The sequence below is a fragment of the Carassius carassius genome, chromosome 42 (assembly GCF_963082965.1).
Source record: "Carassius carassius chromosome 42, fCarCar2.1, whole genome shotgun sequence".
NCBI lineage: Eukaryota > Metazoa > Chordata > Actinopteri > Cypriniformes > Cyprinidae > Carassius > Carassius carassius.
The window spans coordinates 20668942-20813120 of record NC_081796.1 but is presented as its reverse complement, the minus strand read 5'-3'; the positions used below and the strand labels follow the sequence as shown (position 1 = coordinate 20813120).

At 38.4% G+C, this 144179-nt stretch overlaps 1 protein-coding gene across 1 annotated transcript; it reads left to right on the top strand.

The window, feature by feature from the left end:
- The first annotated feature begins 80208 nt into the window (after window positions 1–80208).
- LOC132124144 (heparan-sulfate 6-O-sulfotransferase 1-B-like) lies at window positions 80209–141053 on the top strand. Its single transcript, XM_059535001.1, has 2 exons — window positions 80209–81049; window positions 139675–141053. Exons 1-2 carry the CDS (start codon window positions 80538–80540, stop codon window positions 140375–140377), a joined length of 1215 nt encoding a protein of 404 aa, XP_059390984.1. The 5' UTR covers window positions 80209–80537; the 3' UTR covers window positions 140378–141053.
- Window positions 141054–144179: the final 3126 nt, after the last annotated feature.

Sequence of the window (144179 nt, the reverse complement as noted above, 5' to 3'; positions counted from 1 at the left end):
AGCCTATTTTTACAAAAACTGTTTCTACGGGGCCATAATGTAACATAGAAGGTAATGGAGCCCTTTATACATTGTTGTGTATCTTTAGAAATAAATAATGGACAAATGGAGTCTTTAAACGCCTCAGATGTAAAGTTATTCGCTGTCAAAGTGACGCCAAAATGAATGAGAGTCAATGGGATGCTAACGCAAGTGAAGTTCTGCTACAAGATGGCGGCACGCGGCCGACTTCAACTTCTTGTCGACTTCCTTCTCGCCTGCTTATTACCGCTCGTCCCCACATTCTTTCTCCCGCTGCAGCTTTACACCCCACGCCCACCTCGCCACAATATCTTAGCTTCTACTTCATAAAAAGCTACTTTATGCTTTCAGAAGATTTGGAATAGTGCATGAGACATAGCAACGTGATCCCATTTAGTATTAGGAAGGTTTTTTTTAGGAAGTGTGGTTCTACCTTTCCTTGCGTTTAAATGACACTGAAAAATACAACTTTGATGTATTGACAGCTACTAAAATGAAATTGCAGCATTAAAGGTCCTATGACATGAAAATTTCACTTTCTGAGGTTTTTTAACATTAATATGAGTTCCCCTAGCCTGTATATGGTCCCCAAGTTTCTATAAATTTTAATCGGTGTAAATCGAGATTTTGCTATCTTTCTCTGCCTTTGAGAAAATGGAAGCTCAAACGGGCTGATCTGGAATCTCCTCTTTGTGACGTTGTAAAGAGAAATGTTACCTCCCCTTTCTCTGCTTTGCCCGCCCAAATATTTACATATAATTCAGTCGCAATGTCAGCAAAGGCGTTACAAACAGACTTTTATGATATGGATTCGACAGCACCGCCACAAACAGTGAGTAACAGTGTTCATTAATGCCTGATCTGTGATCAGTGATTTCTGATGTGTAGTTAATCATTCAAGTTCACAGACTTTCTTTCTAAATCGTTTAATACTGTCTATGCATCAGTGAATCAAGCCAGTGACTAAACAAAAAACTTCACGTTGTTTCTCTTAGTAGCATGAAACAAATCTGTTATTTAAATTGTGATTTAACTACAGAGAGCGATCAAAGAACGCTCCCTTTATTTTCGGAGCTGTCACACATCGCGAGTATATCTGCACACTTGCCCAAACTGCCGTTACAATGAATGACACTGTTATGCTGCACAACAAAGCTCTTACTGTATTCATGTGTTTGCTGTTAGTTGTGGTGAAAGCATTTTGTGAGAGAAAACGTGTTGCAATAATGACGAGATGACTGCATTCACGCGATAAACAGACTCTGTCTACTCAATGCTGCTCATCACTGCAGCCTTTCATGTGATGGGAAAAGATCGAAAAAATAATTATATAATCAACAAATCCACGATTCGTTAATCTCGACAGCTGTAATAGTAAATATATATATATATATATAATGTATATATGAATATTTTAAAGAAAAGGAAATAATCCATGTCATGGGACCTTTAACATTTTTATTATAGGCCAATTATAATAAGTTATCAAATCAACTGTATTATGTTTTATGCAGGTCCTTAAAATGTCTTAAATTATATTGTAGTTTATCAAATTTAAGGCCATAAAATTCTTAAATAGTACAAGAAAGTTTTGATTATGATTTCAAGAGGTGTTAAACTTAGGGACAGAAAGTCGAGAATTGTGAAATGGCTTATGTGACCATTAAACTTCAAAAGGCTGTTCAGTTGTTACCGGGTAAACCCATTTATTTCTCCTGCTCCAAAAGAGAATAAATTAGCTTTTTTAATCAATTTAATTTTCAATCAACCCATCTGCTGTTTTTTTGTTGACAAATGCGAAACTCGGCCCAGGTTTTTACGCAGCAAACACGCAGAGTTGTAAATGTGAACTGGTGGATCGACAAGCAGTTAATACAGTAAAGTATATTTATGTTATATCATAATTGATTGATAATATTTGTTTAAATTAATACAAATGATACATTTGACTCATCCATTTTATTGAAAATTATTTAAAGGCTGAAATGTGAAGTTTTTGTGAAAACGTACTCGGTTACTAAACGTAACCTCGGTTCTCTCTAGAAGAGCGAACGAGTACTGCGTCTTAGCTAAGACGCTACGGGAAAAGTCTCTTTTCACGAAATACTGAAGCAAAAAATTATCCTTAATTTTGTATTTTTGTAAAGCGCATTTGCAGCAGTACACAGCCATAGGCGAGACGGCTCGCTCGCTCATTGGCTTGTTCTGCGGCAACTGCACAGCCTATCGAGCGCAGGCTGATGCAACATCAGACCAATAAGGGCGCTTCGCGCCCTTCTTGCCACTTCCCGCCGAAACGGGTGTGGCCCAACCTATAAAAGGAGCTCGAAAAGGCTGACTCACCTGATATATTTCATCGCCGAAGCGAACCAGAGTGAATCGTACGCACAGCAGAGAACGCAGTACTCGTTCGCTCTTCTAGAGAGAACCGAGGTTACGTTTAGTAACCGAGTACGTTCTCTTACGAGAGCTCTCTCGTACTGCGTCTTAGCTAAGACGCTACGGGAACCCGATGTAAAACGCCGTGCGCGCCGTGCGCGAAAGCCCTCCGTCCCATATCTAGCAGCATCCGTAGATGCGGCAATATGACATCACACAGCCGAGGCAAGGCCTGACCAATGTGGCAATGCGGGTCTTACGCAATACTGCCCATATAACAGTCGGCAGCGCATAGCGCTCATGAATTCAGAATTCCCCTCAGGGCCCTGATTCTTCTATACCGACAGCAGCCTTGCTTGCAAGGCGGGAACCTCCAGGTTATAGAACCTGATAAATGTAGACGGCGAGGCCCAACCCGCCGCCATACATATATCCTGCAAGGAGATCCCAGTAGACCACGCCCACGACGAGGCGACGCCTCTTGTGGAGTGTGCTCTGACGCCCAACGGGCACTGAAGGCCCCTGGAAGCGTAAGCTAACGCTATGGCGTCAACTATCCATCTGAATAGAGTCTGTCTCGAAACAGCCATTCCTTTGGAACGTCCACCGAACGAGACAAATAGCTGCTCCGTCTGCCGAAAGGCAGCAGAGCGAGACACATAAGCTCTTAAAACCCTGACAGGGCAAAGAAGACTCGAGTCTCCATCCTCCCCTGACACCGGCAGGGCAGACAGGGCAATAACCTGAGCCCGAAACGGTGTGTTGAGGGATTTCGGCACATAACCGTGCCTAGGTTTGAGTATGGCCCTTGAGTCATTGGGCCCAAACTCCAAGCACGACTGGCTCACCGAGAGCGCGTGCAAATCACCCACACGCTTCACAGAAGCGAGAGCCAACAAGAATACTGTCTTGAACGACAGATGCTGAAGGCTAACCGATTGGATAGGCTCAAAAGGGGGACCCTTCAAGGCTTCCAAAACCGCCGCGAGGTCCCACATAGGGACTGACGGAGGTCTGGGAGGATTCAGCCTCCTAGCTCCTCTGAGGAACCGGATGACTAAATCGTTCCTTCCTATTGACTGACCGGACGCCGTTTCAGAAAACGCCGCGATGGCCGCCACATAAACTTTGAGCGTGGATGGGGCTCTGCCCTTATCCAACAGCTCCTGTAGGAAGGAGAGGACCTCCGTCACCTCACAACTAAGGGGTGAATAACCTCGAGCTGTGCACCAGCTGGAGAACACCGACCACTTCGAGGCATACAGAAGTTGTGTCGACGGAGCTCTAGCCTGAGTGATGGTATTTAGCACTCCCACTGCGAGATCAGTGGGTAACCGTTGAGTGCCCATACATGGAGGGACCACAACTCCGGTTGAGGGTGCCAAATCGAGCCCCTGGCCTGCGAGAGGAGATCTCTCCTCAACGGTACCGGCCATGGGGCGACATCTGCTAATTGCATCAAATCTGGGAACCATGGTTGGTTCTTCCAAAGAGGTGCCACAAGCAGTATTGAACATCTCGTTTCTCTCACCCGTTCTATCACCTGCGGAAGGAGGGAGACGGGAGGGAGCGCATAAAGCGGGCAGCACGGCCATTTCCGTGACAGCGCGCTTTCGTTCCTGGAAAAGAACGCGGGGCAGTGAGCGTTTTCGTGGGACGCAAAGAGGTCCACCTCCGCCATGCCAAATCTCTCCCACAACAGCCGAACTGTTTGCGGGTGTAGAGACCATTCGCCCGTAGGGACATTGCCTCTGGACAGCCTGTCTGGACCCAGATTCTGCAGTCGAGGCACATGCACTGCTCTCAGCGAGCGCACGTTGCGTTGAGCCCAAATCAGGAGGCGTTCCGTCAGCCTGTACAGGTTTCGGGACCCGAGACCGCCCTGGCGATTTATGTAGGACACCACGGACATGTTGTCCAAACGGACTACTACGTGGTGATCCTTGATATGGGGACAAAAGCGCGTCAGCGCGTTCTCCACTGTCAGCATTTCCAGGCAGTTGATATGATGGAGCTTTTCCCGTTCTGACCATAGGCCAAAGGACGGTCTGCCTTCGAGCAGCGCTCCCCATCCCGAAGTGGAGGCGTCTGTCGACACCATTTTCACACTCGGGGAAGTCCCCAGGCTTACACCTGATCGGTACCAGCCGTTCGCTGTCCAAGGTGCTAGAGCCGCAACACAGCTCTGATCGACCTTGAAATGCAGCCGGCCAGACGCCCACGCTCTGCGCGGCACCCGAGCCTTCAGCCAGACCTGCAGGGGGCGCATGCGGAGCAGGCCCAGCCGCAGAACCGGAAATGCTGAGGCCATGAGACCCAGCATCTTTTGACAGTGTTTGAGCGACACAGTCGCGCCGCAGCGGAAAGAACTCGCTGCGCGCTGAATGCCCATCGTGCGCTGTGGTGACAGTCGCGCCGTCATGGAACACGAGTTCAGAACTATACCCAGAAACAGGATCGTCTGACTGGGGTTCAGCGAACTCTTCGCCCAATTGACACTGAGGCCGAGCTTCTCGAGGTGATCGAGTAAAACGGTCCTGTGGTCCACGAGCTCCGCTCGTGATTGGGCCAGAACCAGCCAGTCGTCCAAATAATTCAGCACTCGTATGCCTCTGAGTCTGAGAGGAGCGAGCGCTGCATCCATGCACCTCGTAAACGTACGAGGAGCTACGGACAAGCCGAATGGCAGGACTGCAAACTGGTATGCCTGGCCCTCGAAGGCGAATCTCAAAAACCGCCTGTGGTTTGACGCTATCTGTATTTGAAAATACGCGTCCTTCAGATCTATTGACATGAACCAGTCCCCTCCGCGAACCTGCGCGAGGAGCTTCCTGGTCGTGATGATTTTGAAACTGCGTTTCATCAATGCCTTGTTCAGCTGTCTTAGATCCAGTATGGGCCTGAGACCCCCGTCTCTCTTGGGCACCAGAAAGTATCTGCTCTACAGCCCCCCCTCGCTTTGAGCTTGAGACACAGGCTCTACAGCCCCTTTGCTCAACAGTTTTGATATTTCGGCCCGAAGTATGTGTGCTACTTCTGTTTTGACCGTAGTTTCGACGCGCGCTGAGAAGCGCGGTGGGCGTCGAGAAAACTGTAGCGAGTAGCCTCTCTTTATAATGCCTAGCACCCAATCCGAAACCCCTGGAAGCGCTGACCATGCATCTGCATGAATGGCTAAGGGCTGGATGTGACACGCGCTCTGTTGACTGGGCAACGGCGGCGCTCGAGTGTGCTGCGCATCTGAGGCGGGGAGCGCGCTGATCACAGCGGGCAGATCGCTCATCCTCGACCCCGTTCCGGCGCTTAACCGACTGGAGGGAGGCTGAGCGGGTCCCGTGTGACTCAATATATGTGCGAGTAACCGTGGGCTGCATGTGTGCACTTTTACCACTTCCAACTCGCCGTCTGCCTGTGCAGAATGTACGTGCACGGGCCTCGTTTTTACAGAAGCCCCGCGCCATAAGTGACATAGTGTATGTGGGCACTGGGAAGTGGGCACGTTTACTATGCGGCGCGCTCGACCGATCTGTGTCGATCTTATGTGCGCCAGCCCTGTGTGCAGGGTGTGCTTACATGCGGGGATGGGCACTGGGTAGTGGGCATCGTCACTGCATTTAAAGCACCATCGGCCGTGGCCGGACGAGCGTGCACGGGTTTCGTTTTTACAGAAACCACATGACACGTGTGACATAGTAATTGTGGGCACTGAGGGGTGGGCACGTTTACTATGTAGTGTGCGCGACCGACTTGAGTCGACATTATGAGCGCAGGCCCTGTGTGTAGGGCTGTGCTCACATGTGGAGATGGGCACTGAGGAGTGGGCATCGTCACAACATTTATAGCACCATCGGCCGTGGCCGGAACACCAGAAAAAAACACTGTTTTTGTGAAACATCTGGGTAGCCGTGATAATGGCTTTTGTGTGCAGGCAAGCGAGCACTCGTGCAGGCTTGCGCATTGCAGAAGACACTGAGGCAGTCGCAACTCTTGGAACTGCAACAGCGGCGCGCTTGGGTGAGAGCAGCAGTGCTAGGATGCTTTCGGGGCTTCTGGCTTCACCGCAATCCTCTGCCGCGGCTCCCGCGGCGCGGGGCGACGGCTCGAAGAGCGAGAACGGGGTCCCGAGCTGCATTGCTGACGCTGTCGTGATGGCGCAGCAGGAGGCGGTGGGCGTGACTGAGAGCTCTGTGGGGCCGGTCTAGAGCGGCTAGCTGCAGAACTGGAGCGCTTCGGCAAGAAGAGCTTGAACGCCTGTGAAGCTTTCTGGTCCTCGGCGAATCTCTCCACAAACTCGTTGACGGAAGATCCAAAGAGGCCGGCAGGAGTTAGCGGAGCGTCAAGAAACGCAGCGCGCTCAGACTCCTTGATGTCAGAAAGCGTCAGCCACAAATGCCTCTCAGCCACCGTAGCGGAAGCCATAACCCGTCCCATGGCCTGTGCAGCGGACTTAGTAGCGCGGAGGGAGAGATCCGAAGCACTCCTCAGATCCGCGAGACAGATCGCTTCAGGTCCCATCTCATCCAGCTTGCGGAGAAGATCGCCCTGGAAAATCTGTAGCGTCGCCATGGTGTGTAACGCAGACGCAGCCTGCCCAGCAGCAGAGAATATCCGTGCGAGCAGCGATGACGTCATGCGGCAGGCTGTGCAGTTGCCGCAGAACAAGCCAATGAGCGAGCGAGCCGTCTCGCCTATGGCTGTGTACTGCTGCAAATGCGCTTCGGCAAGAAAAATACAAAATTAAGGATAATTTTTTGCTTCAGTATTTCGTGAAAAGAGACTTTTCCCGTAGCGTCTTAGCTAAGACGCAGTACGAGAGAGCTCTCGTAAGAGAACCTGCATCTGAACAGTAATCATTTTTTTGCAGTAATTTTACAGATTAATATGTTATTATCTGTGCAGATCTTAATAAAAGTCTTTAAATCTGATCTTAAAAATGTGTAGCACTTCACAGAAACTGGTCTCCATCCACTTTCATTGTATGATCAAGCGATTTTAATAAAGTTTTCAGATTGCGTCGGTTATGCAGATTTTGCATTGACAAAAAAATATATATATATATTTTTTTTTTATCAACTTGAACTGTGCATACTGTTTGTGCACTGTAGTCTTCCAGACCATGCAAACAGGAAACTTCTTTTTTATTTCACTCTCATTTTCAGCTTAATTTCCTTAGTCCTGTTGTCCGCCATTTCTTCCTTTCTCTCTTTCACCCTGTAGATTCACAGCTTTTCACTCTGTCAAAAGTATGCTGAAGACAGGTCACCCAGAAGATCTTTCCTTACTTTAGTCTCCCACTCCAGAACTCTCAAACTGGAGGTGACACATGAGCTGCGTTTGGTCTGAGAGGAGGAAGCTGTGTTGTTCTACCCCTCTGTCACTCTGCCCCCTTTGCTGTCTGCCTCTTTGCCCCGGGCTGTCATTTCAGACGCCAGAGTCATGAAGGGAGCAGTGGAGAGATGGACGGCTGAGACAATGAGGGTGGCACCTGTGGGCACCTACCTGCTTCAGATGCCTCAGTCTTCCTGCGTCACTTTCACACGACAGGGCCAGATGGGGCGCCCTGCCAGACTGAGGCTCTGTGTGCAGTCCAACTGCTCTACAGAGGATGACGTTAGCTGGTTGGATAGCAGTTCTCACACCAAGGGCAATCATAGCAATGTCAAATGAGTTACTGAACTATCAAACAGCAATTTATGGACTTTTTGCATGTAATACATAGAGACTTTTTTTCAGTCCACATGATATTTTAAATGTACTTCTTTCAGATCAATATTTAAATGTACAATATACTCAAAAAGAAAAAAAAATACAGTGTGCATTTTAATAATTGGGGTCATTGAGATTTTTTTTTTTAACAAAGATACATTAAATTGATCGAAAGAAAGAGTAAATAATTTTATATTGTTACAAAAAAATAGTATATCCCCTTGCATACATCTGAGGAAAAAGAGATGCTTCTTTTAAAACATTATCCATTTGTTTCATTGCTGAACAGTATTGCTTTAGAAGATTTTAAATGCTGTTTGATCTCATATGTTTTATTTCTGTTAATTTTGGACCTCTTGCCTAATCAGAAAAAACGGCCCGATCACATTTTTCTTTGCAATGTCTGTTCCTCTATTGACTTTAGGAGAGTGATTCAAAATCTCTATTTTCTGTGGGCAGCACTACAACAACGCCTGGCCTCCAAAAAGCCCTAACTTAGAAATTGGATTCAGTGATGTGTATAATTCAGGAGCCTGGCCCTGACAAACACCCAGGGATTGACGTGGGTTTATTTTAGCCTTCTCTGTATTTTAGGCCAGGGTGGATGGCTGTGTATTAGACAGAAGAGCAGTAAAGCCAGTGGACTTGTGGAAATCTGGCCTGGCTGCAGGCAGGGTCAGCAATCACACTAGCCAATGAAACTGCACAGACACTCAAGCTAAATAATTTTCACTCACTGCAGTGTAATAGCTGTACTGAAGAAAAGACAGAGGGGGGGATGGAGAAAGAGAATGAGAGAGAGAGAGGCTGAGGGGTGAGTAATAAAATTGCATCTCATTTGTTCCCTCCACCAGCTCATAATGCACAGCCAAATTGCTCTCAATTGCGAAATACGGATTTGAAGTGCAGCGTTCTGAATTTCGATTGATTGCCTGAAATTAAGGGTGATTTTACACTAGAACTTGAAGTGCAAAGTCTATTTGACATCAAAGTTTGGATCCCTTTGTTGTTTTCCTCACTCCTGGGTCCACTTGAAAAGACCAAACATGAGTTGAAAAAGCCATATCTTCCGAAAAAGGTGATTTGAGTGGTTATAAATATTTTACTTGCTCATTAAACTGTTTTGTTTCATCATATAAAATTTATACTTGTCCCAAAAACATTGTTCATTATATGGCCGAAGAATTTTAATAGTATTGTTCATGTTAATATTAAGAATAATAATAATAAAAAAGAACATATAATAGATTTTCCACTGAGAAAATTTCAATAAGAGGAGTTTTGTATGTCTTTGGTTTAATTCGTGACCCAAAACTATTGCTATTACAATTTGATTTGATCCAAGTAATGTCGCAGATTGAATATATATATATATAGCCAGCTGGTGGATAATCTTTTTCACATTATTGGTTTAAAGTTTAAAGGTAATATATTTGTTTTTAGATTTATATATATATATATATATATATATATATATATATATATATATATATATATATATATATACTTTCATTCAGCAAGGCTACATTAAACAATCAAAAGTGACAGTAAGAATTTTTAGAATGTTACAAGATTTTAATAAAAATAAAAAAAAAGTTTTTCAAGAGGATTCCATTAAATTAATGGAAAATGTCCTGACAGAAAATTATCCCTTTTTTATTTTTTTATTATCTTTTTATTAAAACAGTGTAGTTTTTAAAATAAGATATTTTTTCTTTAAAGAAATTCATTTTTTTTTTCAGCAAAGATTAATTAAATTGATCCAAAGTAAATACTTTTATATTATTACAAATTATTTGTATTAATATTATTGTTATTTTAAATGCTGTTCTTTTGACCTCATCAAAAATATATATATATATAACTAAAGTAAACATATGCTTTAAACAAAAATATTAAACAGCATTGTACAACCATTTTCAACATCTATAATAATTTTTATTCTTTACATTAAAATCTAAAACAGCCAAAAAGTGAACCACAGCGCAATCATGTCTTAATTTTTTTGGGACAAGAACAAGTTTATATGATGAAATACAAAATACAGTTTAATGGCCAGTAAAAATATTTACAACCACTCAAAGCAGCTTCTAGAAAAAACAAACAAAAAAAAACAGATACAACAACAACAACAACAACAACAACAACAACAACAACAAAACTGTTCTTTTGAACTGTTTTTTTTTTCAACAGTTTTTTGACCAAATCAGCATATTACAATGATTTACGAACGATCATGTGACACTAAAGATTGGAGCAATGGCTGCTAAAATTGCTTTTTTTTAAACCACCTTTGCATCACAGGAATAAATGACATTTGAAAATATATTGAAATAGAAGGTATAATAGACAGGTTTATTAAAGTGTAATAATATTTCACAATATTAATGTCATTACCTTATGTTTAATAAATAAATGCATCATAAGAGACTTCTTTCAAAAACATTAAATCTTACAGACTCCAAACTTTTAGTCGCATAAATCATTTTATACCAATTTTTGATCACATATGATGTTTGGAGGGTGTTTATTTTGCACCACGTGCACACTGATTTTCTTTTTCAAAGTTATTTCCTCGCTTTTCATGTTTAAGGTGCGAACATACCAATAATTGTAAAGTGAAATTATAAAAATAGGAGCAGCGTGATGGAAGTGAACTAAAATTCAAGCCAAGCATTTGAGCCAAGTACAAAAACATCCAATGTCTGGATATTCAACTGCACTCAGGATGGAAAAATGCATGTACACCACTTACTGTGCCTCAGCCTGCCTCATTCAGTACACTTGTGGCTCCTCTGGACTAATGGCATGGTTTTCTGTTTGCGTCATTGCCTGTGGTTTCGACGTTTCAAAATCTCAAGGCACCGTTCTCCCATCAGGGGGTATAGATGTAGATGTCACGTTCGGTGTTATGGAAAACACAGGAGAGAGAACCAATTGCGAGTACGTCTTTAATAAAGGGAAATCCAAAGAGAATACACAGTCCAGGCAGGGTCAAAACCGGTAAATCCAAGCATAACATAAACAAGGCAAGGCAAGGCAAGGCAAGGCATTGACGGACATGAATTAACATTTAACATTAAACAAGGACTCCGTGACTAAGACTCAGACAGACCAGGTATAAATACACAAAAGGATGATGGGGAAACAGGAGACAGGTGGGGAACAATCAATTAACTAAACAAGGAGGAAGGTGACCAAATAAGGAGACAGGAAGTGATAAATGATAAACACTGTGGGAACTGAGGACACCTAGTGGAAACCCAGGGAACACAACCCAGACACTGTGACAGTACCCCCTTACTAAGGAGCGGCTCCCAGACGCTCCAAGACAGACACAAAACAGAGACCAGGAGGGAGGCGGACAGGTGGAGGCTCAGGGGGAGGGACGGAGGGCCAGACTAACAGAAAGGAACAGGGACCGACATTAACACAAAAACAAAAGGAGAGAAAAAAAAAAAAAAAACAACATGAAACCCCCCAGGGCCGAGGAGAAGACCACCACACCCTTGTGGTCAAGGCCAGAGTCCTCCAGGGCGGAGCGGAAGACCACCACAACCGTGTAGTCAGGGCAAACGCCCCCCAGGGCGGAACGGAAGACGACCACGTCCGTGTGGTCAGAGCGGAAGCCCCGCAGGGCGGAGCGGAAGACCACCACACCCTTGTGGTCAAGGCCAGAGTCCTCCAGGGTGGAGCAGATGACCACCACGCCCCTGTGGTCGATGCCGGAGTCCAACAGGGCGGAGCAGCAGACCACCCAGTGACTTGACTTAACTCTGAAAGTTAACCTCCGGAACAGCATCGGGCACCGCCTCGGCCTCCGGAACATCATCGGGCACCGCCTCGGTCTCCGGAACATCATCGGGCACCGCCTCGGTCTCCGGAACAGCATCGGGCACCGCCTCGGTCTCCGGAACAGCATCGGGCACCGCCTCGGGAACGTCCTCTGGGCTTTGAGGAACGGTAGACGCCTGTCTCCTCCTCCTCCGCCCTCTCTCTTGGCGAGTCGGTGACACCTTGTCTGGAGACTCAGGCGTTGAGTCGGCCATCTTGTGCTGTGGCGCTGGGATGGCGGCCATCTTGTGCTGTGGCGCTGGGCTGGCGGCCATCTTGTGCTGTGGCGCTGGGCTGGCGGCCATCTTGTGCTGTGGCTCTGGGCTGGCGGCCATCTTGTGCTGTGGCTCTGGGCTGGCGGCCATCTTGTGCTGTGGCTCTGGGCTGGCGGCCATCTTGTGCTGTGGCTCTGGGCTGGCGGCCATCTTGTGCTGTGGCTCTGGGCTGGCGGCCATCTTGTGCTGTGGCGCTGGCTCAGCAGCCATGACGTCAACCGTCTTGGGAATCTCTAGGATCTTGGACAGCGTAGCGAAATAGTCCAAGAATGAGTCAGCGGCCCTCTTGGGCGTTGGCGCTGAGCTGGCGGCCATCTTGCACCGTGGCGCTGGACTCGTGATCGCCTTGGGTTGTGGTGCTGTGTTGGCGTCCCTCCTGCCCCGTGGCGCTGGACTAGCGGCCATCATGGGCAGTGACGCCACTGTGGCGGACGTGCGCTTCCTCTCTCCTCTCCGTCCGCCATGGTGAGACGGTGGCTCTAATCCATCCCACACGAGCCCCGGGTCGAAGGGCGGCCCTGGTTGAGAGCGGTGCTGAGTATCCTCTCGACCACTCCCACCTCGGCGACCTCCTCTGGTTCCCCGGAAAACCACCAGGCGAGTTCCTTCAAATCCACTCCTCTCCCGCACTGTGGCTGGGGAGGAGACATAAGCCGACATACCGCTGGCTCTTGTAGTGACGGAGTCCTTCTGTCACGTTCAGTGTTATGGAAAACACAGGAGAGAGAACCAATTGCGAGTACGTCTTTAATAAAGGGAAATCCAAAGAGAATACACAGTCCAGGCAGGGTCAAAACCGGTAAATCCAAGCATAACATAAACAAGGCAAGGCAAGGCAAGGCAAGGCAAGGCAAGGCAAGGCAAGGCAAGGCAAGGCAAGGCAAGGCAAGGCATTGACGGACATGAATTAACATTTAACATTAAACAAGGACTCCGTGACTAAGACTCAGACAGACCAGGTATAAATACACAAAAGGATGATGGGGAAACAGGAGACAGGTGGGGAACAATCAATTAACTAAACAAGGAGGAAGGTGACCAAATAAGGAGACAGGAAGTGATAAATGATAAACACTGTGGGAACTGAGGACACCTAGTGGAAACCCAGGGAACACAACCCAGACACTGTGACAGTAGATGGAGGGCCCGGACAATGCGCTGATCATAGTGAAAGCCTCATCACGCCCTTTAAGATCCCTCTCATATTTTTCTCCTCTGATCAGGTTCTCTTTGTCTGCCAGAACAGAGAAAAAATTCAAGTCAATCTGCAATAGCATGGTGGCCAGGACTGGACTGGGACAAAAAATCGGCCCGGGCATTTTTGCCCAGACCGGACCACTATATGATCATAAACACCACCCATCTTTGCACGCCCTTAATTATATGCATACCAACTCCCATTCATTAAAACCACTAATGCCATGTAATGAGTGAGTATAGGAACGAGTGAGAGTTAACAGAAGAAAAATATCAAATTTTTATATTTATTAATACAGTTGAACTATACTCCACAGCGGTGAATCCTAAAACAAGCTATAAGCGGCTCTGGCATAGCAATACCAGTGTTTCTTACAGGATTTTTGTTAAAACTATGGTGGTGTATCCTCGGTCCTTCTAGGGAGGTTCGGGGGCATGCCCCCCGTGAGAAAATTTTGTGCATTTTAATGTTAAATTCATTAATCTGGTGCACTTTGAGTGTTCAAAATTAAAAGCTCCAACCCATATTCAGTGTGCAAATTAAACAAAGAAAAATTCAAACCTCTTTTAGTTACAGTGTCTATTTACATTACACCTATACATAATATTAATCCAATGACAGTAATAGCCATATTTTGTAAAACAAATGCACAAAAAAAACTTTCTTAATTAGTTGTACCAATTTCTATACTTGAAAGAGATAAGCACATGATCTTTTATTTTGACGCAAACTGCATCAAGCTTTTATTTTGGCAGAAAACATGGTTTACAAACGCCTCTTATTAAATTTCTAGTGAATTGCTGTAATCGTCAACTATGCAGATGTGGAAATAATCTACACTCATGACATGGCCTAAGTGTTTTGAAAGTAGTTATGCTTACCGCAGGCTCTACACTTTCTCATCTCTCTCCTGATCCTCCGTCCTCACTATCATCATCTGCCACAGGAGCTGATGAAGGTCAGAAAACATATATTTTGACACAGTTTACAGTGTCTGCTTTAAGGGCCTGGATCTATTTTTTCACGCTATTTATCTGCACATTCCTTGCATTTCTTCTCCATCTTTTTTTTACAGATACACACTGACACTGCTGCCGCTCGCTCACTCGTTTAAAGTTGTGATTGGGCCAGCCCAGTGTCAATCAAGAAAAGAGCCAATGGGCCGCTGATCTACGTGTTTCATGGGCTGGTCTGTCAGAAAAAAAAACTAACACTGACTTTGACCAATGCATTACACCGCCACAAACCCAGCGCCGCCAATTAAGCAAAACAAAACAAAACGAATGGGCCGCCGATGTACAAATTTTATGGGCCGTTAAAAAAAAAAAAAAAAAAAAGTATGAGTATGAGATATATCGGCCCAAAAAGCACGTCGGCCTATGGCCAGTCCAGCCATGATGGTGGGCAGATGAGATCGTGTTACATGGTGGCTCTGCGGTCAGCTCTCACCTGAAAAAATGGCCAGTGATTCTCATTATCACCGTGTACGTATTCAAAAATAGAAACTGGCAGGTGTGCCATGAATCTGACAGGACATCACACAGAGACCCGCTCAACATGGTACCTCTCTGCTCTGCTTAAGGACGCCGTGGGAAATTCACGATCAAAATCTGAGATGCCAACCTGCTGTGGCCAGATGAAAGCCTGGCCTGCAATGAAAGCAATGACAGAGCAGGATGACTTTGTAGGAGAAAGAGACAGACATTTTTTGAGTGTTTTTCTAAACATATTCTTATTCATTGGTATGCCGCTCAACGGCGGCTTTTTCCCAAGCTGTTGATGACTCAAAGAATAATGGATTCCAACAGCTCAATAAAACACTCGTCTAGGTTTGGACCAGGTGCGTTTCAGAGCATACATGTCTGAGCCAGTGACACCCAGTCAAAACTCTTTCATCTAAACAGCCTGAGATCTAAGATTAAATATCAGAGGACCTCAGATGATGCTAACCCTGAAACAACATACAGAACTACCAAATGTTGCTACAAGTGTGATTGCATCATACAATAACTGCTGTTAATAGTGTTCAACGTCTGTTTGACTGCGTCTTTAAGTAATTTTTCTGAAAATGTCTGAAAAAAAGCGAATAAACTTGAATGAATTGAATTGAATTGAATATAGCATTGATCTCAGGCCTGTGAGATATTACAAAACTAAACCTTCCTGATTAAAAAACACTGAAATCTGTATGTTCACATATAATTGGCCAGATTAATTGTGTTCTTAGAGACATCCATCTTTCTATCCTTTTATCACTTTATCTATTGTTCTACCTGGCATTCTCTCTCTCTCTCTCTGTTGTTTTGTCTACTTTTATATTAAAGTACCCCCTGAAATCTTAAGTATATATTACAGTTTTTCTCAGTCACTCTGGTGCATTTCTAAAATCAGAAATGAAATTCTCAAAACTACTTGTACAACCTCCACATTATCTAGTCATTTATACACATCATAAAACATTCATTCAATTGATTATGCACATTTATCTGCAGTTTCCTACATTATCAGTTGCTAATGTCATGTTGCTCAAAATGTATTATATAGTTTTCTGTGCAATAGTCTTACCCCTCAAAACATCTAGTCTTTAGTTCATCGTATAAGTCATTAAATGCCAAATGGTTAATCTAGTTGTCATAAACTGACAGGCATCAATTGCATGAATGTACAAAAGCAATCGCAACTTGATCAAAAGAATGAGAAATTGGTTTTATGATGTGTATAAATGACTAGATGATGTGGAGGTTGTACAAGTAGTTTTGAGAATTTCATTTCTGATTTGAGAAATGCACCAAAGTGACTGAGAAAAACTGTAAAAGTATAAATGGGAATTCTATCCAGTCTCTTTCAATCAATATCCCACATACAGTAATGGGTAAATTTGTACTTTTGAAATGGATATATGGCATACATAAGCATATTGCATACTGTTCAATACAGTAACTGTCATCCAAAATGTTGCCATAGTTTACATCAGAACATCTCTCCAGAGTACACTGTTATATTGACAACATGACTAAGCAATTTGACTGTCTTATCCGTCAACTATGACACAAGGACTTGTCATTCGATGGCACTGACATGTTCATTGACACAGATATTTATTTTTGAGTGATGAACTAAGTTGTTTTGAGAAATGCACTTACTGTTTTGCAAATTGTGAGTTTGATTCGAGAAATGTACCAAAGCGACTGAGAAAAACTGTAACAGCTGAGAGGAGGAATAGAAGTACGGATGCATGGTGGAAGGCAAAATAGAGGAATAGACAGAAGAGGCCAAGGACATAGGCGCATATCAGATGAAATAAGGGCCACTGTGGACCATGTTGTCAATCATGGCCTTACAATGGCAGAGATGGGTTTCCTGTGTTTACCTTTTTAATTTTGTATTTCTGCCTTTATGCCTCTTTCTTTTGTATATCACAGTAACATGTGTGTTTTTTACTAGTAAACATGGTATACTATGAATCCTATCCAGTCTCTTTCAATCTATACACTGTTTACATTTGTACTTTTGATATGTATGGCATGCATAAGAAGTGCAGCCTTCTGCATTTCAATACAAGAACTGTAATCCAAACTGTTGCCATAGTTTATATCAGCTAATACTAACAGAATGCATATTGACAACATGACCTAGCATTTTGACTTAGCATCTTGTTTGTGAACAATTACACATGGACTTTTCATTCTGATGGCACTGATATGTTCACTGGCATAAATATTTACTTTTGAGAGATGAACTAAAGATTCTGAGTAAGCTGCAGGCTTTTTGGTGCTGTCTGTACAACTGGTTTTGAGAAATGCTCATACCTCTTTGCAAATATTAAGGATGCTTTGCGAAATGCTCCAAAGCGACAGTAAAACTAAAATAATTTGTCAAACTATTATTTAAGCTCGAGTTTCTCTAACTTCAGTCTTTTTTAATATAAGTAATCTGCTATTTGTTTGCCTAATGCTGCAATAATAGTGTCAGCTATCAGCAGAACTGAAGTGGAACTGGAACTATTTTTCCAGAATTGGTATTTTTCCATTTTATAATTAATGTTCTGTTATATTTCACAGTCTTAGATATATCTTTGCATGTATTGCATGCAAGTGACACATTTTTGCTACAAAGGAAATTTTTTTTTTTAATTGAGGTTTATACATCATCTGAAAGCTGAATAAATATAAGCAATGGGACAATATTTGACCGAAATACAACTATTTGAAAATCTGGAATCTGAGGGGGTGCAAAAAAAAAAAAAAAAAAAAACTAAATATTGAGAAAATAGCCTTTACGTAAAGTTGTCCATATGAAGTTCTTAGCAATGCATATTACTAATCCAAAAATTTTGATATATTTACAGTAAGAAATTTACAAAATATCTTCATGGAACATGATCAATACAAAAATCAATCATTTTGACCTATACAATATATTTTTGGCTATTGCTACAAATATACCCCAGCAACTTAAGACTGGTTCTGTGGTCCATGGTCACATTTGCACATGCCTTCATGTGTGTTTTGGAGGTCAGGAAACAGAGGGGTTGAGCAACCCATCTCTACTTCCTTTAGGAGATCTGCTTCTCCACCAGCCTGCCTGCAGACTGGATTTTCTCAGAAACTGATTTAAGTGGGTCCCTGGGGGCCTCACCTCGCCTTATATCCAATGCACAGTTTGGATTTACTTAACAGTATCCTCATGTTGCAAATGGAGAATTAACTAAAATCAATGGAAACATCATCACATGAGAGCTACCATCCTGTTTTCTTCCATCGGTTGACCATGTGTTGCTCAGACCACCATTGATTTTTCCAAAGAACAATGTGAGAATATATATAAGAGTTTTCATAACATAATCTTTAGATACTTACTTATTTCTAAAGCCATTTACACAGAGCCTAATCAGTAAAAGCAGACATATTCTTTCTCGCCATATTCATTTGGATATACAGAAAATGTGAATTGGATGGTAGTGGTATCCAATTCAAATGAGCTTTGTTGGTTTGCGTTTCATGTGGACTGTTGGACACCATTAGAGCTAATGTTTTCATAATTACTGAGCATTAAGAATGGGAAATCGGGCTGCATTTCAGTACTACTGTGAGCCTTAACAAAACTAGGCAGTAGATTATAGGCCCAAAGCACTCTGAATATTTACCAGCAGCACAGGCTGTCATATCTTTGCTTTTTCAAAATTTGCATTTAGTTTCATGCACCTCTGTTTGGCATATGTGTGCGTGTGGTTTGGTTTTTCTCTCAGGTGGTGTGAAGATCATGTTTTATTCATTTTTGAGTCCCAACAGAGAGTCTTTTGGCATTCCTCTGCCACCCTTTCCATGCACCGTGTCCCTTTTTGACAGGCATTTCCTACTGAGGTGAGGGCAAACAAAACATTTTGGATCTGTCTTCTGCGAAACAAACTGCATAGCGAGAATATTAATAAGACTTTGTTTATCTCATCAATATCGCCCTTGTTCCTCCACCCACCTCTCAAGCACTTAACACACTCATGCATTCACGCATCAGGACCCACTTGCTTGTTTTTGCTAACATGCTGGTCTTCCAATAGCCGCCTTAATAAATGTAACAAATTATTTTTTTAGTTTTTTTTTTCTGATTCATAATAAAGCAGTAAGGAAAAAGCGATGCAATGCAGTATTGCTTTAGGATTGGAGCTATAATGGACTTCTCAAGGTTAATGTTGTGTGTAAGTGAAAAAGAGGAGACATTACATTTGTTCCTCCTACAGGGTCTGGTTGAATGGATACTGTTCTTCTTGATTAATATATAAGAGGATTTTTCTTCATATATGGGCAAATGAGAAAAAACATAATTCTCATAAGGGTAGGTTTATGAGTAGGGTAAGGGGATAGAATATACCGTTTGTATAGTATAAAACCCATTACTTCTATGGAATGTCACCATAATGACAGGAATACAGGAATGTGTGTGTGTGTGTGTGTGTGTGTGTGTGCTCTTTTTTTGTGACATATCAGGACCCAACTCTGTGTAATGACATGGGTATGACACAGGTATTACAAGGAGAGGGTGTCTTATGAGGACATAACCCATGTCCACATTTTTCAAAACGCTTATAAATCATACAGAATGAGTTTTGTAAAAGTAAAAAGGCACAAAGTTTCGTGAGGGTTAGGGTTAAGTGTAGAGTTGGTGAAGGGCCATAGAATATACAGTTTGTACAGTATAAAAACACAGTATACTGTGTGCGTGCCTACCTAACCATATTTTGGGGACAAATTGGTATCCAGAAGAGAACAAAACCTGACAAAATCACCAAAAACTTTCCTTTGAGAATGTCCTCATGTGCAAAACTACGTTTTACAATTTGTGAACGTACAGCAGGATATAAGGAAGAGCAACAGATTTAAAAGTTTGATCAGTTTAGATTTTTGTGCAGTTTGGATTTTTGTAAGAATTTAGAAAATATGCACCTTACTTGTGAAAATAGTAGCCGACCAAAGCGAAAGGAAAAAGAAAACTGCAATGCATAGCGGGGAATTTTGAGATTTTATTTTACTTTGCTTATCTGTGTTTTGTTTTGTTTTATTTAGATGTCATGAACATTTGGCATTTCCATTTGTCATCTTAAATCACCTTTTAATCACCTGTGGTGGAAATGACATTTTAAACAATGACATTTAAAGAAAATTTTTTAATTTTAATATTAAATTAAATTAAAAGTTATTTTAAAATGACAATTTTAACAATTACATAAAAAAGGGATAATTTTATTTCTAGGGTTTTTGTATTCTAAATACATACAATTAAATCATATTTTCAAACTTTATTGGAAATGACACAATATTCTGCTATGTAAAAAATGTACCTTGGTTTTGTGTGTGTGTGTTACAATATTATGATTATTTGTATCTTTTTTTTAGATTATCATAGTCATCATATGTTTATTTTATTATTATTATGTCATTAAACTATTAAACTTTATTTACTCCTCTTATTATTATTATTGATTTTATATAAAAAAATTAGCATTTTGATCAAACTTGAAATTAAAAAATATTTTTTTAAGTATTATTAATAATATGCAATTTTTTGTTTACAGCAGAACATTTTGTGTCTTGAGGCTTATGTATTACGTTATTTATTTATTTATTTATTTATTTTTTGACATGTCATGTTTAATGAATCTCCTCAAGCGACCTCAAGGAAAGGCGCTATATACAGTAGTTAAAACATATGTTCAGTTAGTGTTTTCGAAGACGAGTAGCTGCTATTTTTGCTGTCAGCACATTACAACTTGTTGATGATATCAAGCAAGGTTATACAAACATCAAATTGATATTAGGCATTAGGGGATTCAGATTTTATAATGATAATTAACAAAATAATCTGTCTTCATTTGCTAATCCTTTAATTGAGTTGCACTGCTGGCTACTGAGCTGCATAGATGATTTTTCCATTAGCTAGATGCCTATAAATATTCATTCTTTGAATAAGATGCCAGATTCGCAGGATAAGAGGCAAATACACACCCAGAACTGCACAAAGGAATTGTACTCAGGAATTAGACTAATTTAAAATTGTTCAAAGACTCTAATTGATGTTGATTTTGTTAATTGAACAGTAATAGTCTTCTTGGTTGTATGCCATGCACAGCGGTGCATAATGTATTGAGGCAACTTGGATTCATTTTGTGATAATCAGCACTGCTATGGTTCGCTTTAAAACACTGACGCAAGCAACCTGATGTTTTCCTCTATGTGTTCGAGGACTAGTTTAGCAGGTGTCATCTATTGCCAGCTGTCTAGCCTGGTTCTTTCCAATAATATGACTTGTGCACTCTTTTGAAAGTCGCTGAGAGACATGTAGTCAGTGTGAGAGACAGAGACAAGATAAATGAGCGTCTGAAGCCTACAGACAGCAGAACCTCAAGACGGCTCCCATGCAATCATGTGGGAAGCGCTGTACAAACGGATCTAAATTCCTGACAGATAGATTGACCGTCTGTATCAGTGCAGCCAAACAAACATGCTTCTCAGCATCTGTTATATGTTCGTGTCTTCATCTGGAAACCTGTAACTATAAATCTGCTTTGATCCATCTCTACTGTAGATTCCAGCAGCTTTAGGTGTTTTTCAGAGCGTAGGCAGTTTTTAATCCAGTGTCAATGAAACAAACTGATGACAGCAAAAATGTGATGTCTTAAGCCAGAAATGCACTGGTGATCTGCTTCTGGTAAACACTTTTCTCTATTGACCTGCCGCATTAGTCCTTAGGACAAAGACTAAACAATAAAGGATACTTTGATCATCTTTTACTCTATGCATGTTATTACAAGGAGCCTTCATCTCAACAATTTTTAATGTGCAATTCATCTCTCTTTTTGAATATATATTTGATGTTTTTTTTTTTATTGTAAAAATAAAAATACAAGTTGTATGTATGAATTTATATAAATTAAGATATGTGTGTGTAAATTAATAATTTTTTTATATAAGTGCATTTTCAAATATATACATTGAAATATTTACTATTGTGTTGTATAGTAGTGTATTGTAAAAATATTTGAGGTTTATACATTTTATTAAGGTATAAACCTCAAATTAAATTTATATTCAATAACAGTAATGGCAGTAGTAGTAATATATATATATGTATATGTATAATCTATAGATCAATATATGTATAATCTATAGATCAATAGATAAATCATAATATTATAAAAAATATTGTCAAATTAAATATTTTCACATAGACATACGCATGAACACACTTAAGTATATATATATATATATATATATATATATATATATATATATATATATATATATATATATATATACAGACCAAAAGTTTGGAAACATTACTATTTTTAATGTTTTTAAAAGAAGTTTCTTCTGCTCATCAAGCCTGCATTTATTTGGTCAAAAATACAGAAAAAAATGTAATATTGTGATATATTATTACAATTTAAAATAATTGTTTTTAAATTTATTATACTTTAAATTATCATATATTTCTGTGATGCAAAGCTGAATTTTTAGGATCATTATGACATGATCCTTTAGAAATCATTCTAATATGATGATTCATTATCAAAGTTGGAAACAGTTCTGCTGCTTAATATTTTTTCAGAACATGTGATACTTTTTTAGGATACTTTGATGAATAAAAAGAAAAAAAAAAAGAAAAAAAAAGAAGCTATGTTTTTAAAATATAAATATTTTGTAATAACAATATACCCTACTGGTCAGTAATTTGGGGTCAGTAATTTTTTTTCTTTTTTTTTTATAAAATCAATAGTTTTATTCAGCAAGGATGTGTTAAATTGATTTTTTTTTTTTAATAAATGCAGTTCTTTTTAACCTTTTATTCATCAAATATATTAGACAGCAGAACTGTTTCCAACACTCATAATAAATCAGAATATTAGAATGATTTCTAAATGATCATGTGATAGACTGGATGTTACATGTGACACTGAAGGCTGGAATAATGATGCTGAAAATTCAGCTTTGCATCACAGGAATAAATTATTTTTTAAAAGTATATTCAAATAGAAAACTATTATTTTCAGTTGTAATAATATTTCACAATATAACTGTTTTTTTCTGTATTTTTTGATCAAATAAATGCTGGCTTGATGAGCAGAAGAAACTTCTTTCAAAAACATAAAAAATAGTAATGTTTCCAAACTTTTGGTCTGTACTGTATATATATATTAACTAAAATACTCTGTTCCTGGGATGAAGTTTGCTATTGATGTCTTCTTCACTGGGCCAAATGTTGTCTAAAAAAAGATCCTATAGTCTGTATTGTTAATATTTTGTCATTTACAGGAGATCCACAGCAGCCGAGCAACTGCCTTTGAGATGAATGGGAATGCTAACGCTGGCATTAGTTAGCCTTCTCTATCATAGAACCCCTGACAACATTCCCAGTTGTGCCCGCTGATGACAGCCCTGTATGTCAGAGAGCCACAGTCATTAGCCTTCAGACCCAGAGCAATGACACAGAACCCGGCAGACAAATGTGTGGTATTGTATGCAATTGTGTTTTCAGTTGGCCCCCCTCTGATGGCTTTGGACTCATCGATTATCCAGCAGTGATGGAGTGAGTAATAGAGGTCACACAAACACACACACTGGCCTGAGAATTCTGAAAGAGTCAGCAATATAAATGGCAGAAAAGAGCATATTTGTCATTTACTGTCCTTAAAGCCTCTGAAGAATAGAAGTTCTGCATTAAAGCTCTTATCCTGGCATGTTTGAGAATCGAGATTGCGAGGTATTGGGGATAATGACTGTGATTAAGTCATAGTGTTCATTCTCCTCTCTAATTTATTTGCAGATAGTGGTGTTTACTTAGAAATCATCGCATAAACAAAGTGAAATGGGGCCCAAAAGCAATTGACAAAGGCAGCTTTGTGTGGTTTTATTTCTTACATTGCCAAACCCCACATTAATGTCACTCTTTCAGGGAAAATGGGCTTCTTTTATCCTTTTTTAAGCCATACAACTCAAACACAATGGGTTCACGTAGTCAAGGCAAAAGATATTTGAAAAGCCCAATGTATTTGGCAAGCGCTTACAGGTTCAAAGATGCAATGTTTTTAGGAAGCATACAAAAACATTTCTTATTATAGGTGAATGGAGGTGGACATGCAGTGTCTCTGTGATGTCTCTGTCTCTGTGTGTGTCATGAATACCTAAATAAATTGCAGACTGGATTTTTAGCAGTGTTGATCTTCTTCTATTATTTCTTCTTCAGATGGTTGAGCCCAGGCAAAAAGCATTTACATTTAAAATGGCAATAAAGCAAAGAAGGGAAACTGACCTGTGAGGGTTTTTTTATTTTATTTCCCAAGGTCATCTACAATGTATCTAATGGGACCAAATCTTATTTAATTTGTCTGTTTGTGATCTGTAAACCCCAAATTGATTTTGGCTACACTTAAAAACATATTTGTATTATATAACAAACCAAATTTTAGAGAATCAAAAACATACTGCATGACCATTATTGTCACATTCTCTAAATGAATCAGTACTGCATGAGTTTTGATAATTTTAGTGAATCAAAAAACATACTGCAGGACTATAATTGCTTGATTCCTGAATGAATTACTTTTATGAGGTAATTATTTTTAGAGAATCAAAAACACACAGCATGACCATTATTGTCAGATTTCTGAGAGAATCACTAATAACATACAGCCTGATCATCATTGCTCAATTCGAGAACTGAAGTGAATCAAAACCATCATGCAGTACAATCAGTGTCTGATTCTTGAGAATGAAAATGAGTCAGTTACAATCCCTATGTGAACTTGAGGAGAACTTATTTAGTCATAATTAGTCAATTGCAGATGCTGCTTGGTTTGATATTTTGTATAATGATATTCAGACATAATTTAGTTTGAGGGACATTTAGTGAATATGATGTTCAATTGAAGTAGTTACTTTTCTTTTCTCTTTTTGAGTGTTTTATATCATTCCTTTCATTTCATGGTGTTTCCTAAAAGCAACATCAGTATACATTATTACAGGGAAATGCATTTATGTAAAAAGGAAGTGCTGTGTAAAATAAATGTGCTGTGGTGATTGTCTGTGTCAGTATGGCTGTGCTCTCTTCTGTATCTTAGGTGACTTAAGTATGGGGAACATACAGGTGAGTGACTCTGAACTGATGTTCTGACCCCTATTCTATTACAATTGATCACTTCGACCATCGTAACCACCCTCATATTTCATATTTCCCTCGAGGCGCTTTCCGAGCAGCCATTGGCATTTGCCCAGCCATTTGTTTTCCTCTTACTGTTAAAGAATCTATACTCGAACAAATAGTGATGCTATTAGCATATGCATAAAAGATGCATTTCATTTTTTATATTTTTTTAAAGTTTAGATAACAGATTGCTTGCTTTGTTAGCTGGATTATAGCATAACTTTAAATTATGGAAAGATTGTAGAAGTTTGGCTTTGCTTCTCTTTTTGGCACTTCAATGTCATACATTTCATATCTGTCTGAATGGATTCTAATATCTCTATTTCCGTCAGTTCTTCTTTTTGATCTTTTCAGTGTTTAGTTTTGTCTGGCTATCCAATGAGTTAATGAATTAACAATGAATGTCTCTTCTCTGCTAGCTAAAATGAGTAATTTATAAGGGAGTCTGCGTTTGAAATGAGGGCAAGAATTCTAGCCCTTCATCAGACAGACTTTAGTACTTACACCAGTAGAATATTCTTTAGTTTTGATACTGTCTGACAATATACCTCAAAGACATCATTATAGCTATAGTGATTTTTTTTTTTAAATATATATTTCCATGCATGGCTCTTATGTCTGTTCCTGTCCATCAAATCATCTTGGACTCTGACAGATGAAAGTTCAGCGCCCATGGCTTTGATCTTGTCTTTTTTGGTTTGTCTTATTCACTGATATGAGGGTTCACAATCAACAGAGATCCGCCACCAGATTTTTTACTGTCAGGACACACAGATGCTGTCAAATCATCTCGGCAGACAATTACATTTTGTGTCTCTACTAAAAGAGTACGGAAATTTATTTTCTTCTTTTATGAAAAATCTTTTATGAAAAGTGGAAGAACACAGATAAAATGTTACATATGGTATTAATAAAGCATACACATATGATGGTCACAGGAACAGATTGTTTCCTTATGATTCCATAAAGGAATGGGTCACCCAAAATTGAAAATTTGCTAAAAATGTACTCTCAGTCAGGCCAGATGTAAAAGATTTGGAGAAATTAAGCATTACATCACTTGCTCACCAGTGGATCCTTGGCAGTTAATGGGTGCCTTCGGAACGAGAATCCAAACAGCTGATAAAAACATCACAATAATTCACAAGTAATCCACAGATATTGACAGAATTCCTTTAGAAGTTGTTTAGAGACATAATGCTGTTGAATCAAATTAGTTCATAATAATTCACAAATTATATCTGTAACTAAACATGATAATCTTGACAGTCGTAATATTTTGAAAGACTTAAATTTGATTATAGAGTTGCCTTACAAAAATGCACTGCCGTCCATTACAAATCAACAAACACATGACTCCTTATTGGATAATAGTTTGTTATGTTATCTTTTGCAGGTGTTTGTTTGCCTCCAAGTTGAGAAGCACAGGAGTTTGTTGATTTGTAGTGCATGGGTTCAATTTAAAGCAGTAATTCTATTGTTCAACAAGCCCTTTTCTGTCCACACACCCTAATTTAATTCCTGTACACACACTCTAACCTTTTATGCTCACATATTGGAAACAAGTTAAGCTCGCCTCTCCTCTGCTGTTCCATTACTGGCAAGGAAATGATGTAATCACAGATACTGTCAGTGTCAGCAGCGAGCTGTAATAAGATCTGATGCGCTGATCTATTCTGAGTCTCGTTTCTTTTTCATGGTCTCAAGTGGGAGAGAGGGAGAAATTTGATTGTACACGCTTCACTTTACGAACATTCATCAAGATAAGTTAGCTGAATTGTGATTGAGCATTTAGGCAAACTGTTAGCAGGAAGAGAACCATATTCCTTTACGTCACCATGCCAGGAAATGTTTTCGGCCTCTTGCATGCCAGCCAAAACTGATAACAATGTTTCTGATATCTGCTGTTTCCCTCTGATAATGCAAGAAATGGTGTTTGCATAATTCACTGATGAATAAAACATTTCACCATCAGCCCTAATTGCACTGAATGATGAATCAAAATGGACCATTTCAGCAGCTATGAATAAATGAATAATTGACTCTCTGATTGGCTTTAAACAAGTTAATTAAATTATGGCAGGGATGGAACTTATATGATTAAATCAATTAATAGCTAGGGAAATCTGGTGTCTGGTGAACATGCTGTATGTAGAAATGCCCAGCTGCACACATACCTTCAGTAAATGTGATTAGCTGATAATGCTGATAATACATATGCATAATGCATAAAATAAACATTTGTGACAATCATTTTAAATCTGATTGGCAAAACATTCACTATACCGCGTGAAGTGGGGTTAGATAAATACATCTTCATATGGCTCACCAGTGGCTCTTGGACACAGCACAGCTTGCAAGAATGTCTGTTTCATGGACAAACACAATTCTTTTGAAGTGGTTCATTTTAATGAAAAAAATAATAAAAAAAACATGTTTTATATGCATCTTGACTGTCGTACAGTCTGACATTAACAACTGAGATCCCATAGTGTAACATGATCATCATGTTCAAACAGTCTGACAAGCAACATTCCTAAAGGGCTATTATAAATTGCACAGTGTGCACCAGACTTTAGACTTACTCTCTGAACTCCTTTGTGATTTCGCAGTTTGATTCACTTATTGAATTGTCTTAATTGATTTCCTTACTGAAATATATGAATTGTTCAGTAATGTCTGATTTGAAATGAAACAAGAATTAATCATGTAAAGTTTACGTTTGTGAGACATTTTTTGTTTGTTTGTTTGTTTTTATTTAGCCATGCCTGGTATTAATGGGAATAGTATTCTTATTTTTTTATTTTTTATTATGGAACCCTGCATCTCTGTGATCTGATTGGCTAAAACGTTATATAATGCTATTATTGGCTGTGGAACGCAACTTAATTCCATTCCATCTACTTGCTGATATTCTGCATAATGAAATGGTTCCACTTAAAGAGTTTTATTCATTTATGAATCATTAATGAAGCATGCACATTTGTGATTAAACAGCTAAACAAACTCAGCTGGTCCTCTGTTGATTCAAGTTGCAGATTGTCAACAGTAATTCTGGGACACTGAAAACATAAACATACGTAATCATCAGCATGTTGATGTGAAACTTCTCTGGCTTGGTTTGTATAGTGTTTGAAGCACCCGTTTTTAGGATTTGCTACTGGACTAGGTCAGTCTTAAGGCTCTCCATTAGTTCTGAAAAAAAAAAAATGGGTAAGCGAAATAAAAAAAAATACTCAAATTGATTTCAAAGAAAATTCTTTGTAATGTGTTCGCCATGCATTTGTATTTGCATTAGTGTGCATATGCTTCTACCCTTAATATATTGAGGGCAGTAAGTAACATGCCAAGCTAGTGTGCTGTTTTTCTCACATATCAGGACGTCCCACCTCCTGGTCCTTTTGCCTTTCTGTTTGTCTGTTTGCTGGTGTGAACAGCTCAAGGGTGTTTTGTGTTTGTGTATATCAAAGCGGGACATCTGGTTCTTGCATTATTTGTGTTTCTAATGCACTGAATTATTCAGGCTGGTTTGTTTTATTGTTTATTCTAGTTCACACAGAGATGAGGGGAATGTAAGGAGGAGAATTTTTTTCCCTTGCAATGAAGTTTGGCCATTTAACCTTGTGTGTGAGAATGCTGCGTGGAGTGGTTTGTAATCTAAGAGGGTTGAGAGAGTTTCTCTAGTCACGTCAGGTTGCAAACCTGAAACATGCTAAGTGTACATAGATGAACTCTGACTCTCAGCTTTCATTGTGAAGCATAAAAATAGCCTTCTACACCACAATCCTTTAAACCAGTTTACAGAGTAGTGTATGGAAAAGTTCTGATTTCACAAACTGTAACACCCCCTGTGAGAAATACAGTATGCAATTAAACACCATGTCACAACTTAATTCTCATGCAAAGCATGCTCTGCATTCCTATAATCAATGTGTTTAATTGATCTTTCTCTTTCTGTCCCTCACTCAAGTCTTCCATACATGCCACCCACATATCATTGTATGCATGTATATCAATTGTCACGGTGTAGATCATCGGGCGGGCAGGTCTGCACTGACAGTTTAATACATGTGACCCCCAGCCATTCGCTGCTGTCCCAGCAATTACATTCATCCATTCAATTAATCAAAGGCACCAGCATTCTCCGCTCCAGGGACTGAAAGGAAGAAAACGACTCTATTCACTCCTCTCTACTTTGTCCGCTAATTAAAATAGTTTTAGCCTGACTGGCTAACTTTATGCAAAAAATAAAATTAAAAAAATCGCACCCAAAACATTTTTTTTGTTCATCATGTTCCATCTAGGGCAAGATTTTCTGAATATAGCAGTGTAAATGTTGGTGTGTTCCTTACTCAAAGCTATAGTACAGACCAAAAGTTTGGACACACCTTCTCATTCAAAGAGTTTTCTTTATTTTCATGACTATGAAAATTGTAGATTCACACTGAAGGCATCATAACTATGAATTAACACATGTGGAATTATATACGGAATTATATACATAACAAAAAAGTGTGAAACAACTGAAAATATGTCATATTCTAGGTTCTTCAAAGTAGCCACCTTTTGCTTTGATTACTGCTTTGCACACTCTTGGCATTCTCTTGATGAGCTTCAAGAGGTAGTCACCTGAAATGGTCTTCCAACAGTCTTGAAGGAGTTCCCTGAGAGATGCTTAGCAGTTGTTGGCCCTTTTGCCTTCTGTCTGCGGTCCAGCTCACCCCAAACCATCTCGATTGGGTTCAGGTCCGGTGACTGTGGAGGCCAGGTCAGCTGGCGCCGCACCCCATCACTCTCCTTCTTGGTCAAATAGCCCTTGATGCCTTCAATGTGACTCTACAATTTTCATAGTCATGAAAATAAAGAAAACTCTTTGAATGAGAAGGTGTGTCCAAACTTTTGGTCTGTACTGTATGCAGATACTAAAGCATTATATGCAAAATAAAAATGAAAAAATATCTAAATAGTTCTATTGTTATAGAGGCAAAAGAAAAAAAATCAAATACAATTCTGCAAAATAAACACAGATTTATATCTGTAAATAAATAAGTATTGTAATTATACAGAAAAAAAAAAAAAAAAAACATTTCTGATTGGTATGGCAGAATGTTATTTTTGGATGTTTGAGTGTTGTTTGGAGGCTGATTATGCATTTGTTCGAGAGATTTAACACAAAGCCTGCGCTGACAGCAGGTTGACTGAGATGGAATTGTGGGAGAAAGGAATCACCTGTTCTGTTTTCAGAGTAGGTCCAAAATGACTGCATGATGTCAGGCTGTGCTCAGTCATTCAGTCTGTGTCTCGTCGTGTTGTTTTTAGCTCTCAATAAGAGTGGCAAAGCAAGGCGCTTCAGAAATAGCGGGCTTGGACTAAGGGAGTGGCAACTGGTGAATGTTTTGCTATTTTGACACACCACACCCTTGAGGGTCAAACACAAAAGTGTTTCGGTTACTGGTAGAATACATCAGTTGTCATGAGTTTGAGTTGCAGGAAAACCTTTGTATTTTGTTATTTTGTGCCTACATAAAATCTATAATATACTGAATAATAGCATTTAAATAATATTATTTAAATTATTTTTAAATAGAGTTATACCATATATTTAATAATATAATAATAAAAATGATATTAATGTACGGTAAGACACAAAATCAATTGTTGTAAAGTTATCAAATAAAAAAATAAAAATAAAAAAAAATCTAAAAGTTAAGCTTATTCTTTTAATTGTCGATTTGAAAAATGTCATTAATTCAGACTCTCCTCCACTTCAATTAATTCATAACTCCACTCAGCTACCCTATGTGGAATAATGAAAATGTATGAAATGTAGTTCTAATTTATTGAATAACATAAATTATATTGAATAATATATTGAATAATAATTATACAGTTAATAATTCTAAAGGTATTGTATGCCAGGGGCTTTAAGTTACCTATAGACAGGCAGACTTACTTCTCCATACAGACAACAGAGGAATTAAATAATTAAAGCATTCTTTTTATAGGATCTTCCTGGTGTGGTTCTGATGTCAATGGAACTTTCCAGCTTTCCAGAGCCCTGTGGTGCCTGGTCCCAGGTCCACATGGAATATAGCCATTCTGCAAAACATCTCTCATAATCAAAACGCAGAGCTTTTCTAAGAAGTGTTGGCACCAGAGCGGTTATAGAGAGCACAAGGTTTAGTGAGAGAAACAAATGTGGATGATCAAGTGTGTGTGAGGAAAGACAATGTGCATGCGGATGGCATTCATGGGTGTGAGTAGACGTGTTTAAGTGTGTGAGAATGAGATTGGCAATCCAATTATTTGCTAATTCAGCATTTTATTTTATTTGTGTTATTATATCATTCTGATGTACAGCATTATGCAATCTTAAATGCATGGATCTTAAATGCATATATGGAAATGCAAATTTAGTATTACTGTCTATCATTTGCTCACCAGTGGATCCTCTGCGGTGAATGGGTGCCGGCAGAATGAAAGTAATCCACACGACTCCAGTCCATCAATTAAAATCTTGAAGTGATGAAGTGATGAAGTGCAAAGCTGCAAGTAAAAAAATAAATCCATCATCAAGGCATTTTAACTTTAAATGACTGCTTATGTAAAAAAAAAAACTCAGTCCACAATACATAATAATGCTTCCTCCAATGAAACCCATCCCCTGTTGTCCTCTCACTATCATATTCACTTATGTATTTGTTTAGAACAGTTTTGGACTGTTTTCGCTTGTAAATGGTACTTGATCTACATATTTCTCTCCTGATTCAGACGAGACAACTTTCTCACTGGAGAAAACAATATTACGGATTGAAGACTCGTATTTTAGCAATGGGCTGAAGTTAAAAATGTCTTAATGATAAATTTGTTTACTACAAACAAAAACCCTCAGACAGGCAGTCAGTAAGAGAAGAAGCACAGCGAATAAAAAGTGACAGTGATCAGAGAGGTTCCACTGGTTGGGCTTTGCCCTTATCACAGGGGCTCTGACGTCCCCCCGTACCTCCATTGTAACTGCTAAATCTGACCTTCAACAAGACATTTAAAAATGACCCCAGATTGGCTTTTCTCTCCCGGTACTGTTCCAGAGGCCTCTTTCTCTATGTAGACAATGAACCGGTCACTATAGCTCCTGGAATAAACTTCAGTTGTGTTGTGAATGAAGATAAATGTGAAACAGCGACTTTAAAATGCTGTGTATCTCTACAGCTTCTAGTGACAAGATGCTTTATTACCGTCCCATCTGACCCCATCCTAAGGCAGTCTGCCCTGTACATGAAGAACATGTTTATTTAATAAAAAATACGTGGCACCACTTAAATCGAATATGTTGCAGCAAGAACAGTTAGAAAGAATGCTGAACATTGGGGGAACATGATGAATATGTAATGTCTGTTGATCTACAGATCTGTATTTATTTCTGTCAACCAGATATAGACATCAAATCCTCATTTAAATGCAATGCAATACTTTAAATAAAACCTGAAAGCAAAATATGCATTTTAACCCAATCTTAATTCTCACTTAATTCATTGCTATTCATGCCGTTTTTAAGCATTCTCTGTAATTTGCTATTGTTGACCTTATTCAATTTATGTTGCAACATTTGTGTTTACCATCATACAAAAGACAGCAAGACTATATATATATATATATATATATATATATATATATATATATATATATATATATAGTTTAGTTGACTTATTCCCTACTTGATTTATTTAATACAAAAAATATAAAATAAAATATAATTTAGAAATTAGTGCAACAAACAAATATTTCTTTTTTTATTTTATTACATTTAAAAAAGTTGTATAAAAAAAAAAAAAAAAAAAAAAAATATATATATATATATATATATATATATACCAATAATAAAAATCAAAACAATTCAAATAAAAATGCAATCCAGTTTAGGTGGTACTGCAGAAATATTATACTTTACCTGCCTTTTGGTGTTTTTCTGGTCCTTCATTTGAAAAGAGCTCTAGCAGCTGATCTCACTATGTAACGGTAGAGCAGATTACTTTAATGTTTGCTGTCTGACATAGAATAAAGCCATTAAGCATATGTTTTTTTGTGTTGCTTCTTACAGAAAGTATCCAGAAAGCCTAGATGTGGTGGTAGGAATCAGAATGGCCAGATAAGAGGCTTTCGTATGGTTTGCAGAAGCTTTTTCTTCAGATATATAGATATATAGAATCAGATATATAGTTTCATTTTTTGTGTGTGTGTTGTGCATTAAAGCCCTTTTAAGAATTATCCACCCAAACTGTATAATCACTGTGTTTGTCCAGGTCTGATTGTGAGAGGCATACAGGGACATGGCACAGTTAACTTGGTTTATTTGTTCATATTTCGCTCTCTCACTGCTCTGATTTTCTGAGAATATCAAGAAAAAAAATCCTTTACAAGCTTTAGCTAAATAACTGTTTCACAAGAGAGGCACACACACACACACACACACACACACACACACACAGAAATGGGTTACACGTTTTTATTTTCCACATATTTGTTCAAGCAGATATTCTCAGTCCCAGAACCATTACTGACAATTTGCTGAAGCTATTGTCTCTATATAAATATGTAGACAGGAATTCACACTCCATGCACACATGATCAAGCACAAACAAATATATTCACACACTTCTGCATTTGTAAGTGTAATTTGTGTGGACATACATGTATATGCAGTGTCTGGCTAACACTGAGACCAAAAAATACCCTGTAAGAAAATTTATCATCAGAACATTAATGTGCAAGATATTAACTAAATTATTGTATTTTTATTTTTATTTTAATAATTTTATTTTGTTTTATTTTATTTTATTTTTCTAATTAAATAAAATATGTATTGTGTCCATTTGTCATCTTAAATTTGTTTTAATAATTTATAAATTGTAATCCAACTTTGTGTAAAAAATGTATTAACATTTGCCTGTATTTTTTATTTTATTTATTTTTTTGGCAGATATTACTGTATATCCCCACCAGAGAAATAAAATGTCATGTGCATACTGTGCACATTATGCAGTATATACTGCAAATTAAAAAGTAGTATGATTAATGAAATTTCAGTCATAGTTTGTGTTTCTCTTACGAGAGCTCTCTCGTACTGCGTCTTAGCTAAGACGCTACGGGAAAAGTCTCTTTTCACGAAATACTGAAGCAAAAAATTATCCTTAATTTTGTATTTTTGTAAAGCGCATTTGCAGCAGTACACAGCCATAGGCGAGACGGCTCGTTCGCTCATTGGCTTGTTCTGCGGCAACTGCACAGCCTATTGAGCGCAGGCTGATGCAACATCAGACCAATAAGGGCGCTTCGCGCCCTTCTTGCCACTTCCCGCCGAGACGGGTGTGGCCCAACCTATAAAAGGAGCTCGAAAAGGCTGACTCACCTGATTTTTCATCTCTTCAGCGAATCTCACGCATCGCTGGATCACGGAGGAAGCAAGCGCCGTCTGAGAAAGCATATCAGCAGGACGAGCCATTCTGAAGCTGCTGGCATCGCCGCCTTCCACTACCGTTCCTGCTGCGCTATCCGGCGCCTATATCCTTTCAATTCTGTTATATCCAGCTGTTCTTTATGTGTGTGTGTGTTCACCCTGCGACACACACTCGTAAAAGAGCTCGCGTCTTTTTTAAGATGCCTTCCTGCAGCTCGTCAGAGCCCCACTCAGCGAGGGAGACCGGTACGTCATCTGTGTCTCCTGCCTGGGTGAAGATCATGCAGCGCTCGCGCTCGCTGACGGCGAATGCCCCCACTGCGAGCTGTTGCCATGGTGACTCTGAGGACTGATGGCTGCTTCATCGAAGCGCAGGTGTACGAGTTCCGCTGTGGCCGGGCTCTCACCTAAGTGCACCGCTGTTTCAGTTCCAGAGATTGTGACTGTTTCAGCGTCTTTTGCAATGCGCAAGCCTGTACGGTTGCCCGCTTGCCTGCACACAAAAACCGTTATCACGGCTACCCAAATATTTCCCGAAAAAGGTGTAATTTCTGGTGTCCCGGCCACGGCCGATGGTGCTATAAATGTAGTGACGATGCCCACTGCTCAGTGCCCATCTCCACATATAAGCACAGCCCTTCACACAGGGCTCGCGCCCATAAAAGCGACTCAAGTCGATCACGCGCACTACACAATAGACGTGCCCACTCCTCAGTGCCCACAATCACTATGTCACACGCGTCATGTGGTTTATGTAAAAACGAAACCGGTGCACTTTCGTCCGGCCACGGCCGATGGTGCTATAAATGTAGTGACGATGCCCACTCCTCAGTGCCCATCTCCACATGTAAGCACAGCCCTGCACACAGAGCCTGCGCCCATAAAAGCGACTCAAGTCGATCGCGCACACTGCATAGTAAGCGTGCCCACCCCTCAGTGCCCACAATTACTATGTCACACGCGTCATGTGGTTTCTGTAAAAACAAAACCCGTGCACGCTCGTCCGGCCACGGCCGATGGTGCTATAAATGCAGTGACGATGTCCACTCTTCAGTGCCCATCTCCACATGTAAGCACAGCCCTGCACACAGGGCTCGCGCACATAAGATCGACACAGATCGGTCGAGCGCGCCGCATAGTAAACGTGCCCACTCCCCAGTGCCCACATACACTATGTCACATACGGCGCGTGGCTTCTGTAAAAACGAGGCCCGTGCACGTACACTCTGCACAGGCAGACAGCGAGTTGAAAGTGGTAAATGTGCACATATGCAGCCCACAGTTACTCGCAGACATATCGAGTCCCACGGGACCTGCTCAGCCTTCCCCCAGTCGGTTAAGCGCCGGGACGGGGTCGAGGAGGAGCGATCTGCCCGCTGTGATCAGCGCGCTCCCCGCCTCAAATGCGCAGCACACCCGAGCGCCGCCGTTGCCCAGTCAACAGAGCGCGCTTCGCATCCAGCCCTTAGCCATTCATGCAGATGCATGGTCAGCGCTTTCAGGGGTTTCGGATTGGGTGCTAGGCATTATAAAGAGAGGCTACTCGCTACAGTTTTTTCGACGCCCTCCACGCTTTTCAGCGCGTGTCGAAACTACGGTCAAAACAGAAGTAGCACACATACTTCGGGCCGAAATATCAAAACTGTTGAGCAAAGGGGCTGTAGAGCCTGTGTCTCAAGCTCAAAGCGAGGGGGGGCTGTACAGCAGATACTTTCTGGTGCCCAAGAGAGACGGGGGTCTCAGGCCCATACTGGATCTAAGACAGCTGAACAAGGCATTGATGAAACGCAGTTTCAAAATGCTTACGACCAGGAAACTCCTCGCGCAGATTCGCAGAGGGGACTGGTTCATGTCAATAGATCTGAGGGACGCGTATTTTCAAATACAGATAGCGTCAAACCACAGGCGATATTTGAGATTCGCCTTCGAGGGCCAGGCATACCAGTTTACAGTCCTCCGTGGCTCCTCTTACGTTTACGAGGTGCAAGGATGCAGCGCTCGCTCCTCTCAGACTCAGAGGCATGCGAGTGCTGGATTATTTGGACGAATGGCTGGTTCTGGCCCGATCACGAGCGGAGCTCGTGGACCACAGGACCGTTTTACTCGATCACCTCGAGAAGCTCGGCCTCAGTGTCAATTGGGCGAAGAGTTCGCTGAACCCCAGTCAGACGATTCTGTTTCTGGGTATAGTTCTGAACTCATGTTCCATGACGGCGCGGCTGTCACCACAGCGCGTGATGGGCATTCAGCGCGCAGCGAGTTCTTTCTGCTGCGGTGCGACTGTGTCGCTCAAACACTGTCAGAAGATGCTGGGCCTCATGGCCTCAGCATCTCCGGCTCTGCAGCTGGGCCTGCTCCGCATGCTCCCCCTGCAGTTCTGGCTGAAGACGCGGGTGCCGCGCAGAGCATGGGCATCATCTCAAGGTCAATCAGAGCTGTGTCACAGCTCTGGCACCTTGGACAGCGAACGGCTGGTACCGATCAGGTGTAAGCCTGGGGACTTCCCCGAATGTGAAGATGGTGTCGACGGACGCCTCCACTTCGGGATGGGGAGCGCTGCTCGAGGGCAGACCGTCCTTTGGCCTATGGTCAGAACGGGAAAAGCTCCATCATATCAACTGTCTGGAAATGCTAGCAGTGGAGAACGCGCTGATGCGCTTTTGTCCCCAAATCAAGGATCACCACGTCTTAGTCCGTTCGGGAAACATGTCTGTGGTGTCCTACATAAATCGCCAGGGCGGTCTCGGGTCCTGAAACCTGTACAGGCTAGAGGAACGCCTCCTGGTTTGGGCTCAGCGCAACGTGCGTTCGCTGAGGGCAGTGCATGTGCCTGGGCTACAGAATCTGGGTCCAGACAGGCTGTCCAGAGGCAATGTTCCTACGGGCGAATGGTCTCTACACCCGCAAACAGTCCGGCTGTTGTGGGAGAGATTTGGCAGGGGGGAGGTGGACCTCTTCGCGTCCCACGAAAACGCTCACTGCCCTGCGTTCTTTTCCAAGAACGAAAGTGCGCTGTCACGGGAATGGCCGTGCTGCCCGCTTTATGCTATGAGTTGTGGTCCCTCCATGTGTGGGCGCTCAACGGTTACCCGCTGATCTCGCAGTGGGAGTGCTAAATACCATCACTCAGGCTAGAGCTCTGTCGACACGATATCTGTATGCCTCGAAGTGGTCAGTGTTCTCCAGCTGGTGCACAGCTCGAGGTTATTCAACCCTTAGTTGTGAGGTGACGGAGGTCCTCTCCTTCCTACAGGAGCTGTTGGATAAGGGCAGAGCCCCAAGTTTATGTGGCGGCCATCGCGGAGTTTTCTGAAACGGCGCTCGGTCAGTCAATAGGAAGGAATGATTTAGTCATCCGGTTCCTCAGAGGAGCTAGGAGGCTGAATCCTCCCAGACCTCCGTCAGTCCCTATGTGGGACCTCGCGGCGGTTTTGGAGGCCTTGAAGGGTCCCCCTTTTGAGCCTATCCAATCGGTTAGCCTTCAGCATCTGTCGTTCAAGACAGTATTCTTGTTGGCTCTCGCTTCGGTGAAGCGTGTGGGTGATTTGCACGCACTCTCGGTGAGCCAGTCGTGCTTGGAGTTTGGGCCCAATGACTCAAGGGTCATACTCAAACCTAGGCATGGTTATGTGCCGAAATCCCTCAACACACCGTTTCGGGCTCAGGTTATTGCCCTGTCTGCCCTGCCGGTCTCAGGAGAGGATAGAGACTCGAGTCTTCTTTGCCCTGTCAGGGTTTTAAGAGCTTATGTGTCTCGCTCTGCTGCCTTTCGGCAGACGGAGCAGCTGTTTGTCTCGTTCGGTGGACGTTCCAAGGGAATGGCTGTTTCGAGACAGACTCTATCCAGATGGATAGTTGACGCCATAGCGTTAGCTTATGCTTCCAGGGGCCTTCAGTGCCCGTTGGGCGTCAGAGCACACTCCACAAGAGGCGTCGCCTCGTGGTGGGCGTGGTCTACTGGGATCTCCTTGCAGGATATATGTATGGCGGCAGGTTGGGCCTCGCCATCTACATTTATCAGGTTCTATAACCTGGAGGTTCCCGCCTTGCAAGCAAGGCTGCTGTCGGTATAGTCGAATCAGGGCCCTGAGGGGAATTCTGAGTTCACGAGCGCTATGCGCTGCTGACTGTTATATGGGCAGTATTGCGTAAGACCCGCAATGCCACATTGGTCAGGCCTTGCCTCGGCTGTGTGATGTCATATTGCCGCATCTACGGATGCTGCTAGATATGGGACGGAGGGCTTTCCCCCTTTCTGTCCTGGACTCTCTGTGAGTCCCTCAGGTGACTGTGCACTGTAAATCCTGGGCGTTGCTTCAGTTTTATTGGTGTGATCCCTGCGCGCACGGCATTTTACATTGAGTTCCCGTAGCGTCTTAGCTAAGACGCAGTACGAGAGAGCTCTCGTAAGAGAATGTACTCGGTTACTAAACGTCGCCTATGGCTGTGTACTGCTGCGAATCCGCTTTACAAAAATACAAAATTAAGGATAATTTTTTGCTTCAGTATTTCGTGAAAAGAGACTTTTCCTGTAGCGTCTTAGCTAAGACGCAGTACTCGTTCCCTCTTCTAGAGAGAACCGAGGTTACGTTTAGTAACCGAGTACGTTTTATATATGGGGGCGTGGCTTGTGAGATAGGGGATGGGGCTTTAATGCTATATTTTAAAAAGTAGCCTAAAACCAATGATCTTATATGTGACATAGAGCATCTTCATGTTTCAGATTGTGGGTAAAGAAAAAAAGAAACAGCGGGCATCAATTTGATCCTCAAAACTGACATGAAATAGCAATGCAGGAGCGTGTTTATAAACTCATGAAAAAGCAATTTCACACATGATAACATGAACGTGGAATCTGTCATTGTTATCCTGATTAATTTACCTTCTTCCACCACAAACGGAAGACTGACAGTAGGAAAATTAATTAATGGAGCAGATATGGAAATATGTTAGCCAACCCCGTGTAGCAGAGGTTAAGATACGCTAACGACTTTGAGCTCGGAGAGATAAAAACTGTTACATACTAGGAAAATCAATCATAGAAAAAATATCTTCTAATAAGTAACAGACTGTAGGTAAATTGCAAATGGGGATCAGAGGAAGAGAGATTCATGCCCGCATTTAAATTATTTCTCTCCAAAGCTATTTGCAGGAAAATGAATATGCACTGAAGTAAATTATTTTTGTTGGTAGTCAGGATGCTTGAGAGTTGAGAACTAGTGAAATCACAAATGTGAATAAAATGTTATGCCATTGTAATGTTTTTTGCTGCTGTAATTGCAGTTTTTAAAGGCAAAATCAATGTTAATTTAATATTATTCATACACCATTATAATTTTTGTTAATGTTGAATTAGCTTTTATTTTTACATTTGCAGTTTTCATTTTTATTTTATGTATCTTTTTAGTAATTTTGTTATGTGCTATTGTCATTTAAAAAAATACATTTAGCTTTATTTTATTTCAGTTGTAAAAACTAAAAATAGTCAAAATAGTAAAATAGTCTAGTAATAAAAGTGAAAACTATTACTTTTTAATCCAGTGTCGTATAAAAATTTCTTGTAATTTAAATTATTTCAATAAAAATAATAATAATAATGAAAAAAAACTCATATATTTGTGTGAATATGCTTAAGTAGTTTCATCTCTTTCATCTGTCATCTTGTTAGTCCACAACTATGCAGTAGGATGGCTGATGCATCGCAGTCCTTTGTTTCATCACTTTTAATATGATGCTGTCGCTTCTGTACTGCCATTAATCTGAAGTTGTCTGCTGAGCTCTGTGCGTGGTAGATAATGTGCTTTGGTGCCGTCCCAATGCCAGCTGTGCCAGACACCACCCAGATTGGAGCCTGACTGGGTTCATTTGACCACAGCATTCTGCTCATAATTCTCTGTCCTATTGAACATTTCAGAATAAAGCCTGAACATATCCATTGTACAAAACTAAACAAAAGTCTCATATAAGAGTCTCATTTAATTTTTTACACCTTTTTGTATGAATTATTTTCCAAACTGTTTCTAAACACAGCCGTGCATATTACAGAAGAGTCCCTTGCTGACAGTTCTCTAAATACTCCCTGTATTTCCCAGGAAAGGACATTTATCACAGTTAATTCCCTCATCTTAATTATATGTGAAATGAGACAAAGAAAAGGCAGCAAGCATGAGCTGCAATAATTAGTTGCAGTGCAGTAATTGATATTGTTCTGTTGCATTGACTGAAGTCATCCGCATATAGTCAAAGACCTTTTCATTAAGCTATCAAAACAGCCGCAGCCATAACATGCTCAATTATAGAAGAGTATTGGATTCTTTCCCTGCTAATCTTTTGCACTGAAAAAAGTGATAAGTGAGAAAAAGGCTGAAAATGACTTGAGCAATTAATAGAACAAATTATAAAGGTGTCTGTGTTTGCAATAAAATCCCAAAAAGAAGGAAAGAAAGGAGGAAAGAAAAGAATGGAGGGAGGAAAAATAATAGAAGATGGATGGATGGATGGATTGATTGATGGATGGATAGATGGATGAATGGGTGGATGGATGGTAAGAAAGAAGAAAACAGAGGAAAGAGTAAGGCAGGATTGGTGGATGGAAGAAAATGAGGAAAGAAAGGAAGAAAAAAAGTAAAAGAATGGAGAAAGTAAAGAAAGAAGAGGGAAATATGGATGATGGAAGGAAATGAGGAAAGAGAAAAGTATGGTGTGATGAAAAAATGGAGGTAGAATGGAAAAAGGAAGGATGGATGGATGGATGGGAGGAAGGAAATGATGGTAGAAGAATGGAAAGGAGTAGGAAACATGGAAGGGAGGATGGATGAAAAGATGGGAATGGAGGATAGAAAGAATGATGGAAGGAAGAAGAATGGAAAGAAGTAAGAAAGAAGGAAGGATGGACTGAACCTAGGATAGGAAGAAAGAAAAATTAATGGAATTAATGAAGGAAGTAAGAGAGGAAGAAAAGGGAATAAAAGTAAGTAGAAAAGATGGATGGATGGATGGATGGATGGAAGGAAGGACAGGAGGAAAAAAATTGAGAAAGAATGGAAAGATGAAGAAAATACAAAGGGAGGGAGGTATGAAAGAAGTAAGGGAATGATGGAAGGAAGAAAGGAGTTGGATGAATGAATGAATGAATGGATGAATGGAGGAAGAAAAAAGAATGTGGGAAGAATGGAAGGAGGGTAATATGAAAAGAAGGATGGATGGCTAGAAAAAGGGAAGAAAAGAGTGGAGGAACGATAGGAGAAGAATGATAAGAAGGAGACATGGAGGGAAGAAAGAATAATTGATGGAAGGATGCACGGAGAAAGTAAGAAAAAAGAAAATAAACATCTTACGTCTTACATGAATCTTATGCTGCAAATGATACATTTTCCTTTAATTGAGGAAAGGATTTATAAAATATCAACTCCTAGAAACAAATTGCAAAAATATGTTGATTCAAACAGCCACGTCCCATTAGAAGCCTTCCATACTTCCTCCCACTTATTTTGATCCAGACATCAGAGCGTTTTTGCGGATAGTCTTGAGTCAGGAAGGTGGTTTTACTGGCTTTCAAGTGCTGCACATTGTGGGCTGTTCTGACCCGCTCTTGTTCTCTGAAAGCAGCAATATTTCTCCCCCGCTGTGGAGGCAGTGAGGCCACTACTTCAACCGTGGGCTGAAGTCAAACTTTGTCTCTCCGACGGAACTCTCCACGAGTCCCTTCTGCCTGGCTATTTGGAGGCTGAGGAATCCTGGGAGGCTCCTGACGTGAAGAGGGTTACGCAATGCAGTTACTGATGGAGAGTGACTCTAATGCACACCTGGAGTGGCTCTTGTGCATCTGGGAGGGCTCTTAAGGGGAGCAGGGCCACACCTTTGAAGAGCAGGTGCCGGGGGCCATTAGGAATACCACTCTGCAAAAAAACCCAGCGGAGATGCAGACAAGACAAATACTCACACACATCCATTTGACTCTCAAAACTATGTAAGGAATAATTCACCCTATAATGGAAATTATGTCATGATTAGCTTGCAATATGATTTTCTTCCGTGGAACACGACAGATAATTTGAATGAATATGTGGCTGGGTACATTTACTACAATAGCAGTACATATTGACTTATTTTAATGCTAAAAGAGACACCAAAGAGTGTTAGAAAAATCAATACATGTGGCTCACTAATCATTTTGAAAAGATAATCCAATATTAGAAAACATAGTTGTTTTGTCTTCCACAGATTATATACATTTACTTCCATTATGTGGACAAAACTAATTAACTGAATGAATGAATTAGTAAAATTGATCATTTTCAAAATATCTTCTTTTGTGTTCAACGGTTTCCAAGTCATACAGGTTTGGTAAAACATTAGGGAGAGTAAATAATTATATCTATCCCTCTGAAGTATGAAATCTGTCTCAGTTAATTCTGGTAAAAAATCTTAAGAGAGTTAATATAAACAAATGACACTTCATGACACGTTATAGAATAAATTATAATATACTGTAGATAAATGGTTAGTATAGTGCAGATCATTTGGTCTTGGATTTCTACGTTTGTAAAGATCTCTTCTGAAACTGCTAAGGGAACATGTGGGGAAACTAAGATTTAGGCATTGTTTCCAGTTGCACTCTATTTAATCTCATTGAGATTGTGTGTGTGTTTCATGTGGCTGTTCTCTTTTAGTTATCAAATAAAGGTGGTACAACACGTTGCTGTCAGAATACTATTGTGCATTGTGTGAGTTGTGGTCATGCCTGGCTGAGAGTTTCACTTTGCGAGCTGATAAGACAGCACATCTTTAGTGCATGCTGATATTATGACAGGTCCAGGGTGAGAACTTGAGGCTATATCAGCGTTCACATCACAGGCGATGAATTTAAGTTGAGTTTCACACTGAAAGAGTGCAAAGATGCAAACACATTCATTTATCAACAACATATTAGCAGTTGTAAAAACTGTTTGACACAAATGTCACGAGAGTGTAGCAAATGCGTTCAACTTGGGTTTTCAAAGCTGTTTATATTTACACGTCATTACTTTTATATCATGGTTTGGACAGAGTGTCAAAACTTGTCACAAACTGTCAGTTCATGCATACATTAATTAAATATATGTGATGAATTAATCACACTATTATCACACTTTTATTCAAAACAACTTGCAGTACATAAGGTTTTTTTTCACCCAGTACATTATTTTGTTTTCACCAAATATAAAAATATGTCATCATTTACTTGCTCATGTCATTCCATATGATAAAACAAAGATTATGTTGTACAAAAAAAATAGTTTCTTTTTTCACTTATTAAAAACAAAATTAACATTACATGTTTTTTTTTTTTTTTTTCTCTGTATATTTGCATTAAACTACAACAATGATTCTTTTATTGTTTTATTCTGCAAAAAAGAAAAGTTCAGTTCAATTTTCAAAGAATAAAACTTTGGTCCAAGCTGTCATATGAATTCAGAATAATTCCTTAAATGATACTTTTAAGTTGGTATTTTGTCATTTTGAAACTTGACAGCTCTCATACACGTTCATTACTAAATTACACAGTACTTTTACACAACTAATGCAGAATATTCCCACAATATTCTTCAACAATCCTCATTTTTTGTTGCATGGAAGAAAGAAACCCACACAAGTTTTGGAGCAACATCGTTTGTTCCTTACAGGGCTCATTTCAGCTCTTCTGTCCAGACCAGAGCTTCAGCCACTTCAGCACCATCTCTTTAGATATAGTAAATACAGATGGTGAGCTATGCCAAGATACATCTCCAAGTATCATTGAGTAGGTTACCATCTGCCCCATGTTTGTGTGCATCTGCTCTATCACCTGGGAGTTTATTTATGTTGAGAGGATGGAAGGTCATTAAAGGTCTCAATGGTGCCACAATGATGGATCCAAGAAAAGACAAATGTGTTCCACACCAGCGTTCATAGCCCTGAAAGTCAGGGAGAAAAATACCCGTCATTCAAGCAACATGATCCTGGGAAATTGAACATAATGTGGAAGCAGGACCTACTGTAGCATTATTTCACCTTCTGTTGCATCCCAGACATGAGAACAGGAACGGACTGGTTGCATATGGGTCAATGTGTGAGGCATTTTACTTTGTACGGGAAAGGCCATTTTAAGAATGTGATTTGCAAAGAAAAGTCGAATGAATTTGAAGATATGCTCCCTATGATGCAGTGCAGAGATACTGCTCTGTGTGAGCCAGGGAAACGTGCATCGCTATAAATCTTGCATGCCATATGCCAAGAAGAATTCTGTAATCCTGAGATTTTGGGAGGGTGATCATTTTTCTTCCCCTTCCTCTCAATGCATGCCGGAAAAGTGAAAATTAAAAATGGATTGCAGGTGATTCATCATAGCAGGTGCGCCTGGAAAACCTCCTCATTACGAGGACTGAAACTGAAAAAACTCTTAAAAGAATCAAGATTTAACTCAAGTATAGTAGAATTATATGATACCATCTACATGTAGAATAGCACTGGAAGCTGTTCATGTTCGCTGAATAGGATAGAAAATTGAACAGTCTGTACTTTTTCTGTTGAAAAGATGAGCATATTTTCATATCTATCATATAGATAGATATGAAAGGAAATCTATCTATCTATCTATCTATCTATCTATCTATCTATCTATCTATCTATCTATCTATCTATCTATCTATCTATATACCTGTTTATAGACACATGCACACACACACATACATACACACATTGTCTAATTTATTAAAGTGAGGGTAGATACTATAATATGAAATAATATATGTATTTTAATATCTGCAAACAGGTGTGGCAGTGCATATTCCTGCATGCTTTAATGGATGTCTTAGCATAACCAAAAAAACATGTGGTATTGCTTCTGTAAGTCAAAGTAAGGCTATGGTTTGTTCATAAAGTGTGCAGTGGCTGATTGAGGCAGTGTCTTGGGAAGGAGAGGGATTATAGTCTATTAATTTTGTTTATTTTTGTCCCTTATTGTATTTGGCTGCATGGCCTCAATGCTTAGGGTCTAATGGGAATGCTAATGTATTCCAAGTCCATGAGGCATGAAACGATTCTTGCTTTGCATTATGTTGCATTCTCTCTGCCATTAAATCAGGACGTTGTGCTGATGTAGTCAAAGAGTGGGCCGGCCCACAGAACTCAATTTGAATATCTGCCTGTCAATCTACATTGTCTGTTTATTTACCTTCCTCTCTGTTAGCTCAGTGTTATTTATATATATATATCTAGTTGATGTACTAAAATAACTAAAACTGAAATAATTATATACAAATTAACTATATAGACATGCTTAATAATGTCATAATATATCAAAATATTACAAAAAACCACGACAAAAATAGTAAACCTTTAAGAAAAACGATAACAGATGTATTAAAATATTATTTCAGCCTTTCTACTTCCCAAATTTTAAATCAGTGTGCTTCTTGACATTTCTTTGTAATTAATCATGATATTTGCTAGCAATTTCTGAGTAAATCTATATGTTTATTGTCGATTAAATGGAAAAAAGACAGGCATATATGTGGTCATGATCCTAAATGATCTCTGGGATTCAGGTTATAAGAACAGTTTACCACGTGGCTCATTTCAGCTACTGCAGCCTTGTAATTGGCTAAAAGAAGCTTACTGTCCATGTCAACAACAGACTGCCCAGCAGTTGTCTTTTTACCGCTTTTCTCTCATTGCCAGGAAGACCATGGACAGAAAATCTCTGAGGCCATGTGCATATCAGATTCAATTAGAGCCTGATCCATTATTCTCAGAGCTTTTGAAAATGAATTAACTTGAATCGTTTCGTTGCTGTGTAACTGCTGCTTTCTGATTTCCATGCTGCAGTCACACAAATAGCTCTGTCCCAGACAGCAAGCAGTTTCGGCCCAGATCTGGCCCACATTTGGCCCGCATGGATTTTACGCAGGTCAGATGTGGGCCGGTTCTGGGCCGAAACTGCTACCTTTCTGGGCGTATGGGCTTTCATTCAAGTTTGACTTAATTTTTAAGTTAAGCCTGAGAAAAGATATACAGGTTGGGAAGAAAGCATAAAAAGTAGTACAGGGTCATTCTACAGAACACAATTTTTTGTCCCTCTTGTATCTGACACATAGACATACTGTAGAAGTTTAAGGTTGGTAAGATGTTTCTATGTTTTTGAAAAAAGTCTGTTATGCTCAAGGCTTTATTTGATTAAAAATTCTGTAATATTGTGAAATATTATTTGTTTTGTTTTCTATTTTAATAGCTTTTTTTCAATGTAATTCCAGTGAATAATTTTCAGCAGACATCAGAGTCTTCAGTGTTGCATGATCCTTCAGATCAACTCTCCATTTTATAAAATGTCCTATGGAGAGGACAAGACTGGAATAAGGTCTGTTTAGTTTCTTTGTTGAGGATCAGAGTCTGACAGTCATGAGCTGTAGGAATACACTAAGCAGGACAGCCATCTGTGCACAACATTCTGGAGATCTGCTCCACACACACACACACACACCCATAAACTCTTGATGCTGCATGAAAAAAAGTGCCAGCGGATTTAGCCGCATGGATACATTGCCAGTTTTACAGCCATCTCAATAATCCATGGACAGTCCATTTGTAAATGTTTCTCATTTTCAGAATTCTGTCCTACAATTTATAAATTCAAGATGATGAAGGTTAAAGTTGATTTTCATTAGAGATAAAGTTGCTCTGGAAGGTCAGAATGGAAGGATTTTGGCAGCTGCCACAGCTTGTTGTGCACATATATGTGTGTACGCTTGGGCTATACAGACACATTTATGATAAAGATTGGATTCTCCAAGTAGCATTATGTATTGGCTGTCACTGGGTGATTTGTCATTAACGCTGCAAAGCGACTTTGTAGACTAGTCTATTATAGAAGAGGAGGAAAAGAGAGTTGGTTTATCTTCTTGAATTAGATTTGTGCTCTTCCCTGGAGCGATATTCCAAATGTGTTTTCCTAACCGTGGCACAGAAAACAAAAGCACACAAAAAAAAGAAAGAAAACAAATGTGGTCTTTAGGGTGAGATTGATGAAGGAAAGATGTTCATGACTCAGTGGAGGTATTTTACAGTTGGGCAACTCCTTACCAGATCTCACAGCTATGCCGAGCTTTCGCTGAAAATAACATGAAAATACTTTACACTCAAATCACATTTGATTTTAGCCATATCCATAAGCGGCAAAGCTACATGATCAGATTGTTCTGAAATTTGTCTGTTTCTGTTTGTCTTGCCATAAAGAAAAAAGGACAATAAATTAATGAATGGAAAGAAGAAACATATGAAGGAGAAACTGAACAAAAGAGAATATGAATGAAATGGGAAATTAACAGTTGAAATAAACAGTTGAGCAAACAAACTAAATTGAAACTGAACAAAAAAAGAAATTGAAATAAAATGATAATCCAAGAAAAAATTTACAGAATTAATGAATATTGAAGACAAATGAACAAACAAGTGGAAAAAACAAGGAAAATAAACAAAATGACAGACAAACTCAATTGAAAGTGAACAAAAGAGAAAGTGAAATAACAATGGGATAAATACAATTAATGAATGTAAGAATCATGTAAATGTAAAATCATATGAAGAGAAAAGGAAATAAATAGAGTATTAATGAAAGGGGAGATGAACAAACAAGTGAAAAAAGTGAAAAATGAACAGTTAAACAAACAAACTAAATTGAAACTGAACAAACGAAAATGTGAAATAAAGTAATAAACCATTACAAATATCAACAGAATGAATAAATGTTGAAGAAAAATGAACTGACAAGTGGGGGGGGGGGGCAAGGGTCCGTGTATCTTTTGGTCATTTGATTTTCTATTTAAAAATAAATAAAGATAAATGAGAAACGGTTTGATTTTCGTTTTTTCGTTTTGTTTAAGAAACGCAAAACGAAAATGTAGCTGGATTTTTCGTATTTTTGTTTGTGGGTAAAAAACGAGATTATGCTTTAATATTTGTTTGAATGTGTGGGCGGCGCTGAAACGCCCCTTTCATCCCTTCTGTACTGCACCGACAAGCGGCAACCGCAAGCTCAGTTCATTTTCACCAGGAGAGAAGCGGCAGACAGCAGAGCATATTAATCCCGCGGATTCTTTGCTAGTGGTGCTTGCAAGATAAAATAATAATAATAATAATAATAATAATAATTAATTAATTAATTAAATTAATAATAAAATAAAAAATAATATTATAATTTTCCAGCTGCTGCATGTTATTGACAAAGCAGACTTGACAACTTTATTATTTTAATTAATTTAATTTTTATTTATTTTATTCTAGGCCATTCATAAAAAAATAAAATGGGAAAAACCCAACCCCACATTTATAATAAAATTTATATTAAAATAAGTTAAGTTTTCCCCATAATTAGTCTACTTTAAATGTTTTAATTATAGGCTATGCTACTTAGAATTATGAACTGAATTCACGAATTCTGTAGATGACAGTATGAATATAGTGATTGTGTGACATCATTACAGATAATGAGTTCAGACGGGAAACACTGCACCTCTCCTTGGTTTCATTTGAATTACATAGGCCTAAATATAAAATTATTATTATTTTTGGATTATGGATTATTTTAAAAGTAGACATGTCCAGCTAGACATGGTTCGTCTGATGCATGAGCCTTGTTATACAATAGAGAAATTGAAATAAAAGAATTAACAAAATTAATGAATGAAAGAAAAAATCAAATGAAAAAAAAACTAAATAGAATATGAATACAAGAGGAAATGAACAGAAACGATAACAAATGAACAAAAGTGTAATAAGGAAGAGCTAGGATCCAAGTGCAATGAAAGAGTTTATTGAGAGAGCGACGACACAAGTCTCAGTAAAACGGGAACAAAGGTTGCTGCAGGTTATGCAGGGAAAAGGTCACTCAGAACAGAAACAGCAAATAGCTAAGAACAAAGGATAGATCACGGGACGGTCTCCGTAGAGGGTCCTCGATGAATGGGCCAGGGGCTCTCTCTGAATTAGTGAACGGCAGGAATGCAGCAGGTTAACAGGGGGACCGGCTAGCGGAGCCTTGACCTCTCGTTCCCACGTATTGGGCGGCCGCAATGCTCTGAGCGCTGCTCAGGTTGATCCACTCGGTAACGGCTTGTACCTTACCGGGGTCCATGCTTATCCCCCCCGCAGAGATTACGGAACCAAGAAAGGTGACGGTGTGGGCATGAAACGTGCATTTCTCGGCCTTAACGAACAAACGGTTCTCCAGGAGGCGCTGGAGAACACGGCGAACATGCTGGACATGAACCTGGAGAGACGGCGAGAAAATCAGAATATCGTCTAAATAAACGAAGACGAAAACGTTAAGCATATCTCTCAGAACGTCGTTGATAAACGCTTGAAAGACTGCAGGTGCGTTGACGAGGCCGAATGGAAGCACCCGATATTCAAAGTGCCCAAGAGGGGTATTGAAAGCGGTCTTCCATTCGTCCCCCTCCCTTATGCGGATCAGATGATACGCACTACGCAAATCTAACTTAGTGAAGACCCTAGCCCCCTGTAAAAGCTCGAACGCGGATGCCATAAGCGGCAGGGGATAACGATTCTTAACAGTAATCTTGTTTAGCCCCCGGTAATCGATACAGGGCCGAAGAGAGCCGTCTTTTTTCTTTACAAAGAAAAACCCCGCACCTGCAGGCGAAGACGATGCGACAATTGTTCCCGCGGCTAACGAGTCTGACAGATAACTCTCTAGAGCTTTGCGTTCTGGACCCGTTAGAGAATACAAACTACCACGAGGGGGCGAAGTACCGGGCAACAGATCAATACTACAATCATAGGGCCGGTGAGGAGGAAGAGAAGTGGCCCGGGACCAACTAAAGACCGCCCTCAGATCGTGATACACCTCCGGGACCCCAGTCAAATCGGCCGGCTCCTCCTGAAAGACAGAGATGGGAGAGACAGAAGGATTAGCGGATAACAGACAATTGACATGGCAAGACAGGTTCCATGACAGAATACTATTACTAGACCAATCGAGGTGAGGATTGTGTCTGGCTAACCAGGGGTGGCCTAGAACTACCGGGGCGTAAGGGGAATTAAAAATTAGGAAGGAAAGGGTCTCATGATGGTTACCAGAAACGGTTAGAGCTAACGGGATAGACTGAAGGTCGATACTGGGCAGAGGACTACCATCTAAAGCAAAAAGTGGTGTGGTCTGCTTACGGCTCCTCAACGGAATACCTTGTCTACGTGCCCAAGCTTCGTCGAGGAAATTCTCCTCCGCTCCAGAATCTATTAAAGCCTTGCATGAAACGGTGGTACCAGCCCAGCTCAAGGTTATAGGAATGGATGTGCAGGACGTGGACGAGGAGATCAAGGAAGTTGCGCTCGCCAGTACCCCCTCTTCTACTGGCAAGCGTTGGCTTTTACGGGGCAGTTCAAAACAAAGTGACTGGCCGATCCACAGTACAGGCAAAGTCGATGGATAAGGCGCCGTTCTCTCTCCTTCGCTGATATACGCAGACCGCCCAGCTGCATCGGCTCTGGAACTGGAGTAGAGCGGGGAGGAGAAGTCGCTGCAGCCGTAGAACGGGAGGTGGAGTCGGCACCTCTGACGCGGCGACGTTGATCAAACCTCTTCTCCACCCGGATAGCGAGATCAATGAGTTGGTCGAGACTCGTAGGTAGCTCGCGGGCAATGACCTCATCCTTGACCTGAGCGCTCAGTCCCTCCAGAAAGCGAGCCGTGAGGGCGGTTTCGTTCCACCCGCAGGTGGTCGCGAGAGTACGGAACTCTATGGAGTAATCCACCACGGATCGTCCTCCCTGACGGAGTGAGGAAAGCTGACGGGAGGCCTCTTCACCATGGGCCGAACGGTCGAATACCCGCAACATCTCTCCATTGAAAGTATCGAAGCGCATGGTATATTCCGCCCTCGCCTCCCACGCCGCTGCTCCCCAATTGCGTGCACGCCCAGTCAGAAGGGAGATGACATAGGCAACCCGGGCTCGCTCTTGGGCATAGGTAGCTGGTTGGAGAGAGAAAACCACCTCACACTGCGTGAGAAACGGACGACACTGAGTGGGCTCTCCACTATAGCACGGGGGGTTATTCACACGCGGCTCCGGTGTCTCAGGCGTCCCAGGAGAGGGCGGAGTAGCTCTCCGGAGCAGCTGAACCTGGGTGGATAAATCAGATAGCTGAGCGGCCAGCGTCTCGACCACACGACGAGTAGCGGTAAGTTCCTCATCATGTCTTCCTAACATCGCTCCTTGCAGTTCGACAGCCGTGTGAATGGTTCTTTCCTTAGCTGGATCCATGTTGGTCGGATTATTCTGTAATAAGGAAGAGCTAGGATCCAAGTGCAATGAAAGAGTTTATTGAGAGAGCGACGACACAAGTCTCAGTAAAACGGGAACACAGGTTGCTGCAGGTTATGCAGGGAAAAGGTCACTCAGAACAGAAACAGCAAATAGCTAAGAACAAAGGATAGATCACGGGACGGTCTCCGTAGAGGGTCCTCGATGAATGGGCCAGGGGCTCTCTCTGAATTAGTGAACGGCAGGAATGCAGCAGGTTAACAGGGGGACCGGCTAGCGGAGCCTTGACCTCTCGTTCCCACGTATTGGGCGGCCGCAATGCTCTGAGCGCTGCTCAGGTTGATCCTCGACAGCGGGAGGGCTGGACACAGTAGAAGAGAGGTTAATAGGCAGTGATAAGGTGTAGCTGACCTGAACCTGACGGTGGACAGGACTGTGACAGGACAAGACGGAAACAGCAGGGTTTGTAGAAAGCCAACAGCATCATACTCCGATGAAATAATCCGACAACTGGCAAGAAAACAGAGGACATTAAATAGCAAGTGAATTAGAGGGGGAACAGGTGGAAAGGATCAGCGAAAAGGCTACAAAATGAGAAACAGCTGAAGAGGGAAAGGGAAAGAGCGAGGTAATGACCAGCAGAGGGAGGAAAAGGAAAGGAGAGACAGAGAGGAGAACCAGACTCATAACAAAAAGAATCAATCAACAAGTTAACAATGAATCAGACTCTGATTTCCTCTGATTACACACTAACTCTTTAAAATAATAGTTCTTCAATGAAGAATCTTTCATATACATGGAAATCCTGATTCATTGTTTAAATTCCACTACGATATTTTGTTTTGTGTGGTGGTTTCCATTGTTGAGCTGTGTAGTCCCAGAAGTGAAATGCCAGCTTGCTGATCACAATCATTACTGTTGTACCTGCTTGTATCATGTTACTTGCTTCTCTAAAGTATACATATCAACTAATATTTATGTTTATGGACCCATAACAGACCAGAAAGACAATGCACTGACAGGTTCTGAAGCATGTTTCCTGTGTGCGACTATTAATAAAGAGCGGGTGTGAGCAGTAAACAAACTGAGTGTGTGTGTTGTAGCATGTCGGAGCAGCAAGCTAAGACCACTTTAATGATTCTGAGGGGCCTTAGGGCTCCAGAGTCCAAATGATGATTATCACACCCACTGTAATAACCTCAGCTTTATCATTTCCCTTTTACAGATCTCTGCAGCTTCCGAGGAGACACATAATCCAGTCAGGATTGAAATGGTTTTACCAGTTTTTCAGCAAATAAACATTATAAAGCCATTCAAGGGATGGAGAAAAGATGGATGACTGGATGGATGTGCCTGAACAGACCAGGATAATCAGCAAAAATACACAGAACTGCAGTGGAATGTTAAATATACCTATAGCATATATTCAATTATAATAAGTATATGCTAATTTCCCCTTTTGCCTCCCTTAAAGGGATAATTCTCCAAAAAATGAAAACTATCCCCATGATGTTTTGGGTGAACTATCCCTTTAAAAGGACATGGTGATGGAAAATAAAATGAGATGGTAGGAAAATGAGATGTTTTGTGTCCACTTGCAAAACTTTAGTGATGGAAAGAAATATTCTGAGGTGAGAGGAAAAGTTATTTCAGTGATGAGAGAACACTACTGTTTTATAGAGAAAGCGCAAATGTAACGCAGTACTTTTGAACAAATGCAAATGTTTTGTGAGCGACTTTGCGTTCACTCACAAATTATTTACATTCTCTCAATCAAGTATGCCATTCCTAAATGAAATTTAGCATTTTCTCACAAAATTATTGCATAACCTGTGCAAAACATTTTGTTATATCGCAAAACATTAGCATTCTTTCACAAAATTATTGCATTCCCCTACGAAACCTTTTTTTTCCATCACAATGTCCTCATAGGTGCTCTGTAGTATTTTATGCCTGGGCTGCATTTTTCTTTCATTAAAAATATAGAAAAACAGTAATAGAATATTTTGTATCATTATCAGTTTCTTTATAGTGGCACTTCTGCTTTATTTAATGCATACTTGCATTAAAAAAGTATTATTTTTTTAATATATAACATTCCAGTGTTATGCTTTGTGTTTCTGAGGTGCAGAGATTCTATTCACCACACATGCTGATTCAAGTTGACCTTTTGATATTTTGAATTCTCAGTGATCAGGTAACCAACAGCACTGCCTGGGTTGTTGCTCTGTCTTTGTCTAACAGTATCTTTCTATATCCATAACAATATAAACAAAGTTTACTCAAGTGGCATTCTGTCAATATCTCTGTAGGGGTTAAAGATATTGAAAGGGGCTTAAATGTCACAAACACAGCATCTGAAATGAAAACCCAAGTGCGCTTCCCCATGGTGAAAACAGTCATTTTTCCATATCCACGGTGTTTGCTTTAACAGGTTTAATCAATAGGCTTTATGTCAAATATATGGAAAAGTCTCTTCTTATGTAAACAAATAAATGTGCTTATGACTTAGTTTGTAAGAAGCTGCTTGTAACTAATGTTACAATCACAACACAGTATGTTTTAGAATTAGCAGTGCTAAACATTAATACTGGCAAACCGCCACTACTTCTGTGATTACACAGCTTAACAGTGGTAACACATGTAAACAACAAGCGATGTTATACATTTAACTAGCAAAGAACACAATTGCAAAATTTATTTACACTTCTCAGTCTTTTTGAGTATTTTGATCCAAAACTGCGCACAACCACTGTACATCTGGCAGCACTAGAATACTGATATACTGTATGGCTTGCATCACCAAATATACAGGTGCTTCTCAATAAATTAGAATGTTGTGGAATAGTTCATTTATTTCACTAATTCAACTCAAATTGTGAAACTCGTGTATTAAATAAATTCAATGCACACAGACTGAAGTAGTTTAAGTCTTTGGTTCTTTTAATTGTGATGCTTTTGGCTCACATTTAACAAAAACCCACCAATTCACTATCTCAACAAATTAGAATATGGTGATATCCCAATCAGCTAATCAACTCAAAACACCTGCAAAGGTTTCCTGATCTTCAAAATGGTCTCTCAGTTTAGGCTACACAGTCATGGGGAAGATTGCTGATCTGACAGTTGTCCAGAAGACAATCATTGACACCCTTCACAAGGAGGGTAAGCCAAAAACATTCATTGCCAGCTGGCTGTTCACAGAGTGCTGTATCCAAGCATGTTATCAGAAAGTTGAGTGGAAGGAAAAAGTGTAGAAGGAAAATATGCACAACCAACCAAGAGAACCGCAGTCTTATGAGGATTGTCAAGCAAAATCGATTCAAGAATTTGGGTGAACTTCACAAGGAATAGACTGAGGCTGGGGTCAAGGTATCAAGAGCCACCACACACAAACGTGTCAAGGAATTTGCTGAACCACAGACAACGTCAGAGGCGTCTTACCTGGGCTAAGGAGAAGAAGAACTAGACTGTTGCCATTGGTCCAAAGTTCTCTTTTCAGATGAGAGCAAGTTTTGTATTTCATTTGGAAACCAAGGTCCTAGAGTCTGGAGGAAGGGTGGAGAAGCTCATAAGTTGTTTGAAGTCAAGTGTTAAGTTTCCACCGTCTGTGATGATCTGGGGTGCAATGTCATCTGCTAATGTTGGTCCATTGTGTTTTTTGAAAACCACAGTCACTGCACCTGTTTACCAAGAAACCTTGGAGCACTTCATGCTTCCTTATTTTTGAAGATGCTGATTTCATTTTCCAGCAGGATTTGGCACCTGCCCACACTGCCAAAAGCACCAAAAGTTGGTTAAATGACCATGGTGTTGATGTGCTTGACTGGCCAGCAAACTCACCAGACCTGAGAATCTATGGGCTATTGTCAAGAGGAAAATGAGAAACAAGAGACCAAACAATGCAGATGAGCTGAAGGCCACTGTCAAAGAAACTTGGGCTTCCATACCACCTCAGCAGTGCCACAAACTGATCACCTCCATGCCACACTGAATTAAGGGAGTAATTAAAGCAAAAGGAGCCCCTACCAAGTATTGAGTACATGTACAGTAAATTAACTTTAAATTATTAAATCACTTTCTAGAAAGCTCCAGTTCAAAAAAAATTTTTATTACTATAATTGGTCTCATGAAGTATTCTAATTTGTTGAATTGGTGGGTTTTTGTTAAATATGAGCCAAAATCATCACAATTAAAAGAACCAAAGACTTAAACTACTTCAATCTGTGTGCATTGAATTTATTTAATACACAAGTTTCACAATTTGAGTTGAATTACTGAAATAAATTAACTTTTCCACAAGATTACACAACTTGCCTTGCCTTATTGAGAAGCACCTGTATATGTATTATAAGCAAGTAAATTAGCAATAAACAATAAGCAAACAATTAGCATATGCTAATTTGGTTGTAAAAAGTATTTTTATATTGGTGTTTAGTTTAGTACAAAATTAGAAATGAATAAATAGGACCATTGTGACCTACAATGGGACACAAAGTATCCAGTATTTTACCCTCCAAATCTAAATGAATTAGCGTGTCCACAATAATATTAACAGATCACTTAACCAAGAATGAATGAATGAATGTCTAGTTGAAAGGTTTGTTTGTGGGACAGCTCAGGCAATAAATAAAAAAAGAAAGAAAGAAAATGAACTTATCCTCATGTTGTTCCAAACCTGCTCTTCCTTCTGCTGAACACACACACAAAAAAAATATTTTTTAGAATTTTGTTAACCAAAACAGTTGCCGGTAGCCGTTGACTTCCAAAGTATTTTTTTTTCCCTACTATGAAAGTCAATGGCCACTGGCAACTGTTTGGTTACAAAAATTCTTTTGTGTGTAAATGATGACAGAATTTTCATTGTTGGGTGAACTATCCCACAATTAGTATCTCCTAGAATGTGACACATAACTTTCTCTAATGACTCTCCCAGGCCTCTCATTGATAATGTAAGTCCTGCAACAATGCCGTCCCCTTAATGGGGGTCTTTTTCTCTCCATCCTGGATGGGACAAGGGAGGGCGACCAGGTGAATCATTCTGTCCACTTTTACTGAGGCCATACAAACGTCATTATTCATGCTCTTGCTAGTTAACATGATAATTTGGATAAGCATATTAATCCACTGCAGAATGAATGTTCATTTAATATTATTTATAGTGATATGGTTTTGGAAACATAACGATCCGGGAGGAAACGTGTTGTGAGCCCAGCTGTTGTTTTTTTCTGCATGAGCAGCCATGATGTAAAGGGCAGCGGATGTCTGTACTCCGGCACACAGGGAACTACTGTTCCCTTTCCATTTGTTCCCCTCATCTGGGGCACTTGGTAGTTTCTGAAGAGAAAATATCCAATTAATTCCTGTTTTGTTTTGATGGCGTTTGGTGTACTAATTAATACTGGTTGAAGCATTATTTGAATGCTGGCGTCAGTCTAATTGTTTTGGCCATGTGCCGCGTAAACAACATGGTTTGCATTTGCACATGAAAGATGCAAGACATTTGTTTCTGAGTGTTTCAGAGATAAGTTGGCATTTTATGTTTTTTCATTAGAGTTTAAGAGCCTCAAGAGGTTTTTTTTTTTTAGGAAATTAAATTTTATACATACTGAAGCTGCACATCTCTTTACTATTTTACAGTCTATCAATGCAAACACTGCACTGCCAAATGCAGAACATAAAAGTGTTTTAAAATGAAGCTTCTACACAAACCTGATTCTGAAATGTGTTGTGGTTACCACTAGAGAGCCAACAATGGCTCAAACTGCCAGACAACACAAAAACAACTGAAAAGAGCTTATTTGAAACAAACCTGTTGTAAGATCTTAAAAAAAACTGTAAAATCTTACTGATGTCAAAATTTTGAATGGTAATGCAGTCCTCACTTTAAATATCCACCAGAAAAAACTATAAGATAGCACTCGCTTATTATTTTAATGGATTATTATTAGTGTGGATTTGGGACACACTAATTCTAGTCTTATATAATCCTGTTTAGGATGGATAGCAGCCAATGTGAATTGTGATGGAGCTCATAACTGCTCATTAGATGCAGACACATCTCTCTCTGGCCTGAGAACAGCACTGAATCATTTATTGTAACACCTACAATAGATTCTAGGTGGAGTCTTTGATTGTTTTGAGATCTAATGCTATTATTCCTTAATGTATAATCCATCATTCATGAAGTCATTCAGGAAATCAGCACTTTTAAACATGTATTATGGGATCAGGGTTTTCTTGAGGGCTTTCTTAGAGATTTCTTATAGATGGTTCCATTCCCATGACCTGAATAGAATGTTTATGAGTCGTACTTTGCTAAATCTGTGCCAGCCTCTCTTTCTCTCCTTTCCTTGAACTCAGAATCTAGAAGTTAAGTTCTGTGATCTGAAAAAGAACTGCTTGGTTTCTCCACTAATAATTTGTGTTATGAGACATGCAGAATCTGAGCTGAACTGAGGCTGATCTGACAAGTCTCTGTGGACCAAGGTGTATAGATCACTTCCAGCTGAAAATGTCACTTTCAGCTGAACATTGCTCTGTTTTTTTTTTCTCATTAGGGTCTCATTCACTGTCTGTGCTCATGTATAAGTTGGGTTGCATAAAATGTTTTGGTGTGTGTGGGGTAGTTAAAATTACATTAACTAAATATTTTATAATAATAATTTATAATAATAAGTAATTTATTAATTTTATTATATTAAAGTTAACAATTTTTTTATTATATATATATATATATATATATATATTTATATTATTATTATTATTTTTTTCAAATTTTCTTTTATTTCAAGTAGTTTCTCATTTTTATTTACACACATGCAATAATTGTACTAACTAAAACTTTAACTAAAATTAAAGTGAAATCAGAAAATATAAAATCTATTTCAAAATATTAACAAAAACTATAAACCCAGTAAAACACAGAAACCTATCATTAATAATAATGAAAATAATTTAACAAATGTATAAATTAAATTAAATTAAATTAAATTAAATTAAATTAAACTAAATTAAATTAAATTAAATTAAATTAAATTAAATTAAACAGTCAGAATCAATAAATATGAAGTTACAGTTTTGAAATAAAAAGTCACAGGTGGACAACCCACAGACCTGACTGTACCTCGGTCCCAAACAGCTTCATTTTCATTCACGAAAAATGAAACCTAGCATCTATCCTGACTAAGATCCATAGCAAGCCTTTAAGTCGGTCCAAGTTCTAACTGGTCTTTCCTTGAAACCTAAAATTGAATTTGCCACAATTTGTGCTCAGAAGTTGAATGGGACAATCTTTGCACACTAATAAATTAGAAACATGCTGATCAAAGAGAAAGAAAACCAGATAAATCGACAGAGAGGGAAACGGGGTGTTGTAATTCCGTCTCTATTTGCAGATCCCAAACTTTTTCTTCTGGTGTTGTTTGTCTGATGTAGTGGCCACAATTGCTAGTTTTTTCTTTCTCCCCAGTAGCTGTTTCCATCTTAAAATACCCTTTTCCTCTTTTATATTTCTTAGAATAATTGAGGTGAGACTATTTGTGAGAGTGCATAGAATAGAAAGATATCAATTTATTTTGAAGAAAGAGCCACATGTCTTTCCGAAGTTCAACAGTGTGAAGAATAGAACCACTAATGAAAATGGTCTATTTCTCTCAGTGGGAGCCATTCTGGCACTGTCGCCTGAGATATGACTCACTTTTGGCAGAGGGTATGGAAACAGATAAAAGACAGGGTGTCTGCAGCAGCTGTGCAGGATTTTGGATGTTTGCGGCGTTTCTTGTATGCCCAGAAAAGTACGGGCAACAAAACACACCCTCCGCTGTGAGGCAGAAGGTCACACACAGGAGGAGGCAGAACTGTGTGAAATGCAAACGTCGTCTCTACCTTTCTCTCCACCAGTGCTCACGCCTCTAACGGCGCAACCAATTAACAGGAGAGTAAGGTGTGAGGACTGCTGTGTTGACAAAGCGTTCTCATTCCCCTGTGAGTTGTGTGGCTCCCAGATCGCCGCCGTTCCGTGTTTTCTCACTTAGGCCTATGTGTTTCCTGAGGCAGTGCCTCGTTTCCTCACCCAACTGCACAGACTCCCTTTATTTGTAGTGAGCACTGGAGTCATTAAAATGAAGGTGACCCAGTATTTGCATACACAGTGGTGCAGCTAGTATATGGATGTAAAGGGATGACAGGTCCGTTTGGTGGTGTACCCTATTTTATTAACTCCTTAGCGGATTTAGTAAGCAAAACCACTGTAAATTACATTATATTTTCAGTGATGATTCTGTATTCAAACCCCTTTTGAATCTTTAATTTGAATAGAAAAAACAGAAGCGTTTTTTCAATTATAGACTACTCTCTCTGTAGCCCTTACGAAAATAAAAATTTAACCATGGTTTTGTTTCAAATAAAATCAAATAAAAACATGGTTAATATAGTTAAACCATGATAACCACTATTTACTAATAAAATAATTACGTTTTTGTAAGGAACCCTTAACTGGACTGCTATTTTCCTCCTGGTCGGCAGGTGGCGTCTCTCACCAGACTCCTGCTGAACACTACCACTCATTATGCCTGATGCGTCACACCTGTATCTTGCCCTATTTAAGTGTGTTTGTGCCATGCCTTATTGTTCAGTCTTGAGCCTATGTTACCTGTTGCAAGCGAAGTCTGTTAAAGTTTAAGTCTTTGGACCCTTGTGTCTGTTTTTCTTTGTACTGTTTTTTTGGAAGCTCGGCTTCTGTTGTTTTGTTGCACCTTTAATTAGTAAAGATTGTCTTTTGTTGAAGATCCACGACTCCTTGCTGTTTTATCATCCATGCTCTTGAATTCATTTATTGGTGAGTTAGCTCAATCCATTAACTCAGACCTGAGTTCAATCCCCACCATGAACAGCCATGTTACAGTTTTTTTTAAGGGAGATTACATTGTTTCACCAGTAGTTGGCGACTTTTCATTAAATGTTTAGCGATTCTTTTACAAACATTGATTCATTCAGAATTTAAACAAGTGGTGATTCACTGTATCATTCACTCAGCTGATTCATTCAAAACACTGATTCATTCTGCAACAAAACAAGGAGTGAGCAAATCAATCAACTAATTTGTTTTAAAACACTGACCCTGTGTCTCGATGTTCATACTATCCATCCTAAATAGTATGTGAGATTAAAATAAGTGTATCCCAAAGCATAGTATGCTGAAAAGAGTATGCCAGAAGTCTCTAGATGGTCTATTTCGGTAGATTTTTGAAGTTTGGATCTACTGTATGCACACACTAATGGCTAATATTTCCCACAATACATTGTACTTTGGTGAGGGATTCAGTTCAGTATTACAAACACCAATAAAAAGCGTTAAAAAACTACAAACAACATTTAACCTGGTAAAAATATTTATTTAAAGTTATTTGTGTTATATTTTAATTTAGAGGATGTTAAAGGTGCCAAGATGACTGACATGCCAGTTTACAGTTTCAGGCTGTGAATAACTATGCGTCAGAGCGGGTCGTTAAAGACACAGTTGTATGATGTAATAGAATGTCTCAAAGCTTGCGTACTCTTCTACTACACACTCAAAAGTGTGTACTTTTTGTCCACCAAAAGAGTACATACTTCAAGTGCCTATAAGTAGGCCCATTGGGACGCAGCACGATACATTTAGGAATTAAATAAATGGCCATCTTTAGGAGTGAGTCATTGAGTCATTCACTCAAATGATTCATTCAAAACCACTGATTCATTCAGGATTGAAACAGCAATAATCTTTGTTGGTGATTCTCTTTTGGCTTCGTTTGGATCTGTTTTGTATTTGGAGCAGAAATGGACAATATTGTTTCTAAAATGTGAGTTACTCAATATTAACTTCTTATTTATTGAAGTTTTGTATCAAATCGATATTACACTTGCAATAATGTAAATGAGCTTGCATGGTTACATAACCTGTCTGTATTGTTCTTTGGACATGTGCTTTCATTAATGAAACCAAAGAAGACTGTGCTATTCATTTTTTGATTGAATGGACATAAAATTTTGGCCTCTTGTGCAATAAAATCCCATTGACATAAAAAATAAAGATCTCAAGCAATATCTACTGACAAGATATTCATAAGGAGGGACTCTTTCGACCAGTAAGCAGCTGTCATTAACACCCTAGCAACAACCCAGAACACCCTAGCAACATGTCTCTGAGTTGTGCATGATTAATCACTCAGATTTTCTTCAGAAAGGTATCACACGCAGTCTCAGTTGTCATTTAAGTTGCATTGTCTGAATGATACATTGATAATAATGCTTGTATTGTCTTCACATGTCCTCATATACATTCATTAAGCACTACAAGTAGTTATCTTTATATTTATTTTTCTTCAATATTCTCAGCTGATTTAATCTTGTTCTGCTTGTTGATTTCGAATGAAGGAAATTACCTGTGCTTGTTTTGTCTTTGTGTATGAATTCAACTTTGTTTCCACTCAGCAGATCTGCATGGAGAGAAAGGGAGCTAAATCGCTGATTAAGAGGCATATGTAAAGACAAGCATCTATTTTCTGAACTAATGCCAGGCAGGAGAGGAAATAGAATTGCAATTGTATAAATGCTGTCTTTCATTTTCCTCTGTAAAGTAAGAGGGGAGCTCACTGTGCCAAAATGAAATGTGATTTATGTTGAGTCTTGAAACACTGGTTGTCTCTGAGGAGCTCACTCTTTCCAGAAGTAAACAATCAGATGCCCTTAATGAGCATAAATTGCACTGTTGTTTCTTCAAGGTCAGACGTTTACATGAGAAATTGTTCAGGGAACATAGTTATTTCATTCCCATTGCTTGGTGTGAAATAAATCAGCTCTCCCCATGCATAACCCCTACCAATTTGATGGTGGGATTAAAAAAAAAAATCTAAGGGGTTATTATGTAAGCATGCAGAAATCTTGCTAAGATGAAAAGTCATATATCTTAAATTCCACCTATGGCAAATCGGTAAAGGAAAACTCTGTATGCTCAAAGTTCGAATGTGTCAGATATGACCGTAATTATTTCTATAAATATGGTTAAGTGATAGCGGCACGGTCAGACCACACAGCTTGTGCCCAATCTCTATTTTACTATTATTTACCATCCTGCTACTTCCCACAGCTGTATTTTTTATCTGCAATTTAAATTTTACCACTATTAACCAAATAACTCAAACCTGAGAGCAATTACTTACCATTACACAAGGTTTTACTTAAACCACCTAATTTTTCACCTGAGGCTGCAGGCAATAATTTTATGATATTATACAAAAAGAGATAATGAAATTTTGAACTGTCACACAAGAACTCTGATTGATTTTCTGAGATGTTTTACGCATGAATTGTTCCCTGCAGAGATATAAAAACAATGATGCTTTGCATTTCACTCATGCATATCCATCAATCCACTCTTAAATGAGAGAATGATTGCATGTTTATCTGTTGAAGACTTTTGGCTGCTCCCCAGTGTGTAGTTCTGGTTTAGTTTGAAAACACTCACTCACATTGGCTTGCATTTCCCCATTAAGTTCCAAGACAAACCTGTGGTCGTAACCAAAGAACAAACACAGTTGGAAAATAATAATAACCAGACTGAAATAGTTGATGACCACTGAGCGCGGAATGAGAACATGCCGCCTTTGCATTCCAACTCAGAACATATGTTTTGAAAACCAATCACTTGAACTTTAGATTGTTGCTGGATCACAATTATGTTTTCAAGTACCTTTTAGCACTGGTTTTAAGGGAGAACTTGAGGAATAGTCGTTGAATGGCATTTCAAAAGATGATCGTAATGTATGCTGTTTGTTTTTTTCCTTTAATTTTTAAATAACATCCAGTTTTTTATTTTTATCTGAAGTCTCTAAAGATGTTGAAAAACATGGATTTACATCCAAAGCTTCGAACATGAAAACTATCCTCAGCATGCAATTCAAAGTAGGCCTGTGTGATGACACTTTTTCAGGTTAAAATACATTTTCAAAATCAACTCATGATCAAAAATGTGCTATTTTGATTTGTTAATTTGAAAGTTTTGATTTGTGAATTTGCAGGTCTAGGAGATTTATATCATAACCAGCATTGATGAAATGATAGAATAAACAGATTAAAGTAAATATTATTAATTATTAGGGGTGTAATGGTACGTGAAACTGTTGATGCTGCATTTTACACTTTGGAAAAGTTATATATATATATATTTTAAATATGAGCAGGCCTACAAGCTGGGATTGGTAATGCTTCACTGTAATCATAGTAATTTATTTATATTTTTCATTATATTTTATTATTTGATATTGGTTTGAGACAGAGTATTTTATTTAGTGGAGACTTTGCAGCAGTATTTTATTTCTTATTTTTTATATATATATATATTTTTTTTTAAAAAGTGTAAACAAATTGTTAAAAAAAGTTTTTAGTAATAAACAACCTGCAGTTTAATGTTTGCATTTCTTTCCCTTACTGTACCGAAAATGAACTGAACCGTGACTTTAAAACCGAGGTATGCACCGAACCGTGATTTTTGCGCACTGTTACACCCCTATTAATTATTATTAAGTCATTAGCTAACTGAAAGCATAATTCGGAGCATAATTCATTAATGTATTATCAATTAAATGAGGGCTCTATGACTTTATGATTTCTTACATCAGAAACCCACAACCTGCTGTAAGTCCTCTTGAATACTGTCTATTCAGAATGTAATGTTAGCTGACAGATGATTTACAGTCATGGGCTGTAGAGTGTTGTTGACTTCATGGCAGTCAATAGCAGGCAGATGCAGGTTTGTTTATTATAGTTGACTAATGTTGAATCTGACATGAGAGCAGCTATTTGGCCTGAAAGAGATGCAATGAAATCCAAGGGTGGTGACTTAAATGCCCTTTTAAAATGTCTGATACTGGTCACAGCGAAGAGTCACGAATACGCTAAGGGCATAAGTGTAGCTGAAAAACTCAGTTATATGTAAGCTAAATTTATTAAGAATATGTGACATGACACTCTAAACATGGTCATTTTCTTACCTAAATAATTTTTTGGACCATCATAGATAGTGCAAATGCTGTCTCAGATTGTAGCTCTAAATACTTTTGGGATACCTAATTTTTATAAAAATTTGAGACAATATCATGTATCCTTCATAAAACAATCCCACAATGAATTGCTATATATATAAAAAAAAAATATATATATATATATATATATATATATATATATATATATATATATATATATATTATATTTATTTATTTATTTATTTATTTATTTTTATATATATATATATATATATATATATATATATATATAATTTCAACCAATGTTTGTGTGTTCTTCACTATCGGTCAAAAGTTTCAAATAATTAATTTCTTTCTTAAGGTTTTCAAAGGCATCTCTTATGATCACAAAGGCTGTTAATTTATCAAAAATACAGTAAAATGGTAAAATTGTGAAATATCACATTTTAAAAGAACCGTTTTATATTTTTAGACATTTTTGCTGCTTTAGTAACTACAAGAGCTTGAGTTATATGTGTAGTACAGCAGCAATGCATTAGCAGTATTTCTTATCTCATTTGAAGAAATAATGGTGATGTGGCATAGTGGTTTAAGATTTGGGTTGATGACCAAATCGTTTTGGGTTTGAACCCCACACTCTTCCAGGAAGACTTTTCTTATATAATGTGGACTGACACTTGCATCTGCTTTGCATGTGATTTTTTGTGTGGTGCTATTTTATTTTATTTTATTTTATTTTATTCATGCCTATTTGTCCTGTTTTAAGTGTAAGTTATTTTATTCTGGTCTTTATTTAGTTAACTATGCTTTCCAGCCCTTATCTATATAAGGTTTATATATATATATATATATATATATATATATATATATATATATATAGAGAGAGAGCGAGAGCGAGAGCGAGAGCGAGAGAGAGAGAGAGAGAGAGAGAGAGAGAGAGAGAGTGTGTCCAGGTACACCACTCTGCAGTGATGTTTCAACCTTCAGTTGGCTTTTCTGGACTGACCGTGTGATTGTAATCAATTGAAGGAATCCCACTTTGACGCTCTGCATCTTTCACTCTGTGATTTTACCAGTACTATACTCTGAGGATGAAAGTAAGGCCTTGCTCTTCTGACCTCTTTCATAAAATCAGTGTCCCAGTTGGCTGAGAGCTCTCGTGAGTCACGCCATTCAGATTCATATTTCTCCATGCAGAATAATAAATTTTTCCTGTCTTATTCTCTGCATAGGGGTCAGTTTTAAAGGTGATACAGCACATGAGCTGTTTAGCCATGAGCACAGAGAATAAGACAAAGAAAAAAGTAAACTAAAAAAAGAAAATAATTGTATAATGATGTCTGCAGATGGTCCGATGATCGGCAGTATTTCCAGAGAATTTTCTTCTTTATAATGGTATATTTAAGCATGTACATGAATTGTTTAACCTTGTTCTTAACCATATTTTCACCTGTGTGTTATTTAAATGAAGGACTGTCATAGGATTCACAATTTAAATGCCCCCCAATCCCTCTCCCGTCTCCTTCAAGGTCCTTGTGGCTGTCCACAGCTGTTAATTAAGCTGGTTTGTGCTTCATAATGTCAACCCTGAAAGCCCTTATATTACAACAATATGTCTTTCCCAAGGAGACCACCTCCAACTGCCCCTTTGACAGGGTCATGACCCCACCTAAATTTTGTAGAGTCACTAATTAGGGCAACCTCCCATGTGTCCGCACTGGAGAAATGAAGTTTTAATGAATGTGGCATAGCCAAACTTGTTCTGTGAAAACCAAGGGCTTTTTAATGCTGTGAATGGCATTTCTCTGGCCTTTGAAAATATATATGGAACAGCTCAAACGTGACTATGCTGCTAATTTATTGATAGAAAACACTGAATGTCCTGATATACATAGCTAAAATGTTTGGGATAAAATTAGAAACATCATACATCATCGAAATTCTGTTTCCCAAAAAATGAGCATGTTTGTCTGTTTCATATTTTCCTGATAATCAGAATTATACCCTGAATAGAGTGTTTAAACCACACACTCAGATTAAAAATCCCCAAATCATTTTGCTGTAGAGGGTTCTTAAGTAGGCTATATGTTTCTTTGGAGATTTAAAAAGATTGTGTTTCAAAGGTTCTTCAGATCCACATATTGGTTTCTAAGGGCTTTAAACAGGTCAAATCATGGAAAATCACATTTTTAAAGGTTGAAAGAGTACTGTGTACATCACATACACATACACACTCACATCAACAACACCCATTCAGAGTTTAGCAACTGCACCCATCAGTCTCATTGAAGTAATTGTAGTATGTACTGTATTTATGTATATTTGTATGTATTTGTCTGCCTGCCTCTGTGCTGTCTCTCTCTCTATCTGCCTGTTCATCTGTCTATCCGTCCATTCATTGTTGAGCAAGATATTTCACTTTTGGGAAAATCAAGCTACTAATGTAGTAGTTATAGTCTCTGCATGTAGAGATGTGATAGCAAAAAGTATTTTAACATTACAAAAATACACACCTTCAGCATTAAGCGCTTTGTTTAAGTGGTTTTAGTCTCTCCAATATCTGAATCAGCTCATACAGTATGTAAGTGAGTTTCAGGCATTAAACTTTACATAAAGAGAAACTTGAAGTTAAATATAGTACCTCAAGAATGAGTGCATTATAGTGGAGTGTGTGGAAAGGTGAACGCCCCGTTTGTCCCAGTTTGGTCAGCTTGCCTCTGGGCATTTCTGACTGGGCTGGCGTGCACAGTAGGACTTCAGAAGACTGTGTATGACTCTCTCCACCCACTCGGTGACTCCTGCTCATGCACCCGGGCTGATTAATCTCTATTTCCACTGCAGTGAGTGGAGGAGTGTAGAGGGGATATCACATGCTCTCACTTATTCCCTGCATTAATACAGTGGGTGTGGGTCACCTCGCTGAGGAGTCTGTAGACGCTTTCTTTATCTCTCCATTCTTAGCCCACGTTCTGAATCAGCTTTCAGGACTACAGAGGCTCCTCTCTTCAAGCAACTTTTGTTTCTGCTGAATTTTATAAATAGACCTCAAACACACCACTGGATAGGATGGGAGATTTAGTGTTATTTGTACAGGTTTATGACTTCCCTGGTCTTACATGTCACTCAATTGATTTAGCTGCTCTTAAATGGCCTTTGAGATTTTGCCATTTTTCTTCCACGGATTTCAGAGGTTTTTAGCTGGACCTCAAGGAGGTTGAATGTTTTGTGTCCTTTATTTTCCATACTGCATGTAGGGAAGAAGAATCACAAATGAGGTATTATACATGCCTGTGCTAGCAATAAGATGAAATAGAGAGCATTGCATTATAGCACTTCACTGTCACTGCATGTCAGCAAATGTCAAATTTGATAAGAAACATCTGAGGTCGAGTAGGTACTTTTGATTTTGTAGTTGATGTAGGCATCTCAGATTGGATCAAATTATTTTTATTTTTATATAAATGTATGTGGCAGGTTGCATGACAAGATACACAATCTGTCAGCCTGTAATGCCATCCTGCTAATTCACTGAAGAAGTCTAACATTAAATGACATGGTTAACACTAGAAATAAAAGTCCCATCAATTACCAATAACTATGATCCCCTTTTCCAACCAGCACTACTAATTAAATTTTTTAAATGAATTACATTTTTATTCATTTCTATTTTTTTACTGACTTTAATTAAATGACATAAATTTGTGCTAAAATGAACCTGTGTAACCAGAATAACCAGAATAACTGCATATTATCCAGCATACTGTTTCTACTTTCCCTTTGTTTCTTACACACTCTCTCTTTCTCCTTATATTCTTATTACTGTATCTGCTTCTTTTTACAGTGCCACAGAAATGTAGCTTTAGCCCTGGAGGCAAACTACTGGTGCAGGAGATTTTGACATAATCAGCACAATAAAATATGCCTTGTTAAAGATGATGAAATCGAATATTCTGGCCAGACGGATAGCAATGATTTCTTTAAAAGCAGCACAGTATGCATGAACTGAACTCCAGTAAAGTTACATAACAGCATCCTACATTACAGTAGATAATTCTCCCCCATGTATCTGAACACCCTTACTGTTGCTTCAGTCTCAGTTCTTCTTAATTCAAATTTATGTGGGATTTTGTTCTCAATATGCAAATTGTGGCACTCAAAACTAAACGGTTTTTCTTTTTTTTTTTAACATTCCAACCATCCTGATACAACAACATTGGCTCAACCAATAGTTTGTGTTTAAGGGCATGCCTTTCTCTTTGACTGACAAATGCCTATGGCTTAAGTTCTTTGTTCTAAACTGTTATCTATGTTATGTTATGCCGGCTTCCGTCTGCCATGTTTCCAAGTATAGGCCCTAAAAACAAACACACTTTTGCACATACTCTCACCGCTGACTCATGGGTGGGCTTCAGAGGGGCCCAGATATGCAGATGTACACTGCCAGATGAGCATCACTGTTCCACTTACTTCCACATCTTCTTTCGTCTTTGCTTTCACTCCATCCCCCTCTCTGTCCCTTCTATTACCGTTCTCTCCTTTTCCTTCTCAGCAGCTCTGGTCTCTACCATTCTTACATCGTAATCAGAAAACACTTCTTTGCAGCCCCTTGAATGTACCATTTAATTAACCCTGCAATTATTGCATCTGGAGCTTATTAACATATCAAATGAGCAACCACTGGGATGCAAAAGGGAACTGGGGCTTTTTGGGAGGCATTGATTACCTTTTCAATGCACAGCTTGCTTTAGTATGACTCATTGTGTTTAAAGCAGCCTGTTCATTTTCTCCCATGCAAATGTGTTGTAGCACATTTTCTCAGCTCATTAGTTTGAGGTTCACGTCAGCAGCGTGCAGAGATGGAGTTGGTGGATGTGATGCACATCTTTCTGCAAGTTTGCTGGGTTGGTTTAATATTTGGATAAGTTCTTTTTTGCTGATTATGCCGAGGTTGATCAGCTCAGGGAGATCGGTCTCAGTTCATTGTGGCTCGGCAGGTTGGACGTTTCTGTCTTTAACATGTCAGGCAAACCCTGTGATCTGTTTGTTCTGAGCTGTCAGGTGCTTGTCATGTCAGGGACTTATAAAGATACTGTAACACTTGTTAAGAAGGGCATCTCTCTGTGAGAAGATCAGCTCTGTAATTAAGCTGCGTGTTGTGATGTTTGAAAAAAATAATATCAGTTTCCACAAAAATATTAAGCAGCACTGAAACTCAAACAACTGTTTCAGCATCTATTATAATAAGAAATGTTTCTTGAGCAGTAAATCAGCATCTATAAGAAAGATTTCTGAAGAATCATGTGACACTGAAGACTGTAGTTAGGGCTGCTGAAAATTAATCTTGCCTTTACAGGGATAAGTTAGATTTTCAAATATGTATATGTATAAAATAGAAAACAGTTTTTTTATTGTTATAAAATTTACATTTATTTATTTTTAGGGTACATAAATGTTGGCAATGAAATTCGATTAGACTAGATTTAGCGAGACAAAAATGTATTCCAAAAATGCTTAATATGTAATTTTCACCATGGTCACTATTTTTATTGAAGTCAGTACATCATTTGAGATGTAGTCAAAATCCAACAGTTATTACAAAATGAATTGTTAGCATTTTAGTGTGTACATTTATATGATCCAAACTTTGGTCAGTTGTGTATTTCATTGCTGTAAAAGAGCACTAGATTTCAGATCTGTTCTGTTGAATAACCGCACATGTTTGTCTTTGACCTCCATTGTTGTTCTTTGCATCCACGGCTTAGCACAGATGGTTTTAATTGTGATTTTGCAGGCATGATTAGTTCTGCCCTTAGAAAGACAACAAGGAGCATATGGAGAGACTTGTAGGAGTGGAGAGGGATACCAGGTGCTGGGGTTCAATGATGGAGACTTTTGTTAACCTGTGGGCAACCAATAAAGGCAAAGGCATACCTTGATGAGAAGTTTTATCACAAGATTCCTTGGCCTACAAGGACAGAAGGAGAGAGAGTGAAGGGTGAAGTAGTGAAAGAAAGCAATTATTTCTGGGAGAGGACCCCTTCGGAGCCTGGTGAACATATATAAGATCTCACATATGGAGAGAGGTCTGATTGGCCATGAGCTGATGAGGAAACCTGCATAGGTGAGTTTCTATCAATCTCACAACCCTCAGAGTGTCAGAGACGAACTACAGGTCATTAGAGACACTTCACCGTCTTTTCACGTGACACAAATAACATCTGTCTGGGAGCAAAAAACTTTTCACAGAGTAACAGCATTTACAGTCCTCTATAGTTTCCATTAGAAAGGCAATTCTCTAGGCTTTTTAGGGTTCACAGGGGTCAGTATTATATAGTATGTACAGTGTCCTATCTTTCCGGCTGTGTTTCTGTGGTTCCGTCTGTCCATCTTTCTGTGTGTCTGTCTGTCATATCTGTTAAATTTATTTTATTAATGGACTTTTTGTGCCTTTTATTTAGAGAAGACAGTGGAGAGATTACAGGAAAGTATTGGGGTGGAGAGAAGGAAGTGGGATAAGCAAAGAACCTTGAGGCAAGATTTGAACTCTGGTCATTGTGAGCACAGTTGCACTATACTGTGTCAACACATTAACCACGAGGGTATCATTAACCAACATATTGGTTAAATTTCAATTAGTTTTAGAGTTTTCTAAGTACTTTGGTACTTTTTTTTCAAATCTTCCTTAACATATGCAAACCAGTAAATGCATTTCTTAAAACAATTCGTATAAGCAGCAGCACAAAATGGATCACCTGCAAAAGCCTGCACATTGCTCAAAATCTTTAGTTCATTTCAAATATAAATAGTTATGTCAGTAAGCACATCGATACCATCAGAATGACTAATCCTGGTGTCATTGTACACAAACAAGACTAACAATTCTTATCCATGTTATCAGTATAACAATGTACTCTGTCAATATTTCCTTTTGTAAACGGTGGCAACTTTTTTAATGTCAATGATTGGATAAATTACTGTATATGGATACTGGATTGCACATATGTGGGATACTGGCTGCAAGACACTGGACAAGATTTACATTTATGCATTTACTTTTGGTCTGTCAGTAAATGCCAGTACAATGTCACTGCGAAACAGAAAAGTACTGTATATACAAAATGGAATGTCGAATCTTTCCCCTTCATTAGCAAAAGTCAAGATTCAACTGAGACCAATTTATCAATTCAAGACAAAAATATCTGATAAAATATCTTTTCCTTCCCTTCGCCTCTCTATTAATGTGCTTGGACACTCTGTGAAGAGCCAGCCTCTTTTACAATGACATTTTGTGTCTTGGCCTCCTTGTGCAAGGTGTCAATGGTCGTCTAGAAATAGAAATGTGTTGAAAAACTATGACCACTGCTTCAAACATTTTGCATTTAATGACTTACATAATCAGATGGCAATTTGTTCAAAAGAATGAAAATTGTTTTTATAGTGTGCACTAGTGACTAGATAGTGTGTAGATTGATTGAGTAGTTTGGAGTACTTCAGATGTAATCTGGAAAATACCAAGTGCCTTAAAAAACTGTCAAGTGGAATAAGAGAAAGTATTTTAACATCATTATTAAACACTACATTAAATAAAGAAATAAAAGAATGTGCTTTAGTAAGAGCCTAGAAGAACAAAAATGAAAGCATTTAAGTGCTCTGGTGTCAAACAAGGCGTCTGGAAACATTTTTGCCATTTCCAGTCTACTTTTGTGTGAGTGTTTGTAGGTGCATGTTATTTCATTATCTCTGAATGTGTGCTGTTCGAGGTCATGATGGAAAGTATGAATTTAACAACTCTTTGCTTTCACGGCATGCTCGACAAGCCACCTTGTCTATGGGAGGCATGTGGATTTGTCTAATCTAATTTTGCTTTGCAGCTGCCTCGCTCTCTGACATCAGCCCTTTGTGCTTCAAAGGCGAACCCACAGAAACTGAAATATGGAAGGAGTTATTTTGCTACAATTAATCCATGGCCCCAAGCAAATTCATAATTTTCACACTACTGATACGCTGGAGCCAGTGTCTTTGCACTTACTGCCTTTTATAGCTTTTTGAAACGTTCCAGTGCTCAGGCACGCTGAGTCAGAGGAGACATACATTCTCATTTGTCAATTTAAATGACCAAACTAATCATGCTGGGGAACATCATGGAACATTTGTAACCCTATAGTGACAATAAAAGTCCATTAAATAGAGAAAGTCTCATATTGCTAAAGTGCTATGGTCAGATCCGTTGTTGGATTGGTTGCAAACAATGTGAACTTAATGTCTCAACCGCAAAACAGGGTTCAAATTCCACACGTGCATTGCTTATATATTGCAAGTTACCCCGAAATGGACCATTTAAAGTCTGGTTAATGATCAAACATGTTTAACTATTAATACACCATATATTTCTGTCATTCTTTGAAGACAAAGCGTCCACTATACTCTTTTTTTTTTTCATTCTTCACTAGGGGTAAAAAGAGCATATGTGAAGTATATGAGGGTCTTAACTTATTCAGCTTCACTGTCTCATTCATGTGAATTATATCATGTACTACTTTGCCTTTGACATACTTAAATGTAAAATGCAAATGAATAAATAAAATGTACACGATCCGAAAACATTTCAGAAAAAAAAATGATGTACTTGTATAAAATAATAGTTTTTGTGCCAACATTTTGAGCAGTGCTTTAAGTGGCCCAAAAGACGTGCCGGTACTCTATTATAGCCTATATATATATATATATATATATATATATATATATATATATATATATATATATATATATATATATATATATATATGGGGGGGGGGGGGTAAAGGGGGTGTCTGCGGTCTTGGGTGACGGGATAGGAGGCTTATGATATTAGGCCTAGTCCACACGGACACGGGTATTTTTATAACCGGAGTTTTTCCTCCTGCGCTTAAAAAAAAAAGCCCCTAAATTTAGCCCCTAAAATGAGAATTTTACCAAGGCAACCCTGCTAAAAAACGTATATTTTAACCCCGGGAAGCAATTTTTATCGGGGAACCACCGCGAAGCGCGATTGGGCTAGTTTTGGACTAGTATTGAGAAGCAACTGGGCAGGATTTGTTGTAAAAACCTGGTAACCCTGATCCGAACGCACGTGCTGGAGATATACTTCTAATTACAGGAGGTCTTTACTGATGAGATGTGCATGAGAATCGCATTCGATTTTTTGCACATCCCTACTTCGTAGCCTATAATAAAAGATAGTGAATTTCAAACCTTAACTAAACACATTTTTATTCAAAGATCAACCGTCTGTCGTTACTCTTTAGTCTGCCACAAGAAACAACATTAAAATCATGAACTCAAATGTCAAAAAAAAAAAAAACAATGACTGTTTTTACAGTGCGTAAATCAGACCTTTCTGTAACGCTAACACCAATGAGTTTAAACTTATTTTTTGTACACAGTGCCGCCAACTGTCAATCACTCACAGTGCAGAAACTTGGGCTCTCTTCATCAAGTTTTAAAACAAAAAGGGGACAAAAAGGTCGTATTGTCTTTGTGCATATAGATTAATTAGATAAATGAATATGTAAATTCGTGCCTAGCCGCCAACGGTATTTTTTTAGAACTTAGAAAAAAGATGCTGCAGCCAATGAGAGGCCGGTGGGGGCTGGTTGCAGGACGATTCAACCTCCGCAGACAGTTTTTAATGTTTATCAGACAACAACTACTCAAGATTTTGCTTTAGTATAATTTTCGGGACGTCTGGTCACCCTACCTGAAAGAGCTACTGCATTACTTCATTAGCTTGCGTCTGACCTGCAACGATATCATTCAGGTTTGGTGCAGTGTCAGCCAGCGAGTCATCTGATTCTGACCGTGTTGTTTTAGTACTCAGAGTCTGAAGCCAGGAGAGCATAATAAGTGTTGTTCACTGTATTTGAAGTTTTACCGAGCCGAGTGTGTGCGTTTTACACACTCTCTCCGACCACGTTGAGTTGTTGACACTGACAGCGGCAAAAGCGACGCATGCGCTTTTCACTTGTAAAACTCAAGGGTGTATGGGTAATGTAGTCTCTGCTCTCGGGGGGACAAATTAGGAAGCTTGCATTGTGAAGGGCGCTCTGAAAAGCGGCAGTGCAGGCAAAAGATTAAAACCTCTATTAAAACAGATGTCCAAATGAGTGTACCGGTACGCTAAAGCACGTTCTGGGCGCACGGAGAGGTGGTGGTACACTTAAGAGCTATATTTGGAAGTGGCGGTACTGAGTACCGGTACGTACCGGCCCACTTAAAGCACTGATTTTGAGAACATTATTAAAGATCAAATAACTTTGTTAATGTATGCTCTGTTAATGTTACTGGAAGAACATTTGTTCATAACTTTGAGAAAACCTTGCTGAAAACTTTCAGACAAAGTTCTGACAACATTTCCTGATCTCTGGGTAGTCACTTTGGTAATAATTTAATATAGCAAAAAAAAAAATACATACTCTGAAGACATGTACACATTCTCACAGTCAGTACAAGGGTGCAGATGCAATATAACAGGAAGTGCTTCCTGTTCTGTGAAACAGTAGATGTTCCGTGCTCAGCTGCATTCAAGAGATCTGCTTCTGTTTTAAAAAAAAAAGAGTCCTGAATGCATGTACACTACATCAGTATATCCTTCAGACCTTTCACTTGCATGGGCATCACTTTGTATTAAAAAAGCAGACACAACTTGGCTCATAATTATTAATTTGGTTGTGCAAAAAAATGTAAATATGAACTTCTGCTGCTTTAATAAATAATACTGACTATGGAAACAAAACTCAGAAACTTAAGAAACAATAATTATTCTTCTGTGTAGAATTAAAAACCATGGTCTGAAACTGCAGTTTTATCTTCCGTCAGGGAAAACTTCTGTAAATGTGGACTAAATACTACACGGCATGCTGTGATAAGTTATGCAGAGCAAAATGTGGTGTTTGATGACAAAACATCCCAACAGCAGCAGTGAAACACGCAAGGCACACTTTGCAGATGTGCTCTAAAAATGTGAAATATTTCCTCTTTTAATCCAATAAATGCAAACCATCTGCATTACCAAAGAGGCGTAATGATTACAAAAAAGTACAAAAGCCACACCAAACATATCGCATTTTTCCATTTAATATGCTGTATGCCTGTTTTTTCCGTAATGATCATGACTGGTTTGGGTCAGACTCTACGATCACTGGTCAATAAGAAAAATAATTAGATGCATTTTAACATTAAGTTGGGTTACTGTGTCCTTGCTCATTATAGGAACTTGAACCACTTTCTTGCTTCAATGCTTTCACCCCTTAAGGCAAATAACAAGGTTAAAGCCAGGGACACTCAGACAATGTTCTGAGCAAGGCCAAGTCAGACGCCATGCATTACACGAACAATTGCAATTGTTAATCTCATGTCCTTCTTAAAAAACATTTAATTATATGAGCTCCTAAGCTCTCATGTTCAGATGCTCAATGGTTTTTGTTAAATTAAAAGAGCTACCTGAATAGTAGAATATACATCCCTAAACTACATACAGAAATAACTTCATTGTGTACGTATTAGAAAAGGGGAGGGGGAAAAGGAAATATAATCTTCACTTTACAGGAGTCCAGATGAGCTGAAGCCACTGGACATCAGTCGTCTATAATGGAAACTCAATTAACTGCTATATTCTGTCTGGAGATTGAAGGTAAATGTAGTTTGCACAATCAGTATTAGTCATTGTCTTTCAGGATACAGGCCGTATTCACAAATCAGGTTACTGTGGCCAATGACTTCCTATTGGTCATGTGAATAGAATGTGATAGTGAAATTGACGTGACATTCAGCCGGTGTACGGTGACCCATACATATATATATATATATATATATATATATATATATATATATATATATATACATAGAATTCGGGCTCTGCATTTAACCCATCCAAAGTGCACACACCCGGAGCAGGGGGCAGCCATTTATGCTGCGGCACCCGGGTAGTAAATACTAGAGTAAATACTTTTCATATGCCCATCCCAAACTTGTCCTATGTATGCTGGAGCCTTATGTGAAATGCATATAAATATAAATAAGTGCAATACACTCACTATGTGTATTATTTAATATATTATTACACTTTATGTACAATGATGAAGGATGTCACTTTTTTTGGTTTAAGATAGTGTTTATTTTAATTATAATAATAATAAATATAATAATTATTTCTGGAGTTTGGTGGTGCTAGCGGCACAGGATTTGAAAACATTACTGCAAACATTAATAACCTTGGAGTATACAGGTGCTGGCCATATAATTAGAATATCATCAAAAAGTTGATTTATTTAACTAATTCCATTCAAAAAGTGAAACTTGTATATTATATTCATTCATTACACACAGACTGATATATTTCAAATGTTAATTTCTTTTAATTTTGATGATTATAACTGACAACTAAGGAAAATCCCAAATTCAGTATCTCAGAAAATGTGAATATTACTTAAGACCAATATAAAGAAAGAATTTTTTGAAATCTTGGTTAACTGAAAAGTATAAACGTGAAAAGTATGAGCATGTACAGCACTCAGTACTTAGCTGGGGCTCCTTTTGCCTGAATTACTTCAGCAATGCGGCGTGGCATGTAGTCGATCAGTCTGTGGCTCTGCTCAGGTGTTATGAGAGCCCAGGTTGCTCTGATAGTGGCCTTCAGCTCTTCTGCATTCTTGGGTCTGGCATATTGCATCTTCCTCTTCATAATACCCCATAGATTTTCTATGGGGTTAAGGTCAGGAGAGTTTGCTGGCCAATTAAGGACAGGGATACCATGGTCCTTATACCAGGTACTGGTAGCTTTGGCACTGTGTGCAGGTGCCAAGTCCTGTTGGAAAATTAAATCTGCATCTCCATAAAGTTGGTCAGCAGCAGGTAGCATGAAGGGCTCTAAAACTTCCTGACATACAGCTGCGTTGACCTTGGACCTCAGAAAACACAGTGAACCAACACCAGCAGATGACATGGCACCCAAAACCATCACTGACTGCGGAAACTTTACACTGGACCTCAAGCAACATGGATTGTGTGCCTCTCCTCTCTTCCTCCAGACTCTGGGACCCTGATTTCCATAGGAAATGCAAAATTTACTTTCATCAGAGAACATAACTTTGGACCCACTCAGCAGCAGTCCAGTTCTTTTTGTCTTTAGATGCTTCTGATGCTGTCTGTTGTTCTAGAGTGGCTTGACACAAGGATACTGCATACGTCTGTGTGTAGTGGTTCTTGAAACACTGACTCCAGCTGCAGTTTTTAACATTTTTTAATGGGTTTTGTTCCACAAAATTCACAATCAATATCTTTTCCTTCCCTTCGCCTCTCTATTAATGTGCTTGGACACAGAGCTCTGTGAAGAGCCAGCCTCTTTTGCAATTACCTTTTGTGTCTTGCCCTCCTTGTGCAAGGTGTCAATGGTCGTCTTTTGGACAAGTGTCAAGTCAGCAGTCTTCCCCATGATTGTGTAGCCTACAGAACTAGACTGAGAGACCATTTGAAGGCCTTTGCAGGTGTTTTGAGTTAATTAGCTGATTAGAGTGTGGCACCAGTCTTCAATATTGAACCATTTCACAATATTCTAATTTTCTGAGATACTGAATTTGTGATTTTCCTTAGTTGTCAGTTATAATCATCAAAATTAAAAGAAATAAGCATTTGAAATATATCCGTCTGTGTGTAATGAATGAATATAATATACAAGTTTCACTTTTGGAATGGAATTAGTGAAATAAATCAACTTTTTGATGATATTCTAATTATATGACCAGCACCTGTATGTTTGCTGATAGTAGGCTTTTAAAAACAAAATCATATTCTTTTTTGCATGATTTAACAATATAAAATGCTTTGATGATTCCGCTGCATGATATCATTTCATTTATTTGCTAATGGACTCTCTCCAGAGATAAATAAAGAGATAAATAAAAAAATAAAAACACAGCTGATTGCTTCATTGAAGTGACAAAAGTGTATTGTCAGCAAATATGCCTGGGATCAAGCAATCTATTTCAGTCGAGCTGACATAAACATAGAATTTTACATGGGTATGTAGTCAGGTGAACTGCACTGTGAGGCTGACACTAAAGGTGCATTTAAAGGTCATATTATCATTAGTATTTGAGCTAAAAGGGGTTGAGGTCAGGCTTCCTACTGAAATTTTAGACTGACGAATGGATATGGAACATGTGTAAATGACTATGGGGAAAACTGAAGGCAAAGCAGATTTCAATGGAACATCACTCAGAAACTGTACAGGGTCTACGTGGGTTCGTTCACAGTCACAACAGCCACATTTAACATGAAATAAGCTTACTTCTAAGTCTTATTGTCCCTGATAGTGGGTTCTGAAATGGAACATTTAAGACCTAAATATATTGCTTTACTTGCATTAAGGCTTAAATTCAAAAGCCTTAGTGGTTGAAAAATCCTTTGTGTCACAAATCATCCATGTCCATCCATCACTACTGCTTCTGCTTTTAGATCTACTTTGAAAATAAAGCTTAAATGGGCAGAATAAGACATTCATATGGAGGAATTTTACATGCCATTGTCAGGCCTCGTTCTCTTCTGTGTCGCCCCCTGTCAGTTCTGTGTGGAGTCGCGGAACAACTCAAAATCTCTTCAATTACTACAGGTTTGATGTTTTGGTTCTCGTTCGAAATTGCTTTATGCTCCGTGCAACGGCATAAAGCTAATTAATTATTTTCAAGTTACTAGTGCAAGTCCACTATAAAACATGACGAAACACAATAAACTTTAAACGAAAATACTATTTATATTAAATGTCTTTTTCAAAGAAAATTATTATGATCTAGACCTTTATTTATTTGTATCTCTTGCCTGACACACACACACACACACACACACACACACACACACACACACACACATATACAGTAGGCTATAGAGATGAATAAAATATATAAAAACTAAAGGTCTATATGATAAGTTAGTATAAAAAGACATTTAATACAATTTGTAATTATATTTCAGATAGTAATGTGTGTCTTTTTAATAACTAAATCAAATAAAAGTTAAATAAAAAATTTAAAAAGTTAGGCTAATTCTGTAAATGCAGTAGCCTATTTTGTTTACACAGTATAAATTGGTCTTTATATATAAAATAGGGCCCCTTGAAAGCTATCTACATATTTGAGGATCTTTGGCATTAAAATCTGAAAACATGTCTGTTAATAAAATAGTCCACGACCAAAGGCTTCCTCAAAAAAAAAAAAAAAAAAACTGCAAGCGAGAACAACAAACTGAATTATCTTCATAGTTACGAGCATGAGGTTGATGTGTGTGTGTGTGTGTCTGTGTGTTGGGGGGAAAGTGGGTGTCGCTGTGTAGAATAATTATACGAGACAAGGGAGGTATTTTCTGACGGGTGGCTTGGCTTCACTCAACAACTCGAGGTTTGAGGACTGCTCTGCCTTCATCTGCAAGGGTCCCGTGAACGGATTCGAACTGGATTTTAGACAGGTAGCACCGGTTGAAATGTGGATAGGCTATAATGTATCCAAACACAAAATGTCTCCAGATTCTGAACTCTTAAGTGGACCTATGATCTGCCTCCGGAGAGACGAGAAGGGTGCAAGCCACCACAGAAGCACCACGGACTGTTGTTGTCTGAGAAATGATAACAAATGAACGACACGGAAAGGAACATGGTTGAAAGGACCAGTAAATTTCTGTTGATCGTCGTCGGATCAGTCTTCTTCATGCTGATTTTGTACCAGTACGTGGCGCCCGGGGTGATAAACTTCGGCTCCCCGCACGGGTATGAAGAGGACATGACCATTTTCCCCACTCCGGACCCGCACTATGTGAAAAAGTACTACTTCCCTATTAAAGATCTCGAGCGCAAAATAGATTTTGAAATCAAGGGGGAGGACGTGATTGTGTTTCTCCACATCCAAAAGACCGGCGGGACGACCTTCGGGAGGCATCTAGTCCAAAATGTTCGACTTGAGCTTCCTTGTGATTGTAGACCGGGCCAGAAGAAGTGTACTTGCTACCGTCCGAACCGAAAGGAGACCTGGCTGTTCTCTCGCTTCTCCACCGGCTGGAGTTGCGGCTTGCATGCGGACTGGACCGAGCTCACCAACTGCGTTCCGGGAGTTCTCAACAAGAAAGAAAGCAAGTCGAATAAAACGAGGTGAGTTTGCTTGTTTCACCCTGCAAGTGCTGTAACGTTAGTCGCAAGGTTTTCGAAACATTCAGTGTCGCCGGGAGTTTAAATAGCCTAACGTTACCTCTCAGAGATTTGGCGTAGTAAGGGAGATTTGCAAAAAGTCTCAGATATTGGGATTGGCTTTGCCTATATTGATACTATTACGGTTTTAAACAATTTTTCTGTGTAAAATCTCCTCAGTACATTTTCAGTTGTGCTTAAACTGTAGACTCTGTGCATTATTCTCGCTAGAAAACCGTTCAAGTCGTTGTTTTCTCAGTCAAGATTACTGTATCAGTTTCAGGAAGGAAAATATACTTGAATCGGATACAGTGTTATTGAAATAAAATGCGATTCGGTTAGGCAATGTAATTATTATTATAATTCTTTTTCATTTACTGCTTCATGGCGGGATGGGGTTTCCGCTTTAATTTAACTGAAGTTATGCTGTAAAAGTCCAAAGGGTCATTCTACGATTTTCCATTTTGTAAAGGGGAGTTTCTTTTGTTTTTTTTAATCATTTTCATCAGACATGTAGCTATGTCTTGATTTATAGCTAGAGTTCTTTAGCCATTAGTCTTGAGTTCAAGGTAGTGGCACTGCAAGGCGTTTGCTAGAAATATTTACACATTCTGATGTTTGTACAAATGTCCATTTTTCAATAATCAGTTGTTAACTGTGTGAAATCATGGTAAAAGGGCTGGCTTTTTAAGACCGTTCAGCCAACTCATCTGACATTTGTCTTTAAAGTGTCCACTTCCAGAAGGGTTGATGATGTTATTATGAGAGATTTGTTTGTAATTATTTATAGAATAATACATCATTATTAAAAGTTGTCACTTTTATGTAGTCCTCTTATTTTGACCTGTGGTTATACTTAATTGTTTCATCCCTTCGGGTTTGAAATTGTCCTTACAAAAATTAATATGTTAACCATAATTTTCTATAATGTCAAAGTTGCTGCAATATAATATAACTCTGTCCCTCTCTCATTGAGTATTTTTCTTTCTTTTTCTTTTTCTTTTTTTTTTGGATGACTGTGGTACCACAATTGACTGTAGTTATATTTTGGTAGAAACGGATTATTTTTCTTTTGGATGCACGGCTTGAACCTACAACCTTTCAGTTCTTAGCTTGGAGCTTTAACCACCATGCTATATCACCCCTTTTCTACCCTGTGCGCCATTTCTCTGAGTTGAGCACAAAATAAAGTGCCTTGATTATGTTTATTGTCACAAGAACTAGAAAACCAAAGCAGTTGCAGTTCATACACAAGGAAGCTCTCCAGCTGTGTAACCAGTCAGACACGCAACAGGGTGTGTTTTAGCAGGCCTGCAGGGAGAGCTGAAATAACATGTTGATATCTTCCTATTCTGGACAACTTAGACTTCTTTCAAGACTTCTTTGTGCATTTGAAAATCACTGGCCCTAAATGTGATAATGGATACTGTTACTCATGTTTCAGAGTTACTAAGTGCAAGGAAAAGGGCATCCTAGAACTTGCCTTGGCTTTCACTTTCCCAGGTGGTTTTCTATGGACTTTTCTGACTCTGCCGGGGGAACTTTGTGGAATGCCTGTGCATTCCAATGTACTTTTTAGCAAATGGCCAATTAACCTCTTAAACCTCGAACTCACAACCTGATCATTCATGATGGTGATGATGGTGATTGTACAAATGTGCACTTTTCAGTAAAAACTTTCTACATCCACAGGCATTGCAACCGTTAAATAGCCACATTCTGTCAACTGTACACTTGGTTGATGAAAATTGGGATTTTCATGGGTGGTTATGTCCAATCTCTGAGAAAGAGGGTTTAAAAGCTGGTCCAACTAGCGTAATAGGTACCCTGCTGGCTGAGTGCATCACACTTGCCTTGACACAGGCCTAAGTGACTCGCACAACCAAGAGAACTGTCAGTTTTTACTGCCTGAGCTCAACAGCCCCACACCATCAGCCACACTTACACTTAGGGCTGCAAAAAGGTGGAACATTTCCAGTAAATTATGGAAACAAAACAAAGTTGATGCAAGGGTTGCTTCTATACAGTGTTTTGGATGGTTGTCCAAGTCAAAAGTAGTGGTTGACCGATATTTTTTGACACCCAATGCCGATATCTTTGAAAGCAGGGGGCTGATAGCTGATATAAAGCCGATGTAATTTCCTAAAATTATTATTTTAATTAATATTTGAGAAATTAGAAATCTTTTAATAATTGATTAAAAATCTAAAAAATAAACATACTTTAGATGACAAAATATTTTTTTACAAATAAATATTTCATAAAAATATAATTAAAACGCAAGTAAACTCTGTTATCAACAGGGCACTCAGTATTCTGGAAATTTTGTGCATTGGGAATCATATTGTTCAAATAAAGCCAGGATAACACTCATTTTACATACAGTGCACAGTGAAAATGACATGAATATGACAGCGGGCAAATGCATAAAGCGCAGCATAATTTTAAATCATGAGTTAAAAGTTTAATGCATTCAATTCACACGGACCGATCGTCACGCAGAGAACACGCGATCATGCTGGATAAAAATGCTCACGTGACACGTCACAAGATATCACAGCTGGATTATCTATCTCATTCAAAGATTTGTTTAAATTATATAAATGCGTATTTGCTTTCTGCTGATGGCAAACGAGAAAGTATTATAATATTTGCCTTTCTATTACTAATAATATAAAAGCAATCATTTATAATACTTTTTGTAGACTTAATTACTTGTTTTAACTGTTCTATCTGATTATTAGACCGACTTCTATCCGTATTAGACAGAACTGTTAACGACAACAGCGAACAAGAGAGAGAATGTGAGCTGTGTGCACTCAGGCGTTGCCTTTCTCAATGGCTTCAAAATAAAAGTCCTGCTTCAAACACATCGGCCAAGCAGAAAAACATATCGGCCAATGCTGATATTAGAAAAATGCCAAATATCGGCCGAAATAATATAGGCCTTGGGGATATATTGGTCGACCACTTGTCAAAAGAGCACATCTGTTGGCCTTTGACATTCTGTTTGTGCTTTGATTAAATTTATTTATTTACTTTCTTTATTCACTCATTCTATTGTAGTTCCAAGGGAATTTCAAAGGTGAATAGTGATCAACAAACCAAACTTAGTTGGTCATCGGTCATGTTAATAGCACAATCCGTGAACACTGCAACTTTAATACTCAGCATTTTGAAGAGGATTAGTGTTAGTTTTCACCTAAGCACACAACTATTGACCGCTTTAAGTCGAGTCTGTCTGTAGCTTCTGGCAACAGAGTGTTTACATTGTCTGCATATTTTGAGAGTTGCTTATCTTAATGATTATGCAGGACTGCAGTTAAAAAGCCCGTGAAAGCATCCATAAACCTTGCCATTATCAGATAATTAGATTGTTGTGTAGCAGATCTGACTCGAATCAAACAAATGAAAGAGTTGATCAGGACTGTGGTTGAAACATGAGCCAAATTCCTCAGGAAGGCAAACGGAGGTCATAAATCAGTCCTAGTACCACAAGTCAGAAACAAGTTAACCAACCAACCAACTCTTTCACAAAACAGCTTTCAACATTAACACCATTAGAACAATTATTGACAATTTCAATTCGGAGAAGAGATTGTCAAATTTGGGGCGAGTAATTGAGATGCAACGCCGGATATCACATGTAAACCCATGAGAGTTATACACAATATCCTTAAACACTTCCCCCACCTAGCAGAACCAGACTGAAATTCCTAAGGTGGGCCTTTGAACCTCTGGTCTCCACAGAAATATTTGTCAGATAATGATGCAGAAACTGTCTTTTCTACATATATATGGACCAAAATGAACTCCCCGAGCCAAGACAATATCTGATTGGTCAAGACAACATTTGAGGTGTGGCCAACAGGCCAGTTTAAATACTTAGGACACCATAAAATCTTGCTTTTAGTTTTAGCTTTGCTTTTGCTATCAGTCATGCCAGCTTTTAGTATGATTTTAGCTTTTAGCTTGTAGCTTTGATTCTTAGCTTTAGCTTTTAGCCATGCTGTTAGTCATCACTGTTCTTTGAGCGCGGTTCCAGCGTGCTTCGGCCTGCACGCCTGCTGCTACTTAGGCACGATGAGAAGAAACACCACCTAGTCTCGTCAAACTTTACTTCTTTTCTTTTCCGTTTGAGAGTTTCGTGTTCTGAGTTAAGTTTTGTAACGCCGTGTCTGACCTCAAGTGCCCGTTCAACTTCAACCAGCCACACAACTCCGCGTCTTCAGCCAACACCCAACCACGGGCTTCCCAAGACGTCACTTCAACGACTACTGAAATTCCAGCCAATCAGCTGCATCGGGGAACCCCCTTTCAACGCCAACAAAGGGACACCTTCACACAGGCAATGTACCTTCAGACATTTGTACTGGTGTACCTAATATAATTTTAACCTCATTGAGGAACTCAATGCGAGGGTTAATTAAGTGATTGATGGCTGTTCATGTCTATGCAATTTCACGTATTGCTGTAAACTTGGGATTCCACATTTCCATTCTCTTAAACTCATCTTTCCCTAACTTTCGATCTTCCTGCAACTTGTGGGAATGTATGAGTGGGTGTGCTTTGTGTTAGATTGTTTTATATGTCTTAGATTTATCTAATAAAGCCTTATTCATATTGAAAAGAGAAGTATCTTGTGTTTTGTGCTTACAAGTTAATGTTTTAAACTGCCGATCTTGTTACTGTGCTAATTGATAGTGTTTTCACTATACTTTGGATATTAATATCCAGCGAAGATTTAATGTTAAACAGCTCGTTCAGTGAATCACAGGGCTTCTCAGTGATCAGCCGTGAAACGGTGATTCTGTTCAAATTCCCTTTAAAGTCTTAAATGATTCCCTTTGAGCTAAATTGACCTGTTTCCCTTACAAACCAGTAATGTTATTTATTAGTTGATGTGTTAAGTATCACTGCACCTCGGTGATGTGTGCAGTTCAGAGTTGAGGTGCGATTAAATGCTGGCTGTCTCGATTTGGATCAGGCGGGAAGGTGACATAAATTTAGACAGAGTTGCTTTTGTGCTAAATTTGGGTCTCTGGATCCACTGGGAACTGGACTTCAGGGATATTATGTCTAGTTAAGATCTCTTTGTAGCTGGAATGCTTATAAGAGGATTTATAGACATAAATGCTGATAATCAGTACGGAAGATCTTCCGCTTGAATTTCTACTACACCTATTAAGAAACTTCTGTGCAGCACAGGTTGATTTATGAATTGCTTTGCTTTATTCATGGTGCTTGTGACGTTTTGGGATAAACGGAGTAGAATGGATATTCCTGGAAGACTTTCACTGACAAATGGTGGTTAAAATGGCTTCAGTCAAGGATGTACTTTAAATAAAGTGCTTCATGTGTTAAACTGTAACATCTGGAGAAAGATATTTGCATTCCCAGTTCTCAATGTCCAATGTGGGTATTGTGTTTTAACACTGACAAGTAGGGCTGTCACTTTTAGTTTGAAAATCGATTGCACAATCGATCGAACCAACCAAAAAAAGTTTAGAAAATGAAAATAGGGAATCGATTTTAACCAAATATGTACACTATTAATTTTAAAATAATTAAACAATTAAAAAATATAGATGTAACAAAACTCACAAACAAGCAGAAAAAGAAAATAAAGAATTCCGAAAGTGCAGTATGCCTTGTGAAAGCTAGACAGAAAATACCAATTTTACGCGCCTATAAGACCCAGTGACATCGAAAGCGACCTCTTATGCTGCGTTCACACCAAACTCAAATAGAGCGTCTGGCGTGAATGATTTCAATGTTAAGTCAATGTAAAGACGGGTTTACGCACGTCTGGAGGTCTCGCGGCGCGGTAGACGCGAATTCGCCTCATTCGCGCATCTAGTTACAGGAGATTCTGAGTTATGAAAAGGACCATTGCAAACTGACAGCAACTGGCTTTTGTGGTGGAAAATTGGCAGTAATACCCCCACCTTGCGCAGCTGTACCTGAGTGTCCCTGGGACATCAATGCGGTCGGAGCGCGTCTTCTTTTTGAACAGTTGTTTGAAATGGATTGAATCATTATTTAAAATAATCTTGGAGATTTTTTAATTGCCTAAATCATAAATGCAGCCGGGTTGAAGCCTGCAGTGATGTTTTTCTTTTGTTATGTCAGCCATCCCCTCTGCATATATATTTTTTTGAGAATGCTGCACTCCTGTTGCTGTTTGTTATTCTGCATGAAACGTCATGGCGATAAATAAGAAATATTGCTGACTTGTGCGTTTCCAGTGCTCTCTTTACGTTTGTCCATTATTTGACATTATTTTGACATTTTTTTAGACATGGAAAATCGATTTTACAATCGATTCAATGAACACTTATGTCTTAAAAATCGAAAATTATTTTTTCACAAAAGTGACAGCCCTACTGACAAGTGAATTGTTATCAAAATAAAAGCATCTAAAATGTAAGCATTTTACATGAACAACTTCAGAGATGTAAAAAATGTGAAATATTTTGTTAACAGGACATTGAATTCATAGAATCGATAGGATGATTTAATTGTATTTAATCAATGAGAAAAATTCAATCTGTTCAGTGCCATCACATATAATGTATTTACCTAATGTGACATTATGCAGTAATTGGTTTTATTCTGTTCTTTGTGATTTCTGAAGCCATGTTCAACCCATTTGAAGGGAATTCATCTTTATAGTTAAGCCTCATGTTAAACTTTAAAATGATGAAAGTTGTCATTTAATATTTAAGTAATCATTAAATGTTTGTAATTGTATTTTGAAACTGATACAGTGCAATTTAAAAATGTTTTTTTAAAAGAAGCCTTTTATGCTTTCCAATGCTGCATTTATTTGATTAAAAATGCTGTGAAAGTAGTAATATTGTGAAATAATATTTCAATAAAAATAAAAAACACTATTCTAAATGACTACTCCTTCTTTGTGCTTTTTGCTCTTGATTTAATGTAGTTTTGGCATCTGCCAGTTGGCACTAACTGCTAAACATAACCAGCCAACAATTAAAACAATGAGCAATGGCAACACGGGGTCAGGAAACCATAGGATCAGAGGTTATAAATAGACTCTCAATGGGTGAATCCTCTTTGCCGCACTGGTGTAATCTTGGAGAAGGTGCACAGACTGGTAATAATAGTGGTGCTGTAGGATGTGATTTACTGTGAGCTAGAGAGACAGGACAGCAGCCTGTGAGGGAACAGGCCAGCGGTAAGCCACTAACTACCTGTCCGCAGAGACAAATGAGGGCCAAATTCTCTCAGACTTTCCCCCGCTCTTATTTTCTCATTGTGCTCATTGCCTTCCTCACTGTATCTACTCCTCTTTCTTTCTGGAGCACTCACTTCTCTCTCCCTGTCCTTCTCTGTGAGCGTGACTGAAGTGTCTCTTTTTAATGTAAACTACACAAATATAACCATCTTCTTTTGTATTGCTTGTTAAGTAAATAATGTAGGCAGATTAGGGTAAACTACTATATAAATTGTGGTTCCCTCACTTATGGGTTTAATGCAGAAGTCCCTTTAACCCTTTAAGGCATGGATTTCCTGTAGCAGGCATGAAACTGGATTAGCAGTGGTCTGTAGCAGTGGTGAGAAGCAGGAGGTTCGTCGCTAAATTCTCTAAACTCTAAACTGTTCAGTGAGAGCCACTCAGAGACACTTTTGAGATAATTGGAGGACTTTTTTCTTCAACCTCACCCGTCCTTTAGGTGATTTATCTTAAGATATGACTGTAGTGCTGGTAAAATTTTACACTATCACACATTCAGACCCACTTCTGGGACTGAAGTCTCATGTAGCCTTTTGAAGAGAGCCTTTAAGAAATTGTTACTTAAAATAAATGTTAACTGAAATAAAAACATTTTTTTTAAATTATATAATTTTAAATTTTGTGTAGTTTAACTTGAAATACAAAAATAACTAAAACTAATAAATAAAAATTATTCTAAACTAGAAACACACTTATTCTAAGCACCTTGGTTGAGGTTCCAAGTGAACCGTACTATTACCAAAACGTGACATGTAAACTCTGCTGATCACGTATTGGCCAGAGAGAATCGTCTACAAACACAACAGGTTCGCCAGATTTAAATCAGCACAGCCAGCAAAGGATCGAACGCAACTATTTTGAACAAGCGCACCTTTTTTTAACAATTTTTGTTGTCTGTTGCTGATATACAGACGTTCCTCTCATTGATAGCAGAGGGAGCATATCCAGCGAGAGCTTGATGATGCGACTAAAGTGATACTAAACTGCAGCGGAAATGCAAACCAAGCCGAGCTGTGCCGTACCGAGTCATACCACGCAGTGGAAAAGCGCCATTAGATTCTTGTGGGTCTCTCAGTATTAAGGTCAGTTTATGAGGGGACACACCTGAACTTTGGAACGTTGGCTGTGTCAGTGACCGCACATGGCATGATAGCATAGCACACAGCCATGCCCCTGTGAGCCGGGACAGCCTTAGTGTGTTAATCCAATCAGATCAGCAGGGTATTAGAGACCGTTGTCTCCAAAGAAGACCATGGAGTTATGCTAATCTCTTTACATTTACATTTACATTTATTCATTTAGCAGACGCTTTTATCCAAAGCAACTTACAGATGAGGACAGTGGAAGCAATCAAAAACAACAAAAAGGGCAATGATATATAAGTGCTATAACAAGTCTCAGTTAGGTTAACACAGTACACCTAGCATGGGATTTTAAATAATATAATATAAAGAAAACAGATAGAAAAAAAAAGAATAGAGCAAGCTAGTGTTAGAGGTCTTTACACATACACACACACACACACACACACACACACACACACACATACAATTGCATAATTAATGAAAGGAAAATAGAATATAAAAAGATTAGAAAGGTAGTTAGATTTTTTTAAAGAATAGAATTAGAATAGTGAGTGTTAAAGTTAGAGGGTCAAATAAAGATGGAAGAGATGGGTTTTAAGCCGATTCCTGAAGATAGCTAAGGACTCAGCTGTCCGTATTGAGTTGGGGAGGTCATTCCACCAGGAGGGAACATTTAATTTAAAAGTCCGTAAAAGTGACTTTGTGCTTCTTTGGGATGGCACAATCAAGCGATGTTCACTTGCAGAATGCAAGCTTCTAGAGGCCACAAGTCTGAAGTAACAAATTTAGGTAAATGGGTGCAGAGCTAGTGGTAGTTTTGTAGGCAAACATCAATGCCTTGAATTTTATCTGGCAGCTATTGGAAGCCAGTGCAAATTGATAAACAGAGGTGTGACATGTATTCTTTATGGCTCATTAAAAATTAATCTTGCTGCCGCGTTCTGAATTAATTGTAAAGGTTTGATAGAATTGGCTGGAAGACCTGCCAAGAGGGCATTGCAATAGTCCAGCCTGGACAGAACAAGAGCTTGAACAAGGAGTTGTGCAGCATGTTCCGAAAGAAAGGGCTTGATCTTCTTGATGTTGAATAAAGCAAATCTGCAGGATCGGACAGTTTTAGCAATGTGGTCTGAGAAAGTCAGCTGATCATCAATCATAACTCCAAGGCTTCTAGCTGTTTTTGAAGGAGTTATGGTTGATGTGCCTAACTTGATGGTGAAATTCTGATGAAACGATGGGTTTGCTGGACTCACAAGCAGTTCTGTCTTGGCAAGGTTGAGTTGAAGGTGATGGTCCATCATCCAGGAAGAAATATCTGTTAGACAAGCTGAGATGCGAATAGCTACCATCGGATCATCAGGATGGAATGAGAGGTAGAGTTGAGTGTCATCAGCATAGCAGTGGTATGTAAAGCCATGTTTCTGAATGACAGAACCTAATGATGCCATGTAGACAGAGAAGAGAAGTGGTCCAAGAACTGAGCCCTGAGGCACCCCAGTAGTTAGATGTTGTGACTTGGACACCTCACCTCTCCAAGATACTTTGAAGGACCTATCTGATAGGTAAGACTCAAACCATTGAAGTGTGGTTCCTGAAATGCCTTTTGCCAGTAGGGTTTATAGGAGGATCTGGTGGTTAACCGTGTCAAAAGCGGCGGACAGATCAAGCAGGATAAGTACTGAAGATTTGGATTCCGCTCTTGCCAGTCTTAGAGCTTCAACAACTGAGAGTAAGGCAGTCTCAGTTGAATGTCCACTTCTGAAGCCAGATTGGTTGCTGTCAAGGAGGTTGTTGTGTGTGAGAAATGTAGAGACTTGGTTGAACACAGCTCGATCAAGTGTTTTTGCAATGAAAGGAACACTAATGAGACAAGAAATAAATACACTTACGATCTGCTTTTAACTCCCGCTGATTTAACTGCTTCTCACAAAGAGTATTTCTTTACACTCTCTTGGCTGGCGCTTGAACACACTTTACTGTTTATCACAACAAAGGTCTAAGCAAGCGCACAACAATGACAACGTATGCGATAGAGTACGAGACCAAACGCAGCACGTCTCAACACAGTAAACAAACAAGTGTTTCCTAGCAACGACAACTGTGCTAAAAACTAATGAGACAAGAAATAAATACACTTACGATCTGCTTTTAACTCCCGCTGATTTAACTGCTTCTCACAAAGAGTATTTCTTTACACTCTCTTGGCTGGCACTTGAACACACTTTACTGTTTATCACAACAAAGGTCTAAGCAAGCGCACAACAATGACAACGTATGCGATAGAGTACGAGACCAAACGCAGCACGTCTCAACACAGTAAACAAACAAGTGTTTCCTAGCAACGACAACTGTGCTAAAAACTAATGAGACAAGAAATAAATACACTTACGATCTGCTTTTAACTCCCGCTGATTTAACTGCTTCTCACAAAGAGTATTTCTTTACACTCTCTTGGCTGGCACTTGAACACACTTTACTGTTTATCACAACAAAGGTCTAAGCAAGCGCACAACAATGACAACGTATGCGATAGAGTACGAGACCAAACGCAGTGATGAGTTTAGTTTTTATCTAAAAAACTACTTTTTTTTTTTTTTTCGTTTTTATCTCTTTAGTGATGAGTGCTGGGGCCAGAGCGTCTTTCTCTCATGAGATGCACACAGACAGTCGGTTCCTGTTTTGATAGGGTTATTTAATGCAAAAGAGAACATCCATGATGATGTTGCATGTTTTAGGACTACATAGGGGCTGAGAACAGAAAACCTTCTTATTGAGAAAAGTTCCATTAAACAAAAAGTGCTGGAACCGAATGATGTTCCAAATGACGTGGACAAATGATTCCAATGAGTTTGTTCTCCTTAGTGAAACATATGGCACAACCAGTATGGTCTGATTCCTAGAATAATGATTCTGAGTCAATTGTAAATGGGAAATATACAGCACATTTAGTGTGGAATGATTTCCAAATGAGTGAATATAATAGATTGGGTCATTTTAGTGAGTCAGAAACATACAGTACAGTGCAATCAGTGTAATCTTATTCCTGATAGAATGAATGTTATGGACTGTTTATTTTTATTGAATCAAAAACCTACAGCACAACCAGTGTAATCCCATTGAGTTTGTTAATTTTAGACAATTAGAAAAATGCAGAGCAACCAGTGTAATCCGATTCCTAAAACAAAATCATCTTATAAACTGGTTCTTTTTAGTGGATCAAAAACATGCAGCGCAACCAGTGTAATCCAATTCCTGAATGAATGTATCTTATGAGCTAGAAGTAGAAACATTCAGAGCTACTGGTGTATTCCGATTCCTTTAATAAATTATTATGAGCTGGTTCATTATAGTCAATCAAAAACTTTCAGCACAGCCTGTGTAGTCTGATTCCCAAACAAATTATTCTACTGAATTGGTTCTTCTAGTGAATACAAATACCACATGCAACAATGAGTCCTAATTGTGAGTCACTGACTGATGTATTTAAAGATGCATATTATGTTTATTCCTTTCAAGTAGGGCTGCACGATATTGGGAAAAAATCTCTCTCTCTTGTGCTCTCTCTCTCTGGCGCGCTCTTTCTCTCGCGCTCTCTCTTGCGCTCTCTCTCTCTCTGGCGCGCTCTTTCTATCGAGCTCTCTCTCTCGAGCGTGCTCTCTCTCGAGCTCTCGCGCTCTCTCTCTTTGACAGGACTTAAAAACACATGCAAATGATAAACTTTCACTCTATGATAGTTAAGCTGTGCAATTAATCCACGAATCACATTCGTCAAGGGCCGGGGAGCAGCTGGCCTGTACAGTTAATGAATAACGGATCAACTACGACAGCCTACATCGCACATACTGCGATATGACTATCATGGATTCGTACATCGCGATATCGATGCTTAAACGACACATCATGCAGCCCTACTTTCAAGCACTGAAAATGTTGTCAATGAAACCGTTAAAGAACTAAAATCTAATTGAAACCTATGGACATCAGTGTCACGAAAAGGGCACACTTGAGAGTCCTTTTTTAAATATGAAACTCCTTGTCCTTACCAAACCGAGCAACACTTTTTATTTCTTGCTCTGCATGAAAGTTAAAAAATTGATGCTTGCAAATGCATTACACTTTTAATGGCCAAAAGTCCTGCTCGAATACGCCCCTCGCTGCCTCAGTGACTAAATGACTGATCTTCACATCATTTGCCGGGACTCAGTGCTGTATGAAATTGAATTCAGGGAAAGTATAGACCACAAGATGGGGATTTAGAAGCTGATTATTGTATTCTACTGTGTTATCTGTTACTCACTTTAGGAAAAGCAGGCTTAAACCAAAGCAAACGCACACTGACTTCACCACACAGGAAGTACACGAAAGCTCACCGGTCGATCTGTCAAATAAAAGTGACTAAAAGATTCCCTCACGATCTTTGTTCCTATCATCCTCATCTAGCATCAAGGACGTGAGGGGGATTAGGAATTCTTGTGTTAGTGATCATGACCATTGTTCTTTTTTGGCTTTAATTCAATCATTTTGCTACAAACTTTGATTTTCTTGGGCCTCGTTTGTCTTTGTGTGCGAGATGTCTGCTGTGAATGACATCTCACTTAGCACGTCTTCAGATCTATACCGGTGCGCACAGGAAATGCGAAGTCCTGCTGTCCTGCGCTAGATTGATGCTCTACAAGGGCAAATTACAAGGTAATGAGTGGTTAGCAGGAGACACTCTTTAATTACGGCTTGATGGTCTCGAGTAAGTCTGAAGGACAGCTATGGATTGTTGTGTGCCTGTCTATGCGTGTCTGCTGTCTGGATGTTTCAAGTAGCGGCTTGAAACCATCTGACACTTTCTCCTGTATTTTTAGTCTATTCCAAATCTGGAGGTTCATCTCAAGGCGGACTAATAATAGCCCAGGGGCCTATTATGACAATGACGTGCAATCTGTCTCTTTCTACTGAACGGCTGGCAGGGCGCAAGCAGACTGCAGAGATTCGGCTCATGCTAGCTGCGATACCCTCATTAAAGTGTGGTCTTATTAAAATATGTGAAAACGGGTGATGAAGGAGAGCAGTTTGTGCGGGAACGATGTCAGAACCAAAGCTGTGACCAAATGGTTGTTCCCAGTGGGATTTCATTATCGAATTGTCGAGCACATGTCAACATATTTACACATGCACACTTAGTGGTGTGTGTAGGATTTTTTTGCTTTGCTTTTTTTGGCTACATTCGGACGTCATTGGTAACATTGGGAAGCACAGGCTGTGTTACCCATAACTGTGCCCACACAGAATCTGCACACTTTTTTTACATTTACTGGTTGTGGAGGGAACTCTTATGAATTTATTTAAATATGATCATTTTAAACAGAATTTTAGCTTTTTGCTTTAGCCTTTTTGCTTTTTTCAGTGAGAAGACACTATAATATTGAAGATAATATTGAGTGGAATATTGAGAGGAAACTGGATTGTGGAAAGGACGTGTACCACATTCAAACATGCACCGCTTATTTGAGCACTGATTCAGTTTCACATTGAATTGCTATTGCTATTGTTTCATTTAGTTATATTTTTGCTATAATGCTTGTTTTGTTTACATATGCAAAAAGTACTCCTATACCAATTGAATTGTTGTTTATTTAACAGATATTATTATCTGGCAGATTAAGTAACCGTTATTTTGACTAAAATGAAATCTATTAAATTAAAAACAAAACAAAATAAATGAAATAAAAATAATGAAATAAAAAATAAATGTTACATGGAAAAATATAAACTTGGCAATTAACTGAAACAAAATATTTGAATTAGACATGTGCTGGTATTTGGTAATGCGATACATCACGGTAATGAATGTGCACAATATTGTTATCGTGGGCACTTCTAAATACCATGAATAATTATACATTATAATTTATTCAGAATTTGGGATGCATTTTAAAAATAATTTTCCAATCAACTGGTCAAAATGCACAACACTGCTGTATGCTGCTTTAAAGACCCTTGTGTGCTCTGATGTAAATAAGCATGCAAGATAAGCACATGGGGGAACATGTTAGAGACGCACTAAATGAAAGCACATTCACTCTCTGACAGCAGATGGCGCTAAACTGCAGAAAATGCAGCTGTTACCTTGGAAACCCTATAAATAAAGCCACTTTCTAAAACATATTTAAATTATTTAAATAGCCATTGAGATCTGTGGATTTGCTATGGTGTTCATCACAGCGCCAAATACTTAAATATTTAGCCTTAATAGGCTATTCATTTTCAAACTTTTTTTTTTTAATTTTAATCTGGACTACAACATGCCCTAGATATTGTTTGAAAGTGTTTTGATTCTTTATTGTTCATTCACACTTTTCATTAGGGCTTCATTAGTTAACATTAATTAATTCATTATAACATAAACTGCCAATGAAAAATTCTTCCGAACATTCATAAATCTTAGGTATTCCAATATTTAATAGCACTTTGTTAAAATCAAAAGTTGCAACTGTGTTATTTAATGAGCTAACATCAACTAAGATTATTGTATTTTTTTAATAACTTCGGTAGCAAATGTCGCTATTGCTCATTGGGAATGTTAATGGTTAATGAGAGAGGTCTTATTGTAAAGTGATACCTATTGGTCTTTATAGTTCTTTTGCGCACTAATCTGTGTAAATCATTTAACTTTATATATTGTTCTGTTTTGCTTTATTGTATTTCAATATTCAGTTATTTTTTTTGTAAGATAGAAGTTATTAAACATATTATACTGTATATTTTTTTAACTACATTTCAATATCGTAATAATACCGTATACTGGGTGTGTGTTCATGGTGTGTGTGTGCACTTTGGATGGGTTAAATGCAGAGCACAAATTCTGAGTATGGGTCATCATACTTGGCTGTATGTCACATCACTTTCACTTTTTTTTTCAATATATCTGTCTATCAGTAGTGCAGGACTTTGTATATATTGACCAAGCTGTGGGTCAGTTGAAGGAAGTGTTGTAAAGTTGACGAGAATAAGGTTTCTGCAGTGAGGAAGTGCCTGGATAATGTGCAATGGTTGAGAAGAATGAGGTATTCCAGAACAAGTTCGTCACAGAGTTTGCGTATAGTTATTTTAGAGCAGCATGGTTGGCTCTGATTCATTGGATTCACTCTTCTGCAGACGTTTGCTTCCCACTGCCTCTGATATGCTCTGCCAGTCTACATGCATACAGTAATTCCAGGCTCCCTACGGTTGTTACTGGCTTTACCGCGAGTCCTGGACACAGGTCCCGCAACACTGCACCAGATTGATTCATTTTGCATGCTGTAAATCTTCCCGCACCTCTTCTAATGCCCTGAGAACAGAACTAGGATAGACAGCTCTTCATTACCCCAACAGCGGGGCTTCCAAACCCACCTGTGACACAGGCGATTCTCAGCACAATCCGCATCTGTTATTCCGAAGTGTAAGATGTTAAATAAAGAAAAGGAAAGGCTGAGCATGTGGAAACTGATCATTTGGCATAATTCTAGTGTTTGTTTTTTCCCCCATGTTGTTGCAGAGCAGATGTCCTCGGCCAGCGAGAATTGGATTCCGTGAAATTTGGGCTGGCATTGTGTTATTAGACATCTGGATGCTGCTGCCTGATATTTGGCTGTGCGGCAGTTGAGGGATTTAAACCAGCAATTTTTTTTATTTTTGAGCCACTTGCACCCACGGTTGAAAGCTAAACGCTAGAAGTAACATCTGAGAAATCGAGGGAGATGGAGCATATGCTGGGAAAACAAAAGCTTAAACTCAAATTTTGAAGGTTTCCACCTCCCTGATCCTGAAACATAAACCTAATGTCATTGGAAGAGAAGGAAAACCAATGTGCACATCACTAGATATTATTACCCATTTATGGTACTATTTATACCTCCGCTGGGCCTGCAGAGTACATAGGGGAAGTGAGGTCATATATGTTGGGATTGTTGTAGACTGGTTTACATTCTCCTGAACATGTTTTATTTATTAATAATACTATGATGGAGGTCAGTAACAGGCACTTTTCTGCACATAGAGGAGGCATTGAGAGCACCGGCTTGCCTGCAGCGAGTTGGATGATGTGGGTGGGTTTTGGTTTATGCTCCTACCTGGACTTGGATCAGAAAGGCAACAGGCCATAACAGGTTTTCAGTGGTCCCAGGGTTAGGTTTGAGCTGTGTGAGCATGCCCAAGGGTTGTTGTTGGTGTTGAAGCTTGAAGAGGAACGGGAGAAGGAGAGAGAAAGGAGTGATAAATAGATAAACCGTGCCACATTGATAAAAAGATTTGCATTGACCTCCAAAACTGTCTGTGAAGAGTAATTGTGGAAAAAGAGATGAATGGTCTCCTGCCTCCCTTTAAAGTCACAAAAAGTAATTGGGTCAAATACCATCTGTCTGTATGTCTGTCTATTAGGGCTGTGATGGTTACCATGACAACCGCATCACCGCAGTGGTCGGTTGCCACCATGGTTGTCTACTGCCACCGGCGGTAGTGCACGTGATGATACATAATAATACTGTACATATTACATAATACAGCATAAAACAAAGTTTTGTATACAAGTGTAATGACAGTAATCATTGCAAATTCTATTATAAGTCTACGGTAATTCACAAATTACCTCAAACACCATACACAGCCTTTCCTTTAGATTGGCAGGTTTGAGCATAGGAAAATGCAGTTTATGCATTCAGCAAATTAATTTAGTGTTGGGTGATGGACCTTGTTGGGAAACCAAATACTACATCACTGATCTGGAGCCATCTCCATTTATGTCACCTATCTGCATTTGCACAAGTTCCCGTGATCGCAAACGCCTGGCTGGTCAGGTTTGGTAGGTTTCTTCAAACTGGCCAAATACAAACGAGACAGCGATAAACGAAAGATGTTAACAAGAAATATGGCAATATCATTCCTATTTCAAAGAGAGCGTGCAAATGAGGAGTTAATGAGCTTGCTTGGTGGCGGAAAAATAATCCGGATGCAACACTGCCGCATTGCAACAGGTTTAGTCTGTCTAATATCCGTGCTCGCTTCACTTGCAACTGGCGCTAAAGTGAAGTGGAGCGCGTGTCTGAAACGTCTCCTGTTCTCAGTCATTCTGCGACTAAATAAATTCACTTCTTATCATAAAAAAGTGACAGAAGCAGCAGTTGTGAGTGGGGTGGCCAACCCTAGCCCTGCCCCTACGTTAAACTGAAAAAAAACAGAGGACCCGGTCAACCCGGTTATTGACGCATACAGCGCTATGATTTCCGCGAAGCAGAAAACGGACGGAATCTCAAAACCCAGTCTTGATAATGAAACTTACATTTTACTATGGACAGTCACGGAATTTGTCAAAGTTAGCATAAATTAATCAAATCAAATCTCCGTATGGACCAGCAAAAGTTGGTTGAAATATGAATCCTGCATGTTCTTCACGTCTCTGAGTGAATGAATGAATGGTTTGTTTACGACATAGACTGAAGCGCGTGCCGCTTGCAGTAATTTCAGCATCTGCCGTCTCAATGAGGACAGAAATACATAAACATCACCAGAACTGTTCTGAGTCACTTCACAAGCATTTTACCGTTTCATTTGAGTAAAACCAGTGTCAAAATAAAAGTAGCCCGTCAAAATAAAAATGTTTACATAAAGGCATTGTGCTAGAAATATTACTATTATTTAGTAGAATGTATGTGATACTGCTACTACTGTATTTTTTAAAGAAATAAATCACACACTATTTCTTCCATGTTTAAATTTTAATAGCAAATCCCCTTTATTTATCAAAAAAATTATGTTTACATTTCATTAATTAAAAGACAAATTAAATTTGGGTGAAACTTGTTTACTGTTTTTCATAATTATATTACTTGTAGAAAAAACTTTAAACATAATTGTAAATAAGCATAAAGAATGTTATTGGTTTTATTTTTAGTGATAAAAAGTTTTTTTTTTTTTTTTTAATTAGAATATTTTTGTTTTGCTTTGGTACCGAAATTGGTACCGAGAACCGTGGATTTTCACTGGTATCGGTAACGAATACTGAAATTTTGGTACCGTGACAACACTAATTTATACATAAATTTTATATATAATATAATATATATATTATTTTATATTCAAGGCATTGATGTTTTCCTACAAAACTACCACTGGCTCTGCACCCATTTACCTAAATTTGTTACTTCAGACTTATGTGCCCTCTAGAAGCTTGTGTTCTGCAAGTGAACGTCGCTTGATTGTGCCATCCCAAAGAAGCACAAAGTCACTTTTACGGACTTTTAAATGAAATCTTCCCTCCTGGTGGAATGACCTCCCCAACTCAATCCGAGTAGCTGAGTCCTTAGCCATCTTCAAGAATCGGCTTAAAACACATCTCTTCCATCTTTATTTGACCCTCTAACTTTAACACTAACTATTCTAATTCTATTCTTAAAAAAAAAATCTAACTACCTTTCTAATCTTTTTATATTCTATTTTCTTTAATTTATTATGCAATTATGTGTGTGTGTGTGTGTGTGTGTGTATGTATATATATATTAAAAGCCCTTGCTACGTGTACTGTGTTAACCTAACTGAGACTTGTTATAGCACTTATATATCATTGCTCTTTTTGTTGTTTTTGATTGCTTCAGCTGTCCTCATTTGTAAGTCGCTTTGGATAAAAGCGTCTGCTAAATGAAATGTAAATGTAATGTAAATATATATATATCTCCTTCTGATCTGTTCGTTCGTCTTTCTGTTATTGAACTCAAGAACCGGATCAGTCTGATTTGGGAATGATTCTATCAGACGTGTTCGTGAACAAGGATTTAAGAAAATTGCGAAATCATTCATGTTTGCAACGACATAAAGATGAGTAAATGAGAACATAAGGGTCATTTTTGAGTGAACTATCCCTTTAAGGAGCTTGAGAGAGAGCTGTTTGGTGGTATGTGTGTTTGTTTGAATTTCTTGGTGTGGCCCTGACTGAGGGTTTTTAATATGTCTGGATTTTTATTGCCATTGGGAAAGGATGGAGCTTTTGTGAACTACAGTCTAAATTCACATGTAGATTGAATTTGTGGAATGGATGATGAAATGCTATTGAAATATTCACTTTTCCTTTGTGATGCAGATGGGTCGGGTCACCCACCCACAAGAACTGTCAGCGATTCATCACCTCATACCTGTTCGTTAGAAGAGTTGAGAAAAGAATGAGAGTTCCCATAAACGAACACATTTCACTTGATGATCAAACGACTGTAGAACTTGTTCCATTGAACAAAATTAACAGAAACTGAAGGAGCAATCATTCCCAATACAGTAACATCCAGTCTTCTGTTATTAAATGTTCTGAGTTTAAAGAAAGAAAAACATTATGGTAACTTGATCGATTTAGGCAGTACAGGAATCGCGCAGTCAGGAGGCATGTGAACTAAGCCAGACTTTTCAACGAGCGTGATAATTGAATTGTTGGAAATGCAAAAGTCCATTTCAACGTCATCTGCATAGAATGACCCCTGCATGCAAATAAAGAGCCACCTGTGGAAGCTGTGAGCATGCGTGGTGAGTTGTGGGTAATCATTGCTCTGCAAGCAGACAAATACCCTTTGAATCTCAGCAAGTGTTTTGTGTGTTTTCACCTTATTCAGTCTTTTCACTCAGAACTTGAAGTTGAGACTTATCAAATCTGTCAATCTCTCATTTCTTTCATTCTTCCATCCACAATAGATTGAGTCAGTGTAGATTAGGGCTGTAGCTATCGAATGTTTTAGTAATCGAGTATTCTACCAAAAATTCCATCGATTAATCGAGTAATCGGATAAAATGTGTTGTTGCTTAATTAAAATGCAATATTAATTATGCAAGAGAAAATAAGACTCCTGGGTCTCCTTTTCCGAAAAAAAAAATATTTTTACTTTTTAAATGCATAAAATGCAATGCATACATCAAAAATAAACATTTAATTATTACCAATTGTTTCTCTGTCTGTACTTGTACTGTGAACAATGACAATAAAGTTGACAGATGAATTAAGTGCATTTAAGTGCCATTCAGTTGGGGTTTAAAATAAAGCATTTTCTGAGATGCACATTAAACACATAAAACATTAATTTAATTTATCTTTTAATTATTAAAAATTAAGCAAACTTAAATTTTTGGTAATCAAAGGGAATTTACTATTAAAAATAAAACATGGAAGAAATGTGTGATTAAACCTTTAAAAAAAACGGACTTTTATTTTGATGGGTTGACGTACCTTTACAGTTCTGTGTATGTGATGTGACAACTGTCCAAATGCTCATGAAGTGACTGTCAGAGCAGTTCTGGAGATGTTGTTCATGTGTTCACATCCTTATTTAGTGAGACAGCAGACGCTGAAATCACCGGAGCGTCACGCGTGCTTCAGTGTGTGTGATAAACAGGCCAGCAGGGGGTGCTCACCCTGTGGTCTGGGTGGGTCCTAGCACCCCAGTGTAGTGATGGGGACACTATACTGTCAACAAGCACCGTCCTTCGGATGAGACGTTAAACCGAGGTCCTGACTCTCTGTGGTCATTAAAAATTCTAGGATATCTTTCCAAAAGAGTAGAGGTGTGACCTCGGCATCCTGGCTAAATTCGCCCATTGGCCTCCGACCATCATGGCCTCCTAACAATCCCCATATCTGCTGATTGGCTTCATCACTCTGTCTCCTCTCCACCAGTAAGCTGGTGTGTGATGGCATTCTGGCGCAATATGGCTGCCGTCGTATCATCCAGGTGGATGAGGAGATACCCCCTGACTATGTAAAGCGCTTTGAGTGCCTAGAAAAGCGCTATATAAATGTAATGAATTATTATTATTAATTATTATAAAGGAAGACGCGCTTCTGCTCCATTAACAGAGACACGCAGAACATGCAGGATTCATATTTAAATAGACTGTTCCGGCTTAATATTTACAGATATTAGTCCATATCGTGATTTGATGTAAGTGCAATAACCTATTTTTGATTAATTCATTCAAACTTTGGCAAATTCCGTGCCATTCCGCGTTAAACTGTAAAATCCGTTTTTATGACTGGATTCCGCGATTCCCTCTGCGTTTTCTGCATCGCGGAAATCATAGGGCCCTAGTTGTGGTATGCCAGCTCTATCTTGCAATGGACACACACCACGACGTTCTCTTTATGTTTGCCCATGCCCTCAAATCAAAACACTCCTTGCAGTACGCGACTTCAGACTCAGCGCTTGTGTCTCCTTCCGCTTTGTGGGTGACGTTAACGTGTTGTGTCACATTAAAAAAAATAATTGCGAAAGAACCTGACGTGAGATTTAAAATAAATTAAAAGAGGCTTCGAGGCAGAGGAATTTGCCTCGATCATTTTTTGTAATCAAGTTACTCGAATCGTTTCAGCCCTTCTGTAGATGCCATATTAAATGTTTTAAAGACTTTTTAGTAGGGATACGCTGATATTGAAACTGATATAGTGATATAGTGTTTTCATGTTATGACTGATAACCCTTAAATAGGCCAATATTAAAATGCTGTACACTATTTTTCTAAATAAATTAGAAATAAATACTGTTTTAAGTGGTACAAGTAAATTTAGTCAGCACAACATTATAATGTACAGTTATGAAAAAAATGTATATTCATTTTGAGATTTGCTAAAGATTACATACAAAGTGATGTAATGAAGATCCTCTCATTTACTCAACTTCCACTTGTTCCAAACCTGATTTTTTTCTTCTACTGAATACAAAAGATATTTTGACGATAGCCATTGACTTCCATGTTTTGTTTTGTTAGTTTTTTGCCATTTTATGCCTTTTTTTCTTCTTTCTTTCTTTTTTTTTTTTTTTTTTTTTTTTTGTTATGGAAGTCAATTGCTTTTGTCAACTGTTTAGTTACCAACAATCTTTTAAATATATATTTTTTTGTGATCAACAGAAGAAAATCTTTGCTATAAACATCGCTGTCCTTTTAAGCTAATGCTTTAAATGATTCACTTGTTTGTACTGTATTTGTTTGAGCGAGGTTCTAGTTGTGCGAACATGAGTAAATTCAACCATCCATCATTCTCAGCAGCTGAGCATGTCTCCATTGCACCAAGCCGCCTGTTCCTCCCAAAACTCCTGAGTAGGAGCTGTGGAAAGATTGCTCAATGAAAAAAGTGCTGAAGGTGGTTTTCCTTTTGAAGCGCAGCGGTCATGGCTATGTACAGGCCTTTGTTGTATGATGACGTGATTGAAAGCTAAACATGGAGGCTTTCTAGTAGATCAAATGATACGAGTTCTTTAACCCCAGAGCAGTGTTTTTCTTGGCTCAGCGCTGATGTACAGTGGTTTGAATATGCGAGTAGATTGCAGAGCACATTGCAGGCCTCACACTTCAAAGATATCTGTTTATATCTCACACATTATTTAAGGCTGCTTTAATGACCACTGGTGGAGGAAACTGGATGTGATTTACAGGATGTGAGCGAAACCACATGATTTACCACTGCTTCTTACATCATTTCAAAGGAACCCTTCTCCATCTTCTCTTTTGTTCTCCAGTGTTGCATGGAGATTGACAGCCCTGTTGAAGCACGGTGGCTGTGACCAAGGGGTTTTTTGGTTTGACATAAGTATTCGGGTTTTTCCAAATAATTAAAATTGATGATGCAGCTCAGCAGGAATAAAAAGTGCTGATCTCTGCCAGTAAAATATATTTGTGACCGAGAGAGCTGTAACAGAATTTTGTCTTTCTAGCATAGCTGGGTTGACTTCTAATGGTTTTAAGTTTTAACTTGGTGTACATTTATAAGTTTGTGATTGCTGAATTCTCAGTTTTTAAACATTTTTGATTTTGGCTTTAATGATCTAAATATATATTTTAATTAAGAAGGAGTTTATGAGATATCTATTTTTTTAGTAGTGGCACTTTGTTGGAAATAATAATTTCCTTATCAATATCAGCCAGAATTTAATATTAGTGCATGCTTAAACCAAAAAGAGGAACAGGAGAATTTCAAACTAAGCATCCTTTTCAAGCTCAATGTTTTATGAACCAGTTCAGTACATTTTATACAATAACTGTACTGTCCAAACCAGCATTTTTGGATACTTGCTGTCAAAAGTTAGAGGATCATATTCATAGTTAAGGTGTTGAACTACACCTGTGTTTACTCTGCTAGGGCACCTGTGTGAACTTTTAGAACTGACTTCATGCATCCACAAAAAATGACGTGTGTGTGTGTGTGTGTGTGTATAGTATTCTTGTGTCAGTCTGTGTTGCATGTGTGTGGGGTTGAGTAAAGGATGAGAGTGGTCAGGGTCCCTCTGTGCTAGTGAAACACGAGGTGATCTGTGATTTATTGTGTCAGTTATCACCTTCTGTGTCCCCAGTAGCTGTTGCCCAGATGGTCTTGTCGTTAAGAGGTGTAAATTACACATTTAAATGGAGTCATTCCAGAACTCTGTATGCGCATACACATGCCTTCTTAAATGAGATGTTCATCTTTCTATTGCACACAAGAAAGAAATTGACAAGTAAATCTCATTACCAATGTCATAAAATTTGACAAATAATATTTGGAGATGGTTGCAAAGCTTTTTTATTTGGCTTCACCTGTACTGATGAGACATCTTGTGGGCATTTTGTTTAAATTAGTGCTTTTGTTGAATTTTGAGTACATGATATGTGGGCAAGAGAGTGTGTGTGTGTGCACACAATACATGTGTTTGTGCTGATCCTAATGCTGGCAGCTGCATCCTGTCGTAACTTACTAGGGTCAGCAAACCATGTGTGTCTTTGAATAATGGCTTTAGCCTCTTTTAGCAGGTGTTTAATGGAAGAATGAACCAAAGCCTCCTTCCCTTCACCTTCAGTTTAATTTAACCCTCAGACTGGAGCTTTTAAACAGCAGCTGAGGGTGGACTGAAGACATGATCATAGTTAAGCATTTTTCAGGGAAGCAGTAGCCTTTCAAAGCATCGAGAGAGGGAAACGAAAAAAAAGAAAAAATATTTTCTTTTCATTCATTATGCAATTGTATATGTATGTGTGTGTGTGTGTGTGTGCAAAGACCTCTAACTAGCTTGCTCTATTCTTTTTTATTTTTATTTTTTATTCTTTCTGTTTTCTTTTTATTTATTATATTATTTAAAATCACATGCTAGGTGTACTGTGTTAACCTAACTGAAACTTGTTATAGCACTTATATATCATTGCTCTTTTTGTTGTTTTTGATTGCTTCCACTGTCTTCATCTGTAAGTCGCTTTGGATAAAAGCGTCTGCTAAATGAATAAATGTAAATGTAAACGGTAGAGTCCTGCATGGGTTTGGGTACCCGCGGATTTGGCTGAAACGGGTGAAAAATATCCATCTGTGTCGGATACGGGTGCGGGTCGGGTCGGACACAGGGGAAACACGGCTCTAAACACGGGTTCAAAACTGTCACGTGCAAATGTAAAAATAGGCCTACGTTCCACTTTAAAAAAAAAAAAATCACAACCGCGCGAATGACTGCATGAGTTAGACGTAAAAGATCAGCCAGCTGTTTTTTTTCCTGTTGTTTTTGTTTTCCGTCTATATATATATATATATATATATATATGTATATATATAGAATCTGAATTAAAATGTGTTTGATTTAAGCCTATTTCAAAATTTGTGTCATAAAATTATATCGCACATACAGCTCAACTAACGCGATCGTTATAAAGGTGTTCAAACAACAATACACTTCCACTTGCATGTATTTGACAATCGGAATATCAGATATTTAATTCCATAGCTAACACATTTGTGAATATGGGCCTAATCTAGGCTATCCAGGGTTGTTGTTGTTTTTTTTAATTGCATCTGAAAATGACTTTGTGCAGCTCATTCACATGTGCGCTCTGGCGCAGATCCGCCTCTCGCGATGCTCAGCTGGGAACGATTTAAAAATGGGTGCGTTCGACTTGAAGCACAGCCTCAGACGGTGGTATGATTTGCTCTTTTGTTGTTCTGTTTTCTTTCAGGATCAAAAATACAACAAATGAAAGCATTTATCTGTATTTCCGACTGATGAGAACTATGCATATACATTCATAAATCAGTCAATTTTGTATTTTATTATGAGATATTTTATTCTAATGTGATCAGTGACTCAAGCACTGATGGACCAAAGAGCACGTATTTCGACATTTGCAGTAAAAATGTGAAATATAAATTCTCAGAAAATGCATTTAATACCAATATATTGAAACGTCTGTTTATATAGGCTACTCCATTAGTAAAGGAGTCCAGACATTGGAAAAATATCAGTCCACACGCATTTTATATTTAATATGAGGGAAATAGACATGCATGCATGCGTGACACAAAAAATATTTAACTTTTAGGTAGCAAAATATTTTTTAGTAGTTCTGTCAATTACACTAAGGTTATTACATTGTCTGCTATATATTTGCTTCTTTTTTATTAAATATGGGCAATTGATTGATAAAACATTGATCAAAATTAAGATAAAATGTATAAAAAACAAATATCTTTTAAAAAGAGTTTTCCATAAATAACTTCTGTATGACCTGGCAATAACATTCGAAAAAAGTGTGTCTAATGTGATTGGCTTAACTGATTTGATTTCGGGTGCGGGTCAGGTGTCGGTTCTATTTTAAGCGGGTCGGGTGCAGATTTTAATTAGTGCTGCTGTCGGAAAATGGGTCGGATGCGGTTTTAAGCCCTGCGGGTACGGGCGGGTGCGGATTTACAAAATCGGACCCATGCAGCTCTCTGGGAAACGGCTCATCAGAGGTGGAAAGTAATGAATTACATTTACTCGCGTTACTGTAATTGAGTAGCTTTTTTGTGTACTAATACTTTTTAAAGTAATTTTTTAAATTTGTAATTTTACTTTTACTTAAGTATATTTTGATTGAAGTATTGTACTTCGCTACATTTTAAAACACATTAATTACTGAGTAAAAATAAATAAAAATAAAAAAAATAAATCGCTCCCTGGAAACTACGGCAGTAAATAATGAGCAGGAGGGCAAACTGGCGCTAAAATCACAAGAAAGATGCAGACGGACAAAACAGGCGTTAGTGGTGCAGACACTGCTGAAAACGAAACCCCGTCATATTCTGAAGTTGAACTCGAAGGAAATGAAGTGAACCCCTGGCCATATGTATGCTCTATTATGCAGTGTAAGCTGTACTTGCCTAGGAAGACCAAACTAGCAGCTTATAAAATCTCGACAAGACATCAACCCTTCGCAAGAAGAGGTAAGCTAAATAATTGCATCGTTGCATTGGTGGTTAAAATGAAGCTTTGACATTTTAGCAAGAGGTTTTGCACATTTTAGCCAAAAAGACAGTGGTGAGGAGTGTGCTATTTTTGTTTTAATGATGTGCGCGCGCATTTATAGTGCGTTCTTTCACTGTGTGATTCAGTCTCCTAAAATCCATTTAGAATGATCACAAAATTGAAGATATAGGGGCAGAAAATTCACATATTTATATAATTTCATATATTAAATCAAAATCACACAAAGAATGCCATCTTTTCCTCCAAAAATCATCATGAATATATACATACATATATATAACAGTTCAGTAAACAAGTTAATTAAGAGACTTGCGTTTTAGACACCATATTGCCTTTTTTAGCTCTATTTCTACAACAGAAAATAATTCCAAACACAGCCACCAAAGCACAGTTTTGCGTCTCTGAGCAACGTGACAGTGTTTCGTTTCTGAATGAATCAAACGTTTAAATGATTCGGTTCAATCGCAATGACTCACTTATTAACAGTGACTTGCTGACACATACTGGCCATTTTAATTTCACATTTAAAGTAGGCTATCTTTTGATTTTTTTAAATAATTAATTTCTTATCATTTCAAATGAGTATTCAACATTTTATGTCTTGTATATCAAAACATTATTCATGCATTTGTAACTGCAGGTTAAATGCATTCTTGTCCAGCACTACACAGTGTGATACATCTAAATGCCACTTCCAATGAATCTTCTGCATTTCCTCTGCATTAAAAGATGAGTTTGTTGATACTGATTTCCCTGGCAACAGCCCAAATTTATTATTATTCTAAATAACTGATTCATTTAATTAAAAACAACTACAACCCGAATTCCGGAAAAGTTGGGAAGTTTTTTAAATTTTAATAAAATGAAAACGAAAAGACTTTCAAATCACATGAGCCAATATTTTATTCACAATAGAACATAGATAACATAGCAAATGTTTAAACTGAGAAAGTTTACAATTTTATGCACAAAATGAGCTCATTTCAATTTTGATTTCTGCTACAGGTCTCAAAATAGTTGGGACGGAGCATGTTTACCATGGTGTAGCATCTCCTTTTCTTTTCAAAACAGTTTGAAGACGTCTGGGCATTGAGGCTATGAGTTGCTGGAGTTTTGCTGTTGGAATTTGGTCCCATTCTTGCCTTATATAGATTTCCAGCTGCTGAAGTGTTCGTGGTCGTCTTTGACGTATTTTTCGTTTAATGATGCGCCAAATGTTCTCTATAGGTGAAAGATCTGGACTGCAGGCAGGCCAGGTTAGCACCCGGACTCTTCTACGACGAAGCCATGCTGTTGTTATAGCTGCAGTATGTGGTTTAGCGTTGTCCTGCTGAAATAAACAAGGCCTTCCCTGAAATAGACGTTGTTTGGAGGGAAGCATATGTTGCTCTAAAACCTTTATATACCTTTCAGCATTCACAGAGCCTCACAGAGACACGGCGTCCGTGATTTCCAACAAGAATGTCAAATTTGGACTCGTCTGACCATAAAACACTATTCCACTTTGAAATAGTCCATTTTAAATGAGCCTTGGCCCACAGGACACGACGGCGCTTCTGGACCATGTTCACATATGGCTTCCTTTTTGCATGATAGAGCTTTAGTTGGCATCTGCTGATGGCACGGCGGATTGTGTTTACCGACAGTGGTTTCTGAAAGTATTCCTGGGCCCATTTAGTAATGTCATTGACACAATCATGCCGATGAGTGATGCAGTGTCGTCTGAGAGCCCGAAGACCACGGGCATCCAATAAAGGTCTCCGGCCTTGTCCCTTACGCACAGAGATTTCTCCAGTTTCTCTGAATCTTTTGATGATGTTATGCACTGTAGATGATGAGATTTGCAAAGCCTTTGCAATTTGACGTTGAGGAATATTGTTTTTAAAGTTTTCCACAATTTTTTTACGCAGTCTTTCACAGATTGGAGAGCCTCTGCCCATCTTTACTTCTGAGAGACTCTGCTTCTCTAAGACAAAGCTTTTATAGTTAATCATGTTACAGACCTGATATCAATTAACTTAATTAATCACTAGATGTTCTCCCAGCTGAATTTTTCAAAACTGCTTGCTTTTTTAGCCATTTGTTGCCCTGTGCCAACTTTTTTGAGACCTGTAGCAGGCATTAAATTTTAAATGAGCTAATTAAGTGGATAAAATTGTAAACTTTCTCAGTTTAAACATTTGCTACGTTATCTATGTTCTATTGTGAATAAAATATTGGCTCATGTGATTTGAAATTCCTTTAGTTTTCATTTTATTAAAATTTAAAAAACGTCCCAACTTTTCCGGAATTCGGGTTGTAGTTTGAGATTAATAGACCTATCCCAGGGGTGTCAAACTCAGTTCCTGGAGGGCCGTAGCCCTGCAGAGTTTAGTTCTAACCCTGCACCAGCACACATATCATGTAGTTTTCAAATAAACCTAAATGATTAGATTAGCTGGATCAGGTGTGTTTAATTAGGGTTATATCTAAACTGTGCAGGACTGTGGCCCTCCAGGAACTGAGTTTGACAACCTTGGCCTGTCCCATTTTTGACTCCCTCCCACTGTTAAAATGTAACTAAGTAATTTTTACTCTGAGTAAATTTTAAATGGGCTACTTTTTACTTTTACTTGAGTAGATTTTTAGACTGGTACTTTTACTTGTACTTAAGTAAAATTTCATTAATGTAATGGTACTTTTACTTGAGTAGAATATTTTTGTACTCTTTCCACCTCTGCGGCTCATATGGGATTCTTCCTGAAGGATTTGGGTCAAATAGAATTTACAGAGTGTGGATATTTACCCCTATATCAGGCCTGATTTTGAGCTCCCTTTAAGAAAATAACACATTTCTATTTGCCTGTTTTCTTTTTCCTCATAATATTGAATTCATTGAATGTTAGGCTAATGCAGTCATTTTGCTTGAAATTTACATGTCCTCTGTCCTGTAGCTGAACTCCAAATAGACCACTTGGCCTTGAGAGAAGAGGTCAGGACAATCCAATGTCACCATTCACATGCTAACAATGCTATTCACTTTTACTCAGTGTGCCATAGTAATGGATCGAGTATCGATTATAGCTGTCATGTTAATAAACGTCATGGGACGGGCTTCTTTTTTTAAATGCAATTACAATTCAATGATGGCGGAAGGGTTTTCCCCTCATAGCTGTCAATAATCAAACATTGTATGGAAATGGGACTCGAAGACAGAAAGTCAGTGGAAATCACTTTACCATCATGTGGTCTATTACTGGACATGCTGAGTGATTTTTTTTTCCAGTGGTCCAGGATTGCTGATAATCTTTTACATTAGTCATTAAAGGCTTGAAATGGTGTTCACAATGCATTTAACCTGTGGCTTTTTTTTTTTTAAGTGAAACATTTACATTTTGGCTTAATCTTTTCATCGAAAGTAACTTATGCACTTTTGATGTGTATAATGGTGTGAATAATCTTGGCTTGTACTATTGTTTTCCAGGATAAATATCAAAATATATTTAAGGCAATATGAATTTTATTTCAGATTATTATTATTATAATTAACTTTTTTATAACCGTAAAATAAGATTTATGATGAAGAAAGCTATTTTGTAGTGATTTCAGCAGGAAATACTTTAGGGCAGAACTTCAAGTCATCAGGATTTGATTAGCTTAAACATTTTATTGATATTTCCTTTCTCATACAGCTGGTTACTTATTTTATTAGTGAAAAATAAAAATTACATTTAGATGAAAGATTAAAAAGACAAACTTTTAGTTTTTTAGAATAATGTGAATAAATCATGCACCGAAAGACCAGGAACGTTTTACTTAGAAATCAGTTTTTCAACGTTGTACTGAGAAAATCATTTCTGTTTCCTCTTTGTTTTTACAGCAGGGCTTGGTTTGGTTTAGCTGCATCTTATTCTTGGTTTCTCTTAATTACATGCTCATCTTCCGCCCCTAACTGTAAGGATGTAATTAACTAGAAAGCGTTTCGGCGAACAGCTGTTTGTGGTCTGTGGTGTGAGTTTGGTACGAGGCATGACAGCCAAGAGCCTCTGGATTAACAAATCACTGTGTCATGATCTGTAGCTGAACATTATGATAACGGTGGCCATGATGACATGATGTATAGACATGGTGTTTTTTTTACATCGGTCGGAGCTGACAGTGGCAGGTGGCACTGTGGCACCAAAGAGACTCCTTTGTTCATTATTACATTATTCCACTGTTTCTCTCTGTGAGTTTCTACATTAGTTGTTTTAGAGCCATCTGGACCCACTCACTCTTGTCTTATACCTCTTTTCTTCAGTTTAAAGGTCAGTGGTCAGTGGGAATTTGAGCCTGCAAGTGGTCTGGAGTGGTCACCACTAATAACATTATGTGTAGAGGTCAAAGGTTAGACATGGGGTTAGTCCCGGTTGGGGGATAAAAGCAAATTCTTATTTTATGGCATGCCGCAGCCTTGTCAGAACGATTCCATTGCTTTTCCAGAAGGACACCAAGTCAGAACGGCCAGAAACAGAAGTATCATGATTTCAATTTAGAGAGTCATAATGCAATTCCAAAGTGATACTCCAATTATTTTAAAATAAAAAGAGTTCATAAAAACAATTAGAATATAGTTACTATATAATCATAATTATATAAATGAAATATAAGTATATAATAAAACTATTATATTTTATTTCGTTATTAGTTAACTGTCATTTATGTATTATATCTATAAAAAAAATTATATTAGTAATTTATGTATATGTATGAATAATTTATGTATTATAAAACATAACAATAATACAAATTGCATTAATAATAGAAAATATCAATACAGTCCTATTTCTAATATTTTATTTTTATTACTTATAATGTACTATAATGTATAACAATGAAAAAAGTTGAAAATAAAATAATAAAAGCTAAATTTAACAGTTTTATATTGTGCTTATATAACTACACTTTATTTATTATAATATATAACAATAATGTGTATATATATATGTATGTATGTGAATCTTTAATAATAAAAATTATAAAAGGCATACTTTTCAATAAACAGAATTATTAAAAATGTATTCTAAATTTGGATCATGATTATTTCTCGATCAAACCAGAATTGCTTGACATAGAATTGTTATTCTTTTGATATTTTTGTGAATCACTGGTGGGTTAAAAAATAGTTTTTTTTGCTAAAGCTGAGATCTATTACCCAATGTCCTTATGTGTGACTGTCAAATTACAGCTTTTAGTTTCTACAAAGCAAAAATGTTGAGTTAGTATACCACAGTTTTTTGTGGAGACGCCTGCTGTTTGTATTCAGCTTTTCTGAAATGAGCTTTGCCATTTAAAGCCCATTAGGTTGATTGATTGTGTCTGTGTTATGGTAAATGGTAGTGTTGGGTTGGTGCCCCTTTTCATAAACTCTGTTTTTAATCTAGCAGAAAGGTTCACGCATCTGTTCATTTTCATCCTGGCGGCTGGCTGAGCTTCATCGTGGCTGGGGGCACCATATGGTTGAATTACCCAAAAGCTACTGGTTCATCACCTGTTTTTTTTTTTTTTTACATTAATAAAAAAAAAAAACCTGTGGTTGAGAACACTGGAGTGGGCAGAGAGGGGTAAGGCAGAAACACAGTCCTGTGAAAACCAACAGATGCAGAGAATGCCTCCTCTGTCTGACTGAATGTCATGCCGTTCATGAGGATATCTAGGTGTGTTTGACTAAACCCAAAATGTGTCTGTTACTTTTCCTGCTAATAACGGTGAGCGCTGTTTATATACAGCTCGATAACGCTGCAGATGTTAAGTTGACATTACATAGCATGCAAGTCTCAATTTAAGTTAAGATCCTTCCTAACTGTTAGCAAAACATTTTGTGATCGTAATAATAATAATTATTATTATTATAGTCACTTTATGTCAAGTAAAGGGGCAGGTGAACCTCTGATCAGGTCTTCTTGTCTAAATGGTTGGTTCTAGGATAAAATAACCTGCAGTGTGAACCAGGTAGGTGAAGTCTGCCGATGCAAGCCTAATAGGACTTTGATAAACTGGTGATGACACCGGTTTACTCTCTACTGCTGGTAATCTGGACTTCATAGGTCTTTGCGTTTGATGTCGCTCGGTTCTCAGATTATCCCTGTAGATCCTGTTAGTGTGATGTTCACACTGCTAATCTGAGCCAGAAACATGCAGCACATCGCATATTCAAATCCACACACGGCCACCTGCTCATGAGATCACAGCTGCGATAGAGACGAGGAAAAATATTTCATTTGACCTCATCAGATGTTATTTTTCTGCAGCGAGCGTTTACCCTCTCATGTTCCCCTCTTTTAGTCTGCATCTCACTGTTTGTATATTTCAGATCTGAAAAAAAAAATTGAAATCAACCTGTCACCATTTCACAACGTCTGTTTTGGAAAGGCACACTTTAGCTAATTTCACAAAACAGATACTGAACTGATCTTGCTCTACATTTGCCTCTTTCTATCTCTGCTGAAAAGATCATCAATATTCCATTTACATGCTTGTTTAGTGCTGGTCTACTCGGTTTTATTCAGATAATTTACCTCAAGTATGAGCAATATTGAAAGTGATGTTTGCCTGTTTAAGACTAACTTCTCTCTTTCTCTCTTTTCTTTCACGTGCTGACCATCTCTGCATCTCAACTCAAGGTAAGGACATTTCATTGTTCTCAGTCTCATTCCCTTTCACAGTGTTTCATCTCAGTGTGAGATGTTTCAGGTATCTCTGATCATGTTGCCAGTAATGGTGTCTCATGGGATGCCGGGGTCCTTCTGTGTCAATGGTCCTGCCTTGAGACCATCTGGGTCTCTAGTTCACTGCCTGTGCATTTGTCTGTCATCAAAGACTAATATTATCCAGATTTCTTTGATGTGGATGACTGCAGGGTTATACAAGCTGTTTTATTAGTATTTCATTTTTCCTAAAATAATTACACAATACAATCCAAATATTAAGGTCTGTAAGATTTTTCAAAAAATATGAAATATCTAATGTTCACCGTGGTGGTATTTGTTTGATCAAAAATACAGTAAAACCGGCAGTAAAAATCTTTATAAAACCGGTAATTTTGTGAAATATTAATATGGTTTAAAATAACTGTTTTCTATTTTAATATATTTTACAAAGTAATTCTTGTGATAGCAATGCTACATTTTCAAAAGTCATTACACCAGTGACACATGATCCTTCAGAAATATTCAGGATTCTTTGATGAATAGAAAGTTGAAGAACAGCATTTTTAAAATAGAAATATTTTGTAACAAGATTTTAGTTGTAGCACCACTGATGGTGAGTATAAGCGGTTATTTACAGCTTACTATTATTAGAATGGACAATCAGGCATTTTCATTGCATACCACTGCTGTTCCAAGTGTATATCAGATCGTGTTGTAAGGATGGGTATGATCTCCACCCAGTGCTTTAAATTTCTGTTGCATTCTATTTTGCCCTTCCCTTTACATTCAGCAAATGATGGAGGATTGTGGAAGGGTTTGAAGGTTTCTGTTGCTATGCAAATGCATATTTGTTTAATGCAAATCAAGCCATAAATAAACAAAAAAAACTGTGGCCTGAAGTAGGGATGGGACGATAACCGGTTTTATTGATAACAGTGATAAAATGTGCTGAAGGTTAGTAATATCGTTTAAAAATGAATTATCATTAAAACCGTGTTTGATTATCGCGGTTTTAATAACTCACTATTAAATCATGTCCAGCCAGCAACAGTCTGACGCAAGCGCAGCGCACAATGTTTTTTTTGTTTTTTTTCGAGAAGGAATGGCGAAAGTCAGTGACTTTTCTATGCTTTTCTATGCTTCTACACTTTTCATTGTAAGGAAGGAAATGCCACAGAATTTAATCTTTCTTTAAATTAAGTGCATAGAGTTGCTTGTTTTATTAGTTGTTTGTTGATTATTAAATATAAAACTTGCTGAAATGTTTTCAGTGTCAGCATCAACTATTTTTGAACACTTTCATCTCGTTTCAACAAAACCGTGATAATATTGATAATCGTGATAATTTTAGTCACTATAATCGTGATATTAAATTTTCATACCGTCCCATCCCTAGCCTGAAGGTTTGGTTTGCACCCAGTGAAGTGTGTTAGGCTTCTGTCAGAAACTGCTCTTCTCATTGAACAGTACTAGGGATGTAAACTATCGATTAATTCCAGAATCGATTGTCGTTTAAATTAACGATCAATTAATCGATTAATCATTAACCATAATGCTGCAAAATGCATCTAATGCAGGCAGCAGTCACTGCCGTGACAGGATGTGCAAGAGCCACACACACGCACACACACACACACTTGAATGTTAAACTATTATTTATAATGTAAACTACTTACACATTCGCACATAGACAGAAAAGATGATCCTCTTCATATGAGCAAAAACGTCCTTGGAACAGCAGAGAGGACCGGTATACTGGTCTGTTTTAACTGACCAGTGTAACCTTTTAAATGTTTAGTTGACTGTATTTTTTTTTTATAATGAACAGACTGCGATGTAAGTTTGAATCACTAGAACATACGTATGCGCCAGGCTCTGACGTGATCGAAACAGCTGAGACATAAAAATAAAAACATTTTTCGCAGGGTTAGGAAAATGTTAGATCGTGACCAAGCCTCTGGATGTCGTTCGAGATATAACCTTCATTAATGTGGCTTTGTTCTGGTTTGCTGGTTTCTTTTCTTAAATCTTCTAATTTCGCAGGTTTATTTTATTATCTTTCACTTTTAATCGCATCTCTTACCGTGTGTGGTAAACATGGGAAGGGAAATGAAAGATTTCTTGAATTAATAATTCGTTCTATTTATTAATTTGTTCCCTTATTTCAGTTAAATCATGGGTTATTTAGCGAACAAAATTAACAAAACATGGACAATTGCCACAAATTAATAAGTTGTAGAAATGAATAGTCTATCTGTCCTGTGTCCCGCAGCCCTGCAGAGCACAGTTATCTGATGAAATGACTTAGTTACTACTTTTCTATTGCTTTTCATGTTGAATAACTTTCGTGTTGTTTCTATTTTAATGTACTTTTAAAGTTTAAATCTACGGTGGCCGAGACAGCTCAACACGCTGCAACTTAAGAAAACGCATGCGAATTGAAAAAACATCAGCAAATGAAGAAAACATCTTCATCAATTTGACAACACAAGTGTTGCAAATCATCACAACACATGCATATAACGAACCTGCTGTTGTCAAACTGATGAAAATGTTTTCTTCATTTGCTGATGTTTTTTCAATTTGCATGTGTTTTCTTAAGTTGCAGCATGTTGAGCTGTCTCGGCCACCTTATAAATCACATTAAAAGCTTAATTAGTACACTGAATTAATGATGATGCATTTATATACGATCACCGTCACTCATGGTCGCACATGTTCTGCGCAAGAGCCGCATGCAGCACAACATTAAATCAGTTAACCGACCATCGACAGCCTTAATCAATCAATCTCTTATCGACAATTAACCAATAATTGATTAATCGTTTGCATCCCTAAACCGTACAGTTGTCCATTATATTGGGCAGCCAATCAGTGTGAGCGAAAGAAGTCTATTTAGTAGCTGTTCCCTGATTTTTTTTTTTTACTTCTGAAAGAGTTTATGTATGCTCTGCAAGCAAGGTGGTGCTACTCTTAGAAATGGGGTTTATTATTGTAGACTTTCTCTTTTCTCTTCCTGAAATCAGTCAAATTACACCAGGGTTACAACACCATTTCTCTACCAAAAGTCAGTCTTTTCACTGAGAGGGATCTAAGTGCCAGCGCTTTTGTCTCAGGATCACAGAGGCTAAATTGAGACTGTGAAATTGAGGAAGGAAAGTGAGCGTTTGAAGAAGGAATTCAGGAGTCCCTTTTTTCTGTTGCTCTGTTTTCATCTATTCATCCTTTTATTCGATTCACCATCTGTGTGTCTCTCATACTCTCACTATTTCCCTGATTTGTTGTTTTTCTCTTTGCATTGAGATGTGAAATCTGATAATTGAAAAACGATAGGATCTGTGTGAGCTAGAAATTTTTCACAAACTGAAATCTGTCATTTATTTGCTCACCCTCATGTTGTTCCAACGCCATATGAGTTTATTCCTACCACTCAACATAAAATGAGTGTTTTTGAGTGAAATTACTGTTTTCATGATTTTTCCATGAAATTACAACACAGTGAAGTAATTTCCTTCCAAACTGTACCTTCTATTGCTTCCGAAAGGATTCAAACAAATCATTCCAATTGGTTTTGTGAACCACAGATATTGAGTAATTTAAAAATTTGATTCAAAAACAGCTATTTATTCATGAAATTGTAAGATTTTCAATATGTAATTAGGGCTGGGACAATGCGTCGAGGTCATCGATGACGTCGACGCAAAAAATACGTAGACGCAAAATATGCGCATCGATTCGTCGACCTGTTTTTATTTCTCTAAAAAACGTTTGCAAAACGTTTACCTTATGTGAGCTGAATATACGCGATGGCCGGATCAACATTCTGTCCAACGTTATATAACCAATCCAGGGGTTTTTCTGCATTGATCTTTTTTTTTTGGTGGCTGTCAAAGCCTTATTTGATCGGTGAGTGATGTAGAATAGAATGACTGTGTTGCGCCTGACAGGGCGCGTACGAGAGAGAGCCCCGCTGCGCGCGCGCACTCACAGTCTTCAAACAACACGAGCGCTTCTTGCTCTCTCTCTCCCTCGTGCATATTAATCAAAATCATTAAACACTATAGAAAAAAGGGCGAAACACCCCAGTTTCGTGCGCGCTCGCAAACTCACAGTCTTCAAACTACACGATCGCTGTCTTGCTCTCTCTCTCTCGCTCTCTCTCGCTCTCTCTCTCTCCCTCGTGCATTTTAACCAAAATCATTAGACACGATAGAAAAAGGGCGGAATGCCAAAGTTTCACGTGGAGCATTCGGAGATTTTTTTTTTCTACATGACAGGCTGCTGGCTCCCACTGTTAATTTTTATTTTTTATTTTTTGGAAAAGCACTCTCTGTATTAGCTTAAAGCCCTAAAGTTTACATTGGTTACTGTATTCTTTCAATTGCTCTAAACAAGTATTTTGGGTGAACTTTTTTACTGAATGCTAGACATCAAGTTGTTATTTTCATCTGAAAGAAGAACTTTTTTTCAGTAAGCTAGGCCCTATGTGTTCAGTAAGCTTGTTTCAGTAAGCTATGTGTTTTCAAGGCTTCAAGGTTTTATTGAATGCTATTGTAATGATAAAACCTTTCATATTCATCCGGAAGAAGGAGGCGGGAACCGGCGGACAATCAAATAACATTTAATTATTCAAAATAAACACAAAACAGCGCACCAGCCCCTCACGGACGACTGGTGCGCGCAAATAAAAACCAAAACACAACTAAAAGCCCAGGCCTGGTCCTCTCTCGTCCTTCACTGTCGTCGCTCCAGTTTTATATCCTTCCATCTCCTCCGTGGGCCTCGAGACCGGTGGGTCGAACAGGTGTAGCTCATCTCCAATCACTCCACCGGCCTCGCTCCCATGTCCCTCGGCCCCGCCCCACTCGTCACAGCTATCTCTATACAAGTGCAAAGTAATGCATTCTTAGTCAGTCTTTTATTTTGTAATTTTAAGAGCAATAAACATATATTGCAATGTTAAGGAATTCATGTTTTTTTCATTCAGATATGTATCGAATCGGCCTGGAAAATTAATCGTTAGATTAATCGATGCATCGAAAAAAATAATCGCTAGATTAATCGTTTAAAAAATAATCGTTTATCCCAGCCCTATATGTAATGCTTTGGGGCTGCAACTATCGACTATTTTGATAATCGATTAATTGGCTGATTATTTTTTTTTTCGATTAATCTGAATAAACCCCCTATTTTTTTATTATAATTTTCAATAAATTCCACATTCTGCCCAATGTTCTTAAAACAAATGTGTCAACTGAATGCTACTGTATGTAAGCATACAGTGCTAAACAATTTATAGGATCATCTGTCATAAGACAAAATATTTTAGGAATCTGTCAAAAAATCTTATTGTAATTTTTGGACAAATAACAATCTGAAACTACTAAATAGTATTTATTCACATAATAACAAAAATTGCCTCCTTTGCCTTTGATAACAGATTGCATGCTTGCTTGCATAACAGCAATAATTATATTATAGCATTAAAAATTGCTTACTAATGTTACTAAAACGCTTACGCATATTTGAGATCTAACCAATAAAAAAATATTTTGGTAATTACCAATACTGTTAGTTAAGAGTAGCAGTGAAACAAACCTTACAAAAATTGTTAAAAACCTTACATTTGTTTTACTAAATTTATTAATCACTGTATTCTATATAGTAAATATAGTTTAAATCTCGATAACAATAAAGACAATAAAGATTTACACATAAGGATATGACTGTTAACAAAAAGTTTTTTTCGCCGAGGACGCACACACGTATCTGTAAAAGTGACTGACAGGCAAGCCATTAGCCATGATGCATCAGCTTGAAGCTTAAAATAAAGATTTTTCATGTGCACTGCGGGCAGACCCGATCAATCGATAATGGGAATCCTTCTTTATCAATAATAATTGATTTTATCCAATAGTTGTTGCAGCCTTATATGGTTATGTTTTACTCACACAAAACAAATTTATGGTTTCAGAAAACTTTTATGATTCTTTCACAGTGATTTTGGATTTTGACATCATCGTTCCTCATTCACATTCATTATAGTGAGAAGAGTGACCCAGGATTCTCTTGGAAATGTTATACAGATTTGAAACAGCATTAAGTGAAGACAGATTTTTTTGGTGATCAAATAAGGAATCCTACAAAACAGTCAATATCTACTCTTTTTCTCTCGCTCTCTTTTTTTGACCCTGCTGTCTGACCATCTTTCATCTTAGTGAAGTCAGATGAAATGTGTATGTATGACTTGTAACTTTTTCACTTGTAACTATTTTTACATGACTAATTCTGAAATGATGTCTCCTGTGTCTTGAGAGAAGCATCGATCTGCAGTAAAGACATTTATAAAACTGAAACTGATCCATGTATAGTGATAGCGGTGCTGTGTCTATCATTCCTATACATTTGAGGATGGACCTGTTTCTTACATTTTAGTCAGTTGAGACCATCCTGCAAGATGTTTATTCCATGTGTTCGCTACTGATGAAATAGCTTCTCTTTGAACGGATCGTTGGCTCTCATAAGTACCACGTCCTTCTCCGAGGACTTGCTCTGTTTGTGTAGATGTTTGAGAGCATATTTCCCTCTGGTGAATTTTATCTTGAGTTTTTTGAGTAGCCTGAAGAGCGCTGTCAGTCAAGTTGATTGACATGGAGACTGCATCACACTATGCCTTTGTGTAGGACGTTTTCCTTCTGTCCATTCATGTGTGCCACTGTGTCCCTGCAGCCCATGGCACTAATAAGTCTGTCACGGCGGCCTGTGAAAAGTCACGTTCAGCTGTGTGTATGTGTGTGTGACCCGAGGGAATGTGGCACCTCATTCCTCAAATGAGACAACAGAAGCACCAATTTTCAAAGCCTGCGGTGCCGCTGGAATTGAACCCTGTGTGACTCTGTGACCCCAGTATGGGAGGAAGCTTATACTTTTCGACACTCCCACACAACTCACACAGAGGAGCTGCCGTCTCCCTCATGTGCTAACTGCTCATAAGTGTTTTACATTCAGCATATGTCAAACACACACAATGTTGTTGGCTTGCCAAATAGTAGTGAACGTATAGGGATATTGTAGGTTATGCTGTGTGTGTGTGTGTGTGTGTGTGTGTGTGTGTGTGTGTGTCGCTAATGGTCTAAAGTTTTAATAAACTTGAGACATGATTTTGAAGACCTTTTGATTGAAAGCTAACAATAAACATTTTAATTTATCATTTTATTAAATGTATTAACTCTTGAATAAATGTAATTATTAATAATAATAGATGGTTATTGAGTACGGTATTCAATGAAGGATTTTTTGCAAATTTGCAACAACATGAGGGTGAGTGAATAATGATTTTTTTTTTTTTTTTGTAAACTCTCTTTAATTAGTTTTGGCAACAATAAGCTCTTCTGTTGGACAACAATCATTTTTGCACTAAGCAGTGCCGTGTCTGTTAGCTCAGGTGCATAACTGCGTCTACACCTCTATCTCTCTTTGTCTTTATCTCTGTGCTTTTGTCTCTATGACTGTCAGTTTTGCTTTAGCCCTGCTCACACCAATAAACAGCACAAAATATTACAACATAAAGCAATTTTCCTCACCCAAACAAGTCCTGTGCAATTTTTTATTCATTTTATTAAATTTTCTATTAATTCTCTGATAGTATTTGCATACAATTTTACTGCTCTGATTTTTTATAGCATCTAAAATGCCTTAAATCTGTAATGTATTTCAATGAGGTGCAATTTTTGCTGAAAGTTTAAGCTTGAGAAGACTTAAATAAAGTGGAGTTGTGCATGTGTGTGAGTGTGATTGAAGGTGTTAATGCTCCAAGGCCTTGTATATCAGCTCCAGTCCTGATTGGTGAGCTCTGTTAGTGGAGGTGACGGGCTCACATGAGGTGAGGGGTCTGATTGTGGCAGGATCTCCACCCCAAAGCTGCTCTGTGGCCTCTGCAAATGTTTCTCATTCTCACTTGTCATCCGCTCCTCACAGGCACACTGGCACGCCAGGATCTGGAGAGTATGCATGTGAGCTGCCACATAGAGAGAGCTGTGCTCTTTTTAAACTGGATAAAGGGGCAAGACCTCCCCTTTCTTTCACTCTTCTGCTCTAATGGAGTTCAATCCCAGAGTGCAGCTCAAGAGGATTTGGGAGAAGTATAGATTTAGGAATGATTACTGCATAATGACCTGTTCATTTATTAATTATCTGTTCAAGAAGAACTTCTCTCCCCCAATGTAAACAATGGACCTCCCTTGGAACCGAATGAAACGTGTGCATATTTACATCGGTATCTGAACAAGAATCCGTGTTTTTAAATTATTTCTAACTACTAGAGCTGTGACGGTTGCCATGACAACCGTGTCACCACGGTGGTCGGTTGCTACCGCGGTTGTCTACTGCCACCCGCGGTAGTGCACGTGACGTCACAAACTCTATAGCAAGCATAATACAAAGTTTTGTATATAAGTGTAATAACTGTAATAGTTGCAAATTCTAAGTCTATGGTAATTAACAAATTACCTCAAACACAGCGTTTCCTTTAGATTGGAAGATTTGAGCGCAAGAAATACAGTTTATGCATTCAGCAAATTTGTTTAGTGTTGGGCGATGGATCTTGTTGGGAAAGCAAATACCACATCACCGATCTGGAGTCATCTTCATTCATGTCACCCATCGGCGTTTGCACAAGTTCTCGTGATCGCAAACGCTGGCTGGTCAGGTTTGGTGAGGCTTTCTCCAAACTGGCCAAATACAAACGAGACAGCGATAAATAAAAGATGGTAACAAGAAATATGCCAACGGATTCCTATTTCAAAGAGAGCGCGTGCAGATGAGGAGTTCGCTACTGAGCTTGCTTGGTGGCGGAAAAGTAAACCGGACGCAACAACCGCGTTGCGACAGGTTTAGTCTGTCTAGTGTCTATACAGGACATTTGAACTCTGTGTCAGTACCTCACAGACCGGACGGGGATTTATCATGTCGTGTTGTGCTGCATCCAGTGTAGCATCACTGATTATAATGAGTATTTTGTCGCACTGCGTCTCTCGCGTCCGTTAGACAGGGTGTATTTAACTTTCTTATTTAGGCTACTTTCTTGTAGCCTAAATAAGCATTATTTCTTTGATATTTATTTTAGTGTTTTGCAGGCGGCGTTCACTGACAGAAGTGCTCAAATAAACACGAACTGACGAGTTAAATAGGATGTGTTAGATGAGTGATTTCTAGACGTGCATACATATAAATATATCCTGTATATAATATATATAAAATATATTACATGCATGCACAGTTTAAGTCAGCTTTAATCACCCTTTTTTGGTAATTCCATGAATTAACTGACCACGACACTGCTTGCATATTAGTTTATTTCGCAGTGAATGGCCATCCCTGCCCCTACGTTAAACTGGAAAAAAATGATCGCCTTCGTTAACGAGCAAATTTTGACACTAATGTTATATATTTATTTATTTATTATTATTTAGGTTTTTTTTTCAAACACCGTGCCACCGGCGGTTGTTGGTCCATGACTACCGCGGTGTTAAAAATCTGCCACCGTCACAGCCCTACTAACTACTACAGACTAAAGCTAACTAACTTTTACTAACTAACGTTTTATTAATTATCAATAGTGATAAAATCATTTTAAATGAACATTTACAAACCACTTTTCCTTTTCAGATTTGTATAATTTATTTATTTATTTTTCTTTTACTAAAAGCCATTGGGAGCAAGTAGAGGAATGGAATTGGGACTTATTGCAGGTCAGATTTTAACAGATTTGTTAGATTTCGGGTGTTACAACACTATTCCCTTTCAGGTAAGATTTCAAGAGAATTCAAGAGATTCGAGTTAGTGTGTAAACACGAGACCACTATTATGATTTTTTTTTTTCTCCCCCTTTTCTTATCCTTTCCTCTTCCTCCATGCACCCACAAATAAAGTAAAAAACGGTCAGTTTGAGAATATTTCTATTGAATTATTTGTCCAATAAATGATAAATAATTCTGTTGAGTTTATGAATGCAATGCCCAATCAGATCGTTGAAACACTGGTGTTTTGTTCGGATTGCGCGCTCGCTGACTGAATTCTACTCTCTGGCAAATTCTTTCATCAGAATGCAGTTTAGGGGTGTCGCGATATATAAACTAATAAATAATATATGACAATGGTGTTGCACAGAATACTGTTACCCACCGAATTATGTAACCATGGTTGTAGCTGTATTGAGCTAATCTGACCTACTCCTAAAACCAATCCTAAACCTACTCACGTTTTTGAAGATAGACTTGAATGTGCATGATATAAACCAAAATTTTTATAATTCATGACTGAAAACATGATGTCATGTGATGTGATGTCATCTCTGTTCAGTTTAAATAGTGTCTGTCCATTTATTTGCAATCAAGTCAACGATATCGCTGTAGATGAAGTGACCCCAACTAAGCAAGCCAGAGGCGACAGCGGCAAGGAACCGAAACTCCATCGGTGACAGAATGGAGAAAAAACCCTTGGGAGAAACCAGGCTCAGTTGGGGGCCAGTTCTCCTCTGACCAGACGAAACCAGTAGTTCAATTCCAGGCTGCAGCAAAGTCAGATTGTGCAGAAGAATCATCTGTTTCCTGTGGTCTTGTCCTGGTGGTCCTCTGAGACAAGTTCTTTACAGGGGATCTGTATCTGGGGCTCTATTTGTCCTGGTCTCCGCTGTCTTTCAGGGCAGTAGTGGTCCTTTCTAGGTGCTGATCCACCATCTGGTCTTGATACGTACTGGATCAGGGTGACTGCAGTGACCCTCTGATCTGGATACAGACTGGATCTGGTGGCTACGGTGACCTCGGAATAAGAGAGAAACAGAAAAAATATTAGCGTAGATGCCATTCTTCTAATGATGTAGCAAGTACATAGGGTGTTATGGGAAGTGTTTCCGGTTCCGGTTTACCTAATTAATGCAGCCTAAAAATCCTTTAACGGATTTGTATATTAAAAGAATATTAGTATGTTATGTGTTAGCCAGGTTAAAATGTGATAGAGAAAAAGGCAACGAAGAAGTCTTTTTTTTTTAAACAAAGGTCAAAACTCCTGTAATAATGTAGATTTTTGAGGGTGCACTCTTATCATAAATTGTTCTATTACTTTTCCTACATAATTTTTTACAAAAAACATTGGTAAAATAACCTTTCCAACGATATATAGTTTGTCATGATTAGATTAGATTTGATTGTAATATAGAGAAGTAAATGTAGGCGTCCCGTATTCGGGACGGGGTGACAGTTAAGGGGTTAAAACGCATTTCTCATATTTATTTGCTATATATAGCCTAGCTGTATTATGTTTTTCTTCGCTCGCTAAAGTGCTGCAGGTAGGTGATATGATGACCATGTGAATCCTCATGTTCTTTTGTTTGTAGCCTTTTGCACATGTAAAGTAAATCCCAGGGAAACAAATGTTAGTATTTTTAAAGGATCACAGACAGTTATCCTTTCTGATTTAATTCAGTTCTAATTTAAAATAATCTTGTCGGTTAACGGTTAATAATCGGTTAACGAGTGTCGGTTGTCAGTTTGGAAAAATAACCAAAATGAACATCCCTAGTTTGCAGCTGCTTACAGTAGATTAAACGGCAAATAAATTAGTGAAAATATCTTTAACTTTCATGTAGGAAACTATTTTTTAGAAATTGCTTAAAGCTAGCTAATCAAAACTTCAAATTTGCAGCCAGTGCTTGCCATTAATGTGTGCAGTGTGCTTCAGACAGTCATTGAATAGATTGTGAATGATCTGTGGGTATGTCATCTGAGGCGGAAACAGCTTTTTATGTTGGTTAGGGGTAATTGTGTAATGGTTTGGAGCAAGGCTTAGATTCAGAGATGTCAGCAGCACTCAAACCTGTGATCACCATGAATCATCACTGTATGAATTTGTATTCGTGAGAGTCTAGCGCTAGATTTCTATGGCCTTTGTCAAGAGAAGATTTAGATGAAACTCAAAAAAAATTAATAATAAAATTAGGCAAATGACCACTATTTAGTAGTCTCTGATGATCACCGAGGCTGTAATGGCAATGCTGAATTTTCACATTTCTTTTTTTAATGTTTATATAACAATTGTAACTGCAATTATAATAATTGTAACTAATCCTTGATAATGTTAGTTTTTTTTAGATACATTGATTTTTGTTCATTGTTTCTTAATGTTAATTCACAATGCATTAAATGGCGTTAACAGAAAAATAACTTATTAGTAAATGTTGAAATTAAGAAATATAAATGCTGTAGAAGTATTGCTCAGTATTAGCTTAATGTTAAATAATATTAACAAATGAAACCTTATTGTAAAGTGTTACAAATTTTCTGTTATCAAACTGAATTTATATATTATAACATAAATAAATTTTGTATTCTAGAAACTAACATTAGGATTTGGTAAACTGTCAAAAAAAAAAAGAAAAAGAAAAAAAGTAATTATAAACATTGTAACACCTTTCTGTTTCTTAACAGTTAGAGATGCTATATTTGTGCACTTCTGGTGCACCGCAGAGCCGATGAGAATATAATTTGATTACCTTTTATTGTGTGATGCCAAAAGCTCTTGCTGAAATTATGACTCGGTTTTAATAGTATCATTACTTATTTAGCACATGGAAATGAGTCATTAGTGATGCAATATATCTACTGTCCTCGGCTTCATTATGTTTCGGCTTTTGTTGTTTATCTGTAATCTTTCATATGAAACCAGCAGAGCCTGTTTACTCTTTATTGTGTGTACCAGTTAATTTGATTTAGATTTAGTATTTTCCACCAAACCTTTGATTACAGGGTGGGCGGCATTGCCTAAATCTTATATCACTATGTATATGACGTTTTATATATTACATAACCACGAAGCTGTCTATGTGAGAAATTACTGTATTTTTTCTGTTATGTTTTTTTTTTTAAACCGTGCCATGGATGTTTAAGCACTACTGCCATATTGTTTTGCACTAGTATAACTGATTTAAAAGAGACAATTGCACAAAATGGTAGAAAAGCAGTCACTGTACCCTTTCAAAAAGTAATAATATGTGCAATTTAAGGGTCAAATAGGCAAAAAAGTATGCATTTTGAAAGTGTACTGTCACAGTGACAGCTTTTGTACAATATTTTCTGAGAGTGAATATGATTTTCAGCTCTAAAAAGGTACTGGTTTATTGAATTTATGTGTTTAAGAGACAGTGACCGGCTCCTGTACTGATATGTTTGTTGTATCGACACCATAACCAACAAAGTGCTCTGTGTCATGATTTCAGCTTCACTTTGAAGCCCACTGGCTGTTTTGATGGATCACAAGGAGGACCAAACACACTTCTCATGTCACTGGCTTCTCCATGGTGTTGTGATTTGAAGAAAACGCTGCGCAGGCTGCATGTCATCTGTCACTTTGCCTGAAAAACCTGCTTAAAGCCTAGACGGTGTGCATGGTGCTGCCTTGTACTATGTGCCTGTGTATCGGTCCATGTCCATGATGTTTCTTGAGTGCTTTGACGATATGTCTTATCTTTGCTCAGTGGCTGTAGACTACTAAGAGTGCCGAATCTCTGTTCTCCACCTCTGAGACATGTACTTGTGTTTGACCGCTGTCCTTGGTGCTGAACAACTGTCTGGCTTAGAGCTGGAGTGGTTAAATGGGTGCTCTCATACTCACACAGGTTGAAGTGATGGACCAAATGCCAGGCACAAACTGCACAATATTTAAAGTCATCGGATCGCTGCACATTTCACACTGCACAACTGTCTGGAGCACCATCTAGTTGCTGTTGTGTGCACAATAAATGACAGATCGACGACAGGGGTTCAAACATTACAAACACTTTTCAATAGGAGGGGTTTTGGGAAGGAGAAAAGAGAATCAAAATTCACTGGAACACAAATTGGACTGAGGTGAAGAAGTATTGTCTGACCGCCAATGACTCAGTAAATGCTATTATTCCCATCCAGTCAAACTCACTCACTGGAATTGGTAATTTCAGGTGTTAGATTATGCTCATATTACACAGACTGATTTCTCTGAAAGGTTTGAAATAATTAACTCAGATGAGAAGCAAAACCAAGAGCCTCTCATACATGTTCATTAATACGAAAGTCACTTCTTTTTCAGAAGAAAATCTGCATTAGTGCTCTGTAAATTACATAGTAGCTATACTTGACTATTAAACCTATTGAACAGTTGGAGGTGGAGAACTAGAGACTGTTAGGATGTACGTATAACTGATAAGCAAATTCATAATTTAGATTGAATTAATAAAGAACATACTGCATTCCGATCAATTTAGATGACTTAAAAGTATGATTTGTTTGTGAATCAGACAACTTTCAGTGCCGTTATTTTTAGTTTTCTACGATTTACGTTGAGAAAAACCATCAGAAAAGTCTGATGGTTGAACGATTGATTTGCAGAAGTATTTTTGTTTTACCTCTGATATACATATGTATACTAAAGCTATTTATTTACAGAGAGCAGTGTGACCTCATCATGAGAGTAAATGTGTTTTCTGGATTAGCTCAATCTCTTTGACAAAAACAAGCCGATTAAAACACTTTCATAAACTCACACATTTTTGAATGAGACCATATCTCACGTTTGTTTCAATCTCTTTAGTTTTATGTTTTAGGGAAGGGAGGGAGACATGTTTGGTTGTCAGGTGTAATACAGAAAAATGTATAAATATTAATCCGATATGATGGAGTTGCCATTCCAAATCACTCTGTCACATATGATCCACCCCCTGCAGACAGATCCATATTGATCGATGTGGACGTATCTGTTTAGATCCGGATCGGCCTCGCTATTGTGACCTCAGCGCATCAGTCAGCACAGCAGAAACCGTTAATGCAAAACTGATTAGACCACACTAATAGGCATTTGTTCTGCTAGAGATGCAAAAAATCACTTTTATTTACTGATCAGCAGTCTGAACACCACTGTGACTCTATATGTGTAAAAAACTGTAGTGAAATTGGAAACCACTTTCCTTACGCTCTTTGCATTCTTTTAATTCATTGTGCATTCTCTGATTTTCTTCAGTCTCTCCTTCCTTGTGATTGAGATGATCAGTGAAAGAATGGACCAGACTGAATTGTGGACCAGTTTGATTGATTTGATGAAAATAACTGAATCATAGAAAGATTCAATTGTGTATCACACTATCACATTTCTCTTGTTGTCTTGCATCTTTCCACCTTTCTCTCTTTCTTTCAAATGTTTCTTACTTTGCTGCTTTCTCACTTTCTTTCTTTTTTTCTTTTTTACTCCTATTATACTCCTAAGAGTTTTGCTTATTTTGTTTTGGTTATGTATTTGCTTGCAGTGTGTGTGTGTGTGTGTGTGTGCGTGTGTGTGTGTGTTTGCACTAAAAATTTTGGGGTTAAAAATAACCCAACTATGAAGTTACTCAACAGTTGAGTTAATTATTTATATTAATTAACATCAGAATTTTTATTAAAAATTACTAAATACAACCATATTTTGAAACTACTTTGTTGTAAATTACAGATTTTATTTTAATATGCAAATAACACATTTACAAATATATTTTAAAATATTTTATTTAAATGTACAAGAATGTGTAAAGTACAACTGACATTTTCAAGATGTACAAATGTGTCAATTCATATTCATATCAAAACACACAAACGTGCAAATACAGTTCACAGCTGTGGCCTAATGTTTAGAGAGTTGGACCTGTAACCCGAAGGTCGCTGGTTCGAGTCTCTGTGCTGGCAGGAGTTGTAGGTGGAGGGAGTGAATGAACAGCGCTCTCTTCCACCATCAATACTCATGGCTGAAGTGCCCTTGAGCAAGGCACTGAACACCCAGTTGCTTCAAGTAATCAACTTCAAGTAATACTTTTCTAAAAAGTTTTGCAGCTAATCTTTTAATCTATTAATGCTGGCGAACAAACAGGAATAGGATTCCTCTCTGGGGGAAACGGGGAAACGGACTAAAGGGAATAAAAACTTTTTTAACGTATAAAAAAAGAATAATTAACGTATCAGACACATTACTTAATGTTATAACAGTTATATACATCATACGATTATATTAACAGTTACTTACCCTTCATAATCATGCAGGCATAATCGCTGACTGGATCGTTAAAATTTGAACGGAGTGAAGCGGGAAACATATTTAAATCAACAGTTGGGTTATAACTAAAAATAACCCAACGACGAAAAAAAAATGACCCAACAAATTTTAAGATAACCCAACACATTGACCCAATATGTGTAACCCAACGGTTGGGTTAAAAAAAACAACCCAACGTTTCTTACTGTGTGTGTGTGTGTTTGTGTGTCTTGTGTTAGTTCAAGTGTGGGAGATTGACAGCTGGCCCTGAAGGGTCTATATGAAGGTTTCTGTCTCACCGCTTACCAAGGACCCTCAATGCATTATAGCAAGGCTGATGTTTCATTTGAGACTTTTTTTTTTTTATCTTTCTGTTGGTTTCTCTCAGCCATCACCCTGATAAAGATGCTCATTGTGCTTTAAAATGACAGAAGTTTTCAAATAATTCAAAAGTGTCTCAATTAGCATGATCTTTATTGCACTGAGAGAAAATAAATTCCGCAATTATCCAGGAGTATCTCATGTGTGACAGGCATCGTGAGGAGGTCAAAAACACTTATTAACTTCAAACTGTGTGCATCATGTCTACCTTCTGTGTTTTTTGTCTTTTTTCAGTGGCAACTAGGAATACTAAATAAGGTGGTTTTTGTGCAGAATTATTATTTTTTTTTTTTTTACTTTTGTTCATTTGTTAACTATTTCCAGTTTAAGTACAGACCGATAAAAAGACTTTTAGAATATGTAACAGGTTATTAACCAGCTGAAAACACCAGCATATATTCTGATTAACATTAACCAATATAGCAACACAGTGCATACTGGTTTCATTTTTCAGCATTGCAGTAAAATACATGTTTATGTTTGGGTCTCAAGCCAGTCACACACTGTACGGTTTTGGCGACAAATTTTGCAAATCCTAAAAGATTCCTCCTATCCTAGGCTAAAATCTGTAGTCTTTGATCACTAGTTTGACATGTTCACCCACAGCCAATTAATGACCATTGTGATCAAATTCTGGCAGTGTCAAATTTGCTGCACAGTCCTGCAGTGTGTCTTCTACAACAAACGTCAAACGGTATTCATTTTTCAAGACAATCCATGATCAAAATTAATGCTAGAGATTTCTTCTAACCATTACTATGATAAACACCAGTTGTGCTGCTGTTTTCATGTGGTTTTGGATTGCTGCTTACACTATCATTTTAAATACGCAGGTATCGTCACCATTCATAGACTTTTCACGATCATACAATGTGACATTAATGACAACTGAGATCCCAGTGTGACATGATCATTATGTTTACACAGTCTGACAAGCAACAATCGTAAAGCACTATTATCATTTGTACAGTTTGCACCAGGCTTTAAAGAATAGCGTAAAATAAAGCAAAGCACAATAAATAGACAGTTTAGCCTTAATGGATCGAAGTGCAACACCAGCAGTGATGTGCATTAGCCAGGAAAAAGGAGGGTAGAGCCCCTGGCCTCCTTCCAAACGGCCTGAAAAAGAAGAGCTGGAGGGAGAGAGGGAGAATGAGAGGAGTAGAGAGAGGAACCAGCATCTGCGTCGCGCCTCAGTAGTTTTAAAAAAACAAACGAAGGGAAAAAATGTTGGATGCCAGTGACTGTGAATACACCTGACTGTGTGTGACCATAGCAACCTAAATAGAAGGCCAACAGGATGAAAGCAGGGTCTGGTGAGAGACAGCAAAACAGGAGCTCAAAGACAGTTCAGCAGTGAAGATTAGAGCAAGACTGCAGAAAGATGGCTTCAGGTGGGGATGATTTGAGAAGAGAGAGAAATGATTCGTCTTCATCGGTCAACGTCACAACAGAGCCCTGCCTTTTCTTTTTAACCCATTTTATAAAGTTATGTCTTTCTTTTTTTGATTCATGAACCCATATTTACTATTGCTTTTTCATTTATTTTATTTATGCTTTTTATATTTCTACTTCATGAATGTGTGTGTAGTTTTTTTTAATTGTCGTTTATATAAATATTAAAAATATATTATTTAATATATTGATTCGTTTATTTAGATTATATTTATTTTTGTCTTTAACCCATATTTGCTATTGCTTTATTATTTTCATTATTTTATGTATACTATTTTAGAACTTTTTTACTTTTTATAGATCAAAAGTTATTAGTTTCTCTAATTTTGTATTATGTTTATTTATTTATATTTAATTTTTATTGTCTTTATAGTATATTTATATTATTTTTATTTTGTTTACAATATATATTTGTATTTTTATTGTCTTCAGCCCATGTTTACTATTGATTTATCATTATTTTAATAATATTAGTTTTACATTTTTATATTTTATACATTATATGTTCAGTTGTATTAATATATTTTTGTCTTAAGTTAAATTATAATAAAAACATAACATTTTTTGTTTTTGTTTAATTGAGAATTAATAACCAAATGTACTTCTTTTTTTTTTACTTATTTAGTTGAATTAATTAATATATATTATATTTCCACATTTTAAAGATGTTTTGTTGCAATTAGTTTTATTGCCTCCAGCTAACCTGCAGCACAAATGTAAGGTTATTTATCATGCAATAAAAGCAATTTTGAACTGAAAGTGAGAGAGATCAACAAAGGTCTCTGTGTTTCACTTCCAAGCCTCCTCTCTCGCTCTCTTTCTCTCTTAGCTCTCACTCTCTGTCTGGTAAGACTAATGGTATAAACAAGCCTGGGGTTAAACACATTCTGTCCTTATCTTCCAGAAGCACTCACTGTTTAAACCGTAACCTTGTTAATCCAGGAATCCAACTCTAAAACAGACACCCCTGTTCTAAAATTAAAATATGATTAGTTTGTTAAACTCAACAGAGAAATCAATTTTAGTCCGTACTGTATCCATTAAATACCCAGGATCGAAGAGATTGTGTTTCCATTTTATCTCAAGCAGTTCTATATGAATGGTGGAGTTCTGTTGGAATTGCAGTGTGTGTAAGTGAAGGTGAAATGGAGGGATCTCCCCCTCAGGCTGTTAGAGGGTCTCTTCGCTATAAACATTCCTCACATTTCTGCTGCTAATAGGATCAGAACTGTGGAGTTCCTGGAGCAGAGCTCTTTTATTGTGCACTTGGAGTCTTACAAGGATGGTGGTCTGGTTCTCCTCTCTCACTCGCTACTGTTTGGACTCCTGATCTGTTTTTTTAAAGGCCACTTGGTGGTTTCAATCAGATTTTGGTTGCATATGGGAAATACACTGAATAATTAATTATTAAGTGAAACATACTAAAATAACATTCACGAAAATGTATTCTTTATCATTATTAGTAGCAGTCATTGACACGATGTTGCAGATATAAAGTCTTTTATTACTTATACATTTTATATATATAAAAGCTCACCTAAAGCCTGGTTGGTTGGTTTTGCTTGTTTTGTTCAGTTTGCTTTTTGTTTTGATTAGTTTTTGCTCTGGTTTTTTTCCCCACCCCATAGCACATGATCGAGGAGTAAATATTCTAGATTGAAGGTTAAAGGTCAGGTCGTCCTAGACTCTCTCTGGAGAGCATCGTATTATGAGAAGGATTTATCAAATCCTGCATTACTCCCTCTCTAGTCTCCAGTCCTGCCTTAGTCCCTCATGGATCTACAGTCATACATAAACATGAAGAACCGCATGCAACAATAAGCTCTAGCTTTATTAAAGCCTCTGCTCCTTCTGAACCACTGTATCACTGTTGCCTGTCTCCAACCAGAACTCTCTCTCTCTCTCTCCTCTGGAGTTCATCAGTGTTTTACTTAATACATGGATTTTTAAATTGCACTCTGCTCTTTGGTTGTCTCCGGTTCATTGTCACTAAACATTTTGTGTGTTTGATTATGGTCTATCTACTAATATTTCACAGATTTAGGGTGCCTTCACACTTGGTTCGCTTGCCTTGTCCGAATCCGAGTTCAGTTGCTCCCCCCTGCCCCCGCTGGACTGCGTTCATATTATTTTATTTGGGTCCGAACAGCTCTCTGCTTGCAAGCGCGTCAGTCATGCTCAACAAAAAAGTTTGTGAAACACAGACACAAACACACAGTTTCATCAAGTAATACGTCATTAATAGTGATTGACTTCCGTGATTTGGTATGATTGCGTTCACATCAGCAGCGAACCGTACCGGAGTTCACATGAACAGTACCCCAGACCACCGTTTTTAAGCGAACTCGGGTGCAAGTTCGGAAGACAGCGTTCACATCATCCAAACGAACCGAACTCTGAAGTCAAGCGAAGACAAAATCACAGGTTTCTGATTTCCCCATGATACCTGTCACAATTCACTTCCTGACTGCTTTTTAATGACACCCAAGAGCTCACACAGGGTTCCTTCAGTGTGTTGGTTTAGTGCTCGCCCCGTCCTTGCACATTTGGCAGATCTTAAACCTGCCAGGAGTCTTTCCGCTTGCTAGCATCCTAACATGTTATTTATCACCCACTCTGAAGCGAAACACCTGTGCGGGTTTAAGATAGCTGCTTTACGAGACCCCTAGGAAAGACCCAAGACCTGCAGGGGGTCGACACTTCCTGCCTGACTTATTTACCACATTTCCAAGATGCTCTCCATTTCTTTTTGTGGTTCCTCTTGTGGTTCCTAATCTATTTGTGGCACTACTCATGTTATCTTCATAATTGATTTCTTTATACCTCTCTCCTCTTTCCTCATCTCTCTCTCACATACACTGCTGTCTTTATCTGTGTCTCTTCCTCCCACATCCCAAGACGAAATAATGGCCGCTCTGTAGTTAGTCACACTCCCTCAGCTGTTACGGCTAGTGTGTGGCAGCAAGCACCAGGAATCAGGTGGAATTTACATTCATCCTAGCAAAAGCAGTTGTGCCGTCTTTGATAGTCAGAAAAATCTAGTTGAAATCCCCCACCTCACTCATACTTTACTTTAACAGGTTTGATTGTGACATGGCTGAAATTTCCTCCTTATCTCTGCACTCTAGGCAGAATGCTGCCTCCGCTAACATTCGAAAAGACATGGGGAGGCCCTCTTATTTCTTATTTGTTTGTGTATATTCACAGATCAGAGTAAAAATAGCTTGTTTTGAAGGATTCTGTAAAGCTTTTTTTAAACCTTATTAATGTGATTCATTCAGAACTCTCACTCAGCTATATTAGCATTCTAGCTACTTCCTAGACAAGAATCAATCAAATCAAATCAAAATTTAAAAATGGATTACTGAAACCATTGCACGAAAGTTTAGCATTTCTGTTGAGAAGGGACTGTGCCAGATTACTAAATTTTAATCCTTCTGTTGCTTCTTCACCTGAGGCCTATTTCACACCACACATGAAAGGCTGTATTAACAGGTTACAAAATTCACACTGGTTTGATGAAACAAGGCGTTCCAGATCGGTTAAGCAGTTTATAGCTACACTTTGGGGATTCATTCTCTGTAGATTCATTACCATGAGAATGTAAACGTGTACCATAAGGATGCAAACCTCTCTTCATGTAAATTAGATTTAATGATGAAGTTTCAAATCAGAGTTTGTATTAATTCTCAGTTACGCACTTCCATTAACTGATGTATAGAAATACTCAGTGTAGTAACCCAGAATCTGCTTGTATTTGTTGTACTTCTTTTGGATTTCTTTCAATTATTTGTGTGTATTTGTGTTGTGATACGTCAGATTCACGCAGCAGCGGTGATGGATTAAATATTGGTCACAGATTATTGGTCACTTTATAAATATGAATATTATAACACATCCAATAGTAATTATATATAAATAAATAGGTTTTTACAAAATATGTTAAACGATGCATTGCGATACAAATGCCAAATTGTAGCTGATGTACACTTTTTTATTTTTTTTTTCCAAAGCATTTCATCGCTAACTTTTATGCCAATGCACCGATGCAAATAAGTGAATCTTCCCATCCCTAGTACAATATATTTATTGCTTATATATTTTCCAATATATTTTATGATTTTGAACTAGTTAAGCTGTCCTCAGCTGGTTCTTAAGGTCTCAGCAGATCACGTGGTGGTGGTTGGCCACACAGGAACATAGTGTGATGGTGCTGGGAAAGAACTTTGTGTCTCTTTGTCAATGAAACAACCAGACCTACCAACCCCTGAATATCATGTCAGCAGAATTACCTCTTATGATTTAAGAAATATGTATGTCACTACATATACAGTGGGCCAGTTCAAAATGATTTCAGTGTTGTGGATCTTTGTTTCAAAATGTGAAAGAACCAATGCTTGTAATGATAAAAATATCCATTCTGGTGCCATTGATATGTTACTGTGTTATCTTTGTGTGGTCCGAAAAGGTATTTATGAGTGTGAGAGAGAGATTTATGTGTGTACATAAATGTCCACACTGAATTGTCAAAACTGATTTTCTTTGTCCAAGTTTTTTTATACTCCGCTCTTACAGAGAAATGGATTTTTCAAGTGGACCGTCTCCAGGATGACAGTCTAGAGTCTTTTTGCACAGTCTGGTGCTTTTTGCTGACAAAAAAATGAGATTTCAATTTCCCAAGCCATACTCAGAAGCAGCAAGCGTCCCTGATGAAATTAAACCAGTCTGAAACATATTCACCCGGCCTGTCATAGTCGTGTCACCTTCAGATGGTTGTCAGGGGTGATACCAGTGGAGGTTGGATGCCTTGGCAAGGTGAGGGAAAGAGGTGTGGCAAGAGTCAGCAAAGGTTCTGCATCAATAATCCAGCAATGCTCCACTTCCCTAGTTTAAGTGCACCATTGGGAGGGCGGCACTGGGAGTGGAATGTCTTAGGAAGCTAACGTGCATTTGAATGGCTTTCTCAATATGCATGTGTGAAAACAAGAGCATGTTGGACATCAATAAACAATGTGAGGGTTAACACACTAATCCAAAGTTTTCTCATTTTTTCTGCCCATTTCCTTTCTGTGTGAGTGTGTCTGAAAGAGGAAATGGTACCCCCACAGCTGTTTTGTGTCTGGTCTGTCAGAATGGGTGACTGGTCTTTGTGCAGTCATCATATATTTGGATAGAGGCTTATTTGCATGTGGAGTCATGTCAGACAGAGAGTTGTGACGGCTCCACTGTGAGCTGTCAGCCCGAGGAGGAGTCTTCTAGTTTGCTCTGTCTAAAGCTCTGACCTTGAACTCCACACTCTCCAGTGGGCCGTTCAGGCCGTCTCTCTCAAGGGCCGCATTTCCTTTCCCATGTCTCAGTGGGAGAGAGCAGGGTTTGAACCTCAATAATGAGATTTTTAATGACATAGTGGATTGTTTTAATGTATTTGTTAAGTGTGTTTGGTTCTGCAGTTGAAAAGCATGGATTGAGATGAGTGACTTTGGAACGAAGCATTCCCCCCAATATTCACATTAGTAGTGTTGGTTTTTCAATCCCCGGTTCTTGATTTGGTCAGTTTACTAAGTGGTTACATTGTTGGTACAGGGTTTCTGTGTTACTCTTTAAACAAGCAGACTAGCTAAGCAAACCCTTGCATTGTTTGATAGCAAGATAGCATCCAGGCAAGGTCAACCTTTATGTGGCTTTAGAATTAGTTAGTCATTAGTTATTTACGCAAACCAGCAGTTAGTTCATTTCGAAAATATCTAGTTTTACACAATAAGGGTTTTGTAGTAGAGGATTAAAGAAATATTTACAAACAGGTGCCAGATTCCTATGTTTCCCGTTGACTTTGCCATTGAAGCCTTGCACACAAACACACAAATTGAAGAGCTTCTAACCAAGCTGGCCTCATCCAGGTCTTAATTCAATGATGACAAACTTTTATAAAAAATAGACTTGTGTTCAGTAACTTAATTTATGAGTCCAAGCTCGTAGTATGACCCTCAGTTATTTTGTGAGGTGCCCCAAGTCTCAGTACTGGGTCCATTCCCATTAATAATGTGGCTATCTCGGTGTGTTATTAGTATTGACTGGCCTTGCAGAGAGCAGGCAGACAGTTATTGGCTGGGATTTGGATCTGCCGTGTGTGTTGATGGGGCCCAGAGTTTAATCACTGTGGAAACATGAGTTATTAAAACGGGAAGCCTTGGCACTGCAGAGGGATCTCGGATGTCTCTCAGGCTCACTAATGATAATAAGACTTCAGCTTTGTCACCAAAAATTGAGAAAGGAAGAGAGAATGAATGAAGAGATTTAAAGATACTGAAAATACAGAGTCAAATGATTTAGAGAATTAAGGAAAAGATCAACAAAAGTAAATCAGAAGTCAGAGTCATTTTAGCAATGAGCCCACATTCTGATCTTGCATGTTTGAGAGTGTTCTTGTTGTGGCAGGGAAGGTGTTGAAGTGCTCATAATGGTCCTATGCTTTCTGTTAGGGCCTGGTTAATACATGCACACTGCCACCATGTGGTCAGTAAGGGCACTTTATGCACAGTGAAAGGATATTTGAGTGCACAGTGTGGGCTGGATTGCCACCTCTTGGCCAGAGGCAAGATTATTTCGAATGTGTAACCAGCTCTCGGGCATTTTAGAGGGAATCTGTTTCCTTGGCATATTTGGTTACAGGGGTGTGAAGAGGTAATGTAGGGTGAAGCACAGCTGGAGCTGGTGGTGAGGGGGTTGTGGAATGTGTAGCTGAGAGCTAAATCTCTCTGTCGTCAATTCGGTCGAGATTAATCTGTTGAAAACCACCTGCTAGATTCCTGGCAGTGCTTTTAATATATATATTAAATACATTATTATACATTTTTGATAAATAATATACCCAATATGTTGTGAATATGCTGTATATTCATATATATACTCCAATGTGTACACTTCCAGACCTGGAACGCTCCAGTCCTTATTTTCCTTCTTCTATCAATCAAATGAGTATCAAAACAGACGGGATGTGAAGTGGTGGGAAAGGATAAAGGCATTGGTGCCACAGGGCATGCTTTGAAGTCTCTGAGCAAAGGCATTTATTGAGTCACGGTTTACACCTGTTGCATCCTGTCTTTCAAAACAAAGTATTAATTGTTGGATAAAGATGAAGATGTACACGTACAGGTTGCATTGTGAAAATTTTCTCTTTTTTTTCTACTGTGAATGTTTTGTTGTTGATATTAGCAGTTTATTATAGCTCCAACAGCATAACTTGACATTAGCAACACCAAGGTCATGGGTTCGATTCCCATGCAGTGAAAGTCACTTTGGATAAAAGAGTCTGTCACATGCTTAAATGTAAATATTGTCATAATCTTGTATATGATTGGTTTATTTTATAACTAAGGGAGTTGTCCTGTTCTGTTTCCTGCAGAAAGTTCTACTATATCACTCTGCTGAGGGACCCTGTTTCCCGCTACCTTAGTGAATGGAGGCACGTTCAGCGCGGGGCGACGTGGAAGACATCCCTGCACATGTGCGACGGTCGGACTCCCACTCCCCAAGAGTTGCCACCCTGCTACGAGGGCTCAGACTGGTCGGGGTGCAACTTGCAGCAGTTCATGGACTGCCCCTACAACCTCGCCAATAATCGCCAAGTGCGCATGCTGGCCGACCTCAGCCTGGTGGGCTGCTACAACCTCTCCACAGTACCTGAGAAGAGGCGCTCACAGCTCCTGCTCGAATCAGCCAAGAAAAACCTGCGAGACATGGCTTTCTTCGGCTTGACGGAGTTCCAGCGAAAAACACAGTACTTGTTTGAACGCACCTTCCACCTCAAGTTCATCCGGCCCTTCTTGCAGTACAACAGCACACGGGCGGCCGGCATTGACCTGGATAACGACACGATACAGCGCATCGAGGAACTCAATGATCTGGACATGAAGCTGTACGACTATGCCAAAGACCTATTTCAGCAGCGCTACCAGTACAAGCACGTGCTGGACCGCCAGGAGCAGAGACTACTGAGAGGACAGGCGTCTTTCCACAGCCCGTTCCGAGAGGACGGAGCCGGAGGAGAGGGTACAGCACGCCTGCCAACCGAGGACTACATGAATCACATCATCAACGGATGGTAACCGCCCACCCCTCTCCAGAGAGACCGAAAAAGAGACACAGTAACAAAGGAGAGGGGGAATAAAGAGACCAAGTGGAATATCCATTCCCAGACAGGAGAATTCAACACCCCTTCCTTTGGGTGGGAAAATGGGACCAGAGAACGTTCAAGAAATGAGTCCCTGAGCGTCTCGCTTGGTGCACCATTTCATAGGCCTTTTTTAAATAAAAGTTATGCCATAACATTAAATTATAAGCAATTTTTTTTTGTTCCACAAAGTTTTTCTTAACCTCCATCTGCAGTGTTTTTCAAAATGTGTGATTAAAATGAACAAACAGGTTTTAATATCTGAGAATCTATGAACTCTTCAGGAAATTATAAAGATTGTTTATATATATATATATATATATATATAAGGTATGTATGCATGTATAAATCTTAGATTGCTGTTTTTTTTTTACCTGGTGTGAAGTGGATGGAGCTGAAAATTATTAACATGTGTTGTGAGTATGATCTTAATATATATATAACACGGAAGAGTCTTTTTTTTCATGAGCGTTTTTATCATTTTTCCCCTTTGAGTGTTGATTCCCAAACAGATTCCCAAAAGCCCTGGAGATTGTGTTGGAAAACCATTCCTGACAGATGTTTCAAACTGCAGTACTGGTACCCAATAAAATAATTATACCATCACATAAGCATGTGCTAGTTTTATACAGTATGCATTGTATGTGTTTGTTTTTGCACATTTGCTGTGATCCTTTTACCCAATGCAGTGCAGTATGCCCACATTTTGCATTGAAAATCATGCGCCTTAAACAAAATCCTTCTCTTGGTTTTCTGATCAGGATTCACCATTTGTCCTTTAATGGCCATTAATTGTTGAGTTTGCGTGCATGTAAAACATGTTAATTGAACTTGCACTGAGCGTGTTGGGGCTTGACATCCTTCACAGATAGTTCTCGTTTGGCTCTGTGTCTATGGGGACTCCTTAACTCGCATCTTAACACTTCCCTCCAGCTGAAACTCAAAATAAACACTGCAAATGAAGCCATGATTTGAGCCACGTCAAAAATGCTTATGGGAAAAGAGTGAAGAATGGATCATATGTTACATGTGTCTCAGATCAGTCAGAATATAGAGATCAGTGCTGAAGATAGTGTGACAGTTGCTTTGAGTGTATATGTTAATATATACAAGTGTATATTGTGTGTGTGTGTGTGTGTGTGTGTGTGTGAGCAAATGAGGTGTCTTGAGTTTGCTTCCCAACAATGTTCAGTACTGTATTTCTGTTCATGACACCTGGATCTTTAAAATTACCAATAAAAAGATATATCAAATTTTTGAGACATGGTTAATTTGAGTAATTTTAATGAAATGAGTTTTTCTTTCCTTTAAAGAGCACTACAGTTAAAAAGTGCAAAACGTGGGCATTACACCAGTCTTCAGTGTCACTTTCCTTCAGAAATCATTCTAATATGCTGATTTGCTACTCAAGAATTTTTTTTTATTAATAACAATGTTGATAACAGTTATGATATTTTTTGTGGAAACCATGAGTCCTTTTTCCAGGATTCTTTGACAAATTCAGATGCTGACATAGAAATAGATATCTTCTGTAACATTACAAATTGCATTCTTGCAGAGTAAAATTTATTTCTTAAAAAAAAAAAATCTTACTGATGCTCTGTTATTTACAGTAGCAAAAACATTTGAATTTGTACTAATTTACATTCAGTTAGGATTCAATCGTCTACGTTGTTTCTTTTGTAAGAGTTAATCAGCAGCTCTCTCCCGAGTTTTAAATAATCTTTGAGGATGTGTGTGTGTGTGTGTGTGTGTGTGTGTGTGTGTGTGTGTGTGTGTGTGTGTGTGTGCGCGCGCGCGTATGTTTTTGTGACATATCAGGACACAACTCTGTATAATGACATGGGTATGACACAGGTATTACAAGGAGAGGGTGACTTATGAGGACATAACCCATGTCCCCATTTTTCAAAACACTTATAAATCATACAGAATGAGTTTTTTGAGAAAGTAAAAATGCAGTTTCCTGTGAGGGTAAGGCTTAGGTGTAGGGTTGGTGAAGGGCCTTAGAATATACAGTTTGTACAGTATAAAAACCATTACGCCTATGGGATGAACCCACTTTTCACAAAAACAAACGTGTGTGTGTGTGTGTGTGTGTGTGTGTGTGTGTGTGTGTGTGTGTGTGTGTGTGTGTGTTAGTGTCCCAGACACATGGCTCTGTGTTATGACTTGCACATTTCCTGTGCAGGACAGTTTTATAATTACTTTTTGCCTGACCCATCAGATTTGAAGTGCTGTCTACATATTAATTTAGTCAATTTCCTCATAACAGCAACCCTACCAGGTAAATTCAATCTAATTGTGATTCTAATTCTATCTCTAGTTCTATATATAACTGTATTAAACAGAAAAGAAAAACAAACCATTGCAAAGCTTTTTCTCAGGTGGCCAAACCCAAACCTCCATGTGTTCCCCTGAGAGTGGAGCTGAAATCATCAGCTGTTCCTCTGAGAGCTTCATCTCTCGCCTCTGCACTGAGATGCTGATGACCCTGCTCTGCTGTAACCACAGAGATCCAGCCCAGCAGATGCACAGGGGCGGCCACTTACCTCATTCGTTGTTGTTGTTTTTTAATTGTTCTTTGTGTGACCTGTGAAACTGGCTTTTGTGTTGTGTGGGAAACAAAAGACCAACACGGACTTCAGAGGTTTGCAAAGGACACAATGTTACATCCCAGCCTAAAGTTTCATCACTCTCTTTCATGTGTCCATTAAAAGGGCAGTTAGTAGTGGACGCTCTACAGTTGAACATAAAATGCTAATGCAATATAACTAATCATAGAATAGTCAAGCATTTAGCATAGTAACATAAATGGTCATTTTCAGAATAAACAAACAAAAATCCAAGGAATGTTAGAGTTATACGTGCTCTCCGCTGTGTAGTATGAGATGAGTAATGATAATCAATTGTGTTAAATTAAGTAAAGGACCGGGATTGATATCAAAGTATATGTAAGGGTGTAAAGAATAAAACGTTCACAGTGGAAGGAATATGGCAGCAGTGTGTATAAATCACATTGTGTATAAATCCCCTTAAATCACATTTGCCTTGATTTCTTCATCACGGGTGTCAGTGGCGGCCCCCAAAAAACTTGAATTTCCCCACACACAGCTTTTGTTTTAGCTTCAAAACTTTTACAGATCAAATCATTCTCTCTATCCGACACAACAGACCAAAATCTGCTTCAAGCTATTTGTTTAATTGAATCATTAGACTTGAGTGGTTCTGCACACCTATGCATAATCAAGTCAAGGAAAGGTAAGCTGTTAGTTCAGAATCACATGTGCCTGTAAGATGACATTAACCTAACCATCAGACCCACAACCGGTTATACATTTTATTTAAACCCAAAAAAAAAAAAACTATGCTCTTCATGGACACCAGAGAGCACTAGAGGACAAATAATGGCACTGGTATTGTGTTAAGTTTGGTTACGCTGTCATGTTTTTTTTTATGTAACTCTTTTCTTTCTGCAGATATGTTTGTGTTGGTACACAATCTGTATGTGTCTATATCTGTGTTTATGTCAGGTTTGAGTCTGTCTATATATTATATATTTTTATGAAGGAAAAGCAGCAACTGAACTCCCATACTCTCAGAGTAATCACAGAACTTCCTTCTCAGCTGTTGATCAAGTGTTCTTCATGTCTGCAGATGTGTATATGAATACCATTTGTTTTCATACTACATCCACCATCTTGGAATCACGACAGACAACATACAACCAAAAATAG

What these genes read in the sequence shown, in the direction of transcription:
- LOC132124144 (XM_059535001.1), top strand. Translation starts at nt 80,538, where the DNA reads ATGAACGACACGGAAAGGAACATGGTTGAAAGGACCAGTAAATTTCTG. An exon ending in AGCAAGTCGAATAAAACGAG is followed by an intron (nt 81,050 to 139,674) that starts GTGAGTTTGCTT and finishes TGTTTCCTGCAG; the next exon opens with AAAGTTCTACTATATCACTC.